This window comes from Antechinus flavipes, chromosome 2 (assembly GCF_016432865.1).
Source record: "Antechinus flavipes isolate AdamAnt ecotype Samford, QLD, Australia chromosome 2, AdamAnt_v2, whole genome shotgun sequence".
In the NCBI taxonomy this organism is placed as follows: Eukaryota; Metazoa; Chordata; class Mammalia; order Dasyuromorphia; family Dasyuridae; genus Antechinus; species Antechinus flavipes.
The window spans coordinates 245,143,811-245,287,989 of NC_067399.1; the positions used below are offsets into that span (position 1 = coordinate 245,143,811).

A 144,179-nucleotide genomic window follows, 5' to 3' on the forward strand; every position below is an offset into this window, starting at 1 on the left:
TTCCCACTATAGGGTTTGAATTACAATCATTAATTGAATCAAATTATTGCTCATTTTGATGTTCTTTGGAATCTGATGTTTGATTGTTCTTACTCTGGTAAGACCAAGATAGATTTGAAAAACTTGATGAGTTCTGCAGATTAGATTTGAGATAATATAATGGTATTCCTTTAGTCTTTTGGTCTCTTGCACTCCCTTTACCTAAATAATTCAGTGGTGATTTGGGATTATCTCTAGTCAGGTCATCAGCCTCTTGCTTGCAAGAGGAAGAGGAATAAGAAATGAGGAAAGGAGGGAGCGTACACTACTACATTTATACATCATATAAAGGCAGGCTTTAATTCATGACATTGAAAGTGTTCAAATTAATCATGTCTCCTACAGCATGGATTTTAATTTGGGCTAATTATCTTTCCTCCTCTCAAATTCATTATAAAAAGTTCATAAAAGTACAGTGTTTATGGTGGATATAAATCTATATCTCAGGTTTTTTTTTTTTAAGACAGGTCAATTTTAGCCAAATAGAATTGTACCCAAGTGGAATGGATTGCCTTGAAAAAGGGAAATGGGTCTCCCATTTTGAACTCTTTGAGAAATGGTTGGATGCTCATTTTCCAGGAATGTTATTTCTTTGATGAGCTTGAGATCATAGTACAATAGAATTCCTGGCCTCTACCCAGACCCCTGTCACACTGCTGTCTTCTATCCCAATGGCCATGACAATGCTTAGTAAATAATTTTAGTGGTAATAGCATGGCTATGTTCCATCTTTCCACCAAAAGCTGAACATTATCTCTTATTTCTTAAATTTCTCATAGCAATTTTCTTGGCTCCTCCCCTCCTCGTGTCATATCATTTTCTTCTCTGCTCTCTTTTGATTGAAGTGAAGTAATTCCCTCTACCCAATGCAGATCGATAACTCTTATACAATTTACAGACTTAGAGAATTGGCTGAGGCATTGAGAGTATAAGTGACTTACCTAGGGCCATGCAACCTGTGTGTATGTCAGAAATGATATTTGAACTCATACTGTAAAATCTCTGAGGTTGGATTTCTATCCACTTAACCATCTCTGCTTATACCATACTTATCAAACATATCTCATTTCTCCTGCCCCCTTTAATTGCAAACCCCTTGAGAGTAAGGATTATGTAATTTTTGATCTTTCTATGTATCTTTCTATCTATGAATTAATATAATATAAATGAAAAAGTCCTATTCAAGACTAAGCATCAGACTCCAATCATAGTAGCTTTGAATACTATTTATCAAATTGAATTGAAATGTTACAGACTAGAAGGGTACTAAGTTGGTTCCCTCTTTATGCTAAAACTTAAATTGCTTCTTGTCTTGGAAATTATCATCTTCTTTATGGTTCATGTTTTTCTGGAAGCTATTAGAACTCTCCACCCAAACCAGATGATAATTACATGTTACTGATTGAGCATCTAAAATTTTTTTTTAAAAAAGAAAGATATTTTGATTCCAGATTGTGGTGATGAACCCAAAGGCACTTGGCAAGATTCCATTTATTTTCAGATACTCCACAAGAATGTGTATTTAGGGGGTGTTCTGACTGTTCTTGAGTTTCAGAGATGGAAAGTTTATGGCTCAATGTGATAAATAATCATATGTGAGCCTTTCTGTGCAAAGATGACATTCCCGAACCCTGATTAGTCAAGAGATGACTGTGATCTGGGTTTTTAAGAGGGGGAGTAGGGTTATACTGAGCCATTTTAACTCTCAAGAATGAGATATATATTTTGGTGGTGGTACAGAGTTGAGGCTAATAGTACATGGCACATTCCATAAGCTAATCCCATCTCCTGAACATATGCTAAATCCCACAGTTTCTGGGTCTTTTTTGTACTCTTTCTCACTTCTCTCCATCACTACCTGTTGGTGTTCTATGCATTCTACAAGGTTCAGTTCTAATGCTGTACTTCAATGATGTTGGCTTTCCTAATTTTCTCAAGTGGAAGTTATCCATCCCTCATTTGGTCTCATAGCATTCTATATTCCTTAAAGAATTTCAGAGGTGAGAGGGATCTCCTCCTCCTTTTCTTAGCACAATTTAATTTGCTGTATTTATTTATGACAATGTCCTATTATCCCTACTAGATTGTAAAATTATTGAGGAAAGGGGACTATGTATTGCTCATCTTTCTGTCTCACATATAGTCCAGCAGAGCTTTGTTTATAATAATTATTTTTAGTGTTTTTTGTGTATATGTCTCCATAGAGACACCTAGGGGTTATATTTAAATGAATGAATTGTATATTATAAATGCAAACCTTTTCATAGTTGCATGGAATTTTAGAGCTGGAGAAACCATAGAACCAACTTAAACATTTTTTCAGATTATAAAATCCAGACAGTTTGACTTTGATCAATTAATAAACAAACATTTATCAAGGGTCTGTTTTGTGTTCCCCCAAATAAGTTCCATTATCATCTCTATGTAGATGAGGCTCAGATCTAAGGTTATCGTTTATCTCTGTTTATCTTATATGTACTGATATATGTGTGTGCGCACGCGCGCGCGCGTGTGTGTGTGTGTGTGTATACACATATATATGTATGTATGTATGTATGTGAACTAGGTAGTAATCATAAAAAAATGAAATAGGGCCTGACTTTAAAGAGCTCACACACTCACACACACACACACACACACACACACACACACACACACACACAGAATTGATTAAATAAATGAAGCAAGTAATCTCATCTTATGTAATATCAGTAATAAGATGCCCTGATACTTAATGAGGTGAGAATAAGACTATACCAATCTCAATCATATCCTTTAGTTTCAGGCAATCAGTGGTTCTAGACTCAGTGCAAAGTCTTTGGAAGTGGAGTTATTTTGCACAAGAACAGTCTTTAGATTGTCTGAGGGAATTTGGTCTTACCCTAGCCCCTCCTTTTATAAAGAGAATGAGCTTCAGAAGACAAGCTCTCAGGGTCATGCAGGAATTAAGTGAATTAGAGCTGGGATTATTCCAGAAATTGGAGCAAATGAGATGTTCCTATAAAATCACTAAGGAGAACTTGTTAGGGTTAGGTCCTTCCCTCACCCCCTTTTTGCTGGAGGAGGACTTTATGAGTTGTAAAGAAACTAGCAAAAGGTTAGAGTTGCAGAAGATAATGGATAGAGCTCTATCCACTGAGCTATTTAGCTGCCAGTATCTTTTGATCTTGTGAGCATTTATTATTTCTTCTATCACCTAAACAATAAAAACAAAAAAGACAAAATCATCATAACAAATATACATATTTCAGCAAAACAAATTCCCACATTGGCCACTTTGAAAAATGTATGTCTCATTCTTCATTTTAAATTCATCACTTCTCTAGCAGAAGTTCATTAGTAGACTTCATGTTCAGTAATCTAGAATCATATTTTTATCATAGCATTGATCAATTGATCATTGTTTTTCTTTATGTATTGTTGTATTAATTGTAATTAATTAATTGTGTTCTAGCTCTGCTTATTTTGCTCAGCATCAATTCATAGAGGTCTTCACAATTTCCTCTAAAACTGTCCATCGTGTTATGGCACAATAAGATTCCATTAAATTCACATTAATGATTTGTTTATCCATTTCCCAAAAGTTGGGCAACCCCGCCCTTAATGCCCAGTTTGGGGTTATTACCAAAAGAGCTAAAAATATTTTCATGTGTATTGTTATATTTTTTTTATCTCTTTGGGGCATGGACCTTATAATGGAATTGCCAGATCAAAGGTCATGGATATTTTACTGATTTTGGAGAAATTGTTATAAATTGTTTCTGAATTTAATTCTAAAATGAAGTGTGTGCTATCTTTAAGAGAGAACAGACCAATCCATTTTCAAACTACAAAGTTATTCATATAAGCATAGATTTATAGCTAGAAAAGACTTTAAAGTTTTATTGAATGCAAACTCCTCCTTTTATAAATGAAGAGAATGAGAAAACAAGTTCAGGTCACACAGGAAGTGTGAAACGGGATTCACTCCCAGGTCTTCTGGACTCCAGATCTAGTGCTTTATCCTTTTTTCCATCTCACCGCCTCTCATTCCTTTTACAATTATTCAAATGCCAAACAAAGCTTGGGCACAGTCTCCAACTGTCTCTTGCAGTATAATTATAGTGGGATTAACAGATGCCACTACAGCAGAAATTTTACCACCTTGGAGTCCGAAGACTGGGGCTGCTGACCCTGGGGGCTTTTTCATAGGCCCTACTACTGTGGAAAACACTACAATAACAAAGTTCAAAGATTCTTGCTCAATCTTAAAAGGTCTTATTTGAAGGGAGGTGTCATAGTATTGCTGATAGTTGTTTCTTATTGGCTATTGATTAGAATTCCTATTATCCAAGATACTTCTCTTGCTGGTTTCCCCCCTTTTTTTACCCATAAAAAAATGTACAAAATAACACAATGCTTGTCTAAACAAACTATGGGGCTTGAGACTTAGAAAATTCTTCTGCAACTTCCTCGAAGTCAAGAAGCTTTATCCCGTTCTGAATTATTTGGAGAAAGACAATGCAGTTTAAGTGGAAAGAACACTGAATGATGAGACAGACCTAAGACCCACTAGCTATGGGACCATAAGTAAATCTGTATCTTCTTTTGTCCTCAGTTTCCTCATCTGAAAAGTGGGGATAAAAGAAAACCCTGGATTGCCTTGCTTACTTTTTGGCAATATTTTGCAAAAGAAAATTTCCAGTCTCCCTTGGGAAGAGGAGAGGACGTCATACTTTTGAAGCAACTTCAGCATAGGCCTTTACAATTCAAAGTGAGATAGTAGTTCAAATAGGAATGTGGATTATTTCCAGTCATCAGTCTAATAATAACAGTCAGGGTAACAACAACTCCTTATGTTTGTAGGAGGTAAAGTACTTTCCCATCTGGTTCCAGCCTCACAGAAATCCTGTGGAATAGAGGAAGGCAGGGAATAATTATTATCCCGATTTTATTCAACCAACCAACCAATTAACAAGCATTTGTTAAGCACTTGCTCTATGGTGGTAAGATCTGTGAGGGATTCTGGGGGTATGAAAAAAAATGGAAAATTTCTTACCCTCAAGAAGCTTCTATCCTGGAGCAGTTGGGGGTGGGGGTGTACAACAAGTGGACATAGAAGAATGGAATACATACAAAATAAATGTCCTTTCTCAATGAATATAACCACAGAAGGCCCAGGCTTCTCAACTGAAGCAACTGACAATTTAAACTAGACACCAAGGAATTTTCCTACAGCCTCAACCCAGGGTATGAATAAACCCTTAATCAATTTGAAAGGATCATAGTACTTTGACCTTCAAATGAAGGCTGATGATACCGCACAGGAAAGATTTTGTGTTTTGTTGAAAGAATCAGACACCCCCCTGGGCCTTCGTATAAAAATAGCAGTCAGCCTAGTGATGACTCAGTTATGTCCTCTCCAAAGTTACCAATGACCTTTGAGAGAGAAGAAAGTCTCTCTCTCTGTGTGTCTCCATGTCTCTGTGTCTCTGTCTCTTTCTCTCTTTGTTAATGTGTGTGTGTATCTCTCTGTCTCTCTCTGTTTCCATCTTTCTGTCTGTCTCTGTCTTTGTCTCTGTCTCTGTTTCTGTCTCTCTCTGTCTCTGTCTCTGTTTCTTTCTCTCTCTCTCTCTCTCTCTCTCTCTCTCTCTCTGTCTCTGTCTCTGTCTCTCTGTGTCTCTGTCTCTGTCTCTCTCTCTGTGTCTCTGTCTCTCTGTCTGTCTTTCTGTCTCTGTTTCTCTCTGTGTATGTCTGTCTGTCTGTCTCTCTCTCTGCCTCCATCTCTCATTTCTCATTGACCATATCAGAACCAATAGCAAAAAGTATATCCAGATAGTGTCAGAGAGATTAAACTATCTTCTAGGAGTATAGTAAACCACTGGGAACAACTGTCCTCAAAGAGGGAGAGAGCTTCAAAGAATATGATCACACTACACCAGAGAAGAATGCTGTCTATGGACTAAACAAAAGACTTCCAGATCATAAAGTACCCGAAATAGTTATCCTAATTGCCATACATGTATCTTACATGTGTGCCTCAGTACCATTCTCAACTAAGTTTGAGGCTATTCTTCTCATAAGATATCCTAGCCTTTGGAGGGAAATGTATTGTACCAAATGTTCTTGCTATACCATCTTAGTAAATATTTTTGATAAAAGCTAATTAAATTAACTGGTTGATTACAAAGGAGGAACACATCAATAGGGACTCATGAGAAATCATAATAGAAACTTTGAGTAATAGTAGCAGTCACTACGCCAAAGCATAAGTTGGAGGAGTAGCCCTAGTAGTAGTAGCCCTATGTAGTCCACTACATAAACACACTAATTTTTTTTTGGGGGGGTATTAGTAACTAGGTTGAGAAGAGAAGGCTTCATGTAGAAGTTAGATCTTAAGCTGAATTTTGAAGGAAGCAAGGGATTCTTTGAGGTTAAGGAGAGGAGTAAATATATTCCAAGGATGGGTGATAGCCAGTTCAAAAGCATAGAAACAGGAGTTGGAAATGCTTGAGAAACAGCAAGAAGGTCAGTTTGACTGTAACATAAAATGAGTGAAAAGGAGTGATGAAGTTGGATAGATAGCTTGGTGCTAAATTACAAAGGTGTTTAAAAACCACATGGAAGACTTGATATTTTATTTTAGAAGCAATAGGGAGCCACCCACTTGAGTTTACTGAGTAGGGAGGTAACATGCTCAGAGCTGCTTCAGAAAAATCACTTCAGCAACTGTTGCATTCCATTCGTTGGACTTTAAGAAGTATTTGGTCCTATGAACAAGGCCCTCTTCTAAGTATTGTGGGATATGAAGAATCAACCAATAAATAAATGTTTATTAGAAGTGTCTTGCTATGTGCCAGAGACCTAAAGACCATGTAATGGTGCAAATGTATCTGCAAAGGAAAAGATGTGGGCCACAGAATTTATAATCTAGAAACATATAATAGAAAGGGAGGTGGAGGGAGTCAGGTAGGATGAAAAGAAAACTTGCCCAGTAAGATTTATGCATGGGGTCTCTAATACTTCGGACTTCTTTCCAGAAAACAGAAACTGCTTCTATCTTTACTCTCCCCTTTAAAAATGGAAATCTATACCAACATTTGCAAATCATTCTTTCATCATGGTAAATCATTAACTGGAGCCAGCGCAGTAGGGTCCTTTCTCTACAAAGAAGAAGGCGAACAGCTCAATTACAAATCCCACTTCTAGCTTTCTAGCTGTAGGTTGTGAATATTCACTGCAGGTGGAACCTTGGTAGACAGAACTCAGCATGGGAGGAAGTTATTTCTACCCGTTTTGCTAAACAAATAAGTTTTGCCAGCTTTGCACTTGGTGCCTAGGAAACCCAGAAAAGAGACCTGGCTCTGGGGCTGTGGTTTTTAATTGGGAAGCAGCAAGTAATAACAAAAATAGCTCCTATATTAAAACGCTTTAAGTTTTTTCAAGCTCTTTGAGCTCAGTCTTTTCTCTGAAACGTACAACAAAATGGTGAGCTAGAGAGTAAGGACATCATTATTCCCATTTTACAAAGGAGGCTCTGAAAGGGAAAAATGATTGTCCAACATCACACAGTAAATGACAGACCTTGGACTGAGTAATAGTAATAGCCACCCTCTCTAGACTCCAAAACGTAACTGCAAGTACAGGTTGGAGGAGTAGCCCTATAGAGTCCACTACATAAATACATACTCATTTTTTGGGGGGAGGCATTAGGAATTAGGCTGAGTAGGGAAGGCTTCCTGTAGAAGGTAGATCTTGAATTCTGATGGACCTGGCCATCTTCAACAATGAGATGAACCAAATCAGTTCCAATGGAGCAGTAATGAAATGAACCAGCTACACCCACAGAAAGAACTCTGGGAGATGACTATGAACCACTACATAGAATTCCCAATCCCTCTATTTTTGCCCACCTGCATTTTTGATTTCTTTCACAGGCTCATTGTACACTATTTCAAAGTCCGGTTCTTTTTGTACAGCAAAATAACTGTATGGACATGTTTACATATATTGTACTTAACTTATACTTTAACATATTTAACATGTATTGGTCAACCTGCCATCTGGGGGAGGGGGTGGGAGGAAGGAGGGGAAAAATTGGAACAAAAGGTTTTGCAATTGTCAATGCTGAAAAATTACCCATGCATATAACTTGTAAATAAAAAGCTATAATAATAATAATAAAAAAAGAAGGCAGATCTTGAACTGAATTTTGAAGGAAGTAAGGGATTCTTTGAGGTTGAGGAGAGGAGCCAGTGTATTCCAGAGATGGATATCAGCCAGTTCACAGACATAGAGATAGAAGTTGGAGTTTTATTTTGTTGAAAGAATTAGACACCTACCCCGTGGGCCTTTGTATAAAAGGAAATGGAGTCATAAGTCACATTAAGTCACAAGACCTCAGATTTAGATCTCAAAGGAGCCTTACAACCTTGAAGCCCAGTCTCTGCTTCTACAAACCAGGGAAACCAAGACCCCAAAAGCATAAGTGACTCATACAGGGTTACATAACTGTGAGTGTCTGAGGCAGCACTTGAATTCAGGTCTTCTTAACTCCCTGAACTATCCACTGCTTCACCAACAAGGTAGGTCATCCCTTGCTCTATGCTGACTGGAGTCTTTTAAAACTGGAATCAAAGTATCAATGAGTGAACACTGCAGTGGTATAAGGCAAAAGGGTACTGGGCTGGGAGTCTGAGAAAAGGAGGCTGAGAAAGCTTAAGCCTTGTCCTAAGGCACAGCAATTATTGTTCCAAAATGTACTGCCTTAGAAAATTGCCATTTCAAATAGACTTAACGATGGAAAGAGCTACCTCATCTAGAGAAACTATGGAGACTGAATGGGAATCAAAGCATAGTATTTTCACCTCTTGCTATTGTTGTTATTTGTTTGCTTGTTTGTTTCTTTCTCATTTTACCCCCTTTTGATCTGATTTTTCCTGCACAGCATGATAAATATGGAAAAATGTTTAGAAGAATTGCAGGTGTTTAACCTATATCAGATTGCTTGCTGTGCAGGGGAGCAGGGAGGGAGAGAAAAATTTGGAACACAAGGTTTTGCAAAGGTGAATGTTGAGAACTATCTTTGCAAGTATTTGAAAATAAAATATTATTAAAGAAAAAAAAACAAAAAATGAGGAAAATTTCCAGTAGTATTGTTGAATATTAAGTGGTTTGCAAATGGTTACATGCTACTAAGTGACAGAACTGGGAATCAACCCCAGAATCTCTGTATAAAAAAGTTAGAAGCCTGGTGTAATGGGAAAGACCCTAGATTTGGGATGCCAAAGTCGGACTTTGGGCCTTGATTTCCTCTTCAGTAAAATGGAGAAAAGATGATTAGACTAGAAAGTAGAGTCTGAGGTTTCTTCATTCTATGATCCAAAGGCCAAGAGCAGCCTAGGTGGAGATGTAGGGTAGGGTTGGGTAGAGGGGAAGCCCTCAAAGGATACCTTGAAGAAAGAAAGGGGAACATTAGTCCTAGTGGATTTGTCTAGGTGGGTAAGGGCAATTTATGGGGCTGATGGGCAGTTCTAATGGTGGCCTTGGAGGAGACTTGAGATACTGCTACTGTTCAGGTATCCTGAGCTGTGAGCTCTGTTTCAAGGTCAATTTGATAAGTATAAAGACTTAGTAGCATCCCCACTCCACAAAATGTAATAGTTGGGGGAGAGGAGAGGAGGAAACTCAAAACCTTTGAAATACCCTGTCCAATTAAGACCAGGATAAAGGCCCAAAGTCCCTTTTCTGGAGGGAAGTTTGGGTAACAAATAACAGCCAATTCTTGAGGACTTTTTTGTGCCCCAAACATTTTGCTCCTCCATGGATCAATGTCAGTCCCTGGGCCAGAGCTCCTTTCCCTAATGCCCCGTCCTCTCAAGACCCAGATAAAAACTTTGTAAAAATCTACCAAATTTACTTGGTTTGGAATGGCTACTTCCACCAGGGTCCCAGAAAATCTAACCTGTTTCCATCCTTTCTGACTCCCTTTATTGTTAGTATGCCCCCTCAATAAAGCTGGCTTGCTTTACTGTCTTATATGCTTTTTCGTTGTATTAAATTTTGATCGTCTGAACCTTAAGAAAACAAACAAGTCGTATTGAGGCAATATCATCATGAATTTCTGGCAGTATGGTAAATAAAGTGGCAATAACATTAAATTCGGAGTTAGGAGATCTGGATTTAAAGCTTGACTTTTTAAATAGCTTTGGGAAGATGGGCAAACCACTTTAATCTCTCTGAGACTCAATTTCTTCATCTGTAAAGTGATAAGAATAGCTGGGTTTCATGTAGTACTTTCAAATTTTGCAAACCACTTTACATAAGTTAATTGAATTTATCCTTACAACAACTTTTGGAGATAGGGGCTGTTGTTGTAATGCCCATTTTACAAATGAGGAAACTGAGGCTGGTTAAAATAATTTGCCTGGGGTCATACTACAGTATTTGAATTCAGGCCTTTCTGACTCTAAGCTCAGTACTCTTCTCCCAAAACCCTAACAATCCTGTTAATGATCCATTCCGTAACTCTCCAGATGGTGATGAAGAAGGTGCTCTAAAAACCCCAAAGTGCTATAAAAATGTGAATGGCTACTATTTCTGGGTTTTGTCGCCACTTCCTTCCTTTTCTCCTCCCCTATTGCCCAGAGTCATTCCAGAGGTTCTAGCAGGAACCCAGTAGTATAGTAAGATTACTGGCTCTAGAATTAGAGGATTTGGGTTCAAATTCAAATGATGGGCTTGTGATAAAAAGAGTCATCTGCACCCAGAGAGAAGACTGTGAGAACTGAGTGTGGATCACAACATAGCATTTTCACTCTTTTTGTTGTTTGCTTGCATTTTATTTTCTCATTTTTTTTCCTTTTTGATCTGATTTTTCTTGTGCAGCATAATTGTGGAAATATGTCTAGAAAAATTGCACATGTTTAATATATATTGGTGTCTAGGGGAGGGTGTGGGGGGAAGGGAGGGGAAAATTTGGAACACAAGATTTGTAAGAGTGAATGTTGAAAATTTATCTATCCATATGTTTTGGAAATAAAAAAGCTTTAATTAAAAAAAAACAAATTTAGCTTCTGCCACTTGCTACCTATGTAACCATGGGCAAATCACCACCTGTTGGGGCCTGTTTCTTCATTTGTAAAACGAGGGTTTGGACTGGATGATCTCTGTGACTCTGGAGTCTGTAAGAATGGGTCAGGGGGTGGGAAGAGGGGAGGGAGGAAAGCCCTCTTTTCTGGGGTCTGTCCTCCTGATGGATGCAGGATGGTCTACATGCTCAGCCCGCTCCTCAGTACAACTATGGCTGCTTTAGCCTCATTTCTCTTAGGTTAGTAGAGCCTGCTGAGATGACCTACTTCCCCAATTTAGAGATGCGGAGTAATTTGTCTTCTTCCTGGTAATTTCAAGCAATGTATCACTTCCCTGGCAAGGTGGATTTCCTTCCAAGATGCTTATAGAACAGACAGCCCATTTGTTGGCAAGTCCCAGGGCCCGCCTGGGCATGGGGAAATCATCTCTTTCCTTAAAGACTGGGATGGGGAGCCAACTCATGGGGGTGTGAGCAAATTATGATATAGTTCTGTTTTTAAGCCTACAGCAATTAGCAGTTCATGATTGTTAGTGTTTATTCTTACTATTATGGGTAGGGATAGAGAATAAGGGCTGGACCTGTGATGGTACTGGTACAGAGAACTCCCAGGTGAGGAGAACCCATCTACCCCTGAAGGTAAGCCCCTCCTCCTTCCCTTTTAAGTTCCAGCTAAACTCTCCCCAGGACTGCTAGAAGGGTTCAATAAATAGGGCGGCCAGCCTGAAGTTCTCTGGACTTCTTGAGCCCAAATCTGGTTTCAGACCTTCCTAGCAGGGTGAACATGGGCAAGTCACTTAGCCCTGTTTGCCCAGCATTCTATCCACTGGGCCACCTACTGGCCCAGTCAGGCAGGCTTTAGTTCCAATCTCATTGGGCTGTATTGACTGCCTGAGCCTTGGCAAGATACTTACCTACTCCTGGTTCTGTTCTGAGCAGCTGACTGTAAGGTTGTCAACCTGCATTGGTAGAGGGAGTTTCATCCTCCAAGATTTTTCTATATCAATAAACTCTTGGGTTTATTAGTCCTTATTCTTTGTGAGGAACTTGGGGTTAAGTGACTTGTCAGTAAGTGTCAAAAGTCCAAGGCTGGATTCGAACTCCTGACTTCAGGGCTGGTGCTCTATCCACCACACCACACACTCCCTCCTTATTCCTAATAAACATTTGTTCAAAGACTTCTATGCAAAATAATTTCTTACTATAAAGCCGAATCACCAAGACCTGCCAGTCTACTAGGGGAGGGTCAGATACGTAGATATAAATATGCTACAAAGTAGAATTTGATCAACAGTAGATACGGGGAAATGGGTTCATCATTGTTCTGGGCCAATAATCCCCTTTGGATTCATTGTAGCTTAACCCATAGCAAGAGCTAGAAAAAAACAACAGAGTTTGGGTTTTAGGATATCAGAATTTTTGAGTTGGAAAGGACCTCAGATTCCTTCCAAACACCTCCTTTGTTGGCAAATCCCAGTACTCGGACTCAGGGAAGTTCTCTGAGAAGTGTCTTCTGTTAATGTTTGAAACAGGGAGGAAATTATCAGAGATGTTTTCAAACCTATGGTAATTACCAATTTGTTGTTGTTTAATTTCCCCTCTGGCCAAACTATCCTGTATTAAATAATTCCCTCTAAGGTAGACACTGCAAGTAGTTAGTTATCTGGCCTCTGCTTAAACTCTGAGGGGGGACCTCAGATCTCTGGGACAGCCCTCTCTTTGGTCATCCTACGTACAAATGATGCTGTGTTAAGGACTCTCCGGAAGCTGTAGGGCAGGGGAAAAGCTCTGTGGGGATGAATTGTTTTGTGTGAAGGGGACAATTTCAACAGGGAGATTTGCTGGAGTGCTATGTTAAAGCTGGAGGCTCCTGAGAGTGTGAGAGAATATAAGTTAAAGGCAGGTGAGCTGAAAGAGTCACTGAGTGATGGCATCCGAAATGTTGGAGCTCCTGGAGTTTGATTGTGTCTTGGCTGAAGTGTGTCTGGGACATTTATGGGGGGCTGTGGTCTAGTCTGGTCCAGAGCCCCAACATACACCAGAGTTGGGGAGGAAATAGTGAGAGAACTGTTCATTCTAGAGTCAGCCATAGGATTACAGAGCCTTATGGTCTGAACAAACCCGAGATCATACAGGTCATCCTGTTCCTGAGAAGAAAAGACCCCTATAACTTCCCTAGCCTAGATGGTTGGTTATGTAAATATGAAATGAAAGACTTCCACTGATAGGGAGCTAACTCCTGAGTGTTCTAGCTAAACTTTCTCCTTCATCTGTAGAGAAAGACAGGTAACAGGTAATAGGGTGTTTTAGCTTCTCCATTGCTCCCCACCTTCAGAAAATGAGTGGCTTATGGACAATTGTCAAAGAACCCCCCAATCAACTCAACTAACCTCATCCATGGCAACATGAGCTTAAGGACAAACAAATTATTAAAAGAGCTACTTGACTGTGTTGGTTTTTCCCATCCTCCAGGTCAGGGGTCAGGATAAAGCATTTTCTTTGAAGGATTTATTCAAAGGACTATCACCAACAGGCTGGACAGCTGAAGAATCCAGGCGGAGAGCAAGACTACAGGGTTGAGCCCTGTACCCCAGGGGATAGTGGAAAGGGAGAAAAGAGAAAGAAGGAATTTGGGGGAAAAAGAGAAAGGAAGTCATCAAAAAGAATGGCATGGGGGGAGGGGTCTTGAAGAAGTAATTTGCCCCCAAAGGAACCTGTTTCCATGGAAGCAGTGAGAAATAAGGTTTACCAGCATCAGTTGGGGCCAAATTTTGGGAGGCCTCCAATGCCAAGGAATCTCAACAAATAGGCTTCTCTGGCCAGGAGAACGGTGTAGAATCTGAGTCACCTCATGCAATTAAGTCTTTTTTTTTTTTTTTTTTGAAATTCAAGAAAGGGCAAAATTAAGTCAAATTGCAAAGAGAGAAGTTTTAAAATACCAGAAGTTGGGCCAGAGTCAGAAGTCCTGACTAGACCGTGCTTGTTCTTTGTGTCTAGGAGGCAGCTGAGCGTTGCATCTTTACTGATGGTGACGGATTTTAAGCCATGGGGTCTTGACTTTATAGGGCCACAGAGAAGGACCTATTATCAGGCCCTGTGCCAGCAATTAAAGAATGCTTCCTTCTAAACTAAACTAAAATACCATGCCTCCAATAGTACCAGACTGCATGGAAACCCTTCAAGTAAAAATGCTGGAGTGGAATATGGTGCATTTTCTACTGAAATCACCTCCCCTCTGGTCGTATACTTTGTCTCATCATGTTATCCCATCTGAGAAGGGCAGGATATGGAAATAATAAGTCACAGTTGAGAAAAAGGATTGCTTTTGCAAATTCAGGAAAGCCATTTGAAATGAATAATGTGGGGTTCTGATCCAGGCAACTACAGAACTCAAATCAAAGGCCTTACTAAGTACCCAGTTCATAAAGGTAGTTCTCATTTGTCTTATTTGCATGGATGAATAAGTTATGTAAAGCACTGAAATTATTATATCCAAGTCTCTCAGACATCCTCTTTGAGTAATAAGGTGGAGCCTCAGGGAAAAAAAAATAGTCAGCTCATAAGAAGCACAGCCAGGGCAGCCCATCCTTCCTTTATCATCACATATTTGCCTATACTGGAAATCTAAACACCTGCCCTTGGGGACAGTCCTAAGAATTGCTGTGGGGCATAGGATGCTTGGAAATGAGAAATACGGTCACAATACTCCTGCGACTGCTTGGGATGCAAAGAGAGATCATTCAGTGTGGCTGACTATTGCATGGGGTGACTGACTCCTAAACTATTCCCCTCCTGGGCTTGATGCCCATTCTTTGAACAACTCAGTTTACCTAGTATAGGGTAACCTGTTTATAATAGGAGTCTGAGCCTCCCAGGGAGTTTATGTATGAATCAGAGATTCATAAACTTGGAACTTTAAATATCACTATATTTCTATCTAATTGGTTTCTTTTGTAATTATATACATCTTATTTTATGCACTTAAGGACATTATTTTCATAAGAGGTCTTTAGACTTTATCACAGTGGTCCTTGATCCACAAAAGATTAAGAATCCCTAAATTACACTGTTTTATAAATAATCTGAGCAATTTACCCTTCCTCACCCTTAAAAACCTCGGCTACCATCCTCTCCACATTCTCTAGCCAGCTCAGTTGCTCAAAATGTTTTTCACCTGTTTTTTCTGGTCTCTGCTGGGCCCTAATTAGAGTGCTATCAACAAGAAACATAAAGAGTTTGGGCACCTGGCCCAGGGTCACATGGAGTCAACAAGGTCTCCCAGAGCCCCTTGAGGACCTAATCCCTCAACCCCCACCTGAATTAATTTTACATCAATGAGTCTGAGTAATAGAGTCCAAAGAAGAGCCTCACTCCAAAGAATTGTAAAATTTATTGTATAAGTAGTGCAGTGTTTTTGAATGTCACCACTGCTGCTATTGATTACTGTTACACAATAAGCGTTTACAACAGATTTTTGTAAATTGGCATCAGAGTACATATTTATACTAAAACAGCAAAATATAGATTAGGTACTGCATTGAATGTGCTGCCAATAGTTTACAGAAGTTTACCTTGAACAGAACTCAGGATACAGGTCTGCCTATAGCTGAAGCAACATAATTGGAAGTTTCAGAAAATATTAATACAGTGAAATGTGATTATAAGGCAGGCAAATGAGGACTGTAATGTCGTCCTTCTGAGCTCTATAGTACAGCAAAGTCTGAAGCGCGGTTTCTGGAAAACATGGTTTGGTTTGGTTTTTTTAAAATTTTTGTATCTGAGCTGCACGTATAAAAATCTCCGAAATGTACAATTCACGGGGAGTAGAAATGAATTCGGTTCTTGCCTAGCACGGTTTTATGCTACACGTCTGGATTCTGTCAATTTTAACCCTTTGTGGAAATGGGGGGCGTTTAACAAAAATATGGTGATTAGTGCAATTTCAATGTGTCCATCCAACGTACAAAAGGGGTTTGCTGAGGAAACCCGCTCGTTCATTACCCTTCCTCCCATTTTAATAAAGTGATGGACTTGGAAGGAAGTAGACTGTTCACTAGGTTAGGAAAGCGTCTACTTGCCCTTGAACTCGCCAAGGAGCGGCTGACTTTCACCAATCTCTACACCCAGAGGAATGACCCAGACTGTCCTCCTTCATCAGTCACATTCACCTTCAACACCACTAGGCTTGGGGGAGATCACCATCCCTATTTGGTCTACGAGACAAGACCCCTCCCCATTTTACCTTATTTAAAGCAAGCGTATTTTTCTCTAGCCCACCGTCGGATGAGGGGGAGGAGGGCCTGTTGAGAAATAGCCGCTTTCAAAGAAAGCGGGCCCAAGATCCAAGGCAGGGGGTTCCTGCCCTCTGTCAGGGTGGCTGGATGGGCGGGGAGAGGGAGTGTTCTATGGAGACATGCTAAAGGAAACAAGAGCTATGACACACTGTGATTTGTGGGCAAAGCGCCATCCTGGGGAGATTGGGAGATTGGCTATTAGCATTTTGATTTCAAGTGCCCCATGCATGACTGCCCTGCTGTTTGCCAAGGCCAGGAGTGAGGACCGGGAGCGTTTGGATGGCATCTGTCTTCAGTTCAACTGGAAAAAAAAGGGACTTTTCTTCTGTCATTTCACAAGCCCTGCTTCCTGGGCAGAGGCTCGTCCGAAGGGTACTGGGCGGGCAGATGGAAAATGGCCCTGAAGCCGGCTTCCTGGGGGGGTCCCAGAGACGGGGGCCGGCTTTCGGTCAGCGTCCTCCTCATGGACCAGCTTGCTCCCCTGTTCACATCCCCCGCTGTGCCCCTAGAGTGACCCCCCACCCAGGCCAGGCCCAAGGGATCCCACTCGGGCCAGTGCAGAGGCGCCCGTTTTCCTTCCTTTTTTATCTCTGTGACTGCAGAATGAAAGCCCGCCCGCCGGCCGAGGAGGGCAGGGAGTCTGTGTCAGTTTTTTGGTTGGTGTCGGGGAGGCCCGATCCGCCGGGGCTTCTCAGCAGCATGGCACCCGACCGACAGCCCGCGGACAGAAGGGCGCACCTTGCAGGGCCAGGCACATGGCACGGGGGCTCGTGGGCGGAGGGGATGGTTTAAAGAAGCAGTATCCCTCGTCACGGAGCGGAACAAACGCCAGTCCCTCTGGTGCTTGTGACAGGAATCTTACTTCCTCGCCCCCCTTTGCTTGAGAGGGTTACTGTTTCTTTAATAAGGCACTAGATAGACATGTCACATAAAAGGAAAGATACATTTTTCAAACCTCTACAAATGCGTCCGTGTACCTTTCAGAACAAATTGGATTGGTTTCTCTACGCGATTTTTTTTTTTCTGAGAGAGAAAGAGAGAGAGAGAGGGAGGCAGGGAGGGAAGCAAAATTTAGGTGATGGGATTGAAGTTCTGGGGATCCGAAGACATCATAGAGGGGCAGATTCAAAGATCAGGAAGGTAAAGTATTGCCAGGCAACCCAGCCAAGTGTGAAACTTCAAGTTTGTCTATTCGTCATCTTAAAATATATGTCTGTGTGTGTATGTGTGTATATAAATATTGTTCAAATGGTCAGAACTTCAAAACTGTTCTCAAGTTTTTCAAGTAATAGAAAAAAGTTGCTTAAAAACAATAGTTATTGCCTTTTTTTTTTTTTTTAATATCTTTCATTTATGTTATTCTACCAGTTAGCAGAAAATGAAACACACCTCCATAGGAATAGAACTCTCCAGCCTTGGGGTTCACCCAGCTAACGCTACCTCCCAGTCCAAGGAAGCCCAGTCCTCGGCAGTCAGGACCAGCGTGGCAAAGCTAATTACCCCTGCTCAGCAGACGGCAGGAAGCTGGGCTCCTCTCTTCCCACCTCCTGGTCTCTCTGGCTCTCCCACTCGCTCTCCCTCTGGCTCCCACTCGCTCTCTCTCTCTGACATACAAGTACACCGCAAGGGTATCACATCTGTCTGAAATAATCAACACAATATAAAAATGTAAACAATAGCATAGTAAGACAAAAATGCGTATGTAACACAGATAAATAAACATATCAAAACGATTGTGGGGTGGGGGGCCGGGGGAGTGGGGGATGATGCTGCCTAGTGAAAACATCTCAGAAGAGGTAAAGAGTTTTGCTTCTTAAGCATCAAGCATGACTTTTTTATTTTTGTAAGCCTTAAACACATCACAGGAGCCAACTTCAGTTCTTTTTTTTTTTTTTTTTTTTCCCATTTATGATCTTTTTGTTGGTTTGTTGCTTAAGTATGGAATTCATTCACAGGGATGCAATCAGCTCCCAAACGTTTTGACTGCACTAACCCTTCATGGAAGTTTTGGAATTCACCCAATCACTCTGAAGACATTTTGCACAATGACCAAAACCATCATTTGAGTCTTCAAAGAAACACCAGAGTTCTCAAAGGCAGATTAGCTCTACGCAATTGACTCCCGTGGACTTTTTGGAACGTTCCCAACAGGGACCTTCATCAATCTGATTAGAGAAGGAAAAAAAGAGGGAGGTGGGGAGAGGGATGGAGAAGAGAAACTAGATTCCTTCAGTAACAGAAGTTTATTCTTATCACGGAAAAAAAAGGTATAGCTCATGACAGGTAATTTGGACTTCTGATAACTTTCTGAGTTTCCTTGGTAATTCAGAAGCATCTGAATTTTGTTTACTCCAATAGTCATAACTGGCCCAGAGGAGAATTTCCGTGCTCAGTACGGAATGTAAAGAACAGTAATTGTCTATCACTAAAGTATACCTTACTAGGCTGGGACATCCTAGGCCCATGCTTGGGGACCCTAGAGATGACTGTTTTACCTGGAATGCAGTCTCCTCGACTGTGCTCTTATAGAGGGGTGTTGTTTCTTCAAAGTTTGGATTTTCTACCCCTTCGGCTAGTTTAAATTCCGTTGAACATTTATCCCCTACGATCTGTGGTAGATGTGACAGAGGCTGCCATAAACACAAGCACTGACATATTTATATTAAAAAATAGTGCAAAATTTCAACATTTATATAAATAACTCTAAACCCCTGCTTTGTAGGTTTTTTTTTTTACAATGTAATTAATACACACTTTTTGAGTTGGCACTCAAAAAAATTGCCATTTTTTCTTCTAGTCAGAAAACAACAAAACTTTTTTTTAATAGGCCTCTTCTAATACAAAAATACTCCTGCTGCCGCACATACAGTTTCTCATATTTTATATATATTTATATATATATATTGCAGATCTTTAAACAAATGTTTTTGTGCAAATATGTCTTTAAAGTTAAGTGAAATCATCATAAACAAAAAAAAAGCATTCACGCACACAGCTCAACTAGAAACAAAAACAAAGACTACTGTCAAATTTTTTTTCTTTTGACTTCAAGACACAGCTAACAAAGAAACGTTTTTGCAAGCTTTCTTGGCTTGAGCATTCAGACCAGACATAACAAGTAAATATTTATACACAGAGAGGTGGAGACGGGTCGGTTCTGCTCTTGCTTCCCCATCCCTCCCGTCACCCTCCCCACCCCACCCCACCCCTGTCCATCTCTTGCTTTTTCTTTAAGAAGTGCAGAGTGTTTAATTTACTTTTTTCCGAGTGTGTGCACGCGTGTGTGTTCTCTTCTCCCGGGCTCAGAAGGGGTGCCCTTTCTGCTTCTCTTTGTCTTTGTTCCACGCGATTGTGCTCTCGAGGTGGGCCTGGTGGAGTCTGCTGCTCTCCAGGAGGGCGGGCGTGCCGGCGTGCTGCTGGTGCTGGTAAAACGCCGAGCCCGGGTAGTGGCCGATCACCTCGCTGTACGTGGGCGGCGGGCCCTCCATCCTCCCGCTGCTCCCGTAGCACGTGGCGCTGATGCCAGAGTTACTGCTCGGGGGGCACGGGCCGCCGTACAGGGAATTGTCTATGAGGTCACTGTCAAAGATGGTTCTGTTGGGGGGGGCGCGCACCGACTCCCGGTTGAGCTCCATCTGCTGCTCGGGGTCCCGCAGCTGGAGGGTGCACGGGCCCTGGTAGGGGGGCGGCTCCTCCCCATCCGAGAGGGATATGGTGGGTGGGAGGTCGATCTCGTGCTGCAGGTAGGGGTAGGTGGGCTGGAAGCGGTTGAATCGATCCCTCTGCAGGAAGGAGGGCACCGTCAGGCGGTCTGCGGAGCGAGGGGGTGCATAGATTTGCTGCTGGAAGGAGACAAGGCAGTCAGTGGGGCTGGCGGAGGGAGGCCGGACTTTGGGGGCAAGGGGGGAGAGGGGACAGGGAGGGAGAGAAGGGACAGGGAGAGAGAGAGGGGACAGAGTGGGAGAGGAGGGACGGGGAGAGAGAGAGGGGGGACAAGCGGGGAGAGAGAGAGGGGGGACAAGCTGGGAGAGGGGGGACGGGGAGAAAGAGAGGGGGGACAAGCTGGGAGAGGGGGGACGGGGAGAAAGAGAGGGGACAGGGAGGGAGAGAAGGGACAGGGAGAGAGAGGGGGGACAGGGTGGGAGAGGGGGGACGGGGCAGGAGAGAGGGGATGGGGCGGGAGAGAGGGGACGGGGCGAGAGGTCGAGCGAGCGAGCTCCATTCTTACCTCTGTGAGGCCGTTGCCCGACACTGTGCTTTCTGAAGGCCACAGACTTCCTTCCTAAAAGGAGGGAAACAAAGAAAGGGATAAGTCATTGACGGGGCGGGGTGCTAGTCCCCAAGAGTCTGGAATAACAGAGAAGCAGGAGCTTTGCCGGTCCCCTGGGCTAGCTGTACCACCTTCAAGAAATCACTTTCCTCTCTGGGTCTGTTTCCTCGTCTGAAAAACAGGAGGACTGACATGAATAAGCTCCGAGTTCCCTGACATCTTTGAAAGAAGTTATTCCTGGGGTCTGAGGACTGAGGATGGGATTCTGACCAAGATTCCTTCCAGCTCTGATGGTCTATAATCTGTTTTAAAGATTTTTTCCATCTGGCTACCCAACAATTAATAAAGTTCCCAGGGGTGAGGGACTATGTAGATTCCTACGCTGCCCCCCCAGGGCTCAGTGAATGACCCCAGACCGCCCTCCCTGCTAACCATCAAACGCAGCACGGCGAGGCTTTGGGGGGGAGCGGGGAGAGCGGCCGCCTGGTTTACAGGAGATAGCCCCAGCACACCCTGTGGAGTGTCCAAACCACACAAACCACTCTCACTCATCACAGCCAGGCAAGGTTGAGACATTCCAAACCAGATTTCATTAGGGCCCCATGGCTGCCAGAAGCGGGCCCACCCAGCCAGGCCTCTCGGGCCTAAAAGGGTGGTGTTCTTTCCTGCGGAGACCTCACATTTCCACCAATTCCCTGGGGGGACCAGCCCCTTCCATTGGCTAATAAGGAGTAAAACCATAGCCAATTCTCTATTAGCTGCATGTTTTTTCCCCCTACTCTATGTTAACTAAAGCAAATTTTAAACCCTCTTCTTGACTCAAACAAATATCCATTCCTAGTTATCAGCCAGTCTTTCTACCCAGAATACAAATTGATTTTAATGTCGGTCCATTATGCTTCCTTCCCCCAAACACAATAATACAAGGCATCCGATGGCAAACAGAAATGGATTTTGAATCATTTGATGTTGGGAAGGAGATAGGAGATAAGATTTGGGCCCCTACTTTCCTCTCCTTCCCTCATTCCTTGCTCCCTTATAATAAATTTGATCTTAAATATATTACAATAATTTTTTCTGTTTTTATGTCACCTAGATTTCTCCTAGTACCCTTTCTTTTCCCCTTCCCCAAGAGTCAGCCCTATAATAAAAAATTCATAATGCATATAATTGAATTACTCTGGTTTCAGGCAGGCTCAGCCTGGGATATAGGTATGTTATTGCTGTTATTGTTTAGTCATGTCCCACTCTTGGTGACTGTTGACCATACTGCTCAGTATTTTTGCCAAGAAAACTCCATGGAGCGATTTGCCATTTCCTTCTCCAGCTTATTTTACAGTTGAGCAAACTGAGGCAAACAGAAGTTAAATGACTTTGCAAGATCAAAACCTAGTAAGTGTCTGAACAGATTGGGTCTCGGGTCTTCCCAACTTCAGGTCCAGAGCTCTACCTACTGCATCACTTAGCTGCCTCCTGATATGGGTGTGGATGCCGGCAAAGAAAGGCTATGTGCCCCCGGTGGGGCTCTCAGAGGAGGAACACTGGGGTGCAGCCGAAAAATGACTGCTTTTTGGACCAGGAGAGCTAGTTTCACACCCTAGCTCTGCTGCTTCCTCGCTGGCTGACCTCCGGGCTGTCACTTACATGCTGAGCCTTAGTTTCCTTAACTGCAAAAATGAAGAACTGGGCCTAGATACTCTTTGAGGGCCTCTCCAGCTCTACAGATGTTTGGAGGAACAGGACACGTTTCTGGGCCCCAGGATGATAACCCCTTTAGACTTTTCATCCCAAATAAAGGACACTGGGAAATGAATGTAAACTATCTGCATTTTTGTTTTTCTCCCCGGGTTATTTCTACCTTCTGAATCCAATTCTCCCTGTGCAACAAGAGAACTGTTCGGTTCTGCACACGTATATTGTATCTAGGATATTCTGTAACCTATTCAACATGTAAAGGACTCTTGACATTTGGGGGAGGGGGGGGAGGGAGGGAGGGGAAAAATTGGAACAGAAGTGAATGCAAGGGATAATGCTGTAAAAAAATTACTCTGGCATGGGTTCTGTCAATAAAAAGTTATTTTTTTTAAAAAAATAGACTTTTCAAAGCATTTCCAAATTCTTCCCGTGAACCCACCTTCAAGATGGGCCGGGCAGTTAACAGAGTTTGCATTTTAGAGGCAGGATGTCCTAGGCCTAGGGACACACGTAGGACTATAATTTTTAAGTGGTGGGTAGGAGCCCTCTTGCCTGAAAAACAGCTCCCCCATCCTGCTCCCTAATACCTGCAACTGCTTCACCCGGTGACAGAGCCTTGAGAAATGAAACTTGACTTGCAAATGATCCTCGGAGAGGGAACTTAGTGACTGACATAATGATGATTTTCATAAGGCATAACTGATGGCTCTCGGAATCCTTACTAAAAACAGATTTTCATCGAGGGGTTAGAAGTATGGAGGGTGTTAGTGCAAAAATAGCGACAAAGGGAAGGAGGGCACCTCAGGGTGAGACTTCACCTAATTTACAGTTCAGGCAGCTAGGAGGGCAAGGATAGTGTGTGGGGCCTGGAGTCCAGAAGACACTCATCTTCCCAAGTTCAATGAATGGCCTCAGATACTTACTAGTGTGTCCCTAGTCACTAAGTCACTTTACCCTGTTTGCCTCAGTTTCCTCATCTGTAAAATGAGCTGGAGAAGGAAATGGCAAAGCACTCCAGTATTTTTGCCAAGAAAACCCCGGAGAGGATCATGATTTGGAATCAGAAGGTCTGGGTTCGAATTTGTATCTGTGTGACAGTGATCCAGTCACTTAACTCTCTGGGCGTCAGTCTTTCTGGAATAATTGGAAAATGGGCCTTGTTAATCTCTAAAGTATAAAATGAATGAATACAACTACAGTTCACACTTTCATAGTGCTTAATAAACTACAAACTGCTTTCTGGTCCCTAATTCTTTTGGTCTATATCAGCTCTAGAAGGAAAGCAGGATGTAAGTTATCATCTCCTCTTTACAAAGCACTAAAACAAAAATAAACAATTTTATTTCAAATGAAATTTTTTTTTGGTAAAAAATAATTAAGAACAAATAAGCAAATGCACTGGGGTAGATGGAGGGAAATCTCCACATGAAATCACTTTTATTTATTTAAAATTAAAATATCATATCTCCAGTGAATATACAGGTTCACTAAAGGGGAGTAGTTTTGCTTTTTGAATGATAAGACCCTATTCCTAATTGTAGAAGCTTTTCAGGAATTATATCACTTTTTTGATACTTACTTCATTAATCTCCATCATATATGCCAAACCTGACATATTTGACAGTGAGAACAATGTGACTTGCTCTTTTTAAAATCTACATAAAATACATGTTTCACATGTACTACATAAAATACACGTACACTTAATAACATTTGACAAAAGCAAAACAACAAAACCCAGAGGCTGACTGACTGGCCCCAAGTCAAGGGTTCAGGTTCAGAATATAGCACTTCAGTCACCCGTGGCCCCCCGGGGGTCTGGGAAGGCCAGAAGCCAAAAATCAGGTCTCAAAGCCCAGGAAGCTTCAAAGGCATCCCAGATAGCCAGTGCTGCCATTCCCTGCTGACCCACTAGAGGGGACTTTCAAGTTTCATGAGCCAACATGGGGCAGTGCAGGCTCTGCTGCAGAAAGCTGGACCGCTCCCCGCTCCCCTTCCCAGGGATCCTCAGAGCTTCTCCATCACCCAGGCCAGAAAGGAGCGGCCTTTTGGCTGGGCTACGTGCTATGTGCTACAGGCCCTGGCAACGGGCAGACACTGAGGTGGAAGGAAAGCGGGCAGTCAGGAGTTCCTGACCTCAGTTTGCTCCCAGCTAAAGGAAGGGGGGCAGGAGAGGTTTTTCCTTTCCACAGCATCCTGTGGGATTCCTGTGTAGACAATCCTGAGGGATTCCTGGGAATTCAGAGTTCCTGCCACCTGGATCAGTTTTCTGATGTAGAATAGGGAGAAGAGTCCCATTCTTCACCTGCCATGACCATTGGGTCACTGCAGGGAATGGGGTTAGGGGGAAGAGCACTAGGATTGGGAATCAGAAACTCTGCCTCTGCCACTCTGTAGCTACATAGTTTGGGGCCAGTCACTTAACGTGCTGGGCTTCAGTCTAATCTGAATAACTAGAAAGTCGGCTGATTTATCTAGGCAGTTCTTTTCAACTCTAGATTTCATGACCCCAGGCTAACTTGGGGTTGTTTAGTCACTTTTCAGTTGTGTTCCACTCTTTGTGACTCCTTTTGGGGTTTCCTGGAAAAAGATACTGGATTGGTTCACCATCTCTTTCTGAAGCTCATTTTACAGATAAGGAAATTTAGGCAACAGGATTCATGGACTTGCCCAGGGTCGCCCAGCTAATAAGTGTCTAAGACTGGATTTGAACTCACGAAGACAGTGAGTGCTCTATGACTGTGCTAGGAATTTCTCTTAAGACTGGGAAAAGTCCTGAGGATGGCATATTAGAAAGTACTGAACTGAGAGTCAGTGACTAGTTAAATAAACTAGGTTAAGCATAAGTCACTCAACTTAGCCAGTCCTTAGCTTCGGCATCTTTAAGATGTAACTAATTAAAACTTCTCTGTCTGCTTCTGCAGGGTGGTGAGGGCCAAAAAGTGATGGTGAATGGTATGTAATAGTTTAAAATAGCCCTGCACTTAAAGCCAGAGGTCCTGAGTTCGAGTCCTGGTCCATCTGCTTATTAGCTGTGTAACCTCAGCCAAGCCACTAGTGTGGGGTTTTTCCAGCTCACATAGTGAGGGGCCATGAGTGATCCAGAACTTCTCACATTTCTGAGAGAGGAGGAGGAAGGAAGCAGGTATGATCGGGGCCCTTTAGTCTCTGCTAGTCTGGACTAGCAGAAGAATGTCAAAGGCAATTTCATTTTTCTCTCTGTATCCCCCTCCAGTGCCCAGCACAGTCCCCAGCACAAAGTGCTTAATATAAATGCTTGTTGAATTGAATGCAACTGGCTCTTCTTTGGGGAAGGGCAGCCTACTTTGTCCTCTTTCCTGCCTGAATGGGGAGGGGGGTGAGGAGAACACTCTCCCTCAGTCTCAGACTTTTTATCTGAAAAGCGGGGGGAATGGCTAGCTTGGGCTCCTTCACCAGGCCAGTCTGAGTTTACAGGGTAAGCGATTTCAGAGACAGGCGCTGATGGGGGCAGCTGCTTTGGCTTAAGACCGTGCTCTGTGACTTTGGCTTCCGACTAAAAGCCTGCTATGTCAGAGGCCAGACCTTAACCTCCAGGCCCCAGATTCCCGACATCCGCCGACAGGTGGGCACGAGTTATGCTCGGAAGCAGAAGGCGGCTTTTGCCCGCCTCCCCAGGTCTGATCAAAAACCCAGCATATTCCGAGGGAATCACTGATGAAGTGGCTATCATCATTCAAGATGCATAAACATTTGCAAAAAATAATTAAAGGTTGCATAAGGAGAGGAAATTAAAAATAGGAATGATTTGGCTAAATAGTTTCATGAAAGCAAAGCTCGGAGCTTCAGCAACAGCACGGGAACAAACACGGGGCTTCCCTGGCAGAATATCCCCAAACTGTGGCAATCGGACGGGTCCTCTCCCCATCCCCGACATGCGCCTTATGAGTTTCCTAGCTGAACTTTTATTATGGCTCATGAAAATGGGCACCCCTCTCTCCTCCTTGGCTCCTCTGAGCATTCATTACCCCTGAAGACCCATCTCAAATCTCATCTCTTTCCTAAATCCTTCCCCTATTCCTAACTCTATTCCACTCACCCACCTACAGTATTTATTTTCCATTTAATCTATTATTTCTTTGTGCTGTTCATTGACTTTCCTGCTGGAAGAAGTGTTAGAAAGGGTAGGCCTTAATGCTGTTTCTGTCACTCATTAGCTGTGTGACCTTGGACAAATAATTTAAATGTTTCTGGATCTCAGCCTGTTTTTCAATAAAATGGGCTTGGATTGGATAGGTTTCTAAGGTCCAATTTAACTTTAAAATTCTGTGAACCTCTGTAGGTTATATTGTGTCTCCCTTTTTGAAGACCTAATCCTTGGCTTTAAATCAAGCAACAAGTTTTAATTTGGCATTTGTCATGTTAAGGCAGTAATGGGGGTAATGGACTCTGAGTTACGAAGAGCAGGATTTAAATCCCACCTCAGATACTTACTAACTATATGATTATGACTTAACCTCACCATGTTTCCATTGCTTTATCTGTAAAATGAAGGAATTAGATATAATGGCCTCTAAGGTCTTCCTAATTCTAAATCCATGACTCTCCACCTGACCCTATGCTCGGTGTTGTGAGAGATAACAGAATAAGTGTAAAGACCCTTTAAGGAGCTCACATTCTAATGGACAAATAAGATATTCACAAAGGAAACAATAATGAACCATATAAAACAATGTAAAATTAGGAGTTCAATTAAGTGACCAAGATTATAAACAGGCCAGGAGGTGAGCTGTTTGAATCAGTCAGTCAATATATTTCTATGAAATGTCAATTATGTGCCAGGCACTGTGCTGAGCTGGGGGAGGCTAAAAAGGGACAAAGAAATCCCCTGTCCTTAGGGAGCACACAGGCTAACGAAGGAGACAACAAGCAAACAAATAAGTACAAATAAACTATATACAAGAATAATGGGAAATAATTAACAGGGGGAAAGCAGTGACTGTCTGGAAAAGGACTGACTGGCAGCAGGGAGAATAGGCAGAAGCTATTACAGAAGACTAGGTAGGAGGGCACGACAGGTGTGCTGGAGGGGAAGGGACAGGACGTGAGGACCTGTCAGGAAGGAGGACCATGAAAGAGGAAGGAAAATGCTTTCAGGGCTGGGGTCTGGGGCAATAGCAGGGCAGTAATCAAGGACTGAGGCGAGGTGATGGGGGTAGCTCAGGAGGTAACCAAGAACAAGACAAGGAAGCAGACCCGAGAGACACCTTGACAAGAAACTGCTAGGAGAAGCCGGTGACTGATTGGACATGGCGGATAAAAGGTAGCTCCAGAGTTGTGAGGATGGCTGGAGGCTGGAGAGGTGAAGGAGAGGTAACAAGATACAATTAAAAGAATCTGACTGTCTGACACTCGCCACCTGTATGGCCCAGGGCAAGGTCCCGGTGGGCTTCACTTTGCTCTCCTCCAGGACGGGGGGCTGGATACGAAGGCCTCTGGGGTGGCCAAGGACAACAGACAGGGAAGATCCTCCAGTTTGAGGACAAGGCAGGGCATCTGAGCAGAGCTGTCCACCAGGAGGGAGGAGGTATAGGAGGATGGCAGGACTGGAGTTCACAGGAACAGGGCAGCTTCTCCACGGCCAGCCAGGGCGGCCTTGTTTAGGGGGATCCCTGGGTTTGTGAGGGCCTAAGACTGCTCACTTTCTGGGGCTTCTCATGCTGGGAAGATGCGACCCGCATCCTCCCGGCTTCCCTGCCCTCCTGCCACAGGCGCCTGATTTAATGAGGCTTCGTGTTTACACAATGGTGGCCCTCCCCCGGGGCCAGGGGCTGGCTCAGCTTTGGCAGGAACCTGGGTCAAGGGACTCCTAAACTGACTTATTATCATAATAATGATAATGAAGGAGGGAAAGCAGAGACCACAGGAGAAGGATGCCCCTCATGGCCTAGTCTTAGGCTCAACCTCAGGATGCTATGATAGCATTTTGCAGACGGGGAAACTGAAGCCCAGAAGGAAGAAGCAATTTACTCAGCTAGAACATAACCCAAACAGATTAGACCACAATCCTCTGAGCCCTGATCTAGTTCCTTGTTTCTTCTCCTTTAAAAAAAAGCTTTTTTTCTTTTTTATTATAAGCTGAAAAATCATTAAGGATACATTTAAATTCACAGAGAATAACAAATAGGAGGATTGTAAGTAAAATAGTGCACTGTTTAAGCAGTTTGTTTTTTAAAAGAGCATATTAAATTTAACAAGGTAGTTAACAAAATTGCTCTGGCTGTGCCTCTTTTTGAATTTTGTTTCCTTTTGTGTGTATTTTAGAAAATGCTTTATTGATGCTCTTCTCTTCCTTATTTTGTACCTCTATCTAGTGTTCGTCTTACCCTGCAACTTACTTCCAACTTGCTCCCTTATCTTCCCACTTCTGAACTCTGCCAAGTTACAGGGAGGAGACACTCTGGGTTTCTCTCCTGGTGGCAGACAGGAGTCAGACCGAGTTTCTGCAAGTTTTCTTTTCACATGTGGTAAATCCTGGATAGATTCTTTGCTCTCTCCGTGCCTCATTTTTTCCCATCCATTAAATGGGAAGGATACTATGAAATGGACAGTGCTACTGGTCACTCTAGTGGGGAATGGGTTTCCTTTCCCCCACCAGAATGAGTTAAGCCATAGCATAAAAGAAAATGAGTTTTCTTTTAGTCTGGGAGACACAGGGTACATAACAATGTATGTCAGCTGCACCTTCTCCTGGAAGAATAACCACTTTGTGGGAGGGAGGGAGAGTCAAAGAAAGAACTACCCAAAGCTCAGGAACTTCAAAGCAGAATATGGCTTTTTCCTAAGCAGCACAAAAAGCTGATTCTGAATTCCAGAAGAATGACAGGGCCAGGGATTTCAAAGTGTCTTTTGCTCTTCTGCCTAGATACTAACTACTCCCATTTTCAGTGAGGGCACCTTCTTCCCTGCCAATCTCTGCCTGGCCCCTCAGTGCTGACGTAGTAGCCTTCAGGTCTGGAGGTGCCCCAACCTGCCAGGAGAAAGAAAGCCTGTTTGCTCAGTGCCCTTTGCCAAATGAACCTTATACTCGCTGCCATCGACTCCTCTCCTGCCTGGGACCCCAGCTTGTACAGACCCCAGCTTGTACAGACCTCTCTGGGAAGGGGCTTTCCTAGAACAATCCAATTTAGAAATGTGTGAGGTCACTCAGCACAAGAGTCCCTTAGAGAAAGATAATATGAAACCTGCTCTTTCCTCCACAACACTCTTGTGTGCTCTTCTCTTAAATGCAGTGTGTGTTTGTGTGTGTGTCTTTAGGGACAGGGGGTTAAAGTTCTGCCTTATTGTGAATCTGAATCACAATCTGAAGCAAGGGCTGTGTCTTGTCTAAATTTTGTACCTCCCTTTGTTCCTGGTACAGTGATTTACACACAGCAAGTGCTCATTTGTTGAATAATAATAACTCATAATTATATGATGCCTTAAGGTTTACAAAATGCTTTTCTCATACAACCTTGAGAACAGAGTAATATGAACATTATTATCTCCATTTTACAGATAAAGAAACTGAGGATGAGAGAGATTAAACCCTCTGCCTCAGGTCACACAGGGAGTACATGTCAAAATTGAGATTCTCTCCTAATTCCAAGATCCATGTTCTTTCTCATACTATGTCACTCTACTAGTCCTTGCCTGCCTGACTGCCTGAATGGCCTGGTGTTAATTTTGGTAATTTAGCTGAGCAGCTGTATGATTAGCTACTGAACACCCAGGAGTGTGTACTTCACCAAGGTGTTCAGCTCAGACAAGGACATGGCTCCTGCCCCTAGGACCTACAGTCCTTCTCAATTCTCCTCTATAATTTCAATTAGACACATTATATGGCAGCACTTCCTGCCTTAAATTATTAAATTATAGATCACACAGACTTAAGAGGGAAGAGATCTAGGAATTTGTCTGGTTACACCCTCTTTTCTTTCCAGTCTCCCTGCTCCCCACCGAGTGCCAACAGTTAGGTGGGGCAAAGGATAAAGGACATGGGATAAAGCAACTATGAATTTGCTTTTTAAAGAAGCCAAGGGCACACCATCCTGACCTGGAGGGAGTGCTTCCTGAAGAAGCCAAGGGCATCCCATCCTCCCTGAAGGGAGTGCTTCCTGAAGAAGCTGAGGGCATCCCATCCTATCTGAAGGGAGTGCTTCCTGAAGAAGCTGAGGGCATCCCATCCTCCCTGGAGGGAATGCTTCCTGAAGAAGCTGAGGGCATCCCTGAGGGCATCCCATTCTACCTGAAGGGAGTGCTTCCTGAAGAAGCTGAGGACATCCCATCCTACCTGAAGGGAGTACTTCCTGAAGAAGCCAAGGGCATCTCATCCTCCCTGAAGAGAGTGCTTCCTGAAGAAGCTGAGGGCATCCCATCCTATCTGAAGGAGTGCTTCCTGAAGAAGCTGAGGGCATCCCATCCTCCCTGGAGGGAATGCTTCCTGAAGAAGCTGAGGGCATCCCTGAGGGCATCCCATTCTCCCTGGAGGAGTGCTTCCTGAAGAAGCCGAGGACATCCCATCCTACCTGAAGGAAGTGCTTCCTGAAGAAGCCAAGGGCATCTCATCCTCCCTGAAGAGAGTGCTTCCTGAAGAAGCTGAGGGCATCCCATCCTATCTGAAGGGAGTGCTTCCTGAAGAAGCTGAGGGCATCCCATCCTCCCTGGAGGGAATGCTTCCTGAAGAAGCTGAGGGCATCCCTGAGGGCATCCCATTCTCCCTGGAGGGAGTGCTTCCTGAAGAAGCTGAGGACATCCCATCCTACCTGAAGGGAGTACTTCCTGAAGAAGCCAAGGGCATCTCATCCTCCCTGAAGAGAGTGCTTCCTGAAGAAGCCAAGGGCATCTCATCCTCCCTGAAGAGAGTGCTTCCTGAAGAAGCTGAGGGCATCCCTGAGGGCATCCCATCCTCCCTGGAGGGAGTGCTTCCTGAAGAAGCTAAAAATATCCCATCCTACCTGGTAGATGGTATATTTCCAACACTAGGCAAAAGCTGATCCATCCTGCCCTGCCTGTGTCTATATTACTCTGGGGGGGCATTTTAAGAAAATACAGAGAAGAGCAAAATACTCTATGAATCCCTTATACCTGGATATCTCTTCATTCCTTGCAGTATGCTTTCCTGTTATCTCACTGGGTCCACCATAGAGGGTGGGTAGATTGGCCCAGTGTGAAAAAGTAACTTGCCCCCAAAGTCCCAACAGCTGAGGGCTGGGGAAGAGATGAATAAAGAAAATTGCTTACCGAAGAGAGATTTTCTTCTCTTCTCCGCCCTTGGCTGTGCCGGTGGATGAAGGAACGGGCAGAGAGCTTATAGTGATTCAACAGACATGTAATCACCACCACCATCACCATCATGACCACCACAATGATGATTATCTGCACGAACTCCAATTCCGCTGTCAAGACAGAAACAAAGAAGGGCTGAGACCTTGGGGATGCAAAAGATGGATTATAATATAGAGGAAATTTTATTGGCGTGGAATGAGAGGACCTGGGTTTGAAGTCTATCATTGCCACTTTACCCCCTGTGTTTCAATCTGTAACAGCAAGAAATGTGACCTATCTTACCAAAAAGATACCCCTTTAATTCTTAGGGCAAAGATGGGAAACAGGTACTGAGTCTTGCTTTTCTTTATGAGTACTCAAATAGTTTCTGACTTGTTCTTTGTTTTACTAAAGAATGAGAAAAATATTCTACCAACTAATACTATTATACTAGTAAAAACAATTATAATAACACATAATGAAATTGAAAGAGAACTGACTTTTGAATGAAAAGAATTGGGTTCAGTATCCATCTCTATCACAAACTACCTTCTGTGACTTTGAACACATCTTTTTGTGCTTTTGGGAAGGCATTTTTAATTTCTGCAGTTAGAGAAGTGGTAAAGGATGGAGTACCACTGATCTCATAGATGCATGTGTATATGTACATTCATATTTATATTTCTGTGAGTTTTTTCCCTAAGACCCAGGACCCTTAAAAAAAGAAACTTGAAAAAGGGATGAGTCAGATCCATTTTAAATGGACCCAGCTGGGTGGGAGGGGTAAAGAGTTACTAAGGAACAGGCAGTGATTCAAATGGGAGAAGAGAAGTCTATTTCTTGCTGCTACCTAGGTAAACCTGCCTTAATCAGAAGAACCAGAGAAAAAGAAGGAGGTCAGGAGGGAATGAGACCTTATCCCCTTGGCCTGAAATGATAAAGAGTCTAAAAGAGAAAAGGAAAAGAGAGGGTTTCAGTGTCATCTAACATATATATGTTCTGAAGAACATACCCCTTAATGAGCTTAATTCAATATATATTTTAGATAAAACTGTTCTTCAAAGGCAGCCCCAAGTGGCACTCTTTCTATGAAATCTTAATCCCTGCCACAAGGATCCCTCATTTCTCAAATCTTTTATATCATTTCTCCAGTCAGAATGGAAGTTCCCCAAGGGCAGGAACCATAATGTATTAGTCCAGCCACTTTTGCAGTATGATGCTCATTTACTGAGTGTTCATGTTAGAGGAAAACTGACAATAATGAGGAAGACAATTGGGTTGGTTCAAATGCCTCCTTGTCATGTCATTAATGCTGTAAGAGAGTCAGATGAAAGAAGTATATTTGTTTGATCTAGTGAAAAAAGATGCAAGGGAAACATCATCATCACAGTCAATCATCACTTACATAGCACTTCATAGTTTGCAATGTGATACATACATACATATATATATACATACATGTGTGTGTATTAAATTATTTCATCCTCACAATTATCCTGAGAAATAGATGCTTTTATTATCCCCATTTTATAGATGAATGAAATTAAAGAAAATCTTGAAAGAAGTTAAATGATTTATCCGGGATCACATAGCTAGTATGTATCTAAGGTAGGATTTGAACTGAGATCTACCTGACTTTAAGCCTTTTCCCGGATTTCCTGACACTCATACTGGTTTTTTCCATTACACTACACTGTGTTTCTCCCATTCTGTGAATAATGAATAAATATTTGTTGGGAAGTAGGAGCAGGGTTCTTTCTCCATCTGGAGCTTCAGACTTGCCTTTGAATTAGACACAAAATCTTAGAGTTGGAAGGAACCTCAAAGGTCATTTGGCCTGATCTGTATTTGAACAAAAATCCCCTCTACAAAATACCCAATGAGCAGTCATGCAGCCTCTACTTGACCCATCCTTTCCACCCCCAATCTCCCAGATGAAAATAATAACACTTTTCAAGGCAGCCCATTTCATATTTAGACAGTTCTAATTGTTAGGAATTTTTTTCCCCTAATGCTGAGACAAAATCTGTTTCTCTGCAACTTGCCCCCATTGTTTTTAGTTGTGTCCTCTGAGGCCAACCCCACCCCCAACCCAAATCAAATCCCCCTTTCCAATGACAGCTATTCAAATGGATGTCTTTATTAAGTCTTCTTCAGGCTAAACACCCCAATTTCCTTCAACCATTTTTCCCATGGCAATACTCACAATCCCTTCACTATAGGGTAACTCTCTAGCTGGTTAAGGTCCTTTCTAAAATATGAAGTAGATGGTATACAGAAGGTACCTCAGTGAAATTTTTATCTCCATCATTCTGGATACTATGACTATCAATGCAGCCCAAAATTGCTTTATCATGTTTGAGTACCATGTGGATGCACACTCTTTCTCTCTCTCTCTCTCTCTCTCCACACACACACACACACACACACACACACACATTTTAAATTCATATTGACTTTGACCTTGTACTTTACTAAGACCTCACAGTCACACAAATAACTTTTTAACCACCCCTTCCCCAGTTTGCTGTTTATTTCTATTAAATTTAATTATAAATGTGACCATTATTTTAGTCGGTAGAAGCTTGTTTGTATATCAATTCTGCTACCCAATGAAACTGGGTACTCCAACTAGATCTGAAAATCTGATACAAGACTGTATCTAAGTCATTGATAAAAATATCAAATGAAATAGAACCAGGCAGAGATCCCCAGGTGGAGACCTCCCACCAAAATTTCATATTTTTTATGACCCCATTTGGGGTTTTCTTGGCAAATATGCTGGAATGATTTGCAATTTCCTTCTCCAACTCATTTCACAGATGAGGAAATTGAGGCAAACAGGGTTAAGTGACTTGCCCAGGGTCACACAGCTAGTAAGGGTCTGAAAACAGATTTGAATTTGAATTCAGATCCTCCAGATTCCGGGTCCAGCACTCTATCCACTGTGCCACTTGGATGTCCCTACAAGGTCAATATTGATCCATTAATGAGCACTCTTTGGAATTAGTTGCTCAGGAAGTTCTGAATTCACCTAACTGTACTATTAAATACCCCACAGTTTTCAAAACTTCGGTATGAACATTTACATCTTAGGAATGGACAAATATCACAAATTAAGGCTTAATTTACTGTGTTGTTGAGTTTTTAGCCTTAAGAAAATGATGGTGAAAATGTTAATAATGCAGATTAAACTTAAAAATGGATCACACAGATTTCTGAGTCATATGAGCAACATGTGGAAGATTAGACCTTTTCTCTAATCCCTATGACCTTGAAAGCTCTTCAAATATCATGCACCAAAGATAAAGCAATTTGCACTATCTCCATGATCTAATATCTCCAGAATCCAAAAGAAAGTTATCCACACAAATCTGAACTGAAAAAACCTGAACTAAAAATCGAAAAAAAAAAAAAAAGTGCAAGAAAGAATTCCAAAGAGCAACAGAACACAGGATGCAGCTCAGGGTGACCAATCCTACAAATCTGAGCTTAATCATAAATGAAAAAAAAAAAAAAAAGATGTTCAATAATAAAGAAACCTTCAAAATATTTTTGGAAAGAAAACCAGAACTTAAGAGAAATTGTTCGCTTCCAGAAAAATGGGTTGTATGAGACTTTTCTCCCAAAGAGCAGATTGTTAAACATTTACTAGCGAACACTGAGCCTAAGCTTCTCTATTTTTGCCCAAGGGAATACCTCCAGAGAATTAAGTCAAAGACTATTGAAATTTAGTTATACTATGGCTCAACCATATTCCTGATCTACCAGTCAAGGAATCCTGTTACCAGAAGGAAATGACACAAGGAAATGAGTTTAGGTGTCTCCACATATTTGAAGGGCTATATCATGTGCATGACGGATTAGATTTGATCTGCATAAACTTCAGAGTTTAGACCTGGGACCAGTGGGTAAGATTGGTGGGTAGAGCAGAAACACAGCTCGATCTGTAAATGTTTGATTTGTGTACCTATTTTGATATACCTATATACCTAGGGTCAGGTAAAAAATTCTCCGTAGAAACGGGGTCATGAGTGCAAGAAGTTTCAGCGGCCCTGGACTAGATGAATGGAAAGCATTTGTTGTGCAATATTCAGAGCATCGTGCTACATGCTGAGCACACAAATGGAAAGGCAAGATAGAAAAATGAGGTCTTTAAAGATAGGGACTAAGGAGGAAGGAAATACATGGTAGAAGGAAGTCACAGAGTGAATGGAGGGAAAGATCAGCTGATCAGCAGGACTCTTCCCAAGCGATGCAGTGTTACTTAATTACTGTCACCAGAGCCAGAATCAGGAAAAAAGAGGGATACCCATCAGTACAGCATATGGCAAAAAGACGGCAGAGGTTGATCCTTGGGTGGGATGTAAAGTGGGGCGTGATCTGGGCTTACCTACCACCCTGTAACTCAGGAGGGCCAGGAGGAGGGGACAGGCAGAGCCCAGCCTGGAGGGCCCAGCTCCCTTGATTGGTGAGTGAGCAAGCATAAATCTAACCAGATGCGGACCAAACCTGCTTTACATCCTATCAGCCGCTGCTCAGCTGTCCATTTTGCCTTAAAACTATGGTTCTTGCCCCCATCCCAGGGCCTGGCACTTTGTAAGCCCTCAATGAGCTTTCTTTAAGAACTCCTAGGTCAGTCTCAGACACCCAAACTGAAGTGGCTTCTGGAACCACAAGCATTTCCTAACAGGGGCAAAAAATATCAGAAAATTGAAAAAGGTGGAAGGGGGAGGGGGGACAGCCCAGTTAACTTAAAAAAAAAAAAAAAAAAGACAAATGAGGCGAAAGCTTGTGAGAAATGGGAACTAAACTCTGAGGAAGCTGTCCCTCTCCCTTCCCGGCTCCGACCACAGCTGGCAGGAGATGAATGGAGTTTCACACTGGAGATGGCCCATCCTAGTTTGATAAATATTTCCGCGCGTTCTCCCGGCCCAAGGATGTCTTCAGCATTCAGGAAGAGGCTGGAAGCCACCCCTTATGCCTCGGCTTCCTGTCAGCTGGCCAAGAAACTGCTGTGTAATTTGTCTGTGAGGAGAGACAGAAGGCTTTCTCACCTGTCTGGAGAGGCCTGAGGAAGGAGGGGCAGCGGGGAGAGAGGAAACAATTCCTTTGTGTGTGAGAGGAGATAGTGGTGGAAGGGAAGGGGGAAGGGCTGGCAGTGCCGCCGGTGTCTCCATTCAGTCAAAGGGGCCTCTCATGAGTTGGGAGCCTTCCAAGAGGAAAAAAAAAGGGGGAAGTACACACACACACACACACACACACACACACACACACACACACACACACACACGGCAGGTTGGGGATTTATAAGTAACCTGCTTTCCACCGAGGAGGCCGCAGAAACCACGCTCAGAGAGGCCGGCTTCTCAAATAACGCAGATGTTGCAATTTCCATTAAAAAAAAAAAATATCCAGGGGGAAAAAAAGGAAGAATGTTATTTTGATCCTGCATGAGATGGGACAGTTTTTGCTGACTAAGGCGGGTTTTCGACTGCGAGATCTCCTGACAGCTGGGAGTTGTTAAGTGCCAGTAAACGCATAAGACGGTTCCGGATGGCGGTTCCTGCCAGTTACCTTGGAGTTAATTCTGCTAAACAGCCACCACCCTGCAAAGACCCAAAGGGGAACCGCCAAGGTTCCTCCAGGCCCATGCTGCAGAGCCGGCGTAGCAAAAGGAGAAGGCGAGCCTGTCTTGCAGACCTGGCGGGACACTGAGCCCACTGCGTCCTCTCCCCCAAGCCCACCGAGGAAGGAAGCAGAAATGTCTAGTCAGGCTCTCCTGCTTAATTGCTGCTTCGAGGGACTGGCTCACATGATCTGGGAGACTTGGGGCTCTGGGACTCCCCAGAGTCACAAGTTCAAGTCTCAGCTCTATTGACTCAGCTCCTCACCCTCCCAAGATGGAAAAGCCCAAGGAGGAATAGAAAGTTTTCAGGAGGGAACTAGATACAAGGAAAACGGGACCATAAAAACTGAAATTCAAGGATCTTCCAGCTCACAAGGTAGCCCTCCAACTATGCCCAAGAGATAGCAGGCGAGGCTTTTATTACAGCAGAACACCCCCTTGGGCAAGTCCTTCTCCTTCCTGATAGGCTTTCTCATCCTTCAAATAAAGGGATAGACTAGGGGGTATGTAAGGGGGAGGGGGCTTTTTGATTTCTATTTATTCAAACCTCCTCCAAAGTATATTCTACAGTATTAGAACCTTCTTATTTAGTAAGTTCTTCAGGGTGTCTCACCTGAAACTCTCTTTCAACAATAAAACTCTTGTCCTATTTTTAAAAAATAGAAACAAAGTGTTGGTTCAATGGAACAATGTTAATAATCCCATACAGGTTTAGGTGCCTAATGGTCTTGAGGGTGCCTTTGTATATTTTTTCTCTCCACTTCCCACCATAAACAGTCATCTTGTGAGGTAGACAACATTTTCCTTATTTTCCAGATAAAATATTTTCCCCTGGGATTGAAATGAGATCCAAGACTCAGGAACCCTTACAATCTATTCTCTAGACGACAGGCGATGGGCAAACTTTCTGAAACACACGCCAAGTGGCCAATCATTCATTTTCTTATAAATGTGTGTGTGTGGAATTGCTGAAAGGTATGTAAAAATTACTATATGCCAGGTACCATGCTACTATCCAATTATAATCTCATTTGATGTTCACAACAATCCTTTAAGGTAGGTGTTGTTTTCATTCCCATTTTACAGATAAGGAAACAGAGGTTTAAGTCATTTCCCAGGGTCTGAAGCAAGATTTGAATACAGTCTCCCCGACTACAAGCTCAAAAACATTGTTGTTACTAATTTGGGCCAAGAATATACTTGGGAACAGCCATCCTATGGCCAAGTGCCAGTACTTAGGGCACTTAGCACTTTGAGTTCTTCAGAACAATCAAACTTAAAACCCAGTGAGGGTTAGGGACTATTATTTTTGACTTCACAGGTGGAGGACACTCCCAGCCGTGGTAACTCCCTCTATGAATCAGGTTGGCAGCTTCTGGGGAAATTATAATTTTCAACTATGGCCTATGGCACAGAGAGGTCATGACTTGCATGGATCCCACGGCCAGTCTGGATTAGAGGCAAGACTGGACACAGGTCATCTTGGCTCTCAGGGTCAGCTCTATCCCTATGCAATGATAATTCTCCACTAAAAATAATTAGTGAATTGAGGGCACGTTTCATGTCATTTACCCTGGGCACAGAAATGTTTAATTACTCCTCTCTTCTTCAGGTCTTAGACTGGCAAAGCCAGCCTCCCACAACTCGAATGGCAACAGTTGGGTATTTGACACTTCAATATGTGCCATTTCAGACTTTCTTATATCTTCTCTTTTGTTTATCTTTTCCTGGTATTCAGTACTAGTCATGTCTTCCCAAAAGAGTGCAAGCTTCTTGAGGTCAGGAATCATGTCTAATATTACAATATATCCTGGATCTCTTAGTTTCAGAGTATTAGAGCTAGCAGGTGTTTTGGAAATAATTTCATTTAACTGCCACATTTTATAGTGGAGGAAATTGAAGCTTGGAAGGGTTGAAGTCCTGGGTCTCGGGTCCTGGGTTGGATATTTATTATTATCTGTGCAACTTTGGACAAGCTAATTCTTCCTCTGTAAGACTGCAGGGTGACCTTAGATGATCCCTAAGGCTTTTTTTCTAGTTCTAAATCCCATGATCCTGGACTAGAAAATCCTACTGGGAGTTATCATCAGAGTCAGGACAAGAAGCTACATCTCTTAACTCCCAATCTGATTATCTCCTCACTAAATGATCTTGATTCTCTGATTAATGATAATAATGATAGTTGACACACTGTGTATCTTATTTCATCTGACTTGCAAACCCATGAGGCATAAATTACAGGCTTTTCCCCTCCATTTTATAGATGAGGAAACCCAAATTTTAAAAGTTCAATTGACTTTCCCAGGGTGACACAGTATATAAGAATGAGAGGGGGCATCTAGCTGGATTTCTCCTAATTCCAAATTTAAAGCTCTTTCCACTACACCAGTAGATTCGAAAAGATTTGTAGAACTCCATGAGTAAATAGAGCCTAGGTTCTTCATAACTCCTTTCCTTATCACTGATCCTGGAACCTCAGTCTTGAAACTAAACTCCAAATTCCCTCTATTCAACAAATCCTTCTCCCTTGGGAGCAGGGGTTAATTTAATTGGGGATGGAAGGACTTAGAAATGATTAATTGCATTAATGTTCCTGTTATGATTATTCAGGGAGGACTTAGTAAAAAGCCTCCAAGGGAACAACTCCACCCCACTGTAAAACACTATTTATTTTCTTTTGAAACTACCTGGGAAACAGTTCTGGCAGAAGCAGATGCCAGGGATCAAGAGTTTGCTCCTGTAAGGGCCTGAGATCCAGGTCACAGACAAGATACCACCAGTCCCTCTGTCCTTATATAACAAAGACCCAGAACTGGGGGCACAGGAATTGGGATGGGGGAGAGTATGTTAAATTTTGAAAGCTAAAACCATTCCATAGCCATAGAAGCAGACACACAAAATTTGCCCAGCAACAGCAAGGTGGGGGGCTTATTTCTGGCCCCTGGATGGTTCTTTCAACATCTCAAATAATACACTCCATTCAGTGGGTGTCATACAGTATGTATATTGTTCCTAACACCCACAGCCTCTGTCTCAGACTGTCTCAGGGGAAGGGGGGGGGGCTCTCTAAACAGGGGCTTTTAAACTGACTTGGAAAAAAAGGGAGGGGGAGAAGGGGGGAATAGTGGGCGAGGGTGCACTTTTCACCTCAATGAGGAGGGATAGAGGCCCTCAGACATTCACAGGCCTTGGCCCTTATTTAAATGGATGTGTGTGTGTGTGTTTCTCCATTCCATTTAGGATTCAAGGCTCTTTGTGGAAAGTTTTTGCTGTGGTGACCAAGAAGACGAGCTTTGAACCCATTGCTGAGGGCTGGGAGTGAGTGGATGGGTGGGTCTGTTTTTCTCCTTTTCTCTAGGCTGGGAAGGTTAAAGGTAGCAGGAGCTGGACCACACTTGGCTGCTTCCCTAGACTTGTTTGGGCCAGGCCAGGCAGCTGAGGTTATGGGGCGGAGCTTGGGCGGACTGGACATTTGGCAGTCCCCTCACGGACACCGCAAGCCTTTGGATGGGGGTGGGGGGTGGGGAATGAGGGATGAGGGCAGGAATGGAGGCTAGGGAGGAGAGCCAAGAACACAGGAAGACATGGATTTTGCTAGTTGAATTTCCAGCTAGCTGTGTGCACTGGGAGGCACTGGCCCTCTATTGTCTTATCCTGGGCAAGGATGACTATGGTTTTCTCTGGGTGTGGGGGGGTGGCAGGAAGGGGAGATAGACAAAGGCATGGATTTCTCATGGACCACAGCCATATTGTTCATTTTCTTCATTTTCTAGAGTGGGAGAGGGCCTCTCAGAGTGGTTAAATGACTTATCCAAAGTCACATAGCTAGGAAATAGCAGAGCTGGGATATGAATGGGAACTGGATGACGGTAAAAGGGAAATGAATGTAATGCTTCATAGAGTGTTAGAATGTGAGCTATTATTATGATAAAAGATATTATCATATATCTTATTCACTGGGAAACTGACCCCATTAAGAAACCACCCTGAGAAATTCAGATTCAAGGAGGCAGGCAGGAGGAGAGAAAGGAAGAGTAAATTAGTAAGTAATTTACTAAGTAAATTAGTCCCTATTCTTTCCTGAAAGCTGTTGAAAGCTTTTTGCCGGGTTCTCCCAACACACAGCATGATGTGCTTGAAACATTCTACGAGCCAGAAAACTTGGGTCCCAGGTCTTTGCTTTGCGGGTCCCCTTGGCAAATCCCTTTCTCTCTCTTGCCCTTAGTTTCCTCTGCTGTACAATGAGAGGGTGAGACTCCATGCTCCTTTAAGTTCCTTGTCAGCTCCATCAAGGGCTGCTGTAGGTTTTAATTCTAGACCTCTCCGAGACCTTCAGCCACTATGCGAGTTCTGACATAGTTGTCCCCTGAGAACCTTTGCCTCTAATTCCATCACCCCTTGTTGTTCGTAATCTCGCAGAAACCCCCTTCCACGGCTTGACACTGAGCAGGTCACGCGGGATCCCGGGATGCTACTGTGACATTTGTAGCACGTGTGGGTAATGTTAAAGGTTGTCCTACTTCTCCGGGTTTGATGGCATCGGCCCAAAAGGAAATTATAGCATTGGAGGCTTAGCCACGGCAAAGCTTACTCTGCCGCAGGCAGGGTGAGACCCCGGCCCGGATTTTACAATGCAGTCTGGATTTGCTTTCCAAGGTCGCATTGAACTTCCCCTATAGTCCCCCCTTGTCTCCCGTGACCGCTCCCCCTCCCCAAATGCTATTGAGCATAAACAGTTAAGTGTTTATTCTGTAACTAACACTTGGCACGGGCTGACTAGTGCACTGATGAAGTACATTCCAGTTCTAATTACTCTGCCCTTGTCAAGATGCCCAAATTACTCAATGATTCCATTTTGGCAGATGCAATGAGCAGCCCTTTAAAACATGGCGCAGGGATCTCTGATTCTTATAATAATGTCCTTTCTGAAACCCATGCACTCAGATTCCCTTTGCTAAATGCCTACTGTGTGCAGGGCCCCTCCAAACGGCTCTGTCTTATCCTTAAGATGTTATAAAATAGCATATACTGGCTTCTGAAAAAGCTCAGCCCTCTGGGCTACTGAAGTGACTATTCAGAGGAGGGCACAACCCAAGAAAGCCTGGACCCTGATTTCTTCAGTTTGGTCTCTAAGGTCCTTGTAGCTCTAACATCCCAGGGATGCTTATATAGCACCTGACTTGTTCTAGATACAGTGGGAGAAATATAAGACATAATACCCGAGTGTTCTCACTTTGCTTAGTTTTGTAATTGGGGATGAGTAAAACTATCAAGGATGAAATTCAGAACATATAAGATGGTTTAGAATCGAGACTATGAATGATAGAAGGCCAGAGGGACCACTGAGGATGGGGCAAGATTCCTGCAAGAAAGCTTGGATGGGGCAAGAAGGGAAGGGACATGACTCTACTTCTCGACCTACTATTCTAATGTGACAACTTTCTGTTGAGGAACTTTTAATCCTGCTTGTGAGAGAAGCAGGGGTCTGATGAAGGAGGAAACAAATTCATTCAGGAATTGAAAAGTCAACTTTGTTGGTCCAAAAGTGAGTGGAGAGACATACTAGAGTATTTGGTTAAATTTGTTTAAATTTCCTCCCTTTCAGAGAGAGCCATTCTTAAGCACTGATACCTACCCTTCAGCCTAATATTAAGGAGACAATGTGATGGAACTTGGAGTCAGAAGAGGCTTGGGTTGAAATTCTGGCCTGAACACCTAATAGTTATGTGACACTGAGCAAAGACCCTTCACCCCATTTTCAAGTCTTTAAGGCAGTAGAACTCCCAAGAATTGTTCTATGGATCAGATGGAATCATATAAATATAAAAAGCATTTTGCAAAACTCAAAAATGCTAAATAAAAGTCAGCTTTGATTGTTATTCTCTGTTTCAATAATCTGGGTTCTCAACCATGGACAATCCCTCCACCAGTCCAGATTGATAACTTATATCTTGTCCCTTTTTTCTCTGTGATTTTTATCCACCTCTTTCCATAAATTCTCTGTAGAGAAGACCTAGACTAATGTGCATGGGAAATGCTGCAGCTGAACTAAGCTATTAAATAAGAATAACAAATGCTCTCCTGAAAATAAGCTTTCCCACAATCTTGTTGCTGGGTCCTTGTTTTGAAGGAAATAGCATACAGTGGGCCAGGGAAATCAGAGCAGCATCCACCAACCAATAGTGCAAACTCTGGAGCTCTTGGTCCTGAGGCCCATCTGTGCAAACAGGAGTCTTTTAAAAAATAAAATTTCATTTTCACATTTGGGTATTCTGGATTCAGATATCTGTCACTTTTAAGCTGGGTAGTAAGTAAGCAGTAAGCAGGAAGAGGGGAAAAAAATCCTTATTTAACTTTCCCCTAAGGAATTTGACTTTTATGAGCTAGCCAAGCTCCTTTTTCCCAAATACAAAGTAAGGTCACACTAATTTAATTTGGCGTCATTTTTACTCATGAGTAATTTCAAATTAACAGGTTCATATGTCACATTTGAATAGCTTAATACTGTCTTCCCCACCCCTACCTTAGCATTTTTCTCCTGAAAAAAATAAAAACAAAACAATTAGTTCCAGATAGGCGTTAATCTCACTGTTCATTCCCAGGATGCATTCTGAACAAATATCACCAAAGACTGCCCACTGTACTTCTTAGCTAATGAATTGGTACAATGACGAGAAGGCTGGATTTGATGAAAGTAACTGGAAAAAATTTTAAATCTTTTGTTGATCAAGGAAAGTTTTAATGCAGACCTAAAATGAGAGTTGGGTTCAACAAGAGGTGCTCTAAACCTTCCCACAGCCCCTTGCTATTGTCTAGAATATATGATTACTCTGCAAATGCAAAGTGAGTCACTTCTTCACTTAGTTTTTCATTAGTAAAATAAGGTGGGCAGGGGGCTTGGGCAAGGGGTACAATGCTTAAATTATTCTGTCATTTCATTTCAGTGGACAGAGCACTAAGTTTGGAATCAGGAAGAATCATCTTCAGGAACTGGAATCTGATGTCAGACACAAACTAGCCATGTGATCCTGGGTAAGTCACTTAACTATTAAGTGTTATGTATTTCCCTGTTAAGAAAATGGCAAGTCATTCCTTGTCTCTGCAAGAAAATCCCAAAATGCAGAGTGAGATATAATTGAAACAACTAAACAACAATCAGTTCTAATGCAATGAAAACAGATGATTGGGAATGGCCTGTAATGATAAATGAATTGAAGGCAATTCCTGGTTACCAATTTGGGCAGGAATCAACAATAGGCTATTCTTTTTCACATGTAATTTTAGCTTTCAAAACCATGTCAAATGTACAGCCAGGTTGGCCACTGCCGCCTGGCTCTGGTGAATTGTTCAAGACCCAAGGGGTCCCAGGATTTCCCTCCCAACTCCTTTTGTCTCCTTCATCCCACAAAGCCCCAACTGCACAACCAGCCTCCCTTAGTGGAAATTAGAAAGAGTCAGAGAGGGGCAAAGCAAGTCCTTTCTGGTTAACAAGCAAAACGCACGCATTTAGCCTTGTCTGGACCTCCGGCTGCCCACCAAGGTATTAGGAATTGGAACTGTCTGAAATTTATGAAAATCTAATCTTGTTAGCTGCTGTTGGGATGTGACAAGGCAGGGGGAAGGCTCATTGTCATTCCAACTAGCCAGGCCCCTGGTGAATGACTTTCAACTTGCTTGCCATTTCATTTATCTGGATTGGGGAAAGCAGCAGAGCTCTGCTAGGCCCCTCATTTGAATGAGAACCTGGCTCTTTAGAATTTTAAATCAAATTGAACCAGACGTCAAAGGAATAACTTCTTGATCGCTCCTACAGCAATTTCAAATGCTCAGCCTTTGGAGCATTTATTTCCTTCAGTGAAAACTTGCCTGGGTAAGAAGTTGGTGTGTATGTTCCTCCAGGCTTTTTTGGGGGAGGGGGGGATTTTGGGAAGGGGGCAGGTTTGTAAGCAAACCCTTGACAGCTTCCCTCAGAGGGCATTACCCATTTCAAACAGATGCTACAAGCTTTTCAGCCTGAGAAATCATTCAGCTAGAAAACCTAGGATCTGGAGAAAATCTGCAGAAAGAAGAGCTCGCTCCCCACCCTTTACTGGTTAGTAGTTATCACGTAAAGGGGTCTTCATTTGGGACTTTAGCTTGTTGCCTACCATTTTGACCCCTTGTACTTGCAGACCAGATCCCATAGCTAGTCTAGAGTCATGGAACTTCTGAGATTAGGGAAGGAAAAAAGGAAGGAAGTTTAGAGTTTAGGTGAACACTACTGATAGAAAGGTTTCTTAAAGATCACCTCCTGATCTTACAGTCATCAAATCTAAGAACTCTCTGATTATTTCTCAATGAATTAACAAAACTCTGCCTATATATCATGACCATCATATATGTTTTTAAGGGGTTCTTCACCTTCTGGACTCCTATATTGTGCAGAGAATACTGCATAACTACTAATTAAAGCATGACCACTATTACCCTGAAATTTATACTTGGAAAGGTGTATGAAACACAGCTACTCTTTTCTCTGCCCTGACCTCATTCAGAAATAAGTACTGGACTGCAGGGAGAGCTTTCAAGGAAGGGCTTATGAAATCATTCTTCAAGTCCCAAGGAGCCCGGAGCTTGCTGATTGCCATGGCTGCAGTCTTTGTACCGCTCCCTCCCACCCAACTTTTCTTTTCTCTCCCTTCGGTGGTATCCAGAAACCCAGAGGTCAGACTGCTCTGTTATCCTCAACTACCCGCCACCTTCAATCATGACACAGAATGAAATTACATTGATACAACAGAAGAAAATGACAGTGGCAAGCAGATCACTCAAAGAGATAATGATGTCATTAGATTTGATTCTGCTGTCATTAGTCCCCATTGGAAATAAAAAGATGGTTTTGACGGGAGTGTACCAGATGGTACACTGGTGTCCAGCAAAGGATGCTGCATTTAGAATCAGAGGAACTGAATTCAAGCCCTGGCTCTTACTATTTGTATGACCTAGGGCAAGGCCTGAAATGTCTCGGGACATCAGTTTTTCAAATATATAAAATAAGAGAATCAGTATAGCTGATATTCTCCATCATTCCTTCTAACTCTATGGAGGTGGGGGGCAATACATACAACAAAGAGAGGAGAGAAGGAAGGGAGGGAGGAAGGAAGAGAGGGAAGGGAGAGAAGAAGGAAGGAAGGAAGGAAGGAAGGGGGAAATGAAGAAAGGAAGGAAGGAAGGGAAGGAAAAAGGGAAGGAGGAAGGGAGGAAGGGAGGAAGGAAGGAAGAAAGGAAGGAAGGAAGGAAGGAAGGAAGGAAGAGGGAAAGGAAGGAAGGGGAAAAGGAAGGAAGGGAGGAAGGGAAGGCAGAAGGAAAGGAGGGAGGAAAAGAGGGAGGAAGGGAGGAGAAGGGAGGGAGAGAACATTTCTCAAATAAGGGGCTATTGTTTGCCTCAATTGCTACCTAGCTTTAATCACTGAATGGACAGTGGCCTCAGTCAGACCTGTTAAAGATCTTAGCTTAAAAAGATCAAGGTCTCTCATTGTACCTAGGGCTATCTCCAGTCGTTCTGATCTATATCAGGACCCAGACAGCTCTAGAGGAGAAAGTGAGGCAGGTGATATAATAGTAATAGAGATAAGACTTGAAAGTCAAGAATCCAGCAAGTTCAATGCTCCTTCCCACTAGGCGAACTACCTCTCTGAAACTCAATTTCCTTATCAACAAACTGGAAATAATAATACTGCTGTTCCCTCTTAACTATTTCCTTTTTTTTTTTTTTTTTGGTATACAATGCCTATTTCCTTTTTTTGGGGGGTATACAATGTATATGATTAGGAGCTCCCTGTTTTTTTTGTCTTTTCTCCTATCCTTAACACTCAGCACATTGCCTGGTACATAAGTGATTGATAAATTCATACTGATTGATTGATTGACAACGAGATAATGGATATGAAGACACTTATTACAAAACTATACACAAACATTAGGGGTTCATTAGCATATCACATAACGTTTCTACATTTGGAATGTCCCATTCCTAGGGATGCACAAACCAAGTTCTCCACTACCCAGCCACTCCAGGATGGAGTTACTTGATTCCACAGCACTGGTAAGTACAAATACAGTTGGATATCTCTTACAGGGAAAAGGTTGTTGAAATATACAAACTCCTGGGGACGGCATAATTGGGCTAGACTTTAATGATTAAATGCTCCTTCAATAAGAAAAGACAAAGAAGGGGCTTTTATCTTTCCCCCTATTATCCAAATGGAGAGGACTAATGGTTTTTTGGCATATTTTTTCTTCCCTCTGTCACCAGCAGTGAACATCTTTAAATACACTGTCGGCAAAATATCAATCTTCACTCAATAGCTATTGGCAGAATGAAGTGAATTCTCTGTATGAAATCAGCTAGCTTGTGGTCAATGGACAGCTAGACCAGTCACAGAAAATTATTGAAAAGAATGCATTTTGTTAATTGAGGAAAGTAATAGGCAAGCTAAGTGTAGGGCTTTGATTTTACTTTATACTAACACAGTATTGTAAGTTTGGCTTTAGAAAGCCAATTTTAATGTGTCCTTTTTGGTCTACATGGAAGGTGGCTTTGTACTCTCTTCCCCAATAGCTGAGTGAGATGTCTTTATGTGAAAGAATTTTTAAGAGGTGATTTTCTTGAAAGAGAACACCATTGGGTCTATCTTGGAGAAACAACACAAGGTTATATTCTAAGACATTGAGAAATCTGTGAAGGTGGGGAAGGATGAGATCTCTCTCTCTCTCTCTGTATACACACACACACACACACACACACACACACACACACACACACAGATATATAAACATAGGCAGCATTTAGGTGTTTCTCTACAGCTGTCAATTCAATTCAATAGTTTCTGAAAACCTATCAGCTGTGTCAACATTCAAAGGAAAATGGGATTTAGTTATTAGGAGAGACCTTATAAATCATCCATTCTAACTCTTTTTAAAAATTGAGAAATTGAGGCCTGAAGAGGAGATATGATTTGCCTGCACACATTGAGAAGTCAGAGAGCTAGGATATGAACTCATCTCCAGATACAATGCTCTTTCCAAGATATACTCATTCATTCACTTAACAAAGATTTGATTATACCATATTCAATCTTAAAAGTTCACAGGTTCCTAGGACTTTATAAAGCTATGTGATCCAAAATTTGGCTCAATGTGAAGGAAACAAATTCCTAACAACTAGAGCTATCCATCAGTGGAATGAGCTGCCCTTGGTTGGGTAATGAACAGGTTAGATAGTGAGCCTCCCGTCACTGGAGCAATACAAGCAAAGATGAGGTGATTCTTTGTCGGAGGTATTATAGATGTGATTTAAATACGGAATCTTTAAAGTCCCTTCCAAATCTGAGATTCTGCTTTAATTCTCCTAAAATATAATGGTCAGCTCATAGTTGCTCAATAAATACCCTTTAATTTTAAATTTACATCTGCATTACAGATCTGCATTTACAGATGCAGACAAGAAATAGAAATGAGTGAAATCCTCCAGGATTCTGACTGTGCCGTGTATATAGTAACAGGTTAAACATACCATGCCTATCATCAGAGTTTAGTAAAGAGCACTCCATTCCATTAGAGAACATAGATTGTCAGAGCTGGAAGGGATTTTAGAAATCATTTAGGACAATCTGCTCAGATTTCGGAGAAGGAATATTAGACTGTAAGCTCCTTAAGGACAGGGACTGTCTTGTCTCTTCTTATATTCCTGGGCTTAGCAGTGCTTGGCTTGTAGTAAGGGCTTAATAAATATTTACTGAAAAAAAAAGAATGAATGAAACTGAGGTTTAAAAAGAGAAAGCAATGGATTATATTGTCAATATATAGAATATATTGAGTATTTACCAAATCTCTTGTTGAAGGGACATACAGCTCAATCATATGAGCACTAATAGTGACTGAGGCAGGTCTCCTGACTTCCAATTTAGTTCCCTGTCCATTGCACTAACATTACCAATAAAAGGAAGAGGGAGCTTGGATGTTAAGACTTCATAAATGACAGGAAGTTTATCCTGTGAAGAAAAGTGAAGCAACATGTGTACACAGAGTTCTGAATCCTCTAAAAATGTCAATTGTCCTGACAATTAAAGTACAGACATCCATTCACTAGCCTGTGGAAAAAGCCTATGGTTACTCCGAGTCCCATAATTCAGAGATATCACTGTCATGAGAGCCCAAAAGGCTGCCAGGATCTTGGAAAGCTGCAGACCATCAATAATGAGGGAAGGGAGGGTCCCACTGTATTCTGCCTTAGTTAAAACAGACTTAGAGTGCTGTGTTTGCTTCTGGATGCCACATTTTAGGAAAGACATCAGCAAGCTGATGGAAGTATAGAGGAGGCAAACAGAACAGTGAGAGGACTGGATAAAATATCACATAAAGATTGATGGAGGGACTGAGACTGTTTAGCTTGGAGAGAAAACTCAGGTGGGCCATGCACGATTGCCGATTTCAAATAGGATTGCAGTATCACAAAATCATGGAATTTTGGCTAGTATTTGAAGAGCTGTCCTATGGAAAAAGATTAGACTTTTCTGTTCACCCACTAAAGGTCAAAACTAGGACCAATGGGGAAAAGCTGAAGAGGAACAGATTTTGGCTCAAAACAAGAAAAATCAAACTTGCCAAGAATTAGTGAGAGTTCCCCATCTAACAAATGCTACATAATTATTTTTCAGGGCTGCTTCACGTGCATAGAATCCCTAGCATCCTTCTAGTCTCTCTACAGGTGCCATAGCCAACAAAAAGCCCATCTTGATATTTCCAGGTGCTGGTACATTCCCTCAGAATATATTTTGTACTGAATTTTCTCCTAATAGAACATGAGCTCCTCGAGGGCAGGTACTACTTTTTTGCTTTGTCTTGTATCTACACTGCCTGGCACAGTGCACAGCACAATATAGGCACTTATATATGCTTCTTGGTGAATGAATAAATAATGTAAGGGAAATTTCCTGTACAGAAGAAACTAGATCCCATTGAAATTCTAACAAGAATCTACAAATCAGAATAAATCTATTGAAATATTCTGTAGAACTCTGACATCTTAAGAAAAACAAAAACAAAAACATGTATTTCCTTGTCTGCAAACCTAACCCTTTCTTTCCAGGTATTTTGAAATCCTGAGCAAACTATCTTTTTTAGAGCGTAGGATATGCATTTATTTTGCTTTTTGCATTCTGTAGTTTAGAGACATTGATGATAAAAAGCTGGCTTGAAAAGCAGGAAGAAACGGGGTTCAAGTCCTGCTCATGTGATCTTTGGCAAATCCCTCAACTTCTCAGGGCTTCTAATCAACACTCTGGGATGAATCACTTGCAGAGCTGTTGAATCAGTTGTCAGTCTGCACTTGTAGAGGACATTTCCTCACTTGGGATTTCCCTCTCTCCTGGAAATACAAATCTAATCCTACTTCCTAGGTTGCCAGGGCATAAATTTCACTTAGATTCCATCTGCATTCAGTCCTAAAGGCCGCCAGAGTCTTTCTGAATGCCCATTCCAACATCTGAATACTTACCAGTTCTCATAATTAGACTGAAGAGCAAACTAACAAGCAAACCAACCCTTGAACCTCCATTTGCAGCCATAATTTCTAATCCCATATTGATCTTTCTTTTTCTTTTCCTGCTTCCTCTAATCCCTGGCTCGCAGCCTCTTACCAAGGAGAGCTGACTGCTAAAGGAAACAGCTGTATGGGAAAGGAAGTCAGACAGGAGAGGCTCTCCCAAGTCTAAGAAGCACTCAATTTGCTTAAGATCCAGGCTCTGGCAACTGCGTATCTGAATGAATCTGTGTCGAGCAGAAGTGGTTTTGTTCAGGGCACAGGCGATAATCAGGTTTACATATGACTTTGGACCAAATCCTGAAGAACAGGATTGTTATGTATATTAGGCATTTCTTGCTGTGAGTTTGTTTTGTAATCTCTCTGAAGAAGGGCAATTCAGAAGGAAGAACAAGTGACACATTTGCATGCGTCTCCAAAATCGGGCCCCACAACAAGGCTATGAGCAGAAGATGTTTAGTCATGGCAAAGGGGAGGCTCAGGTGGCCTCCTGAAGATGATCTCATTACTGCTATTGTCTTGAAGAGCTTCTCAACTTCACTAAGCTGGTCATGAGTGCTAACTTCTAGCAACTTCCCTGTTGCACTGCCAGGGTAATCTCTCTTACCCACAGATTTGTTCAGGCCATTCACTCTAACTCCCAAAGAAGCTCAGTCACTCCCTGTTCTCTCCAATGTGAAATTTCAACTCCTTTTTGTGATCTTCAAGGGCCTCTGTAATTTGCAACTATGCACATTTTCAATCTTATCTCACATTTCCCCTCTCTGTGCATTATAAGTTATAAACAAATCAGAATTCTCATGGTAAATTGGAAAGAACAATACCTTTGGAATCAGAAAATATGGCTTCAAATCCCAGCAGTATAAATGAAGTCGGATTCCCCAAAACTGCCTCTTTCTACTGTTTGAATGAGTTTTTTTTTTTTTTTTTAAGTCCTTAAGGTCTTATGATCCAGGAAGAAAAAGTCATTTATAAACTCTAATCAAAGTTTGAAAATTGTGCCATCTCTGTGTTGTTGTTGACCCTGTTGTTCTATGGACAGGTACCTAAAAGTTTTCACTCTAACACATACAACCTGATTGGTTTCTTACAAAATAATAATAATAACCCATGCTATTAAAGGAATTTTTCAAGAATTAAATTATGTACACTTATTTTTTAAAAAGATAAATAAAGTTGTCCCTTTTATACTCTGCTTCCTCCTAAACATTGTGCCCTAATCCCTTGCCCATTGCTAGTTCTGGATGGTAGTATTCAATATTATTTCTCTCTTGAAATAGCCTCTTCTTTAGGAATACCAAAGGGTAAAAACCTCACATTTGGCAAAGAAGCTGAACCATAAAGGGCTGATGAAAAAGCCAAGAATCTGATGGGATAAGCCTATAGTTTGACTATTGAAACAAAGCTGGAAATGGTGATTGTTGGGTCATTGCTTTTCATGTTCATTGGCACTTCATGGATATCACAGTGAGTGCCAGCCATTTCAGACATAGATGAGTAAAGACCAATCCACTAAACAGCTGATATAGGAAATACATCAATATGGGGGTGATACCAACATTCTGTGAGCTCTACATTGCCTCTCAAAGGGCAGCGAGGGATAGGAGAGAAGTATGCTGGGCTCACAATCACAGAAATATAATCCTGATAAATCCTAAGCAATTGCTACCAAGTGATCCATTTATTAGATAAACATACCCCCTCCTCTCTCTTCCTCCCCCCCCCCCCCCCCACCTCAGGGCTGCCTGCTTATTGGAAGATTAAGTTGTACTTGAGTGGAGCTGGGGATTGTCAAAATCAAGGGGAAGACCATGGGAACTGGGACTGGACCTCATTACCATATTTCACTTAATTATAACTTCAAATAATATGAATTTGAAAGCATGTATGCATTTATAGAATTCATTATTTGTACAAATTGGGACCTGGCTATAGGCATTTGAGTATTAAAGATTTGGATCCAAATCTCTTGACTTTGATTCCTTTCACTACACCCTTATGACCACAGACATTTTGTCCTTAGAATGTGCTATAAATTTCAAGACACTTCCATGCCCTTTATCTCATCTGATCCATGTGCTAGACAAGGCAAACATTGTTGTCCCTATTTTACAGATGAGAAAATTGAGTCAGTTGGAGATAAAGTGACTTACCCAGAATATATAAGAAGATAATGATTGAAACCACATCTTTTGGTTTAAATCCCCAAACAATATATGATAGATGGATTAAAAGAGACAAAGAGGGAGAGAGAGAGAGTGAGAGTGAGAGAATGAATGGCTTTTTGGTATGGACTGCTATTAAGGATTGAGATGTCTTCAAACCCACTTTCTTCAGAGTTCCTCCAACTCCCAAAGGATTCAGTTCATTCATCTCAGTCTAAAACTGACTGCTGTTGCTAGTTTCATGTTTAAACATTGACAGTGCTTGCTAGAAGGAAGTCCCTTTTATCTGTCTTCAAGATTATCGTTAATTTTGTGGTGTTTCTATCCTTCCATGATTTCTATGGCCCCAAGTTGGTGCAGTATGATGTCTGCCTTTCCTAACCCTGAGGATGGGGAGATGAATTCAGTACTGGATGGGGAAGAGAGAAATTTTATAAAAAGAAACAAATAAAGAGGGAAACAGAGGTAAAAAGGAAGTAATATGGGAAGGAAAGGGAAGGAGAGTACATGTGCTAGGAAGCTGAGGAAGTCTATTTACTCCTCGTCTTCCTGAGATAACCCTCATTGCTTTCAGAAATACCACCCTACTTGGGGCTCATCCAAAATAAGGTTTTTCCTAGGGTAGATTCCTTAGTATGGCTTCATGGCACAAGAAAAAGGAGAAAAGTCATCTCCCTTCTCTCTCTTTCCCTCACTCTCTCTGCATCTACCATCTGGCTATCAATTCCAGCCAAAAAATATTAGTCACTCTCTCTGCTGTCATCCCTCGTCTTTTATAGTGGCTCACTTTACACACAAGTTAGGGTTTGGGCAATGAAATTCTAAACTTCCCCTTTGAAAAGAATAACAATAAACCAAAAACATTTGAATTGGACTACACTATATTCCCTCCTTTCCCCATCTCCCTATCGATCATCCTTAAAGAAAACCATACACCTTCCTCAGGACAGCTGTACGAGAAGGGAATGTTCAGAGAGCCTGGTCAGACAACTTCCCACCTCCATTTGGAGTGGCAATTCTAAGTCACAGAAAGGGCTGAAGCACTTCGGAGATGGCTTGAACAACACAAAGCTCTCTTCCAAAACTCGGGACTCCTTTAAGTCAAATAGCATTTATCGGGAGTCGGAGGATAAGACATGAGTTAGGACTTAGTCTCACACCCAACAGTACTTTGGTGGTAACAAATACTGCCCCTTCAGAGGATGGAGATACTGAGGCAGGTGTTTAAACACTAGATTTGGGAAACTCGTGAAGAATCTAACAAAAACCTGAATTCCTTGGGAAACATTCTCTTCATTTCCCACACAATTACATTACTCTGGATTCCACTATCATGTCTCCATGGCTGGACAACTCTACCCATCCCCTATCACCCCTTATTAGTTTTCTTTTTGTGTTGTCTTTCTACATTACATTATAAGGTCAGGAACTGTTCTTTCTTTTCTTCTTTTTCTTTTCCTTGTTCTTTTCCTTCCTCCTTTCTTTCTCTCTTTCTAACTCTTCCTTCCCTCCTTTCCTTCCTTTCTATCTTTCCATCCCTTCTTCCCTTCCTCCCTTCTTATTAATGTTTAGCAAAGCTCCTACCACATAGTAAGTGCTTAACAAATATTTATTGACTGTCCAACTGGATAAACAATGTCTAGTTCTCTGTTTAGTGGCAACACAGGCATTTCTGAGCCTGCTACAACCAACAGAGACAGCATGGTCCAGGATTTGGAGTTGGAAAACTTGGATTTGAATCCCAGCTCTATTATTTACGAGCTATGTGAATTTGGACAAATCAAACCTCCCTAGTTCTTAGTGCCCTTATCTCCAAAATAAGAAGAATGGAATAGATCATTTCTAAGATCCCTTCTCACTCCAAATCTATGATCCTATGAATGATAGAATTAGAAGATAGAAGGCTCTTAAGATCCTTTTAGATCTTATATTGGAGCTGGAAAGGATCATAGACATTCCCTAGGTCTATTTCCTTCATTTTAGAGATAATTGCCCCAAGTCATACACTAAGTTTCAATAGAAACACCCAAACTCTGGTTTTCTGTCCCTAGAATCAGTCAAGTAACAAGTTGGGGAGCAACACAGCCTAGTGAAAAATATAGCAGATTGGATGTCAAAATCTCAACGCCGCCTCCTAAGTGACTGTGTAAATTACTTCTCTGATTTTTTTTTATCTGATTGGATTTGTTTATTTTGAAGGTCTCTTTAAGCTCTAAATCTTGTGATCATAAAAGTACTGAAATCTGAAATCATTTAGAGAGGTAAACACTGTGGTTACATGAAGATGAGTCCTGGTGAGCCTTCCTTTACAATATTCTTCACCCCATTCTCTACTCTCACTACTATTCCCTGAATAATCCATTATTACCACTCACTTGGACAATGGCAATAGGATATTCCTGCTTCTGCTCTCTTCCTTCTAACCATCCTTCACAATTCTAACAAATGCTCTTTCTTTTAAATAGCCCTGATCATGTCATTCTTCTAAAAAATACTCAATGGATCTCTACTATCTGCTAACTCAGACTCCTTTCCACGGCATTCAAGGCCCTCAGCTCTACCTTTCTGGTCTTTCCTCATATTACTTTCCTCCATACACTTTGTCCTCCAAATAAATTGGACTGCTCTCTATCTCTCCAAAGTCATCTGTACGCTCATTTCTTAGCCTATCTTCAAACATTCACTATGCCTGGAATATTCTCCCTTCCCTACTTCACTTACATTTTGAGGATCAATTCAAATGTTATTTTCTCTACCTCCTCCAGAAAACTTTTTCTTGATTTTTCACAGTGAACAATCTTTCCCCTTGGTTTCTTTACCAACCTTCTAAGGAAGTTATTAATGGCATGATGTAATAGACCAAATTATCATGTATTATTGTGTATCAGTTACCTTTCTGATCCTTCTACTAGATTATGAGTTTTTTGAGGACAAGGATGGCCTCTTTCTTCAACTTATTATATTCTTTCAGAGCTTAGAAATGCTTTGCATGTGGTAGGTATCTAACAAATCATAGATGAATGAATGGGTATAAGATATGAGAAGATACCTCTACAGGTATGATAACAAATAACTTCCAATATCCCTTTTTGAATGGGAGATGGAAGAGCCAGTCAACTTGATCAAGACAATTCTGGAAACTTGGGGGGCTATTCTTAACTGGATCATGAGTGCTAAAGAGGAACCTGGCTCCTATTCCATCATTTACCCCAAATCAGACATCTTTGAACTTATCAGGGAAAAAAAAAGGTCCAGAGATAATGGTGAATAAAAGATGCTGTTGACAAGGAATTGTTTTCACAATGGCTAAGTTCCTCCAAAGGAAAATCTAAGAGTTAGAAAACTCTATATCCCTAGTAGTTAACATAGTGATTGGCACACAGTAAGCACTTAATGTTTATTGTTTATTGACTGCCTGGAGGAAATAGAACATATAGATCAATGTGAAGCAGCAGCATCTTTAGGCATCTTCCTATTCTGCTCAGGTAGTATAGGGAATATTGAATAAATGGGGAATGTGTATGTATACACAAACATATATATTTATACCACATCACTAAAGGCCCCCCAAATTGTCTTCAACTTCCCTTAAAGATTCCTTAACCCAGCTTTTTAAGCAGTGATTGTCAGAGTTGAGTGAAGTACACAGGTTCAACTCAACTCTCACCTCTCCTAAGGAAGTGATCTTTAACCTAGTCCACAGTGATCCCCCTTTTCTCCAAATTCTTATCATACTTCTAGTCAAGATTACAGTTTAGCACCGAAATAGCCTCTAACAGCTTCATCTGCCTTGGTCTTAATTAGCCAGCAAGGCAAGGACTGTGAGTCCTTGGAGGACACGGCACGTGGCTGTGTCAGATCCCTTGACGTAGTGGAAAGAGCACTGGACTTGAGAAGCAGGTGATCTGGATTCTAAGGTAATCTCAATTTCACATTCAGTTTCTGGGTGACCTCGGGCAATCACTTTTGATTTTTTCATCTGTAGAACCATGAGAGTTGAATTAGATCAGCAGTCCATACCAAAAAAAGGGGTTCAGTTCCCCATGTTTAATTCAACCTCTCATTGTACAAATCAGAAAAGTAAGACCCTTAAAAGGTAGGTGATTAACTGATTATCCAGAAAGTGGCAAAACCACCCCTGTAGAAGTATGGTATGGTCTATGGTAAATATGTATCTTTTGGATACAAAAGGAAGTCAATTATATTGAAATACAATTAAATTATCAAAATATTTCCTAAAACCCAAGTTCACCGATTCCGAATTAAGAATCTGGACTGGATGAACTATAAGGTCCTTTTGAGTGAAAGACAAAATATGATGCTGACTTCCTCTGGATCCCTCGTAGAGCTGAGCCCAAGGCTGGACTCCCAGGTTGTATCTGCTTTGGCCCAGACATGATTTTAAGGATGTTAATTGAAATGAAATTTGGCCTTGAATGCCCACACGTACTGCCTGGTGCCGTGTACTCCTTCCCTCTTCCCCATCTCACTCATGCATCAATTTGGGCTGGGTCACAGGTCTGTCAGCCAAGTGGTCTTTTTCTCTGTTGGTTACTATGAAACATGACAAGTCCAACCCTCAGGTGTCAACAGTCCAGACAACCAACCAATCAGCCTGTCACATCAGACAAAGTCCTCCGGCCAAAGAAGGGAAGTCATTGGAGAGAAAGGAAATAATAATTAAAAAAAAAAAAAAAAAAAAGCTCTCACTATATTCTCAACAGAACAAATCCTCTAGTCGAGGCTGCTGCAGTGTCCCAGATAGCAGTGAGTGGACTATGGAAATGAGACTTGAAAAATAATCACTGACTCCAAGAATCACCTGAAATAAAACCGTCCTTTCTTTTTTAAGTGTCAACCTTACAAGTGGGAAAGGAGTCCACTGTAGTCACGCATTCAATGCTGTACACAGAGGGAAGGCAAGAATGAAAGATCACTCATTAATGTACCAGCACTGTGCCAGTCTGGATGCTATTCTTGCTAGGTTTGAAATCAAAGACATATGTGGGGACATAGTTTCACATTTCCAAAGTGCTTTTCTGACAATAAATCTGTAAGATAAGCAGTGTAAAAATTAGTAGCTCCATTTTACAGATTAAGAAATCAAATGACTCCCTCGTGGTCACAATTAATCAACAAGCATTGATTAAGTATCTCATATTTCTCATAGCACAGAACTAGTGTCTGAGTTGGGTCTCAAATTCATATTTCCTATCTCCTTGGCCACTGCTTTTGCTAATCAATTCAATCAGTCGATAAACATTTGTCAAGTACCTACTACGTACCAGACACTGTGCTAAATGCTGGAGATACACAAAGAAGCCAAAAAACAAAAAAAAAAAACAACAACAAAAAAAATCCAACACCATTCCTTGATCTCAAGATCCTATCTAGAAAATCTAATGGGTACAAACAAATTAGGGGGTAATAATTTATATTATAGAGAAATGGTTTCCAAAAATGATTACTCAGTGTCTTAGAGTGGGAGTCAGGAGACCCGGGTTTAAGTCTCAGCTTTTTCATTATCTAACAGTGTAATTCTGGGTAAGTCAATCTCCCTCCTGGGCCAGCCTTTTTTATAAAAGCAGTAGATTAGAAAAGTTCCTAGTTAGAGCTTGAAGGGACTTCAAAGGAGGTCTTTTAGTCTATCTTCCTCATTTTATAGCAGACTGGGGCTGACTTAAATGATTTGGCCCAGCTCACAAAGGTAAATAGGAAGGAGAGCCAGAATTTGAACCCAAGTTCTCTTATTCCAGCTCTATAAGGGTGGCTCTAGCTCTAAACTGGCAAAGATTACTTTAAATCCATCTAAGCTTCCCCTTACAAGTCGTTATTTGGAGAAAAGAGAGAAAGATGTAAAGTTCTAGGAGAGGTAATTTTCAAAGAAAAATCAATTAGGAACAAAAAATCCTACCACAGGTCTAGAGCTGGAGGAGAACCTAATCAATCTGTCTGATTCAACTCTTATTTTATAGAGAAGGAAACTGAAACTCTGAGGGGTTAAAAGATTTGCTGGAAGCCACACAAAGAGTAAGTAGCTGAGCCACGTTCTCAACTCTAAATTTAGTATTCCTCTCATTGTACCATGCTGTCTGAGTCCTCAAAAAACTCTAGTCATAGACACCAAGGGGAAACTATAATTTATCAATAACTTTCAGGAAAAATGCCTATTCTAGCATCAGTGTCTGACAGAGAAACACTTAAAACATTTATTCCACAATCATTTATTAAGCACTTACAGTATGTTTTGGGCTAAGTTCTGCCTTCCTTATTGTTTTTTTGACCCTAGACTTTAGGCCCCTTTACTGCTTGTGGGTCCCCCATGTCTGCAATGCTGTCCCTCTGCACCTGAACCTCTTGGCTTTCCTGACTTCCTTCAAGTCTCACTTAAAATACCATCTTCTGAAATATGTCTTTCTAGATCCTTCTTAATTGTAGTGACTTCTCTCCAATAAGGGAATTTATTAAAGAGTTTGAGGTCATTGTTCCAGAAGAAAATGACAAAAGCATTTACTAGCTGGAAAATTTAAGTATTATTAGCCCCCCCAAATCTGTTTTTGAAGAACCTTTGCAAAGAACTTTGCTGCTAAAGGTCAATATTGTTCAGCTTGACAATGAATGACTGGGTAACTTTGGGTGAATCCCTTTATCTCTTTGTTTCATCCACTTCCTTGTTTCTAAAGTGAGGATGACACATCTATCATATGAAAAAATGCTCTAAATCATTATTGATCAGAGAAATGCAAATTAAAATAATTTTGAGGTACCACTTCACACCTCTCATTGGTAAGATGACAGGAAAAGATGATGAATGTTGGAGGGGATGTGGGAAAACTGGGACACTAGTACACTGTTGGTGGAGTTGTAAACAGATCCAACCATTCTGGAAAGCAGTTTGGAACTATGCCCAAAGGGCTTTGATCCTTCAGTGTCGCTACTGAACCTGTATCCCAAAGAGATCATTAAAAACGGCCATTTGTGATAGAGAGCCATCTGCATCCAGAGAAAAGACTATGGGGATTAAATATGGAACACAACATACTATTTTCATTTTTTTTGCTTGTTTTTTCTTCCCCTTCCTTCCCCCCCTTTTGATCTGATTTTTCTTGTATAGAATGGTAAATGTGGAAATATATTTAGGAAAAAAAATAAAATGAGACTGGATTGGAAGTCAGGCCACTTGAGTTCTCAGCTGGTGAAACTCCTGACCCATCCACTGTACCAATTAGTGAAACCTTCACTAGGTTGCAGGATGGAAAGAACATTGGCTCTGGAGCAGATTTCCTTGAGTTTGAATTCTTGTTCAACTGTTGAGGTTTGAGTTTATCCATCACTAAAAGCAGAAGTTAGAGTACTTAATAGCCTAAGTACCTTCTATCTCTCAATCATGGGGGCAAAGGGGATTGAGTAACCAGATGACTTTCCAGATTTCTTTTGGCTAGGTTTGCTTTATTTTGTGTTATGTTTCTCTTTAAGGTCCTTTTCAGTATTCGAGGGAATCTATGAGATATTCAGAGTGGATGTGGATTTGGATTTGGAATCAAAGGACCTGAGTTCCAGTGTTAGCTCTTGGGCAAGTTACATAACCTCCTTCAACCTCACTTTCCCCATCTGTAAAAGGAGACAGTTGGACTAAATAGATAAAGATACCTTCCAGATCTAGATTCTGAACTTATGATTCCCCAAGAGTCTAGGTGATCAGGTAGGAGCAGCTAGGTGACTCAGGAGTAGAACGCTGGGCCTGGAATCTGGAAGATTCATCTTCCTGAATTCAAATCTGACTTCAGACACCTCCTAGCTGTGTGATCCTGAGCAAGAAACTCAACCCTGTTTGCCTCAGTTTCTATAAAATGAGCTGGAGAAGGAAATGGCAAACCAATCCTGTATTTTTGCCAAGAAAACCCCAAATGGGGTCATGCCATTCAACAACAACAAAGAGCAACCCATTTAGGTTTCCTCAGACTTAGTAAGATTTTTCTATATTTAGATAAAAAGAAAGGACACAAGCCTCCCACTTCTGACTGAATAATGATCAAATGAATGGATGTACCTTCCCCCCCCACTCCCCAAATCCTGAATCTGATCTCCTAACCTGTATATTGACACTAACATGACATGTACAGTATATCTTATTATCCCAAAGTAGACTGTAAGGTCCCTAAGAACCAGGACTTGGTTTTATTCATCCTTCCAGTGCACCCCAGCACCTGGCCCACTGTTCTTCTCACAATAGGCACTTAATAAATGTTCATTCAATTGAATGGAATTAAGTAAATACATCACTTCTTGAGGGAGCTCCCCGAGGACTCTATACAATCCACAACCAGGAAGGTGAAAAACATCTGCTTTTCCTGCCCAGATAATGGGGCAAAGGCTTTGTTTGGCCACAAAGACTTTTTCCGTTTCTATTTTTAAAACAGTCCAGTCTAGCCTCCAACAACTCTCCATAAACAAAGCGTCTGTATTCAGAGCCTTTTCCCACCAGAAGAAACCAACTCATGAGAGAAGAAAACATGTTCAACAGAGGAGCTATAAATATTTTTTGCTAAATGCTGTTTTGGAGTTTACTTTCTGCATGAACAGGCCCTGCTGAAAAGAAGGCACTAACCAAATTTGTTTCGAATTATGAAAATAGATGTTGTTGCTGCCCACATCTGCTTTGCCTGACAAATGATCAGCTTTTCGCCTCCTAAATAAGGCAACACTGAAAAGTAAACTTCTTCAAATTCCAGCTTCTCTAACTTCTCAGGGGAAAAAAAAAGAGGAAGAAAAAAAAAAAGAGGGGAAAAAAGGGGGGGGTGCGAGGCGGGGGGAAGAGACTCAATGCATCCAAGATCTGAAGCTTCCTAAGACTTCTTTTCAGCCTCATCTCTCAGCTGCCTGACTAGAAGCATTTATGCTGTGAAGCTCCTTAAGTAGAATTTGGAAAGCTCAGATCCTCCCATGTGAGTGAAGACTGTTCACATTACAGGGAACAAAAAATAAGTCTCCTGCTGCTACTAAGAAATTAAAGGAAAAGAAAAACAAAACAAAACTAGGGGATGTCTGATCAATTACAAGCAATGCAAAAACTTCAGCTAAAGATGATGTCTTGATGTGCTGAAAATTTCTATTTTCTGAGAAAAAGGCAAAGAAGTTACTGATATCACCTCTGTGCACACTGGTCTGAAGACCATATTAATGTAATTATTTTCCTTTAATTACTGCAGTTCAGAGCCAATTACCAGGTAGACTGCCAGCTCAAAAAATTCAATGTTTAATAGTCCATCAAGGATTCATCTTAAAGAATATCACATCTTCATAAGGTTTCAGTGTAGTGCTACAGAAGAGATACACATTTCTGGGGACCACAAATTTGGAAACTTTGCAAAGTTTTTTTCCTGAGAACAAGGTATTTTTTTGTTGTTTTTAATCTACCCTCTGCTGATTCCTATTCATTTTGTTAGACACTAGCCATCACAAAAATCATACTAAAACCACTAACTGTTCCTAATTATTCCATTTCCTATACTATTTGACACCTATCTTTATAAAGAGTGACTCAGTTATTTCAAAGAAAAAAATCAATAAAAATCATTTAACCTTAAATATTACAAAATAAATTACCCTAACTTTCCTGTCCGTCACATATTCAGAGAATTACAGTTTATAAGATCCAGATTCAAAGAACTTCTCTGACCAATCTGTACATTACCTCCCTGAACCTGGTCTCTCCATCTGAAAAAAAGAAGGGGGGGGGAGGGTGCTAATCACATTTGCACTATCCACTAACCAAGACTGCTTTTAAATAAAGCATGTTTGTAAGCTTTTAGTGTTAGAGAAAGGAAAGCTAGTATTATTATCTTGACATAAAAAATGAAAACAGGTCTGTAAACCTGGAGGCAATCTTAAAACCACTCGAAACATCCCCAAATTGCTTTCAATCCCAGTAACCCATACTGTCCGAATAGCTTTTAAAACACTAGTAATAAAATATATTTCCATTACAATTGGGAGTAGCAGTTTAACAGGTCAACTCCAGCTTGCAGATTTGGCAGAGGGGGGTAGGGGGTGGGATGGGGGGGAAATCTACACAGGAAACCTGGAGCTTTCTGCTATATCCATTTCCTTTTCCATACTCCTGCAGTTGGGGGAAATTTCAAATTACTTAGGGGAAAAAAAGGAAAGTAGATTTATATTTAGTCTCGTCTTCCTTGGCACAATAAGATATGGGAAGCATTTTAGAAACCCCAAGAGACATCTGCTGTGTGCCCCCTGCTTCCCCCTTGCTCCCCCCAGCCCAGGGGTGCTTTCCTCCCCCACCCTCCCGGAGTCTCACCCCCAGCATGTGAAAACCAGAAGGCAGATTGATGACTGTGCTGGGGTTGAAAATTTATGGCTATTCAGTAAGGTCAACAGCAGTGACAATAGTTTTAAAGGGGGGGGGGGTGTCGGGGTAGAGATGGGGGGGAGGGGGAGGGCCAGGCAAGGTCCCTTTCTAGGTTTAGATTCTATCCCTCCCAAGAAGAGTGCTAAGGATCTTCACTTCTCAATGGCTTTGAAGAAACCTCCCAGCCACGGCTTATTTGCAAACTCATTTTCCTAAGTTCACAGTGGTTTGGGGGGCTGAATACTCGTCCCCCTCCTCCCTCTTCTTCCCCTCCCCAGTCACACGGCAGCAGTCTAGCTAAACCCAGGAAGGCTGAGCCTGCGGCAGAGGGTCATTCTTAGGGCTTTGAGAGTGGGGCAGGGAAATATTTGACTTCACAGTTCACCTCCCAAGGGGGTTGGAAAGGGGGTATGTATGTGGGGGGGAGGGGGGTCTGGGGAGATTATCCACAAACACAGCTTGTCCCCTTTTCACTCTGTTTAACAATCACCCAGTAGCTATGGCAACGGGGTTAATTAATGCATCTAATTCGCATAACTAAAAAAACCCCCGGACCCATTCAAATCAGGGTGATATTTTCATTCTTAAACCCAACTAAAGGTGCAGTATTGGTTTATTCTTATCACAATATGAATTGAAAAGGATGGGGAAGGGAATCTTATCACAATATGAATTGGAGGGGGCGGGGAAAGGAATCGCGCTTCCCCATCCCCCAATAAAAAAGGGGGAGTAGAGAAACCCCCAAGGAAGAACTTTGTGTGAGAGAAAATCAGCAGCCAGGCAAACGTGTTACAAACACAAAGGGAACCACAACAAACAAGCTACACACCTTTCTTTTTCATTTTTTTTTTTTTTAAATATCAAGGGACATTCGGAGGGCACCGTCAAGACCGATGGAGGGGGTGAAGGGAGGCAGTGAGACTGAAACCATTCCATTTACTCTCCTATAACCAGAGGGAAAAGTCATTTCACCACAAACATGCATCTGCAGGCTGTCTAGACAGTCGTAAAAGGAGCAAAGAACTTCGAGCCGCAATAAGCTCCCGTCTCCCCTTTCCCCCACATAAGCAGCTTAAAACACGGTACCAGCTTGCTCTCCAAGAACTAGGGGGATGGTCCAGGGAGAGAGAAGACAGTTCAAGAGAAAAAGCCCCCCCCCTTTTTTTTTACAAAGCTGGTAAATGAATTCAACCTTGTCAAATCTCTCCCTTCTACATACCAAATATTCCGCCAGCGTCCTGTCTAGACAGAGATAACAAAGGACTTTTACAGCGCCCAGAGACGCACTGACAAAGTGCCCATTTAAAGATGCAGTATTGCTTTCTCAGTCTAAAACGATTTGTCAGATGGAGTTAAATGAAAATGATAAGTTATCGGTCTGGTTCTTGATTCACAAGGAAGAGGGAGGTATGGGAGAAGGGGGAAATAGGGGGGAGAATTATAAAATAGGTAATCATTCTGATTGGTCTTCTTTCCTAGTTGCTCTTTAAAAAGAAAAAAAAGGGGAGGGGGCGGGAGTGGAGAGGAGCAAAGCAGATCGCTGTCCAGCAAGAGCCTGACTCCGAGAAGCTCATCACACATTTTCCTAACACCTGTCTAAGAAGGCTCAAGGTTTCTGGACCTTGGCTTAGAAATCCCATGATGACCATTTTTTGTTGTGGTTGTTTTGAAAGTCCAATTAAAAGGGCTGAGGACAAAAAGGAAGGGGAAGGGGCTTCACATCACATTCTCATATGTCCCTGAAGGATAAAGCTAAATGAAATTGAGTGTCACCGCTAACTTTTTTTTTCATTACCAGGCTTGACCTGGATAATAACTATCTTTCTCCTGCAGTGAAATGAAAGTTGAAATATATCAGCCAGTGTCTAGACCAGACTGGATAACAAAGGGTGTTTTTCTGGGACATTCACAAGGTGGCTTCAAAGCACAACTCACACCAGAAACAGATTTCCCCCTTTACAGCCTGATCAGGTGTTTTAAAGGAACTGAAATATTTATAAAGTGGATGTGAGTGATAGGATCTTGCCTCTTCCAACAGGAGGACTTAACAGAGGATCTGATGCAAATAAAGGAAATTTAGGTCACACAATTAAAGGGCTATGGATTCTCTCTCTCTTCCCCATTTTTAAACCACAGCATAAGCGGAAGACACACTTTTTGTGAAAAGTGTACCACCAGAATAGGAGCAGGAGATTCAGGTTCTAGTTCTGAGGCTGTCTACCACTAATTTGCTCCTTTCCCTCCCCTCCATCCCAACTCTGGCCTTCATTCTTATATATATACACATACATATATATATATATACACATACATATATATATACACATACATATATATATACACACATACATATAAAATTTGAGGGAAGTTGAACTAGATTATATCTAGCTCTGCTTTTACTATGGCTCTAGGAAAGCTCGTATATTTATTAGAGTGTCAGCTCCTTGAAGGCAGGTATTGAGTTTTTTCACCTTTGTACCCCCAAAGCAAGTAGTAAGCACTCAGTCAGGAAAGAGTTAATGTTTATTGAGATGACCTTAATATCAGCTCATAGACACTATCAATTCAGTTATTGTCTCAAATTGTTCATTTACTGGTGGCAAAAAGGAAATTTATCTACAACTTCTAGGATGGTCTACACTTCCAATTACATCAGCCTACCTTTTTATTTTGTTTCTTTCCTCATTTTTTAATGATTATTTTAATAACGCTGCTCCCAACTTCACTGTTCATACTGCTATCACCCAGGGGCTACAACTGTTCATTAGGCAGAATTTCTGTTTTAATTGCAGTGACACAGATGTATAGGTTATTTGGAAGAAATTACTAAAATGGGCAATAAAAAATGGAGACTTGGATGATTTTCTCCCTTTATAAAGGCTTTAATTTCGGATATATTCTCTGGATACAAGAACAGCAGGCTACAGACTTCTCAGTCAAGTTGTAATGAGCCAATACCTGTTTCCTCTGTCAAGTTCTATTCAAGGTCCCTGAATCCTTTTCAGAAAACAAGTAATGAGCTCTTTGGAGTAAATGGATGATTGAGCAAATGGCCCAAATGTAATAAGAACCACAAAATGTCAGAGAACAAACAGGGAAATTTAGACAGTGCCAGTCACATTCTACTAACCAATGCCCATAGCATTCCTCACCCCACCTCCACCCAGATACCACCTCTGCAAGATACCACTGGCTGGAGGGAGTGTGTATGTGGAAATACTAGATGACTTCTAAGTTCCCTTCCACTTACAATTATAATTAATTTTATGATACTATTGTCCTCATACCTGAGGAAGCCAACTATTGTTTTTCCTATCCTTCAAGGAATAGAGGCTGGGCTGTGATTTCACTAGATAGGGTACTCTCAGAGAAATTTTCTTTACTAATTCAAGTCAACTTCTTTGCAACTGGAGAATACTGAGGAGAATTTCCTAAAGTCACATCTAGGGTTTTATGTCTTAGAAGGATTTGAACCTTGTCCTCTAATCACTACATCATATTGCCCCATGTCCTGTTTAAGTCCCATGTCCTCCAGGGAACTTCCATCAACTATTCCACACCTGTATTTATTACTTTGTTAGGTTAGTTTCCTTGTCATATGGATATGTCTAATAATGAGGGGGTAGAGTAGGTCTTGGATCTTAGATAAGGTACTTGCTTAGGAATCAAGTCTTGCCTTTGACATAGATTGGCTGTGTGACTCCTGGCAATTCCCTTACTCTTTCCCTTACCCAATTCATTAAGATCATCAGTGTCAGGAGAATTGTTACTGAAGATCCCTAAAAAGCTGAAACCACAGATATAGACCAAGAGACCAAGATGAGATCAAGCATTTAATAATAATAATAATAATAATAATAATAATAATAATAATAATAATAATAATAATAATGCTTCCTGTGGACCTGCAGAAGAAAGTCCTCACTCTTTTATACAATGATAAAAAGCAATCATTTTATCCATCTACGACCAATGAATATTAAACCTAATATCTTCTCCCAGGATCATTTTTATCCAAAAGCCATCAAATAAGATGAGAACTGTATGAGCCTTGTAGAAGAGAAAAGTCAGACCCACAAAAAATGATAATAATACAATAATTCAAAAGAGAATAAGGGAAGTACAAAGTGCTATGACAGATTGGAGGATAGACAAGTCACTTTTAGCTGGAGAGACCAAATAGTAGGGGCAATAAATATTTCTGGATCAAGTAAACTTCTTTTTGAAAACCAAAAAGTAAAAAAGGCAGAAAGAAGAACCCCTAGTTTTCCTCTAATGTAATATAATTTACTATAAGGCTGGCAATCATAGTATAATTTGGGAAGGTATGACTAACATCTAAAACATTCAGAGAACGAAATGACAAATAAGTGCTAGAATTGACATAGCTGAAATGTCAGTCACTCAGTGAATAAACATTTACTAGATGCCTAAAATGTATAGACTGTAAGAAATGAATTATCAGGACATAACTTAATGGAGGGAAGCCTTGGAAAGGCCAGGAAGAATATTCATTTGTTCATTCATTCAATGAATATTTGTTAAGTGTGTACTAAGATAAGAATGTGGATAAGTGGACTTCAGGCCTAATGCTAATAATGGTTTATTTAACTTTGAACACCCAATCAGTGCTAGTCAGACCCCATTTGCATTATTTTGTCCAGTTCTAGGTGTTACATTTTAAGAATCACATTGACAAGTGTGCAGAAACTCTAAACCTTATTTGATTCTTTCCGATATGGAAGAACTGAGAGGTCCTAGATGGGGTGTTTAGGTTGGAAAAGAAACTTAAGGGATATAGGATTACTGAATTCAGATAGTCTAAGAACTATTGCTTGGAAGAAAAATAAAGGTTGATCTGCTAGACCTTGAAGGGTAGAATTTGGACCTATAATAGGCCCTAATATTAGCATTAGATTTTTGCTTCAATATAAAAACTCATTAATAATCATAGTTGTTACACAATGGAAGGTTGCTTGCTTAGATAGTAAGTGCCTGGGACTTTAGGCAGAGGCGGGAAGTACCACATATTAGGGATACTTCAGAGGATTTTTCTGTATAAGTTAGGGAGTTGGATTAAATGACTTCTATGGCCCCTTCCAACTCTGAGGGGTCTAAGACTCCAAAATCTCAAATGTTAAGTTGATGGAGGATATCTTTGGGAGAACTCCAGGTCCAGCATAAATCCTTCTATGCTCTACAAGGTAGCCAGGTTGGTCATGATGGAGTTACTGGGGATAGCCGTGGTAAAGGGATGCTCTAGCTTGACAGCATCCGGTGCTTAGGTCCTAGGTTTCATTTTTTGAAAAGACAGCTGCTTGATTCAACACAGAAAGTATCACCATTTCTGTGGGAGTCTGCCAATGAGCTCCAACTCTTTTTGCCAAGCCCTTCCCACAAAGGAAACCAGCTGGGTGGATATATGCCCCAGACCTAAAGTGACGTTGCTGTAGTAACAATCACACAAGAAAGGGTTTGGGGGAGGTGAAGCCGGAGTCACTTCAGTCTCATTTTCTGCAACATTAATTTTGGGCTTTTGGGCCCAAGGAAGAGGAGATGACCTGTGTCTAAAGATCTCAGGGGCTGGAATGTGGCGGTGGGAGAATGCCAACGTCCAAGTGGCTGCCCCATGAAGATAGCTCATGTTTTGAAAAACTGGAGGGTGGGGGAGAGGCAGATGTTCAATGTTAAAATAGAATCATAGAGTTCCAGGCTGAAAAACCGTTAAGTAGCCATTTGACACAGGTATGAAACTTTTATGCTCTGGAGAAATCTCTATGAAGAGCAACTGGGGCATCAGCTTGCCACATCCAGCATTTTGGGTGAGCATCATCAGCAAGGGGAAGAAGTGGGCCTAGAGTCAGATCCTTCACCCTCCTCCCATTGTAACCTGTCAATCCCAGACCAGAACGGTGGGAACAGCTTCCCTTCTTTATTAAAGATCAGGTCTGCTTCCAACTATAGATGTACAAATAACTGACACAGCATCAGAGGCCAGCCACAAGATCCTTGAATTTTAAAGGTGGAAAGGACTTCACAACATGGAATGAATATCTAAATAGCAGAACTGGACTCAGGGACCGTTCAGCTTCCGATATTAGTGCTAGAAGGCTTTCAGAAGAGACTCTGGATGTTTTAACTAGCTTTCCTTCCACATTGCTTGCTTACTGGCTTCCTCCAAGTCCCAGGGAAAATCTCACCTTCTAAAGGAAGCCTTTCCCAGTGCCTCTTAATTCTAGTGCCTCCTCTCTATTGACTATGTCCAATTTATCCTGTTTATACTTTGTTTTTTCCCTGAGATTGTAAGATTGAGGAGCAGGGACAGTCTTTTTTTAGTCTTACTTTATAGCCCTAGCCCCAAGCACAGGACCTGGCACACAGCAGGCATTTAATAAATGCTTACTGACAGACTGAGAATGGGAGAGCTGGAAGAGATCCAGCAAATAACAGAATCCAAACTTAAATCCGGGTCTCCTGACCCTTCAATCTCGTGCTCTTTTCCCTAGCGGAGAGGATTCCTTAGACTTCCTTCCCGAGTTATTCTGGCAAAGGCCAGAGCTCTGACTGCTTGAGCTATGTGTGCAAATACCTGAGACTGGTATTTCTATTTATAATGTTCAGTTGCAGTTTTACAACGGGCTCCTGCCCTCCCTGGTACACACTCCAGCCTGGTATTTTTGAATGGTTCGGAATTAAGTGTGGTGGTGGCTTTGGATTTTTCTATTTGTTTGTTTGGCTGCTTTAGTGTTTTATTCCTAATATTTCCAGGTTTTCTTGTTGAAGAGCGATTCCAAATTTATTTTCAATTTAGCTTAGGAAAGTAATGACTCTTGAGATTCTGTTAAATGCCCGTGCTAAATGACAGTTTCAGAGTCATTCAAAGTGTCTGGCACTGGAGTTGGGAGCTAAGTGCCTGCAGAAAGGCTAAGAGAGGAGATATTCCAGTTGCCTCTGCCAGTGTCTTTTGTTCCTATTGCATTCTACAAACTGCTCTTTGTCGCAGAAATCTGTAGTTAGAACTCCGTTTGAGAGCAGGGAATTTATTCCTTTTGCATCTGCTGAGAACATTTCCGCTCAGCCAGGGCCCGCTGCCTTCTCCTGAATATTGGGAGCCTCTTGTGGAGGCAAAGCCTGGGAGAGGAAGTGTGTCAGTGGCAGCTCTGGGCACCCCGGGCCGGCTGGGCCAGTCCTGTGGCGGGGCCTCGGCTCCTTCTTGGCAGTCGGCTGCAGACTTATTGGCACGGGCTGCCAGGGTTTTATTTAGCCGGTGTCAGCTGAGCATCTGTGCATGCAAGAACCGGAGTGGGAGTCGGCGCGAGTGCTTCCAAGGCACAGGACTGTTTGAGAGCTGCCTCCGTCGCAAGGCTCCATCCAAGCCTGCTCGAAGAGTGGGGCTGCTCCCCAGCGGGGAGTGCCCCTCTCTTTTTCCAAAGAAAAGCACCTCCCCCACCCCACCCCCTTTGGGGAAAGCCCTTCTTTGCTCAAGCAAAAAGCCCACGGCTGGGAACACTTCCCAACCTATGACCCCGGTGAACAAAAGGTAGAAAAGGCGTCTAGACCTTACGTCTGAACGTGAGAAGACATGCATTGTGAGGGTCGCTGGCGACGCGGGGAGGGGCCGCCCAGCCAGCCCCAGATCCTGGCTGCGGGGCGGTCCCAATCTGCTGCAGGCTGAGGGGGAGGGCAGCTCTCAGGGGATGACAAAAGCTTCCCTCCCTGGGGAAGTTCATCCTCCGGCTGGGGCAGGTGCTGCCAGAGCCCAACCAGACCGGAGAGGCAGGCCAGGGCCCCGGCAAGCCAGGCAGGGCAGGCGCTGGCCCGGGGCCAGAGGGGGGAAGCCCCCTCGCTGCCTCCGAGGGGGAGAGTAACCTCAGGAGCCTCCTGTCCTGCCTGGATGCGCAAGGCCAATCGGGGTGCCCCAGAACATGTGGGGGTGTAGGGAGCCTCCAGGCAGGGGAACGGGATCGAATTAGCCCCCAGAAATTTTCCCCGACTTCGGCATAAGGTGGTGCATTAAAAGGCTGGCCCTCAAAGACAATCATCAAGGAACGGTGGGACCCAGGATCGGGACCCCATTATTAGATCCGCTGCTGATACAGAGCTGGAAGCAAGGCCCGTTTTGCAATCTAAAATAAAGAGGCTGGACAAAATGATCTCTGAGAACCCGTCTAACATTCTGGGGGACTCTGGGGGACTCTGCCGGTGCCAGGGAGAAAAGAAACTAAGTCAGGCCTGAAAGGCCCCCGAATAGGGGTAAGGATAACGTAAGGGGGTTTGAGCCCTCCTGGGGGTCAATTACATTTGCAAAGAAAAATTCCCGTGGTCTGAAAATGGATTAAAGCCCTAATCTCTGGCAGATCTCTACCCAAAGTGATTCCAAAGAAGCCTGTGCAGGAGATGTGGGTGGTTCTATTCAGCCCACGACACTCTTAATGGGGGGAAAAAAGGTCAAAGAGCATGCATTCCCATTGGAGAGCATGAGTCTATAAAGAAAGGATGGCTCATGTTTCTGGCTCTCTCCCGCTTCTTCCTACCTCCCCAACCCCCTACCCACCCAACTCCATTGTCTGAGCAGTGGGTACTGGACTCCCTCCACTCAATTCCTCCACCCAACCTAGCCACGGGGGGATGACCCTCAGGTCCTCTGGCAAGGAGTTAAGGAAGCTCGGCATTCTCATCCTGCAGCTGATCTCCAGAGGAGAGAAGGGAAAAGGGTCAGAAATGAAATAACAACCCAGCAGAAGCCAGAGGATAAAATAATCTCAGGAACCACAATTTCTGTAATATATGGGCACAAGCTGCTGTGGCAGATAGGGGCCCAGGCACAAAGGCCCCAGGGATAGCATCTGATAGGGGGATTTCTGTCTGGAAGGACGCAGCTTTTAAATCTCCCAGAAGTCAAGCCTCTTCTTTTTTTCTTTTTTTTTCTGCTGTACAATAGTCTCTTCCTGCACCCTCCACCCCCATTCTCCCACATCAGACAAAACCTATTTAAATACATGGGGAAATTTGAACAAGAAGGTGCCTTTTGATTGCAAGTCTGAACTCCAAAAAAGAAACCATTTTTAATGACTTGAGCATTTACTCTACCTCAAGAAAGAAAGGGGCAATATAATGTCCTCTCTGAAGCAGGCAGCCAATGAAAAAAGGAGAGAATTTTCATGAGCCCCTAGTTTCAGCTAGTTTTGCCAACAGACAAGCTGGAAGCCTTATAAACATACCCTTAGGAAGAGGAGTGGACTAAGGAGGAAGCCGAGGAGGAGGTGAAGTGCATTTTCTAAACCACAGGAGGAAAATAATGATTATGAGTGTTACAAAATGAAAGAACCACATGTGCCTGCCCTCTCAGAAGAACGGTTCTATGTGCACTACATCCCAGGTTCTCCTCCAGGTTTAAACGGCACTCTCCAGGCCATTCAGAAGGCTCTTTCTCTTCCCTCAGACATAGACAAGTCTTTTACCCACATCAAAAACAAATGCCATAGCGTTCACTGAGAATTTTTTAGGATATATTCCTCAGTCCAAAGGAGCACATTGGTTTCAACTCAACTATTCTATGAGTCTTTGACTATATCACAGTTTCAAAGCATAATAGTTTCTTAATATTCAGCATCTTAAAAATGGGAAGGGCATTTCGTGGGTGCAGTGGATAGAGCACTGGGCTTAAAAACCAGAAAGATTCATCTTCATGAGTTCAAATCCAGCCTCAGACTTTGACAAGCTGGGCAAGTACACTTTATACTGCCTCCGTTTCTCATCCATAAAACAAAACAAAAACTGGAAAACACAAGGCAACCTGTTCTATTTTTTGATGCTGAACCACTATGATGATGACGATTTCATTTTTATACTTCACCTTCATTCTCAATAAACTCTAGTGCCTTACAGGATCATATACAAACTTCCCCACTGGGCTTTTAAAACCCTTCACATCCTACTTTTTCAAGTCTTCTTGCACCTTATTATGACCATCACCACCACCATCACACCCTGCCTTCTTGCATCCTTGCAAGCCTCCATCTCCTACTATGGACCTGCTTTCACTGGCTGTCCCCAAGGCCTGGAATTCTCTCTCTGCTGCCCTGCCCCCTGGCTTCCCTGGCTTCCTTCAAGACTCAGCTAAAACCCTACCTGCTACGGAAATCTTTCTTAATTTCCCTCCATTGAGGATTTCCCATTTATCCTGTTTACAGCTTTTTATATACATTTGTTTTCTTTTCTCTTCCATTAGACTGAGATCTTTGAGAGGAAGGACTGACTTGAAACTCTCTTTATAGCCCCAGCACTTAACACATTGCCTGACACACAGTAGGTGCTTAATAAATGGTTAAACTGACTGGTTTTATAGTTTACAAAGCACTTTTCTCACGATAATCCTATGAGTCAGAGAGCAAGGAAATGGAGGTTGAGAAAAGTTAAGTTATTTTCCCAGGGTCATGTTGTTAATGAGTGTTAGAGTCAAAACTTTTGCCCAGATCTCTTGACTCTGGCTAAGAACCAGATGGAGGAAACCACATTGCTTTGTGCATAATGTGTGCAGACTGCTCACCAAAGGGCTTCCTGGTTAGGCAAAGCCCCAAAGAGGGAGATCAGCTCTGGATGCTCCTCCCTTCCAGGGTGTGGTGCATCCAGGGCAGGTGAGTAAGAAGGATAGAAGAACATCTAAGAGGGTGGATCTTTTGGAGGTTTTATCAATGCATGCAATATGCTCCCAAGCGCAGTTAAAAAATTACTTTTGGATATCACAAAGAATACAGAACGAGGGTTCTTTTCTTCCTAGGTAAAGATGAGAAGTCAGAGGCGAAAGTGTGGTACAATGAATGGAGCTTTGGGCTTGGAAGCAGCAGCCTTGGCTCCTCTATGCAAGTTACTGCATTTTTATGAATATCAAATAGGTGCACTCATCTTTGCAGAAGCACTTTGTAAACCTCAAAGCCTTATAGAAACTCAAGTTGCCCCAGCACATTGCCACCAAGGATGACTTTTAAGGTGCCCTGCTTTGCAAGTAGTGCCAGCACTGATGCCAGACAAATCTCTAAGTGGGGAAATAATTAGAATCTTCAAGTGTCTGATCTGGAAGGGATGTTGGAATGGTCTGGCTCTGCAGAGGAGGAAACACTGCGAAGACAGAACTGCCCAAGTTAGGGACAGGCCAGGCAAAAACCTGGGTGTCATGTCTGCCAGTCTGGCAGGCTGTCACCGGCCCAAGCTGCCTGGAAAAGGACGCAGTTTTAGTGAAGCGATGATCGCTGTACTTTCTTCTTTTTATGGGGGAAATGAGATGAAGAAAGAGTAAAATCTCTCTCTCTCCTGCTCATTTGTGATTTAATGTCATTTAAAAATTCATACCATTAATGAATGTGTTATGGATAGAACTGGGGCTTCCTCTTCCATCCAGAGAATCCCATGCCAATTTATAATCGCTCAAGGTGAATACTCAACCCACCTGGGGGGGGGGGAGAAGGGGGAGGCCCTTCTGACCACCTTGGGTTCACCGACGCCCCCAGTGTCCCAACGTGCCAGACAGACACGCCGAACTTGGGCGGCTCATGGCGAGACACGCTTGGCTCTCTGAGCTGTGCAAGCACAGTACGGCGTGCCTGCAAACCTGCCAACAGGGAGCTGCCTTTATGGCATGGTCTGGAAGGGGGTAAGAGGGGTCGCTCTGCCTCCGCCGAGGTGCTCCGCTGCAGGGGCGCTCCTCGGGAGCAATAGCCAAAATGTTCATCTCATCTGGGACCAGGTGTGGGAGTGGGGCAGGGGCCAGCCAGTGCTTAGGTCTGGTGGGAATCAGGGAGGGGCCCCTGGAAGCCTTCCCATCTCTGCAATGACGGCCCCATGAGAGCTCCCAGGAGCTACTACCATGTCCCCTCAAAGCTCTAAATCCATCTTGTTACGAACCCCTCTCACTGTCAGTGCTCCCTCAGTGTTAAACTGTAGCAAGAACAAAGGCAGGTCTTATAGAAAGAGGTACAACATAGCTGTACCGCCGCTAATAACTACCTTCCCTCATACATCCTCAATTTGGATAAGGCACGGAGCCTGCAATCGGGAAGAGCCGAGCTCAAATCCGGCCTCAGACCCCGACTAGCTGTGTGACCCTAAGCAAGTCACCTTACCCCTCCTGATCTGCGACAGGAACCGGAGAGGGAAATGGCCAACCACTCCAAACCACCAAGGCGCTCACGGAGAGCGCAACCTCTTCTCAGATAAAAAGCCTCCATTCTGCAGCGACACAATCCCTTTTACACACGGCCCGTGAAGCAGTTGTGGCCCTGGACGCTTAAGGAGGAGAGTGGCTGGCCCAAGGACCTGATCAGGATGCTCTGCGGTTCGGGCCAAGCCCGGCAAAGCCATGGGCCCTGTCCCGGGCTGGTCATCAGGGACTGCAAACCAGGAGGGCACCAAGGAGAGGAAAAAAAGGCCGATCTTCTACGTGTGGCTGGGCACAGAGAAGGCACAATTTGGGCAGAGTGGAGAAGGAGCGAGATTGGTCAAGAGCTATGAGTGTGTCAAGGGAGTTTGAGGAGGAACAACCCGTGAAAGAGTAGCGCCAAATACCCAAGCTTTAATCTGTTCAGTGATTCCAATAATGTGTATTTTTTGTGTTTTTAGGTTTACAAAGCACTTTAGAAACACTCTATTATTTGATCCTCATAATCTTTCAAGGTTGGTATTACTACATTTACAGATGAGGAAACTGAGGGCTGGAAGTGGTCTGCCCAGATGAATAGGAGGCAGGATTCGAATCCAGATATGTCTGGTACCAAGGCAAGCACGATATCCCCCTAATATTGGTGGTCCCATTCTCAGTCCCATACCCTGCACAGAGATTCAGATTCAGGCGTGTCTGAAGCTGGGATTTATTTATAGCAAATAAGTATAAACTAACATTCTGAAGGCCGGGCTTAAAGAAAGGAACCAGGGGCACAATCCATAGCTGGAGTCAGAAATGGAGCAAGGCGTGGTCTTACCAGGAACAGGGAATGAGCTGGGTATAGTGACCAGAGGAATCGGGGAAAATAAAGTGAAGCCTGGAAAGTAAGATTAGGGAAAGGAAGATTAGGGAATTATATGGCACACACCTCCTTGATCCTTGCTAATGTGACCTCCAGTAGGCTACTTAACCTTCATTGATTCTTATATTCCTCCTCTATAAAAAGAGTAGTAATAATATACCACCTACATGTTAACAGGGTTGTTAGGGGAAAAGTGCCTTGTAAACCTTAAAAGGCTATAGAGATATGAATTATCATCTTTTTTACAGATCAGTTTTTTGTTGAAACAGCATTTGTCCGGAAATTTCTTCCTTCTTAAATTCATTCACTCATTCTTTCTTTCAAATACTATGAGATGATTTATATTGAGTCTTTACCAGGTTATGATTGGGAAGGTATCAAAGGACATAGGAAAAAGGATCTATAATATACATAATGGGCTAGGAATCTATTTTGGACCCCTATCTTAACATGATCAATGTCCAAGAACCCAATCAGACACTTAGCCAAAGAATTCCCAGACGTGCTCTGCTTGGACACTTGGGGAGAGAAATCTAGCTTTAGATGCTAAAGTGATTGCTGTAATTAGGTTTCTTTTTTTAAGTTAAAAAATAAATTTTAAGGGTGATATCAGCTTCTTCAACTATCTGTGGAAGATTGAATTCAGCAAGTATTAAGATATTATTATGTGCAAAATATTGTGGTCTATGATGGAGACATTATATGTGTGTGTGTGTGTGTGTGTGTGTGTGTGTGTGTGAGTGTGTGTGTGTGTGTGTGTGTGTGTGTGTGTGTAAGAAAAGTCTTTCCAAAAGAATAAAGCTTATTCTGGGCTTTGAAGGAACAAAAAAATTTCTATAAGACAGAGATGAGTTGAGAGTGTTCCAGGAAAGAGGGACAGTTTGTGCAAATGTTCAGAGACATGGGATGGAAAGTGGAGGTCAGGTAATAGCCAATTTGGCAACCTCTACTTTGGCTGGAATATAGAGCTTATGAAGGAGAATAACAGGGAATAACGTTGCAAAGTTAGGTGAGGATCTGAATGAGGAAGGACTTAGTGCTAGGATTGTATTCTACTAGTTTTAGGAGGTTTTGAAGGTTTTAGGAGCAAGGAAGTGATATGATCAGAGTAGGAATGATTACTTATTCTGTATGACTTCCAGAGTACAAAAGTTGGATCAAACAACAGAAACAGGGACATGATAGTAAATGTTTACAACTGGCTTTCTAAAAGAAAAGAGTATAACCTCAGTATACTTTTACATTTTATCAGTATCATTAATGTTTTCTTCATCACTTTTCTAAGTCTAAATATCAACAAAGCACCAAAACAAATTGATTTGCAGCATTTATCTATTTCTGAGGGGCAAATGTTCACATTGAAAATTTAACAATGAACTCTGCTCCAACACCATCCTGGAGGAAGAAGATTTCAGCTGTATATAGGAATGTCTTCCTAACAACTAGAGTTATCCAAAAATAATAGTCAGTGGGCATGTACTTATTACTGAGCTCCCTGCTATTAGATTAGGAGGAGGGAAGGAAAAGTGTGCTATAAATAAATAATAAAACTGACCCGTGCCAAAGAAGTAGAAAAAAAATCAGATGCCTATTAATTGGGGAATGGCTAGAGAAACAGTGACCTATGTCATGTTTTTCCTGTGTTATAAGAAAAGTTGATTATAGAGAAGCGTGAGATGGCTTATGTGAACTGATGAAAAGCAAAATAAGCAGAATCAGAAGGAAAATGTAAATGGAAAGAACTTGAAGAAAAAAAGGAAATAGCATTCTGAGTAATGATAATGACCAAGCTTAACACCAGAACTTTGTTGAGAAAATCTACCTTCCTCCCTTTTTTGCTGAGAGAGAAAAACATCATTGATGTGTTGGCTGGTTTTGCTAAACTGCCTTCCCCCCCCCCCCCTTTTCCATTTTTATTCTTTGTTATAAGGTATGGCTCAGTTGGTAGGGAAGAAAAGAGAGGTGTATTTGGAATAAAGATTAGCAATAAAAATTTAAGAAACTAAATTGATTGGATGAAATTATGGCATGAAAAGTGAGCATTTGCAAGTGACAAGAGCTTCAGTACTTGAGTGGGACAGCTCTTTGTCACTGTTAGTTATCTCTGATGGTTAAGCCTTTCCTGGGCCTTTCCCTAGGTGTGATGAAGGGAAATCTGCCTCCTCTGGTCCTGTGAGCAGCCATCCTGTACTTCCCCAGTGTTTCTGCCTGTGGGCCATCATTAGTGTCCTCTGAGTGCCGTACCTCACCACTCCCATGCTAAGAATCTTCACCTTTCTCGCTGGTCTTGCAGGGAGTGTGTGCCAGCCATAAAAATTCCCAGACAGCTAGTCAGGGAAGAGATACATACACGGGGAATGGGGGTGGGGTGGGGATGGAGTGAAGAGGCAGGTAGGGAGAGAGAGCCTGGAGAAAGGTGGGGAGACAGAGACAAAGACCGGGGACAGAAACACAGAGATAGAAAGGAAAAGAGACAGAGACGGAACAGGGGCAGAGACACAGAGATAGAGAGGGAGACAGAGAGACAAAGACAGAGAAAGAGACAGAGAGAAAAAGACAGAGATAGAGACTGAAAGCGAGAGAAGAGAAAGAGAGAGAGAAAGATATGGAGACAGACAAAATGCAAGAATTCAAAAGAAAACCAGAGGCAGAGAGAATGAGAAATACAAGAGACCCAGAAAGTCAGAAAGAGAGACCAGTGCCCATGTAGAATCGGAGAAAGACACAGAGGAAGTGTGGGAGTGACTGTGAAAGAGAATATGAGTCAGAGACAGAGAAGTGAGAAGATAGAGACAGAGAATGACATTAAGACTTAATAGAAAGCAGCTTTGCTCTTACTTGCCTCATCAGCAAAAAGGCTGGTAGGAGGCTGGCAGTTAGGTTTCTTTCCTCTCCAGCAGATCCCAATTCAGTTGTGACTAAAATGCCTGTGTGGGCCCATGGGCCTGGGGTCCTGAGAGCACCCCAGTGCTTTGGTACATGGCTTGATCTCAATGTGACCTCTTCTTCCCATGTCCCACATTCCTCTCATCTTCTCAGGGCTCATTTCTCTTCCACTTGCCAGAAATTTAACATCGTTAAAGAGCTTTCATTCCCAGCCATAATTACAGAGTCTTCAGAGAGGGGGAAAAAAAAAAGAAAAAAAGCTTTTTCTTTTCTTTTTTTCCTTCGTCTCCAACCAGAACTGGTTTAAAAATAGCAAAAATAAACGTGGCTCCATCCAAACCCCCGCCAGCCAGCATGCCCGATTGGCCACACAGAATGTATGCCCAATGACTTCTCTTCTACTTTCCCCAGCAGTCCCCAAATAATGGGGAGCAGTGGCCACGTGAGCCCTTGACTAGGATGAAGGCGTGCAGAGGAAAACTGAAGAATTGCAGAAACCCCAAAATCTGGAGTTCCCAGGAACAAAAAGACACTTGTGTCTGGTGTATTTCCTAAGTGTCCTTGTCTTTAAGGAGCTGGAAAGTGTTATTGCTTCACAAAAATCCAAACCAATCAGAGGGAAAAGAGCACCCATTTCTAGGTTCTCACAAGCTTATGAAAAATGAAAGAATATTAGGAGGGGAGGATGACTATTGGGTAGAAGAGAGAGTGAAGGAGTAGTCCAGGTGATTTGCCCAGTCGTATGCAATGTGGAGCACTAGACCCGGAGTCAGGGATTTAATTTCCACTATGACATTTACTAGTGATATGACTGTCCAAAGTTGAGCCTCAGTTTCCTCAAAACTTCAAAAATAAATTGAGATGATAATACTTGCAATACATACCTCATAGGGTTCCTGGGGCTTAGTTCAGTGCCTAGGAGATAGTGGTGCTTAATAAATGTTTGTCATTTGATTTGACAGGGCTTTCTTGAGGAAAGCATAGAAAACTGAATAATTACTATTATCAAACCAACTGCTTGAAGTGGGGGTTGAATATTTAAATCCTTGAAATTTAAAAAGAATTGGCTCCATTTAGGTAAAGATGCTACTGGTTCCCCAAAAGTAGGACCTGTGTTTCCTTCAGGGAGCAGAGACAGATTGCACCAAACCATCCATACTCTTGGCTAATGCCAGCTGTAGAAATCGGAATGGAAGCATCAGACAATTAGCCCAGGGTACAAATCCGTGGAAAAAGGCTTCCTTTTTCTCTTTTCTGTGTCCCAGATGAGGTACAAGACCTCGACCTCATTAGCACAGAGCTCACCCTGACCTAAAAAGCCTGGGTGATCTGAGAAGTACAAACTGCTAAATACTTTCTTGAACTCGGCATGAGGGACAGGATCTGTAATTATTTATTAAAGCACACACACAGAGAAAAGATACTGCATCCTGCCTATTTAGATCTGGATAGAAAAAGAAATAAACAAGTTAAAAGAAATCAAAGATTAAATGGGGGGTGGATACCACAAGAATAGTTTGTTAGGATTAGGTGATAATGTGTGCCTGTGTTCCCAAATAGATATGAACATTTTACAAGGAATCCAAGCATGACAAATTATCCAAACCACAAAGGACTCTAGTTAAGGGATTTTGAAACTGGGAGGCCTGTGAATTAAAAAATAAATAAATAAAAATTGATGCCTCTATTTTAATGTGATTGGTTTTCTTTGTAATTCTATGTATTTCATTTTATGAATTTAATAACAGTATTCTGAGAAGGGGTCCATAAAATGTCCCAGAGGGCCAAGGGGCTCCATGACAAAAAAAGGAAAAGGATCTCTAATCTACCCCAACTCCTTCATTTTCTAGGTAAAGAACTGTGCTTTCATTACTCTCTGATACACTTATGTAACAGTATCATTTTTGTGTTTATATCTCTTCTGCCCAATACACAGGAAGAATGTGTAGGATCCAGCCCTAACAAGCTCATGAGAGCTGAATGTTAAATTTCCAGTGTGAGCCTTATACTTATAAATCACAAGTTGATTTATTATATGATTGAAAGTCTAAAGTTCAGAAAGTCATGGAGAAAACGTCAATAAAACAAATTAAACTTAAGGGTATGTTGTGTGTACATTTGTTTTTTGAGAGCTGGTTGTTAAAACATTTACCACCACACACTATAGATGCTGAATATGTCTATTGAATCAAATTATAGTTATCTATGCTTGTACATTATCCTCACATTACATCATGAGCTATATGAGGGCAAAGATGGTATCTCATCTCAATTCTGTATCTTTCCTAGAACCTAGTTTCCGGGGGTCTGCACAAAGACCTTGCTGAAGAATGAATGAATGAAGGATGGAAGCTGAAGCACAGAGAGGGGAAGCCCCTAGAAACAGGCAACCTTAGAACCAAGGTCATTTTGCTTTGTTTTTGCTTAGCCCACCGCACATCCCAGCACCTTGAATACTCGAAGATGGAGTGAGCATTTTCAGGTGGGATCTTGATCACAAGAAATGTGCAGTACGGAGCTCACTGCACCTGGAGGACTAACTCCTTGAGACATTATTCATCCCTGTCTGGGATCCCCCACATCTTCATCACCTATGGAAGAGGGAATGCAGACCAGGGCGAGATGCACACTGAGAAGGCTCCCAGGGGAAGGGCGGCATGTATGGCTGCAGAGCCAGAAAGGCAAGGAAGTAAGAAGAATACAGGCCGGCCACTTCTGAGCTCCCAGACGAAGGTAAGATACAGCCTTGGAACCGTGTTTAACTTCAGAAAAAGTTAAGGGGCTGAAGGCACAAACAGATGACCTCTAGATTAAGAGCCAGTCTGACCTTCTGAGTCAGCAGAGGGGTATCACCCTCACCATGTTTGGCAGATGCTCTTTCAAAACCATCTAAGTATTTCATTTGACAAACATTTATTAAGTACCTTCTTTCTGTTGCAAAACTCAGTGCTAGGCCCCGGGGGATGTATAAAGACAGATGTGACACAGACCCTTTCCAAGAAACTTAGAATATGGTGAAAAAGACACGACATAAGTAACTATGATGCAACAAAGAGATAAGTCCAAAAATGGGATCTTGGAAAATTGCTATAAGAAATTTTTGGGGTGGAGGAGAGACTCGGGGCAAGCTTCACTGTGGAGATGAGATGTTATCCAAGCTGAGTCTTGAAGGAATGGAGAGAATTTAAAAGATAAGAGATCCTAGATGTCTGTCCAAGAGATTGGGGGACATCTTGATCAACAAAATCAAGACAGGTGGAAAAAGAATGCGAATGGCAGGTGGATGGCAGTCCAATCTGACTAGAACATAGAAAATATCAAAGGGTGACCCAAGATGAGCCTGACTGGGGAGGACCTTGATTGCAAGGACTCTGTGACAATATGAAACCACTGAAGGGATTCTGAATAGTTGTTTTTGAGTCATTTTAGTCATGTCTGACTCTCTCCAACCCCATATTCTTGGCAAAGATACTGGAATGGTTTGCCATTTTCTTGTCCAAGCTCATTTTACAAAGAAGGAAACTGAGGTGGACAGGGTTATAAATGACTTGCTCAGAATCACACTGCTAGTAAATGTCTGAGGCCAAATTTGAAATCAGATCCCGCTGACTTGCAGGGCTGGACTCTGTCTATCCACTGTACCACCTAGTGGTCCCATTTTTGAGCAGAGAAAGTAACATAATCAAAGTTTACCTTTGACTAGAAGACTATTGAGAAAAAAAAAAATAGTATGAAACACAGATGAATGAGGAAGCCGTGGAACCAAGGAAATTAGTTAAAAAACTAATATGGATAGGAGTTCTAGGTGAGAAGCAATGAGGGTTGAAACACCGAGTTCAATAGTGTCCAAAATTTGACTATTAGAGATTGACTCTTTTGGATTAAGCATTACTTTCTCCATCATCTCAAAAACATTACTCATTTCTGATAAAAGAAGAATATCAAGGTATTAATAGTTTGGTATAAATGGATTTTTTTGGTTCTGGGATGGTAGGCACCTTAAAATCCGAGGGCAATTTAAGGGCACAGAATGTATGAAAAAAGCATGGGAGTAGAGGGAAGGCACAGAGAAAAACTTCCTCAATTCCCCTTTTTGTCAACTCTGCCCTTTTTAAGAATCTGAGACAAATACATGTAGTTGCAAGTTTAGACTGTTGACCAAAAGAGACCATTCCTGAGTTAGGGTCTGATCAGAAGAAAACTAACTGGAGGCTTTAACGCCAGGCATCCTGGAGAATTCCTGGGAGGAATTGGAGAGGGAGAAGGAACCTCAAACAGAGGGCAGGAGACCTTCATAGAACCCTGGAAGCTCTGCCCCTCATCAGTCTGAAAGGTTCTGTCCCACTGGGCTCGGCAGCCCAGACCAACACACTGGTAGGCTTTCCATGAACACAGCCGATGGAGAATGTTGGTCGGGGACCAGATCCCCCAGTGTAGCCCCGAGATATTATAAAAAGCCCACTCTATTCAAGCAAACACTCTACTTTGCAGAATAAGTTTCCTGCATGCTACAAGATAAAATAAAAAGGAAAAAGGACAAGCGGAGGGCCAGCCTACGGGAAATGAACAGGCCCGCCTCACAAGAGGCACCCTGCTTTTGTTGCAGTTACTGTTACTGGGCAGAAAATATGCTCATTTTAAGAGTCTTGCCCATGACTAAGCGCTTACTTAACAGCGACGTCTGTCATAGTTGGTGCTTCATAAATGCCTACTGACTAAATGACTATAATAAGCTGAGCATTCCTTGACTGAATTGCTATTTCTTTTCTCGGGGCCTCGTTAGCAGAGCAGCCTCCGACAGGGCTCTCAGCCCGGCCCGCGCCTCGCCTCGGCAGCTGCTGGCTGGCTCTCCCCATGGGGGACAGCCAGTCAGCCACAGACCGAAGCTCGGGGGAGTCTGGTTACCTGGGTGGCCTTCCCCGCGCTCGGCAGCCTGCTCCCCCGGGGCTCGTCAGGCCCGGCAGAAGTCGCAGGCTCTGGGCTGGCTGCCGCCGGCTGGCTTTCTCGGGCACAGGGAGCGCCGAGGGCCCGGGGCCCACCGTTTGGTCCCGGCCCCGGCCAGTAGCAGCCCGGGGCTGGATGCTGAGGGAGGCCCTGCAGTGCCCATAACCCAAAACAAACGGCCTCTGTTCTCCCACTGTCTCCTCGGTAGTGAAAGTGGGGAGAAGGGAGAGAGAATCTCTGACCAGCGTCTCCGCCTGGGGCTTCGGCACGGGCTGCTGGCCTTGGCCCAGGGAGGCCGGAGCAGACATTTAACAAATACAGACTGACCCTCATAAACTTGTGGTTACGGCCGTGGATCCTGCTAAGCCAGGTAAAGAAGGCAGGCCGCCATCATTTTCATTTTCCCTAACAGCTTTCACCTGTGACCTAAAGCAAATCTGGGTGGTGTGACTTCAGCAGACTAATTGCCTTGATAAGCGGCGGAGACCTGGCCTTGGTGTAAACCTTTGACCTGCAAAACTGACAGAAGCAGATCCCATGAAGGAATGTGAGTGCCATCAACCTGTCTGGTTCGTTCCTGAACCAGAAAGGGAACCAGGGGATCGAATGAGTCATTTATGAAGCACCTACTATGTGCTGGGCGCTCTGCAAAGCCCCTTACAATTAACAGTCATCTCATTTGATCTCACAAAAACCCCGACAGGTGAGTGCTATTACCTCTGAGTCTTACTGTTAATCACATTTTACAAATGAGGAAACTGAGGCACTGAGAGGTTAAGGGACTTTGCCCAGAGTCGCACAACCTTTTCACCTGAGAAATTTTTACACTATTCTGGGGATATGGGCATATAAATTAGATACACAAGTCAAACATTTACAGATAATAAATCATACTTTCATAATCCTCACATTCCATTACAAAACTCCATATGGATCTCGAACCATAGTTTTAGAAGCTGAGTCTTAAAGGACACATTAAAAATCTTAAATGAAGAACCAAAAGTCCTAGGTTTTATTCCTGGTGACATTAAATATCTGAGCAACTTTAATCAACTCATTTCTACTCTCTGAGCTTTCATTTTCTCACAATGGATGATGAAAAGAAAAATCTAGAATTATTTCTGAGGTCCCTCTCAGCTCTGACATTCAATGTTTACATTCCAAGGCTTCTTCCAGATCTGACATTCTGTGTTCTAGGTTCCAAAGCTTCTAGTTCTAACATCAACTTTATGTTCAATTTTCTTTATAGATTATTTAGTTCAACCTTCCTCTAACCCTTATAGTGCTGCTCTCCTGGTCCCTTTAATAAGATTCCTTCATGCACAGAGCTTGGATGCCCACCTATTTTTCTCTTACATGATAACTGAATTCATGATAATGTAAATATCATGATATTCTAAAATTCCTCCTTCCCTGTGATTTGGCCATCACTGCACCTGAAATCCTTCCAAGAGGATTGTAACTACTTTATTAGTTGTTTTTTTTTTTCCCCTGCCTAGTGAAATATGGTGGTCTTCATTCAGAATTTTTGTTTTACCTTTGAGCTCAATCAATTACGTTTACAAGGTGCTTTGAGACTTACATATATATATATACATATACATATATATATATATTAGCTAATTTAATTCTAGGCACACTAGGAGATAGATATGATGAGCACTCTCCATTTCTTCAGATGAGGAAAACTGAGGTGGCCAGAGGCCTTGTTCAAGGCTGCATTGGCTAGTGAGTGACAGAGCTGCAATTGGAACCTGGGTCTTTGGTTTGATTACAGGACTCTTTTCATCAGATCGCACTACCTTTATAAAGGCCAAAAGCATCAGATGAATTAGCAGAAACTAGAAAGTGAATCAAGTGACTGGATTCTGTTGCTTGGACTCCAGGATCTAGAGTGATTATGAGGTGCATCCAAATTTGACATAAAAAAAAAAAAAAAAAATTGGAAAGGTCACCAGAGCTAGCCTGAGACAAAACTTGAGAGAGAATTTGACTTTGTTTAGACATTCAGCTTCCTCCAACTTTCTTTCTTCTCTGCCAAACCCAGGACCCCAGTGTTCTCTTTCTTTACTAGAACCTGCTTTCAGAAAAGAATTTCAAATTCATTTGCTCTACAGACTGATTAACAGTTCAAAAAGTTAGTCCTTGCAGGGATTTTTACCCTTTTAAACTAAAGGTGTAAGGCCATTATGGCAAAAATGTCAGGCACTAGCCAAGAGTTCCTGAGGTACTGTGAGGGGAAAAGGGATGGCAGTCTTTCTTGGCTGGCCCTGGAAGTCATTTTAAGGCAGGATTGTATGACAAGGATACCTTACAAATTACCTAGTCTAGACTTTCCCATTTTACAGGTGAGCAACTGAGGCCTAGATGGGTAAATAATTTCCCCAAAGTCTCATAATGGTAATACAAGGAAGGGAGATTTAAATTCAGGTCCTCTCATTCCAGATTGAGTTTCCTTTCTATTACATCAGGCTGAAAATTATAAAATAAAAGAATTAAGTAAAATGAAGAGTTGCTATACTATAAGAAAAATTATGTACTCTGTCAAGGAGCTTTCCAAATCTCTGGAAGAAAGCTAGCATTACTAAACTATTATTTCAGAAGATCTTGTTTTATCAAGATATTCTGGGTAATGCTTTTCGCACTAACAGTTCTTAGATTGAAATTAGAGCTTGTCAGGTTCTGAACTGAACCCAATTCTGTTCTGCTAAAGCTGATATAAAGTAAGATTGATGATGATCTAGCAGACAGAAGGCCAGGAGGACAACCTCTCAGTTATTCTTAAAGGAGAACAGTGTGGAGTAATGGAGACCCTGGAGACAAAAAAAATAGGAGTTCAAATCTCCCGTCCTCTATTACTCATTAGTGGTGTGAACTTGGACAACCCCCTTAATTTCTCTAAACTTCAGTTTTCCATTTATGAAACAATGCAATTGGACTAGATTGGGGATTTTAAAGAATTTTTTTTTTTTTTTGCATATTAAAGTGGTCACCTGAAAGATGACTGAATTTTGTAGGCAGGCCATGGAATCAAGAGATCTGGGTTCAAAAATTCTGCTTTTCCCAGTACTTATTTTGAAATAAGTCCTTCTTCAGTCATGTCCAACTCACCATGATCCCATTTCTCAGTTTTCTTGGAAAAGACAGTTTAGTGGTTTGCCATTTCCTTTTCCAGCTCATTTTACAGATGAGGAAACTGAGGCAAACAGAACTGAATAACTTGCCCAAGAGTCAGATATGAACTCAGGAAGATGAGTCTCCTACCTTATGTGACTGTGAGCAAATCATCCCACCTCTTATCGGTGACCACTTCTGGGAAATGAGTATAATGACATCTGCAATCTTTATTCTGCAGAATTGTTTTTAGAAAAGTGCTTAGTAAACTTGAAAGTGTCAGAGAAACGTGAATTATTATTATCATCATCAATCACCATCTTCTTCATCCTCATCCTCATTCATCATCACCTTCTCTGGATAAAGAGGAAATAAACTTTGAAGGAAAATCCCTTCAAAGCCAAGGAAGTCAGCAGCCATTTCATCCAGAGCAGAAACTGACTACTATAATTAAATTAAATCAGCACCACTATATGAGTTTATACTGCTTTGCAGTATTATGCAAATAGCTAATAATTGCCATTGTTAGTGAAATGGGTGGAAAATGAGGAGTCTCTCTTGGAGACAAATGCCTGGGCCTGAAAGTCTTGCAAACCTTCCTGCAACTGCTTTCCTCCAGTGTTCTCCAGAGATACACTGGATATGCTAAGAAATCAACAACAGCAAATTAAAGCTCTTGCTTGTATCTGTCTGCAGGTCTGACTAGCAAAGGCCACTTTGAGCTCACCTCTGGGTCTTGTGGGGACATAGGAGTTCCTCGGGAGCATGTCTGTCCGCTGGAGAAACCGCCATGCATAAACACACAGGGCTGATACACTAACCAGATATGAGCGCATTTAGCCGTGATCTATTGGAGCGATCGCCAGCAGTGGACAGAAAGCGGTTTTTAAGTGATGGTTAGTGTTACTTAATCGGTTCTATGCACCAATGTAATTGACACCTCTTCCATCATCCTTAATACACCCACTTCTTTCTCCCATACCATAAATAGATTAGAAAAGTTTCTGCAGATGGCCGTGACCCCATTTGCTCGTATGCTTAGCCATGTATGAATCACCCTTGGCTTGCCGAGGCACTCTGGAACTCCTGAATGATAACTAGGCGGCACAGACACCAATAAATGAATCATGCTTTCCACAAGACCAAACCTTCGGGGCTTCTGCAGACACCAATTACAAAGTAAAAAAGAAAAGAACAAAGAAATTACTCAGGGTGTTTGCGCAAAGTTGATTCATCGGTTTACAGAATTATTACTGACTAAATTGTTTTAGGCGATAGAGTAATGAACCTGCTACAACAGATCAGCAAGAAGAAAATGAGAGCAAAAAAAAGGGGGGCACAAGAAAGATTCTTTCCAGGGATGGATCATTTCATTTTCTCCATCTTTGGAAAAAGATAGTTTTTGAGGCTTTCTTTTCCAAGGCCACAATTACACAGGAAAAGCATTGTTAATAAGGTGTGTACCTGTGCGTTCTCTGAAAATGGAGAATAAATAGTCACCTAGTGTTAGCCAATGTCTAAGTAGTAACAAATTCTTATTGATTCATCCAGCATAGTTCCTCCTCATCCCTCTACCCCTCCTAACCAACAACTTTATACCAAGAAAGATCAACTAGCTCTGTGGTAGAACAGTAACAAAGATTTCCTTCTGTTCAGGGGATTAGGATGCATATCAAACAAAAAGTTTCCCACAGCCTTTTAACTTCCTTCTAGTGGATATATTTGAGATCAAATGCTTTATATTTTGTTAAAAAAAAAAAAAAAAGTGCAAACTCAAAAGTGGTATGTGCTCTGACCATACAGAATCCTAAGGAAAAATGTGCCCTCCAAATTAGGCCTGTAAGTCTGGCTTGCCCCCCCCCCCCAGCCCAGGTAAATCCATTTTGAATGCGTGCCACCTGGCTCAGGTGGGGCCCTCTGAAGGCATATGGCCCTCAAAAAGTAGATGTCAGGAACGGTTTCTATTGTACTTGATCCCGTTCTTCAGTTGTCTGTCAGCTGAACGCTTATTGAATTAAAAGCTCTTGGGGGTGGAGGTGGGGTGTAAAGCCAGGGTTCATCTCTAAGATTTGGGCTGTGTTTCCACAGGCCAGGTGACAGGGAAGGAGGATTATGCAACACACCTGGGAATTTAATCAAAACGGGCAAGCCATCTTCTAGATCATTTGGGCTGAAAATCCTTCTGCCTAAAGGGCAGATTGGTTTGACAAAATGAGATATAAAGAAAAAAAGTCTAAACAAAACCCTATCATAATTGTCTTTGCCTGCAAAGCCTCCCCCGTGGAGAGCCAATTCAAGAAGCCTTTGGATCCCAAGGCAGGAGAAGGTTCATGGGTTTAAGCTGACTCCTAAGCTGGCACACCTGTCTGAACTGCCACGTCACCACTTATTGATACAGACAGTCTTTTCTCAAGGGAGCTCCCAAGCAAGGAGAGCAAGAAAGGTTCCTCCATGAACTATGGTGAACTGGAAAACCTCAGCCAGGGCAGGCAGTACATGCAAGCTCGGAGACGGCCCAGGATATATAGACTCAGACCTTTGCCTGCAGTTGTCACTTTTCATAATGTTTTTGTAGCTTTATATAGACACTGGGTATATTGGTTTTATGTTTTGAAGATGCATTTGGGAGGTTTGGGATCGCGCTGGTTAAAGATCCCTTCTTGCCAAGTCCACATATCTACTTGAAAATTCTGTGTTAAGGAGCAAAGAATCTCCGCAATCAAAAGAGATACAAATTTTCTAATAATGTCCTCAGTGATTAACTTTGCAACAACAAGAAATCTCTTGTAGGGTGGTGGTGCTTTCGTTTTTTTTTTTTTTTTTTTTTTTTTAATGAAAAAATAAATTCCATTTATATACATACTTGTTCCTTCTACTTTTCAGAATTGAATTGAAATTTGGCAGGGGCTTGGTTAGCCTTTTCAAAGGACAAAAAGCTGATCTGAATAGGTCTTTTGTTATTCAGTTGATAAGATAATCTTTAATCTTTTCCCTGATAAATTCAGGGTGTGGTTAAAAAAAGGTTGAATAAAAACAATATCTAAAAATGGTTGTCTGATTGAACTCTTACTTCAGATGCTGACAAGTGACATTTTAGGAAAGCTATGGAAATCATCCAGAGAAGGAAGGAAAATGTTCATCTCCAATCTTAGATTATTTGTCATTTATCACTAAGATCATCCACAAAATCTCCTTTTTCTATTGTAGGAATGTGCCAAATAGGAGAGAAACTAACTTCAATCCTAGCCATAAGGGGCTGCAGGAATAAGCAGGAAGGATGTGAGGCAGAGACATTGCAATTTGTCAGAGACCTAAAGGAAATTAAGGCTGGTAGAAGTTAGAAGCAAATGTTCAAACTCCCTGATTACTATGTCCAAGGTGGCCATTCTCGACTTTGTGGCAACTGATAATTTGTTCAAAGTATACCCAGTGTAGAAGGGCAAAGGAAAGACTTTATTGGTTTATCTAACTAAGAGTAAAGACTGTTTAAGGAGAAGAGAATTAGCACAATGCTGACTTGAAGGGATTAAAAAAAAAAAGGAACAAAAAAATGCCACAAAAATTTTACTAAGAAAAAATGCCACAAAAAAAAAAAAAAATTCAGATCACAAAGTTGTCTGGGGATTGTGCTTGTTACCAATAATTAAAGCCTTTTTTTCTTAGTAAAAAGTAGTTCCCCCAAGCCTACTGATATATAATAATGATAAATGGTTACTGCTGAAATATGTCTGGAAAGAAAATCTTCCTCTGTGAATTGCCCAATACGTCTGAAATCTGTAGCAGTTCATTTGAAACACTTTGTGGGATTCTAAACCAATTTATCTCCCCCACCCAAAGCCTTTACCACTCCCTGCCCCCTCCAAAAACTCCCCCAAATCTGCAATTCTTTGAAAGGAGTGAGACTCTGAACAGGAACAGACTGATATATTCTTAAGTCCGTAGGCCCTTCAAATGTGTCAGTTTTAGTCTGGTAACTGTGAAAACAAGCTAAAATTCATTCAAATATGTGTGTCACACATTAACTCCTTGAAAGCCTCAGGGTATTGCAGGCTGGAGTGTCCTTTTCAAGTCTATGTGCTACGCCCTAGATAGAAAAGAGATAAGATTAATAGGAATGTATCCAAGTCATTTCTAAAAGGAACAACTGTACACATGGGAGAATTTTCATTCGGTGAAGTCAAAGCCTAGAGTCATATAATCTACATCCTGTTGCTTCCTGCAGGGAGGTTGGTTTTCTTGTCACCATAAATATCATTTGCAAAGTCCAGTGCCAAGAAATTAGCCCTAATGGATTGGTGGGTGGTTGCATATGTAGAGACCTGAAACCCTTAAGAGTGTCAAAAGGAACACAGTTTTCCTGCTGCAAGACCACTTTTTATTGATTTCTGTTACCCAGAGAGCCATAAATAAATGCGAGTTTTTCCCAAACATTTAAAGCTACCCAGTTTGGTGTTGGTAAAACACTGGGGAAAGGAGGGGATATGCTTAATTTCATAAGGAATGTTTAATGAAGACCAGGACCTCTATATAGACACCATTCCCCATCTCTATCCCCAGCCCCAGCCCAAAACTTCCCTCAAAGGACCGGCACCTAATGTCTGATTGTTGGGTTTCAAGATAGGAAAAATTTTATTAGTATTATTTTCTCATCTCCCTCAACACAGAAAAATAGGAATTTACATATTCAGATCTAGGCTGTATCAGAACAATCAGTATGGCTCAGTGGAAAGAATATAAGAGAGAGAATCAGAGAACCTGAATTCTGGTTCTTTCTCCCATGTGTTATCTAGTGACCATGTCTAGTCATTTCATTTCCCTGACCCCCAGTTTCCGCATCTCTATAAAGAAGGAGTTTGGACTAGTGGATCTCTAACTCTACAAGCCCTAACTCTACAAGCAAGGTAAAAGGCAAAGTCAAACATGGCTGTCAAGTCAACATACTTCTGTATGTAAGGCCCCAAACTTGTAATAACCCCTCAAGAAATTCACTATCTAGTCATACAGAATCAACCCCAGTTTCTCAAAGAAAATTTTAACCTGCCAGTGGAAACAAGACCCATACACACAAAAAAGGCAAGTACCAAGTGATGGAAAACCCTTCAAATGATTTTTTAAAATGTCTAGGACAAGTACTGATATTCTCTCTCCTCTTCCTTCCCTATCTCCAAACCCTGCACTGGAGTGAACTAAATGCTAGGTTTAGAATTAGGCAACTTAGGTCCTAATTATGGCTTGATTACTACCTTTCTGGGCCTCACTTTCCCCATCTATAAAAAAAGAAGTCTTGGACTAGATGATCTCTGCATTTGTTCCCTGACAGCTTTAACTCTGCTATCTCTGATCTAACTGGCAGGTAGTTTTAGGGTAGAACTTAAATTACTTTCTAATGATACTGACAAGGAAAAATGTAAAGATCATACCTTCGGAGACTGGAAAACTAGATGCACTCTACCACCTGAGTGTAAGGACACCCCCAGACTTTTAATTCAAATGTACAGGGGGCTAATTTTCAGCATCAGGCCATGTTGGCAAGCTAATTCCAGAAGCTTCACAATAACTCACGGTAACTTCTCCAAAATGACATATTCTGGTTGGTAACAAACACCTCTGTGCTACGGGCTGACAAGAAATGAGGTGTCAAAAAATCTGCTTATTAATGTCACCTTAACTCCTCACTGAAGGGAAGAGTTAGCTATAAACCGTCAAGTGGTTTGCACTGAAAATCATTTCAGGCATTGAATGTTTTAGTCCATAATCTCAAGATTTGGATATGGTGCTGCAAGACACACCATAACAATGTATATAAGGGAGGGTTTGTCTAAGCAGGCTAATAATAATAAGTTAACATTTACATAGAGAATTAAAATTTACAAACCACCTTATGTCCACTGTTTCATTGGAACCTTACAATACTTGAAGTGCTACCAATAATAATATTAGTTCTCTTTTCCTGGTAAAGAAACTGAGACACAGCAAGAGTAACTTGGCACCCAGTCACACATCTAGTACCAGAGACAATTTATTTCAACCTGGCTCTTTCTGATGCCCTGGGCCTTGGGGTCTGTCAGAGAAAGCACCAGTCCCTATACTACCAGACCCCTATACTCCTGGGCTTTGAGATTTGAAAGTCTTCTTCCTTTTCAAGCCATAGATGACTATCAGATAGAATGTCTGCTCATTTTCCTGTCATTATCTTTGGCCATCTATGGGAAGACCCTCAACATAGAGGGGCACTGACACTGGAATAAATCAGGATCAGAGGCTCTCCTCCCATCCTGTGGGGTTCTACCTTTGTTTCCCACACTGTTACAGTCAAATTAAGTGAAAAATCCTAGAAACAATCGTACTAACATCCTCCTAAAGGGCTGAGCCAAACACAGGCCAAACAAACTCTCCATTTCTCTGGTTTGTGTTAGTTAACTGAAGAGTCAGCGCATGGTACTAAGAGAGTTGAGACCATAGGGAAAAGGTAGCTTTGTAGTTCTAATCACTCATCTCCAGCAGCTGCAGCGACTGAGTGCCTGACATGTGGGGGGTACATATGTGGTCTGTCACAAGGGACACCAGGGGAGAGAACAGATTGGTCACTGTAGCCTATCTTGACTACTGGGGAAAACCCCCACAATCCTAATTGACGGCAGGTGGAAGATGTCATCATCATTCACACCTGTGAGCACACCAACTGACTTGACAACAGCTCTAAAAATGGCCTGTCAGTTCAGGCTCATTCTTCCCCCTGAATGCAGCACAAGGAAAGGTAAAGACTGGCAAGGGACTGGAATTAAAAAATCCATTTGTAAGAGTGTCTTCTCTTTCTTTGGCACGACTGAAGTCTCAGAATCACCTGTAAATCTTTTTTCCCCTCAAAATAATGTGCCTGAAAACGGGCAGAAATGAAAAAAACTTCTCTATGCAAAACCACCCATGCAAGGGGAGAGTTCTCGGGGGTTGAAAACCAGTAACCTTTACAAAAACAAAACAAAACAACAATTCCAAAGCCTCCCTCAGCTGCAGAAGGACATGGGATATCTTTTTTTTCCATCAGTAAAAGAATTCAGGATTATAGATAATTCTCAACGTTTCAGGTGTTGTTCTGGAAAAGACCTAATATGGTTTAAGTTTTTCCTTTGGTGACTTGTCCCTGGAGTTGGGCTTCGGGACGCTTTTACAGTCAGAGCCTTGGAGCAGCCCCCCCACTCCACCCCACTTCCACAAAAGAGGCTTTGGCACAAGAGAAGCCTTACTTCAGGAACAACTTAGCAAGACTCTTTCATTTAGAAAGGCTATTGCATAAATTTACACAACTCACCCAGGAGCCATTTGTTGTAGAGGTTTTTTCTTCTCTTCCCTTCATCAAAAAGAGGTTTTAACCATTTCCAGAGAACTGGGAAGCTGGCCACCAAAGTGAGAAGGGTATAGCATGACTGTGTTTGTTGAGAGGAATAATTAGTTATTTAGAGACTCGGCAAATATTGAGCTCACCCCTGACCTATTACCCTGAACCCTTTAACTGGCTTAAGCAGGATAGTGGGGGTGGGGGAAAATGGTGGCTGGAGAGACTGGTATGGCTACAGGAAGATTCATCCCCTGAGTCACTGAGAAAGCCAGACTTGAACCTGCAATAATTCAACAGTTGCTTTTGTATCCTTAAACCTTATTCCTTCACAGAAACCACTTGCCTTATTTGCCCAGAACTGAAATCCATTTGAAATCAAGATGGCCTCAAAATGGCTAACCCTTCCTCCCTGCTACAATATATGTGTATTGGGAGAGAGATTCACAGGCATGACTTATTTTTACATAAATACTAAAATCGCAGATCCTTTCTCATCAGCACCAGGGCTTCCTCAACCTAGGCAGATGGCAAACCCTTCAAGCCTGAGTTGATTTTTGTTTATGTGAATTTGAAGTAGCAGAAGCCCTTGTGGTCAACAGTTCAGCGGTGAATCCTGGATATTATACTATGTACACCATTACTGAACAAATCAAATCCCAAATCCAGAATCACCAGGTTTTTTTTTTTTTTTAAAGATATAATAATTTAACAATATAATCTCATTCTCCTTTAACCAATCAAAAGAACCTCCCCTTCTCCCCAGAAAATACTTGGTAAATGCATCCCCTGGGATAGGAGGGTATGAATTAATCTGAAGGTTTAATAAAAGTAACCTGACCAGACATTTTTAATGGCAAAATAGAAACTGTAAAACCTTCATATTGTCAGGAAAGCAAATGTTTGATTTGTGGAGATCAGCAAATTACAACTGGCTAGCAGGATTTGGTTCACAGGTCATATTTTGCCAATCCTTGGATTATTATGCTTAAAGTACAGTACAGGGGAAATTAGGATACATTGGAATTGGGGCAAGAGGACTGGATTCAAAAACCAGCTCTGCCCTGAATTTGTAGTCAAAAGCCATGAGTTTGAATCCTGGCTTTGTATAATAATTAGTAATTAATTGTATAGCTTTGGAGAAGTCATTCAACTTCTTTCTAGGACTCAGTTTCTTTACTTATAAGGTAAAGGTTTTGGACGGGATAACCTCTAATATTCTTTCTACTTCCAAATCTATGATTCTGTGGAACTATGATCCAGATGAATCACTGACAATAAAATCATTTAGTGCTACTTTGGAAAGACAATCCAAAATGGCAAAATTCTGGCCAGCAGATGATTTTTTGAAGAACTGGATTTATATACCTGACATTTATATAGCAATTCAAATGCAAAGTGAAGTGACCTGTGTAAGGTCACACAGCTGAGTAAGTTACAGAGCCAAGATTCAAATTTCCCATTTTCTGATTATAAATTCAGAGATTTTACCACTCCACTCTAGTTGCTTCCCAACTGTCCCTATTGTAAAGCAATACACATTCAAGTGAGAATTCAGCTTACAGGAGCCAAATCACATAGTAGGTGCTTAAGAAATAATTGTCGAATAAACAGATATATGTGTCAAAATACTTCCTAGGATCTACAGTCCTCAGATTTTTCTTGTCATTTGTCTGATCAGAAATATCATTAATAAGCCAGTGGGTTCTTTTTCTAGAACACAAGGAGAAGTCAACCAGAGTCTCCCCGCCCCCCCAAACCAAAACAAAACACAAACCTGCCAGGAAAACAGCTCTTTCCTCAAAAGTATACAATTTAAACATCTGTCTTTTGATCTGAAGTCTGTTAGCACTTGGCAGCTTTTAATCCCAGGGACCACCCCCCATTTCTTCAAAAAAAAAAAAAAAAAAAAAGATGTGTTCCATTGCAATCTGTTTTCAGAGTAGCAAACCATTTTAAATGAAATTTTGTATTTTCTAACTCTCAAACTACCCCATTGGTTAGTCAAAGAATTTTAATGGCTTCCTCAGGCACCCTGGAATTACATAAACAAGGCAATACAGTTTAGTTTTTGTCTAAATGGTAGCCAGATTAAATGTACATATATTGCAAAGGACATATTCAAATCTAGGATATTCCTCATAAAGGGTTAAGCCGATTGTTTTAAAGTCATGGCAAAGTAACACAATATAAAGAACTAGAGAGTGAACCTCAGGCAATTGTACTTGAGGATTTGCTTTTCTGTACAGCTTTGGAGAAGTCACTTTACTTCTCTGGGACTCAGTTTCCTCATTTGACTATCTCTAAGGTTCTTTCCGGTTCTAACATTCTGTAATTCTATGATCTAACCAAAGCATGCCAGTAGTACCAGTTAGGAGAGCATACAGCCAGGAATTCATCCCCAAGGTAGGAATAAGGTCTGACCCTATTGTGTATGAGTCAGCTCCTTCTAATGGCTTTTAGCAGGGTTTGTATGTGGAATATAAAATCACCTGGAGAAAAGGAATCTAAGAACACAGAATGACAAGGCTGCAAGAGATTTTTAGAAGATACTCAGTTAAGAGATAGAAATTTCTGTTTCTTGAGGGCAAGAACTGTTTTGCATTTGGATATCTAGATTTTGGCACAGTGCTGGATATTTGACAGATGCTTTATAAATTATTGTTGATTGAATGATTGATTTGAAGAGATCATCTGGTCCAACTCCTTTATTTTATTGATGAGGAAATTTAAACACAGAGAGGGAAAAAATCTAGCCACAGTCTAGATAAAATGGCTTATCCAGTACCTCTATCAACCACATTACTTGTAAATGTTAACTGAAAACAAAAATTACAAGCCTGATCCATTTCAAGTGCCTTGTTCTTAAATCCAACTTCAAACTATTATTTGAAAATATATTTGAGAAGTTTTGGTAAGGACTCTCCAAATTTTTTTCCCCCTAGCATAAAAAGGGACCTGAACACAGACCTGAATGAACATCTTAGCTCAGGCCAGACACAACCTTTTAGGGAAATCTGATTAATATTTGTAACAGATAACCATTTTTAAGATGATCCCTTGCCTTTCCAGCTTTCTCTCCTCAAATAATTAAGGGCTGTGTTTAAAAAATATATTGAATGCAGGAACTAATTAGAACACCTAAAAGACAGGCAAAAGTGTGAGCCATGCTAACCTTGTAGGTCAGCCTCCCCAGAGCCTCACTTCATCAGAAGTGAGAAATGAAGTCTATTTGGAAGAGCAGACAGTTAGGGCAGACAACTAAATTAACAAGACTGTCTCCGTGTCAGCCAAAACATCATTATGGCTGATTAGTTGAGAGGAAGGGACAGAAATAAAAATGATGAATTAAAAAAAAAAAAGTAAGATGCAAGACCCTGAAAGGATATTCGAGGAAAAGGAAGATGATAAAGCTCTGAAACACAGAATCACAAGGTTAACATATCATTTAATGCTAACAGCAGTTTGTGGCCCTCCAGCATAATGTTTTATGGCAAAATGAAATAAAATGTAACTAGCCCTTTAAAATTGGTGAGATTTTTGTTTCCAAACACATGTGAACATATTTTAATAATATTCACAGGCATTTAATTATGTCTCAGGAGTTTACAAAGGCCCTTTGGAGAACTAAGTGGGCTATTTTGCCACTTGAACTGCCCTGACTTTGAAAAATATTAAAGGCCAAGGGAGGGAAGGACTCTGCCCAGCGCCCTTAGTAAGGACTTTAATTATTTGGAGGGAATGGAGTGGGATGTCTGGAGTCTCGTAACCAAAGCAAACCAACATCTCTTGACAGCAGCTCCACTTTCTCTTCTGTCTGGGAAGGCAGGGCCCCTTGTTATTTTTACCTTTTGCATAGTACTGTACAGTGAGGTTGCAATCTTGGCCAAGCATTCTGTCTAATATGTAGCAACACTATGTTGATCTGGCTAATGAATGTGGTACTCCCATGACCCTGCAAGCACCACTTGGATCTGTATACCAAAGCAGGTTCCTGACCTGAATAAATGGGGACACACAGATGGGACAAACTTCCACCTTCCTTTCCTCAACTTCCCCCAAAATATAATATCCCAAACAAAATTTTCACCTGCTATTAGTGTACACTGATGAGCAAATGAAGTCACTGGAAAGATAATCTGGTATAGTAATATAAGAAAGGACTGGACCTGAAGTCGAGACGATGTTTGGAGTTCTGTTTGGACTGTGTGGCTCACCAAGTCACAATCTCTCCCAATCTCCTTTTAAAATGGGGATGATACCAATCCTATCTACTTCATAATGTTTTGAGGCAAAAAGGAGCTTAGTGGGAAAAAAGGTACATGTGTTGTCAGAAAACCTAGGGGCGAAGCTTAGCTTTACTGTTTACTATCTTGTGTGACCTTAGCAAGTCATTTTAAATGTTCTGTGCCTCAGTTTCCTCATCTGTAAAATAAAGGTATCGAATTACATGAAGTTTAAAGTTCCTTCCAGCTCTAAATCTATGCCCTTAAAGTGATATAAAAATGGTAGTTGCCATTGTTAGGAGAATGAAATATGAAAATGCTTATATGAAGTAATCTTCCCTGACTAACCTTCAGGAAAAGAGGAGGGGAAAGTGTGCCCATGTATTCACATACACATATGTATTTCAGTATTTCAGGCAGGAATTCTATACAAATAAAATACCCAAAATACTTAAGGGACCCATAAAAATACAGAGTACCGGAGGAGGGGAAAGGGATTGCTAAGTGGAATGTCTAGGGGCTCCTACCAAGGGGGAGGGGCTCTTAGCCACTCTATGATGGATATTTTCTAATTGTCTTGAACTCCTTTCTGACATTTCAATTGCAAGCTGAAAGCAGAATAGCTTTGGCCCTTGTCCTTTCCCAAAAGGGCACTACCAGCATCAACAAAAGGTGCCCTAAACTTGGGCTCGTGTAGCCATTGTCCTGGCTAGACATTGCCAATCTGCCCAGACCTGAGCTATTTATAGAAGCGCACCGGCAGGGCACACACACACACACACACACACACACACACACACACACACACACACACATACAGTCTCTCTCAAACGTCTGTCTGGAAGGACATTTTTACCAGCTAAGTTGATAAGGAGGACGTTTAATTGCTCCATCATTATTGCCCCTTAGGGAAGTAAAATGGAAACTTCATTGATTCCCCCCTCCTCCCCGACACATACAGCGCTCCCCAAGGCACTCACAGCTGCAGAAGAAGGCACCCCCTCACCGAGGCGGCAGGGGTAAGGGGGCGGAGGGTGATGACAGGGGGGGAATCGCAGCAAACCAGACAGTCCCAGGGGAATGGGGAAGAGGGACACTTTCCCAATGAAACAAACCCTCCTCCAGGTAGATCCATAAAGTCTCCTAGGTTCAGGGTCCGATACCTATAGAAGGGGCTTTGGGGGCTAGAAAGGGAAGTCGTGGCCGACTGCTCACGCTAGGGGCTGGGGCTTTAACGGGCTCTTGGGCCTGGCTATCGCCGCCCCATTCCCTCCTCTCCTCACACCCCGCTGAGTTCGCTCAGGGACCGTGGGGACAAAGCCGGGAATCGCGCCAGCTGGAGACCTGCGGCGGCGGCGGCAGCGCGCGCCTTCCCGCCGAGCTTCCCTCCCTCCCCACGGCAGCCCCCAGGCCAGAGCCTCCAAAATCTGGACACCCCAGTTCCTCGGCGTCCCCAGTCAGGGACCCCGCAGGAGGTGACAATCCAAGGAGCGTTGGGAGGGAGAAGCGGCTTGACCCGAGCGGGTAGAAGCTGCCTCCAGGGCTGAAGAACCCGGAGGAAAAGGGAGAGACTCAGGTGGCAGAGGATAAGCCCTGACCCGGGCCCCCAGTTCCGAAGTAGATCTGGAAACAGGAAGCACCAGGGAGAGCAACTAGACTACAGTGACCCCACACACACACCACCTGCCCGGTGGCCCTTCTTCCTCCGCCTCTCCAAAAGTCAGACTCCTGAGCTCCTACCCGGAGCTGCGAGGAGGAGAAGCCGGAACAGACAGCACTTTCAGGCTCGGAGAACATCCCGGACACAGATAAACGGGACGGACAGACAGGCAGGCAGACAGACAGATCCTGCGTCTCTGGTGGGAAAGGGGAGATAGAAGCGAGAGGAAAGAGGACTGGCGTGTGAGAGCTTAGAGGAGAAAAGAGGTGAGGAGAGATGAGGTAAGAAGAACCCGGAGGTGTGAAGAAGTGAAAAGAGATAGGTTTGGGGTAAGAGAGTAAAGATGAGAAGAGAATGAGGCGAGGAAAAAAGTGGGATGAACAGAAAAGAGAGAAGAAGGAGAGAAAAGGAAGCAAAAGAAAAGAGATGAGAGGAAACTGGAGAGGAAAGAGGGAGGAGAGAAAAGCGTTAAGGGGAGAAGAGAGAACACCGGATAGAGCGCAGCAGAAGAAAGGCTACCAGACAAGGGGTCCTCTAGGAAAGGGGCTAGGGAGGCTGCTGCGGGATCGGGACCAGGGGGAACCCGAGCGAGAAGCGAGGGGAGATAGGATACTCACTGATCTCCATGCTCTGGAACAAAGACCTTTTGCAGTTGCATGTGCAGGACACATTGGGCTGCCCGGCGGCCGCGGTGCTGTTGAGACCCATTAAGTTATACATTTAAAAAGGAGGGAGAGGAAAACGGGGGACTTGGAGAAGAGCGAGGGGGGCTCCGGGAGGCACCACATAAAGGAGGATCCTGCGGCTGCCGCTGCTTCAGCCCGGGAAGGGAAGAGAAGGCAATGCGCTTTTCTCTCTTAAAAAAAAAAAAAATACAATTCTAGAAAAATTAAGTTAAAAAACAAAACAAAACCCAAAAAACGGTGTGGGGGGGAAGAAACAGTAAAACAGGGGGGAGGACCTCGCTGCTCTTTCTTCCCTCCCCCCGGCTTCCCTTCTCTCCAGCCTCTCGGTAAGTTTCCCTTGCCCCAGCGCCGGCGGAAAGCGCCTAGCTACTACTCTGTTTCTGCGCTGGCCGGACCGAGCGACGGACTCCCGGCGGCGGCTTCCCCAGCCACTCCGCCTCCTCCGCCTCCTCCTTCAAGTCCAAGGAGATTGGGTTTCATATGGAGATACGGGACTGAGGCAGGCAGACGGCCTGACGTCAGCGCTAGACGGAACTGCCCTTTTCCACCGCACTGGCGAAGGGGGGGGAGGGAGTCTAGGAAGGAGCAGAGGAGCCCCGCTCTAGCCTTGGCGGCTGCACCAATCCCTACCGAGGTTCCCCCGCACCCCCTCCTTTCTCCCTCCCAGCGCGAGAAAGAAGAGGGGGGGCGCGGAATGAATGGGGGGGGGGGGGAGAAAAACTGTCTCTTAAAGAGACAGAATGCATTCCCGAATGCAGCAAAGCCACCACCATACGCCACCCGCAGACTTGAGACACAGACACAGACATGCTCACAGACTCGGAAGGAAGAAAATCCATCCAGTGATGGTGGCGGTAGCGGTGGCGGTGACTTCATTAACTTATGTAGTAGTTGCTTAATGAATGTCATTCTGAGTTATGGAATTTCCAAGGGTCCCTGTCCCTGACTGTTGGGAGAGGGTGGCGAAAATGGTGGAGAATGGGGAAAGGAGAGTTGATTTTATCAATGGCAGGCTCTTTTATTCCACGCTCTTTCCCCTTTCCCCTCAGGCTTATCCTATTTGGAAACTTCCTTCACGCTAGGATCCAAGCTGGGGTGGGATGTGTGTGTGTGTGCGTGTGTGTGTGTGTGTGTGTGTGTGTGTGTGTGTGTGTGTGTCTGTGTGTGTCAGTGTGTATGAATGCTGGGCTAGCTGAGCGGGCGCAAGAGGAGTGGAGTAGGAGTGCTCCTCACCTTGCGGGCAGTTATCGATCCTAGGTAGGACTTCATGGAGGAAAAGACTGGGAAAAGCTCAGAATACCTTCCTCACCCACTCTTCATCCGCAGACTCCCCTCAGCCTCCCTCCTCTTCCCCAGCATTCCAAGTACCAATTAGAAATGGAGAAAGCACCTCTTGTCTCTATCCACCGGCGCTTTTTAGCCATCCCTTCAAATAAAACACGGTGGGACTCAAATTTTAGCGGATGCCTTTGGCACCCGCTGACTTACCCCGGTCACTGTGAGGTAAAAAAAGGACTTCATCCTTCACTTATTCTTTACAGGAACAAAAGGGATGGACCCAAGGAAGCCACATTTTAGAAGGCATTATTTTTATTTATGGATCTAAGCAATTTTATGAAGTGCAGAAATCCTGAAAAAGACTACTGGCATGTAAATATGTTCTGGAGACTGTGGCCTAAACCTCTCCTCGGTCTTTCTACTTCAGTTTTTTTTGAAAGCTTTAGTCTTGTGTTGAGAGGGGAGAGAGATCGGCACACACACACACACACACACACACACACACACACACACAGGAGGGGGGGAAAGGAGGGAGAGGGAATAAAAAAATTCTTAGACAAGGCAAGATCAGTAACTATATGGATTTGAAATGCTGAATTTTTTTTTTTTTTTAAGTTTCCTACAGCTATCAAGGCTGTAGATTGATGTGGGGGATAGAAAATTGAATATTTGGGAGAATAATAGTGAAGAGATAGGAAATGGATATTTAGAAGAAGAAAAGTGGGAATTTATGCTCCAAAGTTTGGGGGACTGTGAATTTTGTGCTAATTCTTTATCAAGTAAAAATATTTTACTCCGAATTTATTACACACCACTCCTAATTTTAGTAAAGAAGACTCCCTCCCTCCCCAAAAGTCATTGTTTTGAGAAGAATTTATATTTGGTAGCTAGTTAAAATTAGCTCATGATGTAAAATGAGGGAACCTCAAAAGATATAAAGTTTAGAGCAGATTAATTCAAAGCTAGCACACCATGAACATTCAAATTGCATGTGTACATGCACAGAAACTACTACTGTCTCTTTAAGAAGGAGAGAAGCCAAGGGGATGACAATTGTAACTGTCATTCTATGAGATACTTCTCCCTCTGGAGTCTGGGAGAGTATGTGTGTGTTAGAGATAGTTTAACTTTGATCTGAGATAAACTATAGGGAAAACAGAAAGAAGGTGAGGAGACATTTCTTTCTTTTTAGAACTGTCAACTATTATTTTATAAAGAACATTTTATTATCCCAATTCTGGAGGGAGACTATTAAGAGTGAGGACTTGAGAGATGTGATTATTTTTCAGTCATGATTAGAGATAAGTTGGAGAAGACAGAAAGGAGAAACAATGTTTATTTGTTATCTTGAGTGAACTAAATGGTGTAGAAATGAGTTCTCAGATGTTGAGAAGTCATCTGTAGTCACAATGAAGGCTTGATAGGATAACCTGCTGTGATCTTTTTCCCAACTAAGATACTATAAAGAATTATCTGCATATATTTTATTATTGATTTTATTGTTAAACTAGATGCAGCAATTTTAATGTTTAGTTTGAAGAAATTAGGCTCCAATAAAAATAGAGTTTGAGTAACTACTCTTGGGAAAGGAGTTTTTTCCCATTTTATTAAATGAATATTAACTTGATGAACTGGAGTAGAGGCTCTGAGGTTAGTTGATTAATTTAGAAATATGTAAAATTTTTATTAACTATCAAGTAAGTATATAAACATGCTCTTGGATTATTCAAGAATTTGAGATGATAAAATTAATTATGCAAATAAGCCAAGTAGCAATTGAGGGATGACAAACAAGTATGGTTGGAGGCAGTTGATGGTCCAGTGGATAAAGTGTTGGGCCTGAGTTCAAATTTAGCCTCAGATACTTCCTAGCTATGTAACCTGGGCAAGTCACCTAGCCTTTGACTCGGTTTCCTCAACTTAAAAATGAGGATAATAATAGCACTTCCTTCCCAAGGTTATTATAAGGATCAAATGAGATATTTCTAAAAAGCAGTTAGCATATCACCTGGCACAAAGTTGGCATTATATAAATGATTGTTCCCTTCCCCCTGTCCTTGTAACCCTGTTACACTCAGGGGATTGTTATTCCTAATCCTGTTAAACATACATATCTATCTAACACACACACCTCAATACACATTTACCAAATTCCTACTTTGAAGTCTCATTTTGGCATAGAGGTGACACAGGCAGTGTTAGTATATCACAATTTCTGACAAGTGTTATCAAGTGGGAAAGGTTTGGAATACTTAACTCAAATTATATGCAGGGGTGTGATAAAGTTTACTCCTATAGAACTGGATTATGAGATTTTTCACCTCATAAGTTTGTAATCAATACAAATCAAGGCTTGATTTATTATTTTATTAATTGTTTAGATTCAAGAAAGTAATAGGAGAAAATATTCATGTTGATTAAACTGAAAAGCGTGTCTTATATATATATATTTGTTTGAATTTTTTCTAGAAAGCTGGTTGTTAAATTTATTGATGCAACCCTTGATTATATGTCTTTTCATTGAAGATCAACAAAGCTAAACTTGGAGAAATTTAATACTAGAAGACCGGCCAAGAGATCTGTTACTTACATTTCTATAATGTTTTTTTTGCAGCTTGTGAGGTAAGCAGTACATTTTACAGATGAAGATGAGATTCAGGAATAAAGTGATTTATCCATGTCATACAAATACTAAATGTGAAAACAAGAATTCAAAACCAAATCTTCTGAAGCTAAATATGGAACTCTTTCCCCTACCAAAGTGAACATGGATGAGTTGACTTTTGCATTGGTGGATGGAGCAACTACACTTAGGAACCAATTGCTCCTTGAAATACTGCCACTTTTTTGAAAAGCCAGCAATTTATAAATAAACAAAACTCAGTTTTTAAATTGATTGTTCCTTTCCTTTCTTCTCTTTTCTCTTCTCTCTTTTCCTCTCCTTTCTTTTCTTTTTTCTTTTTCTTCATTTGCTTCTTCCTATCTCCTAAGAAAGTATTGCTTTCTATTCTTATTGCTAAGAGTTAAAGTTCTGTATTAGGTCTTTGTTTTTTGGAGATGCAGCCATGAATATAGAGCTACTACCAAAGCTAAGACTCTCTGCCTAATATGGAAATAGCTTGCTTGGCTCTGGAGTTCTAATTCCCATATAGCCAGCACAGAACAAGCTAGGAATGCTAGTACTTTTATCAATGGTAACTTCAATTCCTTTTAATTCACAGTGAGCTATTTGGGAAACAGACTAAATTGAAATGGGGACTGTGGTCTAGTCTACATGATGCTAAAACAATTGACTTAAGAAGAAATCATTCTAGTTTTTGCAGCAAGTTTTAGAAGCTTATACAAAAGCTTCATTATTCTTAACCACTGATAGGAAGAGCAGGGTATTGAACTCTTTCAGCATCACAGTTGATCATTTATTTGTTAATATAAGTATTTTGGGAAAACAAATATATAGAATCACAGAATTTTGGAGTAAGAAGAGACCTTAGAACATAGGATGCCAAAGCTTCAAAGAATCTTAAAAACTAGAATATAGGATATCTGAGTTAGAAGAAACCTTAGAAGTAGGTGCTTTGGAAGGCATCTTGCAATATAGTATAACAATAGATTGAGATAGAAGGGATCTTAAAGCCATCTGATTTGATGACATTTTACAGATAGGGAAACTTCAGAAAGAACAGGTACTTAGTAAAAAGTAATCTTACAGTTGTAAGTTTCATTCAAAAAGGATCTGGGTTACTAGGCAGGTAAGAATTAAAGCACTCTGTTTCTAGATGGTTAAATGTTTCTATCACCATTTACCCTACACATTTAGAGTCCAAATGTTCTTTCTTTTAACTTTAAATTAGGAATAGCCCCTTATCATTTTCTAGTCCTAAGAAGTACTGTTTAGAAGAATAGATGAATAATTCACAGGTCAAAGATAAATTCTGTAGATTTTTTTTCCCCTGAGACCTTGATAAGGAAGCTTGAGAATAGTTTCCCAGTAGAATTTCAGCCAGACTCAATTGTGAAACTCATTTCTGTCCCCGCTCAACAACTTGGTTAACAAGTGGTTTTCAGAACCTGACTGTGGAAAACTGAGCTTCAACACGAATTGTGTATGTGTTGTCAGTGGGTATCATCTATAGTAAAGTGATTTTAAAGAGAAAAGGCCCTGTTCAAGCTGACAGGGAAACTGTGCTACCAACTGCACAACTGATTTGGATCAGTGTTGCCAAGCATGGTTTTGACAGCCAGTTTTGAACACGATGGAAGCCAACGGGGCTTTTGGCTACAGCTGAGTGGCTGCATCATCATTCCTTCTAGTAGGTGCTGAGCCTTGTGGGAAAGACTGGCTGACTGTCTATATAGATGAAATTCTTTGATGACTGGTAATAGTATGAAATACTAAGAAAAGGCCTATTGTTTTCTTTTTTAATGACATTCATCATTATTTGTCTCACTCCTCCCCCCCCCCAAAAAAAAAAAAAAAAAAGATTGCTAAGCCTTGTGAAAGAAAAAGAAAGTTTTATTTTTGGAAGCAGACTCTTACAAGTTTGTACTTTTTATCTACTCCCTTGGGGGAAAATACCAATGTTTGTAAAGTGATTCTAGTTAAATAACAACAACAGAAATAACATAACTTGTGACCCAAAGAGCCCTCTGAACAAGAAATCAGAAGATAGGTTCTCAAAACCAACTGCCAATAATTCACTGTGTGTTCTCTATCAAATTTGCTTCCTCTTCAAAGGCCTTAATTTCCTCATCCTTAGAATCAGAGGCTTTTGAATTAGAATCCATAGTCCTTCTAATCTTCAAGGTTTTTATTATAAATATGGACTATCTCATGTAGATCTCAGACTTTATTTTTCAGGATGGATCTTAATATAACTTCATTTTCCTTGTCTATTTTTCTAAATGATTAGAATAAAGCAATCAATCTTGAAGTACTGAATAAACATCTACTAAATCCCAAGGGGCAGTTAGGTGATCCAGTGGTTAGGTCAGGAAGATCTGAATTCAAATATGGCCTCAAACAGTTGCTAGCTGTGTGATCCTGGCCAAGTCACTTAACCCTATTTCCCTCATCTGTAAAATGCGGTACATTAGGGAAATGGCAAACCACTCCAGCATTCTTGCCAAGAAAAACCCATGGACAAGTCCATGGTATTAGAAAGAGCCAGGTAGATACCATGAAAAACTCCCAGGCATTGTGATAAGCCCTGGGGATACAAGTACAACAGAATGAAATGATCCTGCTTGCGGAGAGAACCACAGGATGTTAGAATGAAAAGGGATATAGAATGGAGAATAGTAAAACTGCAAGGGAACGTAGAAATCATTGAGTTGGATCCCACCATTTTTCACACTGAAGATAAAAATCCTGATTAGAAAAGTGATTTTCATAATGGCACATAGTAAACTATTGGTAAAAGCTGGGTGAAACTACCATCCCAAAAGCAGGAATAAAGAAGGACCAAAGCTCTCACTTCCTAATATTTATCATAATCTATTCACTATGCCAAATGCATCCTGATATAAATTGGATATACAAAGGATGGAAGGACTAATTTTTAAAATAGTTCACTTTTTTTAAGACTTTCAAAGCACACGTGTGTGTGTGTGTGTGTGTGTGTGTGTGTGTGTGTGTGTTTTGGAGGGACGATTAGCGAGACCGAGGAAGAAACTATACTAGTGATCTTATGGATGCAAGAGGAGAGCCATTCCCAGTACTCTTGCAGATCCATCCCTACCATTTCATCTTGTAACTGAATAGCCTGGAGTTAGGAGGCTTTTGGCGCTTGCCTAAGCTTACACAGTCAGTGTGTCTGGTTTGAGCTGCTTGTTGTGCAGGTGTTACTGATTCCAATTTAGAAATGAGGAAGCCGGGGTTCAGAGTCGATAGCTCGTGCCTTTAGCCGCACAGCTAGTCTATTTCACTCACTGCACCTCACGGTACGAAAGTGGAATTGCAGGGCGTCTTTACGAGTCTCTCTGGATATCAGTAAATCCCTCTGTTTCCTCCGTCCGCCGAATGGCCCAACACTCTCTCTTCAAGAGCAGGACACTGTGGATTCCTTATCTTGCATCAGAGGGTCTGAGACTTGAACCTACTGTTTCTTTCCTCCCTAAACCGTAGCGACTGCTGCATAATGGCATTAAGCCACATCTAGTTAAAGGTCCGTGGAAATGAATTTTAAAACAAGTCCTTGAAGCTGCTGCTTCATCATTGCTTAGCTTCGGCAATAAATCAAACGGGCCCCTTTAAATGTGTCTAGACCTACCCCCGTCTCCAACCCCAACGGGAGGGGGGGCGGTCCAGACAGTTGTTACGTCATAGGCATCACCTCCTCCCCCCGCGACTGCAACTTTAAGTGACATGTCATAATGACCAATCCTAAGTTTAGATTCTAGAAGAAGCAAGTTTAATTGGTTTTCAGGGGCTACGGGAGAAGCCAATGGCAGCAGAGGGGGAAGGAGCTCTGCGCTCCATGTGGGTTTTAAATCCACGTGGTGGCGGGAGGGCGGAGCTGGCGGGCGTTGTTGTCTGGAGCCTCAGACAATTCATTACCCGGGCAATTAGGGCCGCGGAGGAAGGGGGTTCACCTCGGCCTGACCCGGGGCTATCACCCAGGCACAAACAGCGTCTCCTCCGCCTGCCGCCAGACGCGTTAAAGGCACAGAGTCCTCTTGTTGTCGTCCCCAGCTGGGCTGAGACAGATGGCAGGGGGAGCGAGGCTGGGGGCCGCCGTATCCAGAGCGGCGGGAGCGGCGTCTGCGCGAGCGAGCGCGCGAGTCCGGCGCAGCATCCTCCGCTGCTCGGCGGGGGCGGGCTGTCGGGACTGTCAGGTCGAACTCCAGGCCCGCAGATGGTGGGAAGCGAGCCGCCCAGGGACAATTCAGCTTGGCTGTTGAGGGACCCTGCGTACCCTCTGCAGTCCGGCTTGGGGACGCTCTGACGGCGCCACCCGGGAGTGGCCAGCCCGCTGCGTCCAGATGCTGGCCCAGCAGAGCTCTTTCGCTCCCTTATCAGCCTCTCCGAGGCCGTTTCTCAGAAATCCTTCAGCTCCAAGATCACATCCCACCTAATTTTCGCCATTCCTTTAAACTTTCAGCACAGCCATTATAATTCCTTAATACCTACTGTGTACCGAGCGTACGAGGATAGACAAGAACCTTGCCGTTTAGACGGGCACATAGATAGCCAAAAAAAGGGCAATGAGATAAATAAGAATAAGAGAAGCAGAAGTGTAAAGAACACTGGATTTAAGAGAAAAAGATTGGTGCTTGCATCTGTGTGACTTAATACTTGTGTCTGAGCAAATCAACTCGAACTTTACGGATCTCAGTCCTCTCCAGTAGAATGAGGGGGTTGAATTAATTGATCCCTAAACAGCATAGTGGTTTCGTAGAAAGAACTCAACTTGAAGACGGGAAAGATCTGGCCTTAAATTCTGCCTCTGACCTTGAGCCAGCCACTTAACCCCTGGGAGCCTCAGTTTCCTCATCTGTAAATGGGATAATAACACTACTAAAAACCTCATAAGGTTGTTAGGAACACATCAAAGGTTCACATCAAAGGACAATGTACGTAAAGTGGTTTGTAAACCTTAAAGCTATGTAAATGTAAGCTATTATTACTCTCACAATCTCTTTTTCTTCTAAACTTTTAACCTGTGGGTGAAAGAGCTTGATATTATCTTCAAGTAGTTGTCCCGTGGAAGGGGTTAAATTTCTTTTTGGTTCTAGATAGAACTAAGAACATTGGGAGGAGTTAGAAGGTGGGAAACTGATTAAGACGCCAACAATAAATTGATCCTATTTTCTCTAAGCAAGGTGAGGTATTCACAGAAGATAAGGAGCCAGTCAATGGGGCAATTAAATGGTGGGGGTCAAAAGGAAATGGAAAAAAAGGGCTTATACTTTATTAACTATGGAAAAAATTCTGTGGCAGAAAAAAAACATTTAGACATTGCATGGTCAAGGATCAAACAAGCCCTCACTGTCCTTTTAAAAGCAAGATGTACTCTCTAAGGTAGGAGTCAAGGCAGGTGAAAATTCTTAAGGAGCTTGACCTCCATCAAGTGAGAAGAGTTATATGGAAGAATCCAGGTCTTGAGAGGGAGTAGATTCTCAACCTTGGGGGAGGGGGTGGCCTGAAGAAGGATCATTTCTTCTGTTTAGTCCTCCCTCCCTGCTAAGGCATTTTGTAATACAGGTACTCCCCCAGTAGTGGATAACAACAATGTTAGGAGGGACCCAGGCTGGTGAATTGAGGCAGGAGAGAACTCTTAAAAGCGAGATCTCCAATAGTCAATAAGAGCCAGATCTGGCTGTCCGGGTTGAGTTGTAGAGGGCAACAGATCCAGGGAGCCCAGATGAGTGTTCTGTCCTGCAGAGATGCTGGGGAAAACTTGAGAATCCAGTCAAAAGGGAAAAGACACTGAAATCCTGTAGTGCTGGAAGAATGAGTCATTCACACATGTTCCTCACTCGAGTGCCTCCTTCTATTGATATGTTCACTGTATCTACTCTTCTGCTTCACATGTGTAGCTCTGAAAGAATGTTAGGGAAGGGACTGAGGACTATTTGTCACTATTTCTCTCCAGATGCCATCTCAATAATGCCTTTGCTTTGAGCTAATTATGACTATTAAAGACAAAAAAGGAACTCATTATCTTTCCCCCAAGCCTTCCCCTACTCTTAACTTCTCTATTACTGTAGAGGGTAATGGCATCCTCCCAGTCCCTTAAGTGTACAATCTACCTGCTCTCCCTTACCCGTGTCCAATCTGTGGCCAAGGCTTGTGGTCGCCTCCTTTGCAATATCTCTCAAATATACCCCTCTTTTCTTTGACAGCCATCACTTTGGTACAGACCCTTATCACTTTGTGTCTGGACTATTGAAATAGCCTGTTGGTTGGCGCTTAGTCCAATCCATCCTCCTTGAGGGCAAGGATTGTTTCTGCTGCTTTGGAAGTTCCCAGTGCTTGGCCCGTGCCTAGTACCTAGCAGGTGCTTAATACATGTTTACTGTCTAACTGGTAGAGGCTCATGGCATGGGAAACTCCAGATACCTTGAATCAAGTAGAGAATGTAAGTGGAGTGGGTTAACACTGAAAGAGCTGCTATCTACAGAGAAGCAGATTGACGCTTGATGGAAAGAAACTTTTTCCACAAATGAAGTTACCTTAAAGTGGAATGAGTGACCTTAGCAGGTCATGTGTTGCTCTTAGAGATCTTGGAGTCCTCTTCTTATCAGAGAGAAAATTCCTTTACAAGGTGAGATTAAACTAGGTAACCTCTGAGGTCCCATTCAACTATGAGAATACATGATTCTGTGAACTGTGCCTTTAAGGAATGGTTAAGAGGTCAGCAGGCAGAGAGCTGGAAGAAATACCACTGCAAATTTAAGGAATAGTATGAATAAGAGCACAGAAAATTGCGGAAGATGTGATGTGTGTTCCAAGGTCGATCAGTTGTCTAATTTGGTTGGAACATAGCATAAGTAGAGAAGAGTAATGAGATAAGATCATTTAATCCATTTTGTATTGGAGGATACTACTAACCCATAAAGGGAAATGGCTGCCTAAAGTGACATGACTAGTAGGTAACAGAACAAAACTTTGAACCCAAGTCTACTGACAGCAAATAGTGTTTTTTTCATTGTAGCATATCACCTCCAGTTTGGAGTTTTATTGTGGAAACCTTTAGTATTAGGTAGGTATTAGGGAGCACTCACAGATTTTTGAGCAGTGCCTACACAGTCATATATTGATAATCTGTTGAATATAGGGCACTATGACAAAGGCTGAAGTGAAATGAAAATCTGAACAGAATGAAAGCGATAATGGAGAAATCCAGGAAATAGGAATCGGGAATCCTAAATTCTCATTTTAGCTCTTCCTTTGTCTTAGAGGATTTCAAAGGTAGAAGTTATGGTTTCTTGAATCCATATAACCAACCATTTAAAGAGTTTTAAAATAAAGTCCCCAGAGAATGGTTGGGAAGGAAATAAAAGTTGATGATCAGGAACTGGCCTAAAGTTAAAGAGGATTTTCTAACCCTGAGTCAGACAGAGTCTTGAGACAGGGTGTTGGATCATGCTAGCAGAAATTAGTTAAAAAGTCAGACTTGAATTAGCTGTCTGACTTCTTTGTGTTTCAAAAGAGCTTGGTTCTGACAGACTTGTCTCTCAAAGCTGAAGTTTTACTCTAGTCAAGTGGAGGCCTGATTTTCTCAATAAAGAATTAAAACTTATACATTTTGTTTTCTTTCTCATTTTTCCCCTTTTGAACTGATTTTTCTTGTGCAGCAAGATTATTGTATAAATATGTATACATATATTGGATTTAACATATATTTTAACATTTAACATATACTGGATTACTTGCCATCTAGACGAGAGACTGGGGGAAAGGAAGGGAAAACTTGGAACATAAGGTTTTGTAAGAGTCAATGTTGAAAAATTATCAATGCATATGTTTTGAAAATAAAAAGCTTCCAAAAAAAAAAAAATAAGCCTTAGTTTCTGCTCTATAAAATTCCAATAAATAGAAATGGAAGAGCCAAATCACCCTTTATGGTAAAGAGGTAGCACCTCAGCTGAAGACTATAACTGAGCTCAATAGGTGGCAACAGTGAGAATAAAACAGAGAGGAAGAGAAAGCCCTAGGTAGCAGCAGACATGCAATGTGGTGCCCACTGGTGACACAGACCTAGTGAGAATTGCAAAATGACATCACCAGAAGATATGGTCACTCTGGCAGCATTGGAGACATTGGCTATGCTTCCATGTGTGTGTTCTATACATGTGTGTGTCCTGGGTACATATATTTCTTCTTGGTGTGATCCTTAACATGTATGTTTATTTGTGGGAGTATGTGTTTCTGATTTATGGGCAGAAACTCTACAGCTACTTTTCTTAATATATTATCTCAATAAATGCTTTTGCTTTGAACTAATTCTGTCTTCTGACTGACTAGTAAAGTAAACCTAAAAGGAGGATTACACTGATGAAGGCATATAAATTATGGTGATAGGAGTACCCACCAAGAGGCTATAACCTTGAAAGAACAGCTGCTCTCTAGGGACTTAACCTATCATTGTTGAATGAGAATTTTTAGAATAACTCAGCAGGATATTAGACTTATTAATCTTAGCTTTTTTTTTTTTTTCTTAAAAGAGTACATAGCCCATTATGGGCATCTATTGAACTTGTAGCTAACTAAAACCTTAGGTCTTTTCTACAGTACATTAATACTGTAGTGAGAAAATTGGTTAATAAATAAATCTCCTGAAACTCATTCTAGAAGTTGGAAGACACCAACCTGCTAATCTAGGGAAAAGATCATTATTTATGCTGCAAAAAAAAGACCAGGGTCTATTGAAATTTAATCTCAAAAATCCACAGAGTCAATTTGGAGAGTTTGGAGAGATGACCAATCAAAACTATATGGTAAGGGTTTTAATAGATCCTCTTTACTTTATAAAAAAAACCACATTTCTGCCTCTACATTTCCATTCAGCTAGGTAGAAACTTAAACAGAAGCCATCTTGTACTTAGGATTATAAGATTTAGGGATGAGACCATAGAGACCAGCTTCATCTAATAACCTCTTTGTTTTACAAATGAAGGAATTTAGCTTCAGAGAGACAATCTTATTCTTCCCCTACCTCAGATTTATTATTTATTTATTTTTTAACATTCTTTTAAACATTTTTTTTGAGTTCTGAATTCTCTCCCTCCATTTCATCCCTTTCCTACCCAGTGAGAAGGCAAAAAAAAAAAAAAAAAAAAAAAAGTGTCAAATTATATTAGTAAAATCATGCAAAAAAAGAAAAAGAAAAAAAGGCAAGAAAATAAAAATAATGCTTCAATCTACATTCGGATTCCATTTTTTTTTCTGGAGGTAGATAGCATTTTTCATAATATGTCCATCAAAATCGAATAGGATCATTTTATTGACCAGAAAAGTCAAGTCATTCACATTGATCATTATACAATATTGCTATTACTATGTAAAATGCTCTCCTAATTTTGCCTCCTTCATTTTGCATCATTTCGTATGTTTTCCCTAGTTTTTCTGAGACTATCCTGTTTGTTATTTCTTATACCACAGTAATATTGCAGTACAATCATATACCACAACTTGTTTAGTTATTCCCTATTTCATGAACATCTTACTTTCCAAATTTTTACTGCTACAAAAAAAGTTCTGATTTCTCTAATCAATGGTAATTTAGAATACTTTTTAATGTATTGATAGCTTTGATTTCTTCTAAAAATTGGTTGTTCATATCCTTTATTTTTCAATTGGGGAATGACTTATATTTTTTATAAATTTGACTCAGTTCCCCATATATTTGAGAAAGAAGGACTTTATTAGAAAAACTTGCTGTAAAAAAATTCCCCCCCCCAGTTTTGTTTTTCTTCTAATTCTGGCTGCATTGATTTTGTTTATGCCAAAACCTTTTTAATTTCTTTTCTTCTTCTTTTTTTAAAAAGAAGTTTGACTTTATTTTTTAAAATTTTATTATAGCTTTTTATTTACATATGCATGGGTAATTTTTCAACACTGACCCTTGTAAAACCTTCTGTTCCAAATTATCCCCTCCTTACCCCACCACCTCCCCTAGATGGCAGGTATTCCAATACATGTTAAAATATATGTTAAAATCAATATATGTATACATATCCATGTGGTTATCTTGCTGCATACACACACACACACACAAATCAGATCTAAAAAAAAAAAAATAACACAACAAACGTGAGAAGGAAAACAAAAATGCAAGCAAACAACATCAGAAAGAGTGAAAATGATATGTTATGGTCCACACTCAGTTCCCACAGTCCTCTCCCTGGATATAGATGGCTCTCTTCATTACTGAACAATTGAAACTGGTCTGAATCAATTCATAGTTGAAGAGAGTCACATCCATCAGAACTGATCATCATATAGTCTTGTTGTTGCCTTGTATAATGATCTCCTGGTTCTGCTCATTTCACTTAGCATCAGTTCATGTAAGTCTCTCCAGGCTTCTTTGAAATCACCCTGTTGGTCATTTCTTACAGAACAACAATATTCCATAACATTCATATACCATAATTTATTCAGCCATTCTCCAACTGATGGGCATCCACTAAATTTCCAGTTTCTAGCCACTACAAAGAGAGCTGCCACAAACAGTTTTGCATATGTGGGTCCCTTTCCCTCCTTTACAATCTCTTTGGGATATAAGCCCAGTAGTAACATGGCTGGGTCAAAGGGTATGCACAGTTTGATAACTTTTTGAGCATAGTTCCAAATTGCTCTCCAGAATATTTGGATCCGTTCACAGTTCCACCAACAATGTGTTAATGTCCTGGTTTTTTCACATCCCATCCAACATTCGTTATCTTTTCCTGTCATCTTAGCCAATCTAATAGATGTGTAATAAAACCTTTTTCATTTTATGAAATCAAAATGGTCTATTTTACTTCATGTGATTCTATCTCACAAAGAGTCTTCTTTTATCTATAGATCTAACAGGCAAACTATTCCATGCTCTCATAATTTGCTTTCTGTCTAAGTAATGTATCCATTTTAACCTTATCTTGGTATATGGTATGAGATTTTGATCTACATGTAACATTTTTTTTTCAAATAGTTTTTATCCCAAGAGCTTAGAAATTTAATTTATCAAACACTAGAATATTATGATCTTTTACTATTGAGTACCTAATTTATTCCACTGATCCACCACTCTATTTCTTAGCTAGTATCAGGTTGGATTTTTTTTTAATTATCAATTTGTATTACAGTTTGAAATCTGGTACTGCTGGCTATCTTCCTTTACATTTTTCTGCTTTTAGTCCCTTAATATCCTTGATCTTTTTGTTCTTCCCAAATTTTATAATTTTTTTTTTCCTGCTAGATATACAAAAAAATTTTTGGTAGGTTGATTGATATGGTATGAATAAGAAAGTTTTAGATAGAATAATCATTTTTATTATTTTGATTCAGGTTCAATTAATATTTCTCCTTTTACATTTGTCTTTATTTGTGTAAAAAAGTGTTTTGTGATTGTGTTCATATTGTTCCTGGGTTTGTCTTGGCAGGTAGACTCCCCCATATTTTATATTGTCTGCAGCCATTTTAAATGGAATTTATCATCCTATCTCTTCCTGCTAAACTTGTTTGGCAACATATAGAAATGATGATGATTTGTGTGAGTTTATTTTACATTAAGAATTTTGCTGAAGTTGTTAATTGTTATTATTCTAGTTTATTCTCTAGGATTATCTAAGTATGTCAATTGCATAGAGCAATAGTTTTGTTTTCTCACTACCTACTGTAATTCCTTCAATCTCTTTTTCTTGTTTTATTTGCTCTAACATTTCTTATATAACATTAAATAATAACACTGATAATGGACATTCTGATCTTCTTGGGAAGACTTCTAGTTTATTCCTATTATAGATAATGCTTGCTGATCATTTCACATAGATATTACTTATCATTTTAAAGAAAAGCTCCATTTATTCCTATGCTTTCTAATGTTTTTTTTAAAAAGGAATTGTATTTTATGAAAAACATTTTTGCATCTATTGAGATAAATATATGATTTTTGCTGTTCTTGTGATTGATATGATCGATTATACTAATAATTTTCCTAGTTTTGAACTAACCCTGCATTCCTGGAAAAGTCCCACCTGTTTTAGTTTACAATCTTTGTGATATGTTGTTATAATCTCCTTCCTAGTATTTTAGTTAAAGGTTTTGCATTGATATTCATTAGGGAAATTGTTCTTTTTTTTCTTTCTTCTTCTGTTTTTGTTCTCCCTGGTTTAGATATCAGTAAATTATCTTGAGAAAGGATTGTTGAGAAAGCAATTAGGAACTTGGTAAGACTTCTTTGCCTATTTTCTTTTCTTTTCTTTTCTTTCTTTCATTCTTTTTTTTTTTTTTTTTTGCTAAGGCAATTGAGGTTAAGTGACTTGCCCAAGGTCACACAGCTAGGAAGTATTAAGTGTCTAAGATCAGATTTGAACTCAGATCCTCTTGACTTCAGGGCTGATGTGTCACCTAGCTGCCCCCTTCTTTTAAAAAAAAATTAAATTAACCAGATGATTTATCTGTTTTATTTTATTTTTTATAAAACCATCTTCTATTTTTATTAGTTCAATGAAATTTTTACTTTCAACTTTATTCATCTCTCCTTTGATTCAGAATTCCTATTTTGTTACTTGGGGATTTAAAATTTTGTTCTTTTTCTAGTGTTTTTTTTAACTGTATCCCCAATTCATTGATCTACACTTTCTCTTTTTTACTGATGTGTTTAGAGATTTGAATTTTACCCTAATTACTGCTTTGGCTGAATCCCATGAATTTTGGAATGTTGCATCATTATTCTCTTTGATGAAATTGATTGTTTCTATGATTTATTTATTTCACCTAATAATTCTTTGAAATTAATTAATTTTATTTTCAAATTAATATTTAATCTATTTCCATTGTTTTTATTGAATGTAATTTTTATTGCATTATGGTTTTGAAAGGATGTATTTAATATTTCTGCTTTTTTGCATTTGTTTGTAAGGTTTTAATGTTCTTAGACATGGTCAATTTTTATGAAGATGCCATTCCCAACTGAGAAAAAAAAGTATATTCCTTTTGATTCCCAGTCATTTTTTTTCCAGAGGACTATCTATTTAACCTTTCTTAAATTCTATTCATTTCCTCAACTTTTTCTTACTTATTTTATGGTTAAATTTATCCAGTTATAAGAGGAGAAAGTTGAGGTCCTGTTAGTTTTGCTATTTCCTCCTGCAATTCATTTAACTTTTCCTTTAAGAATTTGGATGCTATGCCATTTCACTTATATATGTTTTAGAACTGATATTATTTCATTATTTGTAGTATTTTTATCAGAATATAATTTCCTTGCTTATCTTTTAAAATTAGGTCTAGTTTTGCTTTTGCTTTCTTTGAGATCATGATTGTCTTTTTTTTTAACCTCAGCTGAAATATAATAGATTTTGCCTTCACCCCTTATTTTTTCCTATTTGTGTGACTTTTCATTTTTATATGTATTTCTTAGAAACATCACATTGTTGGATTATGGTTTCTAATCCATTCTTCTATCTGTTTCTGTTTTACAGATGAGTTCATTCCATTCACATTTACAATTTTGATTACTCTGTATTTTCCTTCTATTTTTTCCAGTTTCTTCTCCTCCTTCTCTTCTCCTCTTCCTCTTTCTCCTCTTCTTCCTCTTTCTTCTTTTCCTTCTCCTTCTTTTTCTTCTCCTTTGAGAGTATCACTTCTACTCCAAAATTTGATTTGAGGAACTATTTTAAAATTGTTTGGAGGGGAATATTGGGAGAGTTCAGCAAGTTGCTGCCTTTTTCCAGCATTGTATTCTGGGAAAGACAGTCACTTTCCAAGAATACATGGTTAAGTGAGTAACAGAGGGAGGATTTGAGCCTAAATTCTCTGACTCCAAATCTCATTAAACCAGGGCTTCTTACACAGACTCACAAATAGTGCACAGATTTTATAAAGTGTTTTGACATCTACATATATATATACACACAAAACATATATGTGTTTGTATGTGTTTCTGTGTGTATGTATGTATGTGTATATACATTTGTGTGCATGTGTGTATATATGTTTACTCCAATTAATGTCTCTCCATCTAGACAACTGGAAAGAGAATGGTCAGAGTTCTGTGAACGGGAGCTGAGCTGAAGCCTCTTTCATCAATTCACTACTTTGCCTCTTTACATTTCAAATAAAAAGATCTGGACTTTGGGAAATGATTCAGTTGCCATATATCCATGCCTCTTTTCCAAGTGCCATGTCTGGAATGCATTATGAGACCTGGGTCTGTGGTATAGCATTGACACTCCATTTTTATAGAGTCATTTCCCTCTCACCCATTTGGTGACATCGCTAGGTTGAAAGTAGGCAGGAGTCTCTGAGATCCATGGATTGCTGAAGCTTCTGCCCTTGGCAGGGAAGTTGGGAGAGCCAGCCCTTCATTCTGGTTAGATCTCTGAAAACAACCTTGACTTTTAAAGGAGCATGATTTAAATCCTGGGACATATGTAATATCTTATGTTGTTTTGGGGGGTTCTTTGAAATTTGATTTGACTTAGAAGAAATGTACCCTTTTCTGGAAGTTTTAAAGGGAGAGGTTTGTTTGTTTTTTTTTTTTTTTTTTTTGGAGGGAGGGAGAGGAGCAATAGTTATGGAATATTGAGGAAGACCAAGGTCACTGGTTCAGACTGATGGTCTTTTTTAGATTCTGCTTCTCTGTGACCATACCATATCTTTAGAGCTCCTCCTCTGCCTGACCTGGACTTTTTCTTTCAGTGGCTTCTCCTCAGTCTTAATTCAAATAAACAACACCATTTTATAGTGACATAGCATTTGAAGAGTTTTATTACAATTCCCATCTTATTATCTTTATATTCTTATGTTAAATGAAAGTTCCTTGGATTTGAAGCCAGAAAACACGGCTTTAATCTCCAGCTCCGGTGCTTCCAGCTGTGTGGGCAAGTTATTAACTATCTTTGGATTCCAGTTTCCTAATCTACAAAATGAGCTGGTTGGACTTGGTGGGAGGTTCCAATTCTAAATTCTAGGAATCTTGGAAGGTGAAAATAGCTTGATGGGGTAAAATTGAGTGTGTAGTGGTAAAGAGGATATTTCATAGATTCATAGATTTGGAGCCCATTGAATTCAATCCCCTTGTTTTATGGATGAGGATGTAGAGAATCAGAGAGGGACAGTTACTTGCTCAGAAACACACAGCTGGGAAGTAAGTTCAGCCATCTCTGAACTTGATAATATTTCATGCTTTTCAAAGTGCTATCACATACATTATATCCCTCCATTCTCCCAACAACTCTGTGAAGTTGGCAGGACAGATAAAATTGATATTAATTATTGACATTTATTATTTATCATCCCAGGTGCCTTATAATATCTCATATCATTTAATATTAAACAAGGTTTTGTGGAGATTGAATGAAATGTCTGCCAAAGTGCTTTGAAGATGGTAAAACCTGCTATCTTAAGGGATTATGGGAATGTCAATGCTACACCACAAGCCCAGGTCTCATAATCCTTTGCAGACATGGCACTTGGGGAGGAGGTGGGGATACATGGCAACTCAGTGGGTAAGGGATTGGGGGGAAAAAAAAAAACATGTTTCTGTGCAGTGTGGCTGGCCAAAAGTCACGTCTCTTTTCTGAAATTTAGTTTCCTTTTCATCAAGATGGGGAAATAATTTTGCCCCACCTAGCTCAAAGAGTGGTAGGCTATTTTTCAAGGTGTAAAAGCTGTATAAATATAAGAAATTACTAGTGTTCTTAACCTGACCGATGAGGAAATTGAGTTTCAGATCAACTGAACTACTTGCCCAGTTACGAACCTAGTTAGTGACATAATCAGGACTAGACTTCAGGTCTCAATTCCCATCTGTGAATTCAACAGATATTTAATAAGTACTCACTGAAGAAAGTACTCTGTAGACCTTAAAAAGCTAGCTAAATGTGAATTATCAGAGGAGTTACAAAGTTAGATCAGATAGTACATTTTTATTATATCATATTGCTCACTGAATGCTAACATAATGACAGAATGTGAGAGCTGGAAATGACCCAAAAAATCACCTAAATCCTTATCCTCATTTCACTTTTAAAGAAATTGAGACCCAGAGAAGGAAAGTGATTTTTAAAAAGTAACAGTCAATAGATGATGGAAAGAGTATCTAAGTCTGACTCCAAATCCAGATGCCTCTGTCATATTCTGAATGTTCTAATAAACATTTCATATTTTGGAAAATTGGGTATCTGTATTCATTCATCAGCAAGCATTTATTGTCTACTATGTGTTATGCTCTGTGCTAAGGCTATTAAGAAAAAAAAAAAAAACGCTGCAAGGAACTGGAAATTGAGTGGATGCCCTTTCAGTTGGGGAATGGCTGAATAAGTTATGGTATATGAATGTTATGGAATATTATTGTTCCATAGGAAATTATCAGGAGGATGATTTCAGAAAGGCCTGGAGAGACTTATATGAACTGATGCTATGTGAAATGAACAGAACTAGGAAATCATTGTACACAGCAACAACAAGATTATGTGATGATCAATTCTGATAGACTTGACTCTTCTGAAATAAATTATTTTTAAACTAAAAAGACCTAAGTAAATGCAGAGTGATAGATGGAGTGATATTTAGAGCAAGTGGAGAAAGGAGGCTCTAATAATCCTAAAATGTGTACACCTAGGTGACCCTGAAGCTGAATCTAAAGAAGGCTAGGTATTCTAAAAGAGAGGGAATTCTGGAATTGGAGGCCAATCTGTGCAAAGATGTAATCTATAGTGAATAATAAGTGGGCTGTGAATAATATAGTGAATAATAAGTCTGGCTGATATGGACAGTAGTGGAAGGGAATGAGGCACACCAAAAGCTTCCACAGGTAGGCTCGAGTCAGGTGGTTAAGGGATTTTAATGTCAAAGAGAAGATTTTTGTTCTTTATCCTCAAGACAGTAGGAATGACAAATAGAAGATTTTTGTATATTATCCTTGAGACAGTAGAGAGCCACTTCATTGTTGTTTTTTAGAATAGGGAGTGATACAGTCAGATCTATGCTTTAGGAATGTCCATTTGGCAGCTATGCAGAGAATAGATAGGAGAGGAAATTGGAGGCTGGAAAACCAATTAGGAAGCTGTGGCAGTGGTCCAGGGCAGGAGCTCTGAGGGCCTGAAATAGGGTGATCACCTTGTGAGTGGAGAGGAGGAGAAGGAAGTGAGAGATGTGGAGGTAGAGTGGCAAAGCCCCGGCAGGAGGAGAGGGAGGTTACAGACCTGGATGCAACTTTGTCAAGGTTCACTGGGGTGTCTATGATTCTGCTGATTCTCTCTGCCTTCTCTTAATTCCTTTTTAGTGACATGGTATTGGCCCCTTTAAAAATGATCAGATTTGACAAGCTAGCAAAAAGAATAGAAGCTAGGGCTAGGGAGAAGAGAAACCTCCTAGCTCCCCCAGAGCCTCGAATTTTCATAATGACAAGTTACAGCATCAGCTAAGTCCTGCGGCTTCACTTTTGCAAATCTTTTATTTTAGATTTTGTGCCGCTAATACATGGCCAATGTTTCCTAGGTAACCAACATGCCTGGTGCAGGCTGTACCACATCTTAATGTTAAAACAATTAGAAATCTAATTTGGGCCCCTTCACTTTTTTTTAAAGGTCTTTGTATCATTTTAAACATTTAATTAAAATTGTGATTGGGATACCCATCCAGGGTGTATACCCCATGTACTGCTTTTTATACATTGGGGAACAGACACCATCCCCCAGCACATCGTTCCTCAATAATAGAAATGCATTTCTAAAAGCTTTAAGAAACAAGTCATTCAGTTCACAAAGGACATGACAAATCAATTACATCCATGGGTGGGTCCCTGAGGACTTCTAGCCATCTGCTGGTAATGAGCTTAAAACTCAGTGCTAGGTGTGAAAAAGAAAAAAAAAAAAAACCCAGACAGGGTAGCCAGGCTAAGTTTCTGGGATTCAGGAAAAGGGCTGTATTCAAGACGGGCTAACTGGTTAATAGCATGCTTCACACGTCTTCCCTGGACTTTTGGAATTGCTTCCTAACCTGCCTCTTGGTTTCCAGGCTTTCTCCCATCTCATCCATCTCACTATTGACCCAATCACTGCTTTGTGATATCAGGCTCCTCTGTCTCACATCTCTCCAATGATTCCCTGTTATTGACCTCTCCTTATATGGGGAAAGTTAGAATTCCTGAGCCTGACACTTAAGTCTGCCCACAATAAAAATATTCTAGCTCAAGGGTCTCTTGCCCTCTCAAGCTTACAAAACACTTTTCTTGCCACACGGTTCTTCAAGGTAATTAGGGCAAATATTAGCTCCATTTTACAAAGGAGATAAATTGACTTGCCTTTGGTTAAACAGATAATTGAATTCAGATCTCCTGACTTTTAACACGATCCGTTTTTCCACTATGCTATGTTGGGCATCTTGACTATGGCCAGTTAAGTGGCAAATGTTGAGATGCAGAACTATATGTTCCCCTTTACTTCTCTGAGATTCATTTCATTCTATGATATAAATGGAGTCCATTATCTTTCCCTATGAGCCCTATTTCTCATCCTATCTTTCATATTACTGAGGGCACCAACATCTTCCCAGTCACCTAGGCTTAACATTTATGTGTCATCCTAGACCCCTCACACTCTCTCTCACTTCCTAAATCCTATATGTAATTTATAAACAATTTTGTTTATTTTTACTTTTCTAAAATATCCTCTTTTTGCCTTTGTAACATTTCACTCCATTTTGTCTTCTCTGTTTGACATCCCCCTCCCACAAGGTCCTTCTCACCTCATGCTAGACTACTGCAATAGCAGAATTGCTTGATCTCCCTGCTTCAAGTGTTTCTATTCCATTCCAGTCCATTCTCCATCCAAGTGGCAAATTGATCTCTCTCAAATATAGATTTGACCACATCACTCTACATCATCATGTTGTTTATTCAAAAAACTTAAAGTGGTTCCCTATCCCCCCACCCCCAGCATCAAATATAAACTTCTGTTTGTTTGGCTTTCAAAGACCCCATTAACCTGCCTCCCCCAACTAACTTCCCAGTCTTATACCTTGTTCCCTATTCACTCTCATTGTCCTTCTGAAGCCACCTTTCTCCCTCCCATCCGACCAATGCTCTGCCATCCTGTAACATTGTTGTTCTGGCTAAACCTGGGATAAGACTCTCCACTTCTTGATCCTGATAATTTTCTCTGGCTTCCCTGGTTCTTTCAAGTCCCACCTTCTGTCAGGAGCCTTTCCTAATTTCCTTTAATGCTAATACCTTCCCTATGTTGATTGTTTCCAATTGACTCTGTGTATATTTTCTTTGTACATACTTGTTTGTATATTGTTTTCTCCCATTAGACTGTAAGCTCTTTGAAAGCAGAGACTATCTTCTGGCACAAAATAAGAGCTTAATAAATGTTTTTTTGACTTCATTTGTTCCTTGACAGTAGAGACTTGCTTTTCTTCTTTTTTTTTCCATCCCCAGAATCTCTCATAATGCCTAGGAGATAGTTGGCACTTTATAAATGCTTGCTGATTGATTACTGATTGTCTGTACCATGGTAGGTGCTTAAAAAATGCTTGTTGAATTAAATCAAGTCCAATGTTAAATAATGGAATTGAACCACATCATGTTCAGGGTGCCCCACCCTGCTTTATTGTATGCTTTCCAACTCTGACATTCTATATTCCTTTCTGGCTTGGCATCCTATTTTCTAAGGTCTCTTCTTCATATATTTTATTTATATTTTTATATATTTTATATTTATTTATTTACTCACAAATTTATTTGTTTGTTAATATATTTATTTATATTTATAAAAATATGTATTTATATATTTTGTAAATTTAGGAATCTGGGATCCTCATACAGGCTGAAATGGATGCTCTCTCCCCATGTGACATCAAGTTGTATAGATCCAAAAGAGAAAGGTGACCTTGCCTGTTTCCAGATTCAGGAGATGAAGTGATTAAGGACATATGAAAGAAACCGGAAAGCAACATTCACGCTGTCCCTAGCTGTGCACTTACATACACAAGTATGTGGATGAGTATTAATGTGTGTGTTTGTGTGTGTGTTTGTGTATGTGCTTGCATTGGTACCATATTTAGTTCTGTTTTACTTCCTGGATCCTGGAAATCACCCTGACTACAAAAACTGTTTTGCAAAATCATCTACTTTCCCAGTAGGGCTCACAAGTGCCTTTAAAAGAGACTTAGACTCTGGAGCATATGCATAGCGTGAGAACATTTATAGGCAAAGCAATTTCCTGCCTGGTTGTCCTCAGCATTCCCACTGCTATTACAGAAAGTATTTATGCTTGAATAAGAATGTTCTCTCCTGGTGTCAACTCTTTGGCTTTCCCCTGCATTTGCATCCCTATGGTTCCCTTCCTAAGATATAATAACTGAAAATTGTGTAGCCTTTTATGGTTAGAAAGAGCTTAGCATGCATCTTCTCATTAGATTACCCACAACTAACCTGTGAGATAGGTAAAATTGGTATTATTATGGGCATCTTTCAAATGTGAATAGAAGTATGGAAGAGTTCAGTATTTACTGAAAGTCACACCCAGTGTAATCTGGTTCAATAAATAATTACAAGCACCTACTTTTTGCGAAGCACTGTGCAAGGGACTAGGACTATAAAGACAAAAATGACATCCCTCTCCTCAGAGAGCTCACATTCTTCTTCAGGGCCAGAATGTGCACAGGTGGCAGATGAGGAAGTCCATGATTCTCATAGCTAACGTGCGGCAGGGTAGGCTTGTAGTCCCAACTCTTCTGACTAGTGCTCTTTCCACCCTCTCATAATATCTTTCTAGCAATATATTCTCTTAAGCAATATCAAATGCAATAGAAAAACCAAGTCTTTCTTAAAAAACTATTAGTTAATATTTTGATAACACATCCACACTTACAATAATAAAGTAGAATAATAGAGTTCAGACTAGTGTGTGCTAGAACCAGCTTAAACCAGCTGCAAAAAGAGCTGATTGGTAAAATTTCATTGGAAATATTACACCTGGGAAAACAAGTCTTACAGATTAGGACTTGATTTATTGTTTTGCTAATTGTCTAGACTTAAAAAATCATAGGGAAAATGTTAATAATACAGATTAAACTTGAAAGGGTATTACAATTTCTTCTCCTGTAAATTGGTTGTTAACGTTTACTACCACACTACTAGATAAAGTGAAAAGAACAATGGATTTGGAGTCAAAAAATCTGGTTTCAAATTCTGCTCTATGTAACTTAATCTTGACCTTAATTTTCTTGCCTGTAAAGTGAGGAATTAATTGTACTAGATGGCCTCAAAAATCTCTTCCAGCCAGAAAGCTATGATCCTTTGAACTTTATTAATTTTCGATAGTGAGAGTGTTGTTTATCTCCATTTTGCTGATGAGGAAATTGAGTCTCAGAGAGAAATGATATGCCTGAAGTAATGCAATTAATGGATGTTGGAACAGCATTATCTTTATTTTAGTCAAAAGCCTAAACAAGTATTAAAATTGCTTATCTGATTTTCTTCCTTCTTGCACTTGCACAAGAGAAAATGTAAACAGGAGACTGTGACTCATAAAAGACTTGAAGGGGGCAGCTAGGTTGTGCAGTGGATAGTGCATCAGCTCTCAAGTCTGGAGGACTTGTGTTTAAATCTGAAATGTAATACAAGCTGTATGACCCTGCTCAAGTCACTTAACTCCAATTGACTCTCCAAAGACCCCCAACCCTCTTTCTCCCCAAATCCCTTCCCCCAAACACCTAAAGAGAGACAGAGAGGAAGTGAGGAAAACTCAGTAAATCAATGCACTCTATGGCAATGGTCTCAGGAGTCAGGAGACTTGAGTTCTAGTCCCAGCTCTGATCCACCTAATTGTGTATCCTTGGATAAAAACCTCCCCTCCCTCAGTTTTAGTTTCCTTTTTTTTTTTTTTTTTTTAATAAAGTGAGAGAGTCAGGTTATTGGATTGCCCAGAACACTTCTAGTTTTTCATGTTCTGTAAGGCTGTTTTAAACCCTCAAACTAACTAGTTAATTTTAGTCAGAAGTCATGGTCAAACTATTACCAGTGAAATGGGATGCATATGTTTTCTCCTTTTGTAGGAGACACTGTCATCATTCATACTGGTGACAATTAGACTGATCTCCACAAAAGGACAACTGTCTTTCAAGCATAGGAACGCTGCTCTCTCTGCTTCTAATGAAGTCTGAAGGTTTGAGATGGCATTTTGGAACTGTTAAACTGTCCCTTTTGAGGGGAAAGATGCCTCCATATTCCATACCCCTCAGTCTTTTAGGAGAAACAAAGAATTTTAGAATCTTGAGAAGGACTTGAGACAGTATCTAGTTCAGCTTGCACCTGTACAAATATTCCCTTCTTCTACCTTCCCATCAAAAAGTGATCACTTGAAGAATCCAGAAACAAGGGAATTCCAAAACAGCCTTTTCCATTCTGGAATTGCTTTGATTTTCTCTTGTATTTTTTTCACTCTTTCAACCTACTATTGCTAGATTGGTCTTTGGGGACCAAGAAGAATAAGTCTAATTATTTTTCTAATGACAGTAGTTTAGGAGTTAAAGATACTTGTCAGGTCCTCCTAAATCTCCTCTTCTTCAGATTAAAAATCCTTATTCCACTGACATTCAAATGCAAGTGTGCATACATGTACATATGCACATCTAAGACTATTTTTCATAAAAATGTACTCACCTCTGCAAAAGAACTCACAAACTTTTTAATAGAACTGTAATCAGAATATGAAGGAAAGTCAATGAAAAATGACAATATGTGCAATTAAACTTGTCTAAGAAACTTAAGAAAACAATTAAATAACCAAGTCCAAAATGGTCCAGGATCCCAGTGCTAACATAGAACTAAGTCTCATGGCACTTCTCAAGAAAGATGTGGTCTCCAGGAGGTCAGAGTGTGGTTTTAAACATGCTATAAATAGTTTAAGAAAATCTTGGGGTTTGTAGAGCAAATATACATATCTATGAGTTTTTAGGGACATGTAAAAGAGACAGTGAGCCCCAGATTTGGATTCAGAGGATCTCAGCTCAGATTTTTCTTTTGTTACAATCTATGTAGTTTTGGACAAATTTCTGGGTCTCAATTTCCTCAACTGTAAAATAATAGAATTAGAATTAGGAATCAGTAAACTGAAAATACTTTCCCCTCCCTCCTGCTTTTTGAGAAGCTAGCAAGATAAGATTTTTTTCATTTTAAATTACCTTTGTTTTATTTAAAATTGTAAAAATCATTCTTAGCTAGGAGACCAGCAATTGACCATATTTGGTTCTTAAGTGTATGCCATATAGTGTGCTAATTTCTTGGTCTAGGTGGTCTGATGTAAGTTCATTTCTAGCTCTAGTTCTATGGCTCTGTAATCATTATGTCAGTATACACCGAGCACCTACTATAATCAGTCTTAGATACAGGGACTACAGAGAAGTATCTTGAAGTCCCTGTTCTCAAAAATCTTCAAATCTAGTTGAAGAGACAGGACAAGATAGACATTCTCTTCCTCCTATCTTCATCTCCCTTAAACTTTAGGAAGAGGCAGTAATTGAGATATAATGAATATGTCTAAGCCCACACTAGGTGCTGGGCTTTGGGAACTTAGAGTCTCAAGTTTGTCTGAAGAAAAGAAATACTTTCATTTGTCAGATCTAAATGTCCATCACTTTTGCCATCTGCCTTTTTAAACTGGCTGACTAGCAACACTGACTTTAGGAGGCTACATGGATTAGTGCCTTAAAGTCAAGAAATATCTGTTGACTTGTCCATATTTAAATGTTTCCCTCCCCCCCCTTTCTTCTTTCCTCCCTCACTTCCTTCCTCCTTTCTTTTCTTCCTTTCTTCTTTCTTTCCCTTCCTTTGTTTCTCCATTTTTTCCTTTGTTCCTTCTCTCTCTGTCTCTGTCTGCCTCTATCTCTGCCTCTGTTTCTGTCTCTGTCTCTCTCTCTGACTTTGTCTCTGTCTCTGACTCTCTCTCTGTGTCCATCTCTGTCTCTCTCTGACTCTCTCTGACTCTCTCTGTCTCTCTTTCTTCTCTCTGTCTGTCTCTGTTTCTCTTCCTCTCAGCCTGTCTCTCTGTTTCTCTGTCTCTCTGTTTCTGTCCCTCTCTCCTCTTTTTGTCTCTGTGTCTGTCTCTCTGTATCTCTCTGTGTCTGTGACTGTTTCTCTTTCTCCTCCCCAACTCGGCTAGGCTTTGATATTTAATAACTGTGGTGGTGGGCAGGTTACTTTAGATTTTCTATTTTTCTGTCTATCAAATGGAATAGCAATACTTAAAGCTCTAGATAAATGTGAGCTGCTATTACTATCTACTTAATAGTGGGGCATGGCAAACTTTATATAATAATATAGGGGTCAATACTTGAATTTTCTTTTAGATTTCCTTTTTCAAAAGAGAAAAAAGCCCTCATTTTTATCAGTAAGAGCAAATGCAATTTTATTTTCAAATCTGTAATCCTCTATCTGTAAGTTTCCTTAAATATTTTTAGATGGACTCCTCTTCTCCTTTCCTTTGTATCCTTCCCCTCCTTTGCCATTCTCCCTTTCTCTTCCCATTCTTCCCTCATTCATGTGAGCTCAGAATTCAAATATGATATTAATATGTAGTTTTCTAAGTTACTGTGTGACCTCTAAAGATCTCTATGGATGTACAGTAACTTTATGTCTATCTAATTTTGACACACAGCTCCAGACCATTCTCTCTCTATAAATTAAGGTTCCATAGCAACATTTGAGTTCCCTCTTAGCATGGAAGTCAAAGGCCTTGGGTTCTAGATTTGTCTATACTGCAACTTATAAAAGTTATCTTAGAAAAAAAAATTAGCTTCTCCTCTCTGTGTCTTAGTTTTCCCTGTAGTAAAAGATGGCATTAATCTTTTTTGATATGTACATGGAAGGACAAGGCTAAGTCTCATAATGAATACTTACTCCACTTTACATCTGCTGCTATGCCCCTTTTAGCTTCAATGTTCTATATTCTAAAGTTCCTTTCAACTCTGAATTCTATTATTTTGTGACTTTCCTGCTATATTCCAAGGTTATTCTTTAGCCAGACATTTTCTGTATAATATGGAATAGCTTGGAAAACCCAATAGTACACTCATATCTAATGGAAGTAATGATACCTCTAGTACCTTGCTCTTAGGATCATTGTAATGATCAAACACAATAATTTATATAAAGTTTTTTGTTTGCCCTAAAATTCTGTATAATTGTCAGAAAAACAATAAGTACAATGGTTATTGCAATGACAGTGAAAAGAATAGCCACATACATAAATTAAGAGTAAATATAGCAAAATTATAAAGATTAAGCATGACTGGAATTAAGCATAGGAAAGGGTTCCCCTAATCTGCTTCTTTATAGAGGTGAGAGGTTTATAGGCATTATACATTAATATGTTTTGTGATTTTTTTTCAATGTATTAACTGATAGTGCTATTTTCTTCCATGTCTTTTTCTTTTTTGTCTTTAAAGAATCTGACTTTTTTGATGAGATGGCTTTCTGGGAGGGGCAAAGGTAAGGATACTGGAGAAAACTATGATGTTGTAAAAACAAAAAGAGATATCAATTAAAGCTTATTTTTTTAAATGTAAATTTTTCTTATTATTGTAAAACCTTGATTCTAGATTTCTGGTATTGATCACTCCCGTGGGAGGTTGTTATAGAACAGGTTTTTATAATCAATCAGTATTAAGTTGAGAAGTTGCAATTAGCTTGCCATTTGCTGAGAGAGAGAGAGAGAGAGAGAGAGAGAGAGAGAGAGAGAGAGAGAGAGAGAAAGAGAGAGAGAGAGAGAGAGAGAGAGAGAGAGAGAGTGTGTGTGTGTGTGTGATTTAAATCAGCCTCAGCTCCTCATTCAGGCATGATTTTATTGGCCCCTCCATAAATGTATCCATTTCCTGTCTAGCCTCTCTTTGGCTAGTCTCTTGGACAACAGCACAGACCAACTAAACTCAGATGTTAAGGATAATAAGAATTCCTCTGGGATATGAAAGGAAAGTCCAAACTCCTTTAGCTGGAATTCAAGTCCTTCTCTCATCTGATCCTAACCCTACCTTTTGATAACAACAACAATAACCCCCACAACAGTAATAATAATTTTAACTAACATTTTTTAAAATTATAGCTTTTTATTGACAGAACATATGCATGGGTAATTTTTTCCAACATTGTCCTTTGCACTCACTTCTCTTCCAACTTTTCTCTTCCCTCCCTCCACCCCCTCCTCTAGATGGCAGGCAGTCTCATACATGTCAAACATGTTAAAGTATATCCTAAATATAAATCCTAAATACAATATATGTGTGCAGAACCAAACAGTTCTCTTGTTGCACAGGAAGAATTGGATTCAAAAGGTAAAAACCTTCTGGGAAGGAAAAACAAAAATGCAAGTACTCCACATTCATTTCCCAGTGTTCCTTCTTTGTGTGTAGCTGATTCTGTCCATCACTGATTAATTGGAACTGAATTGAATTTTCTCTTTGTCGAAGAAATCCACTTCCATCAGAATACATCCTCATAGAGAAATTGTTGAAGTGTATAATGATCTCCTGTTAACTAACATTTATATACCACTTTTAGGTTTGCAGAAAGTTTTACTTATTTGATTCTCACAAGAATCCTGTGAGGAAGATGTCATAATTATACCCATTTTATAGATGAGGATACTGAAGCTTTAGAGAGGTTAAATGACATGTCCAGGGACACATAGCTAGTAAAAATCTGAGGTAATATTTGATTTCTTGACTTTTTTTTTACTTAAGGTCTAATACATTGTCCATTATGCTACCTAGCCATGTGCCTCATTGCAACTAGAAAGGAACTGTTACTCCATATGTACTGTTTGATACAGTATCTTCTTGACCTATTTTACAGAATCTATAGTAAGAAGGGAACTTATCTCACTCTTGAATGCCTAGATTTTCCCCTACATTTCAACTTAGACAGGAATCTGCTCTAGAATATCTCTGACAAAAATTATTCAGGTTTTACTAGAAGACCTACAAAAAGAAGGGGAGTCCAATATACCTATTCATTTTTGGGACATTTTAGGTTGTTCTTTATATCAGTCTAGAATCTGTTTTATGGCAACCTTCCTCCCATTGCTCCTTGATATGTCTTTCAAGACCAAGCAGAAGAAGTCTAATCCTTCTCCACACCACAATCGTTCAATATAATCATCAAATTCTACCGTTCCCACTACCATCCTCAATTTTGTTCCTCTCCAGGCTAAATAAGTCCAAGTTCCTTCAACTGATCATCCAGTGAATTAGTATCTGATGTTGGCAATAACTTGGACGCTATCCTCTGGATTTCTTTACCTTGCCAACATTCTTCCTAGATTAAAGTTTAGAACTAAACATAGTATTCTGGACCTGTTCTGACCAAGGCATAGAATAGTCAGAACTTTCCTTCTGGATATTATACTGTTATTTGCTGTTGAATCATTTCAGTCATGTCTGATTCTTCATGACCCAATGTGGGATTGACAAAGATACTGGAATGGTTTGCCATTTCCTTCTCTGGCTCATTTTGCAGATGAGGAAATTGAGGCAGATGGGATGAAAGGATTTGTACCAAGTCACACAGCTAGGAAGTGTCTGAGGCTGGATATTAATGAAAATTCATGAAAAACTCATGAAAAGGAGTCTTCTTGATTCCAGGCTTGTCACTCTATCCATGGTGCCATGTAACTGCCCTAAAAATTATTGTTATTTATTATTTATTATTAGCATCATTAATGTTAATTGCTAATCTCACAATCAACAAGCAGTTAATACCTACTTGCTAAGCACTGTACTAGCTACTGGGCATAGAAATGGGAATTATTATTCAAAACTCTTTGAATAATAACCCCCATTTCTATGGCATTTTAAAGTTTACACAGCACTTTCTTCACAATAACCTTGTTGTTAGATGCCATTAGTAATGTACTCATTTTTCAGATTAGAAAATTGAGGCTTAGAGAGATGAAGGGATTTTCTGGTCACACAGCAAAAGTATGGAATATTTGAACCCAGACCTTCTAAATTCAAGTTCAGTTTTCTTTTCACTGAACAACAATCACAGACATTTATAGTGCATGGGCCCCATATACTAAAATAACTGCGTGCATTGACAGAAGAGAGCAAAGGAGCTGGGTGAGAAAACTTTGTGGAAGACACAATGCAACTCTGAGGGGGTTGGTTACCTGGGTGATTTCCCCTGTGTTCCCCAATAGTGGTTGTATTCTTGGAAAACTTTGTGCAATGGTGTGTGGGGTGAACATTCTGAAGTCTCAGGATTAAATAGCACTAGCATGACAGGGTTTATGTTTTCTTTTGTCATGAGGTTATGACTACTTTATCCTTGACCTTACGTCTCTGACCCTTTCCCTGTTCTCTGTTTTCTTGAACAAAGGACCTGTGTCAGAGGACTAAACTTGAGAAGTACTCTCTTCTTAACCACCTACCTACTTAATCCCTAGTTTCTAAAGAAGAAACTGACAATATGAAAACCTGGAGGGACTGCTGGGTGGCAAAGTGGATAGATCATAGACCCTGGAGTTAGAAGAATCTGAATTCAAATATGACTTCAAGATAATTGACATTTATTAGCTGTGTGACCCTGGGCAAGTCACTTAACTCTAATTGCTTTGCAAATAAATAAATCCTGGAAAAAGTTCTGGTAAGTTGTAAGAAGCAGAGCAAGAACCTAAAACCAATACTAGGAAGATTTTGAAATTAAATTTTTTTCAATTAACAAAAATCTGTTTTCTCTCTCTGTTATACTCAGCTCTACACTGAAAGAAAAAGAAAAAAAAATGTAACACATTTATACAAATAAGACAAATTTTCCACATTGGCCATGTCCAAAAAAAATTATATGTCTCAGCTTGCACCCTAAGTTCATCACTTCTCTGTCAGGAGGAGTTGGACTGTTTCTTAAAGGGTCCTCTGGAATCATGTTTGCTCATTGCATTGACCAGTTCAAAGTTGTTTGAACAATGCTGTTATTATATAATTATTTTTTTCTGGTTCTACTCATTTCACTATATATGTAAGTTTATAAAATTCTTCCCAGATTTCTCTGAAATCATCTCCTTCATGATTCATATGCTTTAATATGTTCAAATATTCTTTATGGACATCTTTCCAATTCTTTGTACCACAAAAAGAAACATTAAAAACATATTTGTATTTATGGATCCTTTTCCTCTTTCTTTGATCTCTTTGGGGTAAAAGCCTAATAGTAATATTAGGTTAGGTTAACATAGGTTAACATATGTTCCATAGCTTAAATAAAGGTATATACAATTTAATAACTTCCTGACCATATTCCTCCCAAAGTCACTGTATTATTTCATGGTTCCATCAACATTGTGTCAATGTTCCTGGTTTTCCACAAACCCTCCAACATTTGTCATTTTCTATTTTTGTCAACTTTGCCAGCCTGAAAGATCATAAGATAGAACCTCAGAATTGCTTTAAATTTTATTTTTGTAGTTATTAGTGTTTGTGGCATTTTCCCCCAGCATGATCTTTCTAGCTCTTCCAATTTGTTTATGATGTCAATTTTTATGTCTAAATTAGTCCATTTATCCATTTAGATACCAGTACAGGTATCCATTTGGAGGTTATTTTAACATTTGGTGTGAGATGCTGGTTTACACCTAGTTTCTTCTGATTACTTTCTAGTTTTCCCAGCAATTTTTGTAAGATAACAAGTAATTACCATAGTAGTGGGTTTTTGAATTGATCAAACACAAAGCTACTATGTTTATTTGTTTATTTATGTTGTGTATCAAATAGATCTGTACCATGGATCAATCTTTCTATTTCTCAACCAGTTCCAAATTATTTTGATAATTATTGCTTTATAGTATATTTTGAGAGCTAGTTCTGCTAGGCAATCCTCATTCCCATTTTTTTTCCATGACTTCCCCTGATTTTCTTGACCTTTGGTTTCTCCATTTGAATTATTATTTTCTAACTCTATAAAGTAATTCTTTGATAGTTTGACATGACATTGAACAAATATAATGATTTTTGTAATGTCATTTTTATTATGCTGACTTGGCCTACCCATGAGCAATGAATATTTTTCAAATTATTTAGGCTTATATATGTATAAAGAGTATTTTGCAGGTGTAGTAAGATAGTAAATCTTTAGAATTCATCATTTTATGATCTCATATTTGTGTAATATTACTAATAATACCATTTTAATTTTTCACATTGGTAACCATGCACATTGGTGGCTATGGGCAGTAGAGAAAAAAATAAGAGGCAGAAACACAAGCAAATTTATATCCACAAAAATGAGGAAAGTATTTGAAGTGTTTGTGAATCCTCTCCAGAAACTGCTAGAGTAACCTATCGAGTGTGTAATGAGGGAATTGAAAAAAAATGGAAAAGCAGCTGAGTTTGTGGCTAAATGTGATGGTTGTCACCCTTAACAAAAATGGTTACTGCTTATGCTGGGACTGGAGTCTCACCCCAAAACATGTGATTTTCATCAGGGAACAGGGCAGCCACAAGGATATTAGAGATGGCAGGTTGTCCTTTTTCTTTTTTATCTGGGAGTTATTCTATCTCCACTCCTGGTACTCCCTATCCCAATCAATATTACCTCTCCTCTCTCCTGCATTTTATAGGTCATTTCATCATTATTGCGTTAGGAAAAGTACCTATTTCAAAGCTAATGTTGTCATAAAATTATATGCAGACATGTATAATAAACTATATCATATTGTTTGGTGTCTTAGGGGAAAAGGGAAGGGGGGATAGAATTTAGAACTGAAAACTTTTTTAAATGTTTCAAAATTGTTTTAATATGTAATTATGTAATTGGGAAAAATATAAAATGAGAAAAAAAAGAAATGCAGAAAAATGTATTGTTAGTAAAATCTAGTGAAGGATTATAAGTCAAGGAACCTAATGCCCTATTTCCTATAGGTTCAATGTAACTTTTTTGTTTTTGACTTTTGTCCCATTTCTAGGAGCATGATTCTCACAAAAGTTGAAGATTGATTGTAGTCCCAGTGTGTTTTTTGTCTGGTAGACTCCAAATGTATTATACTTAATATAGTTATCTTAAGTGTAGTTTCTCGAGGCAATTTTATAATCATCTCTATAGAATTTGATCTTGCTTAGATTATACATTATTCCCTATATGTTCTGCACATCCCTTAAGATTCTCAACATTTCCTGTTAACTCTCTTGATGAGGTCAGGTAAGACTTAGGGACCCTGTGGTTGAAGGTTCTATATACCATCTATCACTGAGTGCTAGAACTATAATAGATTTTAGAAATGTCACCTTAGTTCTCTCATTATTTTGTTAATATAGACTGAGTCTCCCTATCTTGCTCAGAATGGAAGGGCAATAGTTATTCAGGGGTTCAGTCCCACTGATGAGAAGGAGGAATTTTGACCTGTTCTGTTTCTCTCCTGAGATGTTTCACCTCACACCTCATATCCTTAACCAAAGAAACATCCCAATGTTGAATTTTGTTTGGATACCCAATTGGGCTAATCCTGCTGAAACTCAGAATTCTTGAGTTCAAGGGATAACATCAGCCTCAGTCCTCCTATAGCAGGGATTATAGGTATGTGCTAACATCCCTAATTTTATAGAAGAGGAAACAAACCCCGAGAATTAAAATGACTTAGTTAGGGTTACACATGGCTTAGCAAATTTGGGAATTAAGTCCCTATCCATGCAGAGTAGTTGGAGGGACTGGTGCTTAGGAAAGGTAGATAAATTTGAATTGAGCCTGCTCCTGCCTTTGAGTAAGTGACATTTTAAGAGGAGAGAAGATTAGAACACAATAAGGAATACATTGCATTAATAGCTCTAAAAGAACCAGGAGTATAGGATTTATAGGAGTTCCTGGAAGGAAACATTGCTTTCAGGGTTTGGGGAGTCAGGAAACAGGAATAATTCTCATTTCTCTATAAGGTTTTGCAAAGGTCTACAATGCAATGTTGTTATCCCTCTTGTTTTGGAGGAGGGAAACTCAGGATTGAATTGTTTGGTCCCCAATCACAGACTTCAAAGCTAGGTTTCTTGGCTCTGACTCCTATGCTTTTTCAAACACTACTTGAAATTCGAGGGAGTTAAGAATTCTGACTGCTGAGGCTCGTATGTGCCAATTCTCTGTATTTGTTTTTATTTTTATTTTTTTCTTGACAGTGACTGGTGATTGACTAGACCTAAATAGTCAGGGTTAAAATGGGAAAAGAGGGAAGAAGAGCTCCTGTTCTAGCTGAGCATACTGTAACAGTCTGCTGTGGTGGGAAAAGTACTGGAATCCAAAGTAGGAGACTAGAACCTGAGTTCTATCGTGAGTCTGCTGGTAAATGTTTAACCACTAGCTCTCAGGGACCTCAGAAATCGGCCAGTTCAACCTCCCCAATTTTCAGAAAAGGAAACTAATTTAGCCCAAGGAAAGGAGAGTGTCTAAGGTCAGATGGGTACTAAAGATGTAAAAGAGCTAAGATTTGCACCTGAGTCTTTTATCTTCAGTTACATTTCTGTTTCCCTCATATTGCTGATGGTAGATAATGGCTTTGTTAATGGTGACAGGGAGGCACTGGTTTTAGACCTAGTAGCAATAGCCATTCAGACTGAAAGCCTTTTATAGCTTTTCACAGTCTTAGGGAATGGTACAGTTAAAAATTCCAAGATAAAAAGGCAGCTAATTTTTCTTGTTTTTAGCTTCCCTCTCTGCAGTATCTCTTCTGAACAGATGAGATCTGACAGCTTGTCTTGTTCATCAGCTGGAAGCAAGACCCCAGCGTGACCATACCTCATCTCCCTGAGCTCAGGTGTTCCTGGACAGACGTACTGGAGTTTCCTTCCTGCCCCAGCAAACTAAGCTGTTCTCAAAGGCTGTAGCCAGAGAGAGAGGTTGGTTCAATCATTAAATGCTCAGCTGCCCGGCAGGCGACTTGGTGATGAGGCGTTCAGTTTACACTGAGGTCAAACTGCAATGTTAATTCTGGGGCAAGTCAGCTCATGGATATTGTTTTTTTAATGTTAACCAGGTGCAGACTCTGGGAAGCAGCGGCTGGGCTGTCTAATGGGAGCACAGTTGCAGGAATTCCAATGAACCTGACTCCCTTTGGCCTGCACTTACATGTTCCAAACATCCCAGTTCCCACAGTGGGAAGCTAAGAGGAGTTTGAAGCAGTCTCGTTGCTGGAAATGGTTTCCACTTCAAAAAGAACAATTTGGCCCTTGAAACCTCTTCTTCTAAGCACGTATATGGCTGCAGACATTGATGAATGCAAGGAGAAAGCTTGTAGGAATCTGGTCTGCTGTCACTCACAGACCAAATGTTTGACAGAACAAGTGGGCCAAGAGACTGGCACAAGACACTCCTGGAGAGGAAACTCCCTCTACCCAGTGGTGCAGTCTTAGAGAGTTAAGTGACTTGAGCAGGATCACAGTCAGTATGTGTCAAACTGGACTTGAATCCATGTCTTCCTGCCTTTGAAGCCAGCTCTCCTATACACAATATCATATTGTTTCTACTGGATCAAGAGTGATAGGGAAAGGGTATAGTTTAGGAGAAAGGAAGCAGGACAGGGAATATTGAATTCTGGGGCAAGAAAGAGCCAAAGAACATAGATAACTGGTATATAGTGAAGTAAACAAGCCAAGGGAACAATACACCCAAGAGACACAGTAAGAAAAAAATAATACCTACGGCTATCAGAAGTCTTATTGATACAGACAACAACCAACAAAACATGAACCACCTTTTTTTTTTTTTTTTTACATAGAGAGATGGTAGATTTCAAGTATGTAGAATAGGACTTAAGATATCATCACTGAACTGTGTTTCAGTTTGTTTTGTTTAACTGTATTTCATTACAAGGGAGGGTTTGATGAGAGGAGAGGAATGGGAAATTTGTGTCACTCCTCTATAAACTCTAGTGGATCCCTATTACCTCTAGGAGCAAATACAAAACCTTCCAGGTGCCATTCAAAGCCCTTCAAAATCTAGCCCCTTCCTACCATCTTACTCCCCTTCACTTATCTTGATCCAGCCTCTGGACTATTCCCCTAATAAGATGCTCCATCTCTTCACTCTAGACATTTTCTTTCATAGTCTTCCATATATGGAACATGCTTCCTCTTCATCTCTGCCTCCTGACTTCTCTGACTGCCTTGAATCCCAGATAAAATTCCATTTTCTGTAGAAAGCCTTCCCTTGATTCTAGTTCTTTTCCTCTGTTAATTATTTTCTTTTTATCCTATCTATAACTTGTTTGTGTAGCTCTTGTCTTCCCCATTAGACAGTGAGCTCTTTGAAGGTAGGGATTGATTGTTTTTTGCCTTTTTTTATTATCCCACCATTTAACATAGTAAGTAAATCTTGATTGATTGAAATGCTGGCAATGTTTTTTCTCTTAGTGAAATAATTTTTTTTTGAATTTCAAGTATTAGAGCTAAAGAGAACCTTAACAATTGAATAGTCCAAGAACCTCATTTTATAGAATAGAAATTGAGGTTTGGAGTATCAATACTTCCTGTCAGGACTCAAGAATCTAGCAAAGTCTCAGGGGATATGAGCAATTGTCATGGGGATAAATTGATCATTTGCCTTTCTGACATCTGAGGATTTTTATACTAGAGAATTTTTAGCCAAAGAAATTAATTTGTTTTTCAGTGATTTTAGCTTCACTTTCATATACAAATGAATGGAGATCAGACAACTATCCTAAGAAAACCTCTTATGTTCAGGTCCATACTATGAAGCAGAGGGGGAAAAAATCACTGGATTTAAAATTAAGAGAAAATCTAGTGAACAATATATTTACACAATAGAATTGGCTAAAGATGACCCAAAGAAACTAAAGGGTAAAATGTCTGTTTGTGCCTTCTTGGTACAAACATGCTGTGAAGACCATAAGAAAAGAAACGCTGAAGTTCTTATCAGCTTTGCAGAATTTTCAAAGAAGTGTACAGAAAGATGGAAGCAAATATCCTAGAGTAGTGCTATGTGCAGTAGTTATCCATCTAACTTAAAGTTGTCATTTTGTATAAAGTAAAATAACAGACTACTGACATAGTTGGATGTGAACAGAGAATATAGTTTCAATTGGCATACAAATGATTTTGGGGGGCTGTTTTTAAATGGAAATTATCTTTTTTTAAAAAAAAATGAAAAGACAGTGTAGCAATGGAACTTAAAATGTATTCTGTAACTAATACTTGGACATTTTATTGAAGTTTTTTGGTATGCTTAGAATATTAAAATGTTTTCAAAGTAAAATTAACAGTATTACCATTTTTAAAAGGAGGAAACCTAGGCTCTAAACTCAGTTCTGTGTTCTAGGACTTTGAGAAGGTTATTTAACTTCCCAGGTCCTTGGCTGTTGTTTGTAGAATAATAATTTCTGCCTACCCTAATTAATAGGATTGTTACAAGAATTAAAAGAGTTGATAGATGTGGAGGTGCTTAATCAATCAATATGTATTTATTAAACACCTACTGTGTGACAAATACATTGACAAACCCTAGGGATATAAAGATCAACAGAAAACCCCCCAGTTTTCCAGTAGTCCCATTCTGCTTTGTATACCATACTTTGAGAAAGTATAATTATTTTTGTGGACATGCACTGGAATAGAAACAGTCCCCAATTACCTGTTGAATAAAGTTCAATCTCTGCCCAACAATTGGAGAAGTTGGAGGAAAAGTGTGATATATAAGCAAATATGATATGTGTGTGTGTGTGTGTGTGTGTGTGTGTGTAAGTGTGATTTATAAGTGTAATGGAAATCTCTGAAGAATGAAGACTAAAAGGTTTCAGAAAAGGCATGGGAAGATTTGTTTGAAGTGATGCACAATAAAGAAAGCAGAATCAAGAGATCAATGCAATGCAATGATGGTTGCAGCAAAGTCATCACAAAGAAATAACAATCATGGTCAATGCTAGTACTACACTATTAAATTAAGGGACACAGCTTTCCTTTTTTGGTTAATAATTGATTGTCTAACTTTAGTGGAGGGGGAAAATATATATTATAAGGAGATTTAGATGAGTTTTTATTAGAAAATAACTGTTTAGTGAAATAATCACATGACTCAATGGATAAAGCACTGGTGTGGGGGCAAAAAAGCCTAAGTTCAAAACCAACTGGGTGATCTAGGGCAAGTCATGCCTTAATGCATTGGAGAAAGAAATAATAGACCCCTCCAATATCTTTGTCAAGAAAACCACATATACACACATGGTACACATGTACATACATATATATGTATATGTTTATATGTATGTATACAACAACAAATCTATTTAATAAAGAAAAAAAGCTCACATTTCTTAGCCTGGGATTCACTACTCATTCCAATTTGGTACCAATCCCTATCTTTCCATTCTTATTTCACCTTACTACCTTCTCTGTGCTCTAAACTATAGTCAAACTAGATTTTTTAAAAAACTATTTCAATAAGATATAAATTGTCTCTATATACCCATGACTTAGCGTCCATTCCTGCACATAATAAGCACTTGCTGTAAAAGAAGGAATTAAAATTTGGAATTAGAGACCTTAGATTAGAATCTTGGATTTGCTATTTACTACATCTGTGATCTCAGAGAGGTCACTTCATTTATGGGCCTCAGTTCTCTGAGGGGAATTGACTAAATGACCTCTAAGGTCCCTTTCATCTCTGAATCTATAATCACAAATTATTCTAGTAAACATGCTTTAATTACTTCAATTACAACTTCCATTATTTTGTCTGAATGATCCTTCCTTCTGAAAGAGTATCAAAGAAGCACTTGAGTGGAAAGTTAAGGCAGCAAAAAGGTATTTCAGCAACAGTAGAAGTCTATGACATGACAAAAAATTGCTTCCCCCTAAATTATACTAACTGCTAAAATCAGATAGAGAAATATTGTTAAGTATTCATCCCCTCTGAAATATTGATTCAAGAAATGGAAGACCATATTTCCAGATGCAGTGATGTTAGAGGATCTTCATCCTCCTTGTATGTAAATAGGAATCCCATGTAAATAGAATCCCTGGTAAGTCATCTTCCCGACCTATTTAAACACCTCCAGTAGGTGGAAGGGGGGGACATTATCTTCCACCTTGAGATGTACTCACTGTTAAGGAGTTTTTCCTTGTTGCATTATTTTGCCACTTAATGAAAGTTTTGTTTGTAATCCCCTTCTCTTCATTTCCTTATGCTCATGATGTTTTCTCCTTCCACATCTATCGCAGAATCCTTTGCCTTCTTTCTGCATCACTTTTTCTATCTCTTGTGGAAGCCTCTCTTCCTTTTTGGATTATCTTGTTTTAACTGTCTATAATGAAAGTCTAGTTAATGAGGTCTTGGTCTTAAGAATAGGTATGGATTGCCCCTTTCTCTTGAGTTATACAGAACATGGGTAATATTCTCTGCTTCCTATAATCTAACATGGGTAACTTTGGGAAACCAGTTTCTGGTAATGCTTTTAAGTTTGAGCCCACTCTCTCTAGAGATTGTGTATACTTGTGGGTATGTTTGCTAGATGACTTGAAGAAATGCTTTTGAACTTCAGTCTCTGCTGTGCCTCCTTAGTAAATATTCCTTTGTAAAAGCTAATTGATGTCAACTGTTAATTGATTTCTTAGGGGGGTATGGGGTGGTCAAAATAGATGGAGATTTAATCAAGGATATATAACTTTAGAACACCACACACAACACACAACACAAGGATATGTAGTTTTAGAATATCACCCAGAACACATGACAGAACAAGTTGTCAACTGTCCACTAGGGATCCAGTGCTAGAACCTTGAAAGAGGGATCCAAGAAAAAGTTTTAGGTGTGTAGCCTCCGGTAGACGATAAATTGCTTATTTCAAGAAGACCTTGATTTTTGTCTTTCCATCTCTCTCCAGTGCCTCACACGTATGCACATGCAGTTTCACAGTCAGTCCTTCTTTCTTCCCAAGGCTGATTTATTTTTGGCCTATCTATTCAAGTTGATCTGCATGATAATTGTAACACACACACACACACACACACACACACACACACACACACACACACAAAACCCTGCATTTCCCAAAGGGCTATGTCTTTATTTCCTGAAGTTTGGCTGGGGGCTGGGGTAGGTTATGGGTGGGAGTCTATCAAGTGTTACTTGCTTCTGGCAATAATCATAAAAAATGCTTGGTGAATAATAATGATTGATGAATTAAATTGAATTTCATTGTTGTTGAGCTCAACAAAGGATTTTTAAAATAAAATTTAATGTTTTTTGACTCAAAGAAAGTGCCCTTTAAATCTGCTTCATTGCTTATTTATGTCTCAATCTAGATTTTCTCTGTACTTGGGCTAGTCCAATATGCAGATTTGCAACTGGGTCAATTCATTTGCAAAGTAGCCAGACTTTCTATGTGTCATTATTAACATATCTTTTAAAAAAAATTTTTAAAGGGTGTCTCCTCAGCGTGCAACTGATTTGAAGTGAATATTCTAAGCCTAGAATGCTCCTAATTACATTAGAACTGCCTTGAGCCCCTGAAGTTATTGAAGCTTTTATTCTTTGGTTGGGATAATCAGGAAAACATCTCAAATAACACTTCTTGCTTGATTAACATGAAGTTCCATTGAGTGCATTTCTTTTATTTTTTTAAATGATGATCAAAGTCTGAAGGCTGATAAAGGGTTCATGAAATAAAATAGACTTCATGGTAGCCCAGTCCAAGGCAACTGCTATGAACCGCCAACCAAGGAATATCCTGAATGTGTAAGAATTGCTAGTCTAAAATGACCCAGTGCATTAAAAAAAAAAAAAAAAAAAAAAAAAAAAAAAAAGCTATACAGAAAGCAGAGCAGAGCATTATTTGCTTTAGGTTTTGGTACTTAATTGGTCATCAGCTCATCTGGTCTTCTCTTTTCCTCATCCTAAAGTTTACTATGAACCTTAGAAGCGGAGAACTATTTCTATGTAAGAGATATATACATATTTGTTTCTCTTTGTTTCGGCCCCAGTATCTTTCGATTGAGTA

The 144,179-nt window shown here is 40.7% G+C and overlaps 1 protein-coding gene and 1 long non-coding RNA gene across 3 annotated transcripts; one reads left to right on the forward strand and one right to left on the reverse strand.

Moving 5' to 3' along the window:
* Window positions 1–15,478: 15,478 nt before the first annotated feature.
* PMEPA1 (prostate transmembrane protein, androgen induced 1) lies at window positions 15,479–101,767 on the reverse strand. Of its 2 annotated transcripts, none has more exons than XM_051976645.1 (4): window positions 101,196–101,767; window positions 31,628–31,782; window positions 20,630–20,683; window positions 15,479–20,243 (listed from the first exon to the last, which is right to left on the reverse strand). In XM_051976645.1, the coding sequence occupies exons 1-4, from the start codon at window positions 101,296–101,298 to the stop codon at window positions 19,704–19,706; spliced, it is 852 nt and encodes a 283-aa protein (XP_051832605.1). In that variant the 5' UTR covers window positions 101,299–101,767; the 3' UTR covers window positions 15,479–19,703. The 2 variants fall into 2 exon arrangements, with proteins under 2 accessions (XP_051832605.1, XP_051832606.1); XM_051976646.1 differs by having other exon boundaries at window positions 15,479–20,240; window positions 101,196–101,762.
* A 1,852-nt stretch (window positions 101,768–103,619) lies between these two features.
* LOC127552463 (uncharacterized) lies at window positions 103,620–105,434 on the forward strand. The gene is made up of 2 exons (XR_007951395.1): window positions 103,620–103,708; window positions 105,157–105,434. It is a non-coding gene; the product is annotated as an uncharacterized LOC127552463 (long non-coding RNA).
* Window positions 105,435–144,179: the final 38,745 nt, after the last annotated feature.

Excerpts from the sequence above, each read along its gene's own strand:
- PMEPA1 (XM_051976645.1), bottom strand. The coding sequence starts at position 101,298 with ATGTATAACTTAATGGGTCTCAACAGCACCGCGGCCGCCGGGCAGCCC. Across the intron at positions 31,783-101,195 it reads GTTCCAGAGCATGGAGATCA|CGGAATTGGAGTTCGTGCAG; the intron begins GTGAGTATCCTA and ends CTGTCTTGACAG. Across the intron at positions 20,244-20,629 it reads CGGGCAACGGCCTCACAGAG|CAGCAAATCTATGCACCCCC; the intron begins GTAAGAATGGAG and ends GTCTCCTTCCAG.